Source organism: Trachypithecus francoisi, unplaced genomic scaffold (genome assembly GCF_009764315.1).
Source record: "Trachypithecus francoisi isolate TF-2019V2 unplaced genomic scaffold, Tfra_2.0 Lachesis_group2, whole genome shotgun sequence".
Lineage (NCBI taxonomy): Eukaryota > Metazoa > Chordata > Mammalia > Primates > Cercopithecidae > Trachypithecus > Trachypithecus francoisi.
The window spans coordinates 150,019,734-150,163,912 of record NW_022681465.1 but is presented as its reverse complement, the minus strand read 5'-3'; the positions used below and the strand labels follow the sequence as shown (position 1 = coordinate 150,163,912).

The 144,179-nt window shown below is 43.8% G+C and overlaps 1 protein-coding gene across 2 annotated transcripts; it reads left to right on the top strand.

Moving 5' to 3' along the window:
- The first annotated feature begins 66,274 nt into the window (after nucleotides 1-66,274).
- Nucleotides 66,275-128,847, top strand: NDFIP1 (Nedd4 family interacting protein 1). 2 transcript variants are annotated; one of them, XM_033180814.1, is made up of 8 exons: nucleotides 66,275-66,553; nucleotides 96,277-96,364; nucleotides 96,683-96,813; nucleotides 100,512-100,599; nucleotides 102,485-102,609; nucleotides 105,616-105,682; nucleotides 110,122-110,227; nucleotides 128,696-128,847. In XM_033180814.1, the coding sequence occupies exons 1-7, from the start codon at nucleotides 66,491-66,493 to the stop codon at nucleotides 110,223-110,225; spliced, it is 666 nt and encodes a 221-aa protein (XP_033036705.1). In that variant the 5' UTR covers nucleotides 66,275-66,490; the 3' UTR covers nucleotides 110,226-110,227; nucleotides 128,696-128,847. The 2 variants fall into 2 exon arrangements, with proteins under 2 accessions (XP_033036705.1, XP_033036704.1); XM_033180813.1 differs by lacking the exon at nucleotides 128,696-128,847 and adding an exon at nucleotides 116,910-117,956.
- Nucleotides 128,848-144,179: the final 15,332 nt, after the last annotated feature.

Sequence of the window (144,179 nt, the reverse complement as noted above, 5' to 3'; positions counted from 1 at the left end):
CCGATCATTGCCTTCAACTGTGGAGCAAACTGTAATAAAGTGCTGAGTGCAGACCTTTAGAATCTCTCCACAGCTCTATTAGCAGCAGGCCATTCTCCCCAAGTTTCTGTTCTTCCTTATTTTAGTGGAACTGGTTTCTGCTCTACCACACCCTGGGTCGAGTCTCTGTCATCTGAGCAAGTCAGCTGACCTGAGGGGTTGCCCTTGGAATGCTGAGGCATGTTGGGCCTGGGGCAGCTGCTCTTCTTTGCTTGATATAACTCTTAAACCTCTACAGAGTCTCCCTCTGTTGCCCAGGCTGGAGTGCAGTGGTGCGATCTCAGCTCACTGCAACCTCCACCTCCCAAGTTCAAGAGATTCTCCTGCCTCAGCCTCCCGAGTAGCTCCTGCCACTGTGCCCAGCTAATTTTTGTATTTTTAGGAGAGACGGCGTTTCACCATGTTATCCAGGCTGGTCTCAAACTCCTGACCTCGGGTGATCCACTGTCTCTCAAACCTCTTTTTTTTTTTTTTTTGAGACGGAGTCTCGCTCTGTCGCCCAGGCTGGAGTGCAGTGGCCGGATCTCAGCTCACTGCAAGCTCCACCTCCGGGGTTTACGCCATTCTCCTGCCTTAGCCTCCTGAGTAGCTGGGACTACAGGTGCCCGCCACCTCGCCCGGCTAGTTTTTTTGTATTTTTTTTAGTAGAGACGGGGTTTCACCGTGTTAGCCAGGATGGTCTCGATCTCCTGACCTCATGATCCGCCCGTCTCGGCCTCCCAAAGTGCTGGGATTACAGGCTTGAGCCACCGCGCCCGGCCTCAAACCTCTTTTTAAAAAGAGCTTTAAGGCCCAGTGCAGTGGCTTATGCCTGTAATCCCAGCACTTTGGGAGGCCAAGGAGGGAGGATCACCTGAGGTCGGGAATTTGAGACCAGCCTGACCAACATGAAGAAACTCCGTCTCTACTAAAAATACAAAATTAGCCGGGAGTGGTGGCGCATGCCTGTAGTCCCACCTGCTTGGGAGGCTGAGGCAGGAGAATCGCTTGAACCCGGGAGGCAGAGGTTGCAGCGAGCCGAGATCGTGCCATCGCACTCCAGCCTGGGCAACAAGAGCAAATGCTGTCTCAAAAAAAAAGGGGGGGATTTAAAAAATTTTTTAAATTATTTTATTGAGATATAACTTTTATATCTTAAGTGTACAGCTTGATGAATTTTTATATAAGTATATACCATTAAACCCACCACTCAAGATATAGTCCTGTGCTATTCAATACAGAAGCCATCGGCCGGGTACAGTGGCTCACACCTGTAATCCCAGCACTTTGGGAGGCTGAGGTGGGTGGATCACCTGAGGTCAGGAATTGGAGACCAGCCTGGCCAACATTTCGAAACCCCATCTGTAATCCCAGGTACTCGGGAGGCTGAGGCAGGAGAGTCACTTGAACCCAGAGGCAGAGGTTTCCAAAGTGATCGTTAGAATTTACGTTCCCATCAGCCATGGATGAGTCTTGGTTGCTCCACATCGTCACCAACAGCTGGTATTGTCAGTCCTTTTGATTTTATCTAGTCTAATTGGGAGGCAGTGTAGTTTTTTCATTTTTGTTTTTTGGGTTTTTGTTTTTTATTTGTTTGTTTTGAGACAGTCTCGCTCCATTGCCCAGGCTGGAGTGCAGTGGCACGATATTGGCTATCCACAACTTCCGCCTACTGCGTTCAAGGGATTCTCGTGCCTCAGCCTCCCGAGTAGGTGGGATTACAGGTGCCCGCCACCATGCTGGGCTAATTTTTGTATTTTTAATAGAGACGGGATTTTGCCATGTTGGCCAGGTGAACTCCTGACCTCAAGTGATTCACCCGCCTTGGCCTCCCAAAGTGCTGGGATTACAGGCGAGAGCCAGCGTGCCCAGCCAGCAGTCTAGTTTTGAATTGCAAAGAATTCTAATCATTTTATTCCCTTTACAAGGTAACAAACACCCACCTAGAAGATACACATAGGCAAAAATAAGGCAATAAAAATACTCATCATCTCAAGCAAATCACTGTTAACATTTGATATATATCCATCTGCATGTGTATCAGTGTGTAAACTGACAAAAATGGCAACATACTACAATATTTTTTCCAACAATTTACCATGACCATATTTCCATGTCTATGACTATTTATATACAGCATAATTTTTTAAAGCCAAATAATGTTCCATCATATGGCTGTCCATAAGTTAATCCTCTTATTCTTGAGCATTTAGACTATTGCCAATTTTTCACTATTATAAACAAATTTATAATGAATATCTTGCCACTAAATCTTTGCTTATGTCCTTTAAAATTTCCAAGAGTGGAGCTGCTTGTTAAAAGGCTGGTATGCATGATTTGAAGGTTGCCAAGCTGTCCTCCCAAGCAGCTGCCTCCCCACCCTTGAGACAAAAACCTATTTCTAACCAACAATTGCTGGTTTGAAGAGGATCCTCTCTAGAACACCGGATTGCTCCTTCTTATGTGCAGGAGGCACTCTTTCCCCAAGAATGCCAAGTAAATCTAGCATCTAACAAGAATGCTAAGTAAATCTATAACACAAGTGTCTTTGGGGCCAAGCAGGAGCTGCTGGGTTTCCGGAGAAGTCTAGGAAGGGAAATGTGGATCTGTGAGAGGGCAGATGCTAACCAAGTGAGTCAGAGAGGCCAGAGGGGTCTCTCAGGTGAGGTCTACAGAGAGAGGTCAGGGAATAACAGCACGTTGTGACTTGGCAGCTGGTGGTTCTGACAGTCCATATTCCCAACAGTTTTCCTTGATCTCCATCCATTTATGTGGGAAGTTTTGCTCTATGAGAGGGGGAAGAAATGTCTGGAAGTAGATGGAAGTACTTGTGCCCCCTACTCGCTCCTTCAGACTGGACATAAGCACTCTATAAAGAGAGGGGCTTAGAGCAAGAATAAGCTGATGGAACAATTCAATATGGGACTTCTCAAAATTCAGGGCCAAGCAGAGCTGCTTGACAGCCCAGGTAATCTGGTGTAGCTCAAAGGGAGCCAATCCAGTCCTTGACTCTGCAGGAAATGCTCTGCCTTGGGGCCCAGAAAAGCCACAGGCCCCTGATGATGGTTAAGGCAGAGGTGATGCCCTTCCAAGGGGATTCAGGGGTACAGACATGCAGAAATGGGGCCAAAGATTTAAAAAAGGCTAAAGGCCAGGCATAGTGGCGGGCACCTGTAATCCCAGCTACACGGGGGGGAGCTGAGACAGGAGAATGGTGTGAACCCGGGAAGCGGAGCTTGCAGTGAGTCAAGATCGCGCCACTGCACTCCAGCCTGGGTGACAGAGCAAGACTCCGTCTCAAAAACAAACAAACGGCCGGGCGCGGTGGCTCAAGCCTGTAATCCCAGCACTTTGGGAGGCCGAGAAGGGCGGATCAAGAGGTCAGGAGATCGAGACCATCCTGGCTAACACGGTGAAACCCCGACTCTACTAAAAAAATACAAAAAACTAGTGGGGCATGGTGGCAGGCGCCTGTAGTCCCAGCTACTCGGGAGGCTGAGGCGGGAGAATGGCCTGAACCCGGGAGGCGGAGCTGCAGTGAGCTGAGATCCGGCCACTGCACTCCAGCCTGGGCGACAGAGCGAGACTCCGTCTCACAAAAACAAACAAACAAACAAACAAGGCTAGAAGCCTGCCTGGTGACTCCAAGGACAGACTGGTTTTGCATGCCCTTGTGAGGCTCCTCTCAGGGACTCCCAAACAGAAATGGGACACACTGAGGAGGGCAGAGGTCCCACTGTTGCACAGGTGGGGGCTGTGGATCCAGCAGCCTAATAGGCTTCAGGAAGAAACATGCTGCGTGAGAACACCTGGTGACTCCTGGAGGAACGTGACTGGGCAGAACCTGCTAATGGTTCCCCAATGTCCATTCTCTGAGTCTTCCTACCAGGAAGAGGCTGTCTCACCTTGAGGTTAGCCACTCTCCAGGAGGCAACATCTTTCTGCTTCTCTTATAGCTAGGTGTGGCCACATGACTAGATCTGGCCAATGGGATGTGAGCACAGAAGTGACGCATTCACCCTCTGGGTCATGGCACTGAAACTAAACTCTTTATACATTATCTCTTGCTATACATTAGAATGTGGACATGGCAGAGCAGAATTGTCTACCTTGTGAATGAAGGTAACACTTTAGAGCAGAGTGATGATGGAAACATTACATATCTTATACATCTGCACTATCCAACGTAGAACCACTAGCCACATGTCACTATTAAGCACTTGAAATATGACTAGTGCAACTGATAACTTGAATCTTTCATTTTATTTAATTTTAATTAACTAAAAGAGCTATCTGTGACTAGTGGCTACAGTTTTGGATAGCATGGCTCTTGGAGATGGCAGACCAACAAGATAGAAGGCATCTGGGTGCTTGGGGCCCCCTCAGGAAGCAGAGCCTCCCCTTTCCTCCAGGGTTCCTAGGCTCAGACTTTTACATGGCAGAGATATAAATATCTACTTTTTTTTTTTTTTTTTTTGACAGAGTCTCACTGTCGCCCAGACTGGAGTGCAGTGGTGTGATCTCGGCTCACTGCAACCTCCACCTCCTGGGTTCAAGCGATTCTCCTGTCTCAGCCTCCCAAGTAGCTAGGCTTACAGGTGCCCAGCTAATTTTTGTATTTTTAGTAGAGACAGTGTTTCGCCAGGTTGGCCAGGCTGGTCTCAAACTCCTGACCTCAGGTGATCCACCTGCCTTGCCCTTCCAAAGTGCTGGGATTACAGTTGTGAGCCACCGCGCCTGGCCATATCCACTTTTTCAAAACTGTTTTTATTTGGTCTTTGTTAAAACAGCTGAACAAGGCCGGGCGCGGTGGCTCAAGCCTGTAATCCCAGCACTTTGGGAGGCCGAGACGGGCGGATCACAAGGTCAGGAGATCGAGACCATCCTGGCTAACACGGTGAAACCCCGTCTCTACTAAAAATACAAAAAACTAGCCGGGCGAGGTGGCGGGCGCCTGTAGTCCCAGCTACTCGGGAGGCTGAGGCAGGAGAATGGCGTAAACCCAGGAGGCGGAGCTTGCAGTGAGCTGAGATCCGGCCACTGCACTCCAGCCTGGGCGACAGAGAGAGACTCCGTCTCAACAACAACAACAAAAAAAAACAGCTGAACAAACGTCTCAACTAATATGACTTACTGCCGATCAGGGAGATTTTACAGAATGATCTGACTAGACTTTTTAGATGATACAAATAGCACAAGGGGAATGTAATGAAAGGTAGGAGGTGAGAAAAAGAAGAGATAGACAGGAACTCACCACAAACTAATTGATTCATTCAACAAATATCCTATAACCATTGTATCGATTGTTGTTTCATAGCAAACTGTCCCAACACTTAGCAGCTTAAAATAACAAGTATGTATTATTTCATAATTTCTGTGGGTCAGGAATTCAGGAGTGGTTTAGCTGGGTAATTATAGCCCAAAGTATTTTTTTTTTATTTGAGACAGCATCTCACTCTGTTTCCCAGGCAAGAGTGTAGTGACATGATCACAGCTCACTGCAGCCTCAACCTCCCTGGGCTCAGTGATCCTCCCACCTCAGCCTCCTGAGTAGCTGAGACTATAGGTACATGCCACCATGCTTGGCTAATTTTTGTATTTTTTGTAGAGATGGGTTGTCCGGAGCCGTGTAGCCCGGATATTGCTGTGGCCTCTGTTGCTTAAGCTCCACATTGCGGAGACAAGATGGCGCACTTCCTGGTTCTTCATCATCAAACCTTCCCGCGCGCGCGAACTTTTCCCGCCGGCGGGTAAATTACCTCCCGCGCCCGGAGAGACTAAGCCTACCGAGCATGCGCCGGTGACGTCTTTCATTCCCCGCCTGCTCCTAGCCCTTCCCCCTATTGTCAGCCTATATAAGGCGTTGCTTTTCCACCATTAAACGAGACTTGATCAGAGCACTGTCTTGTCTCCATTTCTTGTGTCTCTTGTCTCTCTAAATTCCCACCCCCTCCTCCAAGGTCTGTGTTAATGATCCCGCTGGTCGGGACAATGGGTTTTTACCATATTGCCCAGGCTGGTCTTGAACTCCTGGACTCAGGGGATCCTCCAGCCTCAGCCTCCTGAAGTGCTAGGATTACAGGGATGAGCCACTGTGCCCAGTCACCAGGGTCTCTTATGAACTTACACTCAAGGCACTGACTGGGGCTGCAGTCATCTGAAGGCTTAACAAGGGCCACAGATCCACTTCTAAAAGGTGCACTCTCATGGCTGTTGGCTGGGGGGCCTCAGTTCCTCAGTGGGTGATTCAAGAGAGCAAGAAACATGCTGCATGCCTTTTATAATAGGACCTAGTCTTAGAAGTCACACATCACTTACACTATCCATAATATTTTAGTCATTAAATTTTACTAAGTCCAGGCCAGACATGGTGGCGCATGCCTATAATCCCAGCACTTTGGGAGGCTAAGGTGGTAGGATCACTTGAGGCCAGGAGATTGAGACCAGGCTGGGCAACGTAGTAAGACCCTGTCTCTACAAACAAAAATTTTTTAATTAGCTGGGTGTGGTGGTGCACACCTGTAGTCCTAGCTACTTGGGAGGCTGAGGTGGGAGGATTTCTTGAGCTTAGAAATTTGAAGCTTCAGTGAGCTATGATTGTGCCACTTTACTTCAGCTGGGGTAACAGAGAGGAGATCTGTTTCTAAAAAAAACAGAGAGAGAGAACTTACTAAGTCCAGTTGACATTCAAGGAAAGGTAAATTAAATTGCACCCTTTGAAACAAGTAGTGTCATGAAATTTGTGCACATACTTTAAAAAAAATAAAAAATGAAAAATACAACCACTGGGCACAGTGGCTCACGCCTATAATCCCAGCACTTTGGGAGGCCGAGGCAGGTGGATCACCTGCAGTCAGGAGTTCGAGATCAGCCTGACCAACATGGTGAAACCCTGTCTGTACTAAAAATACAAAAATTAGCCAGGTGTGATGGCACTCGTCTGTAATCCCAGCTACTTTGGAGGCTGAGGCAGGAGAATTGCTTGAACCCGGGAGGCAGAGGTTGCAGTGAGCCGAGATTGTGCCATTGTACTCCAGCCTGGGTCACAAGAGCGAAACTCTGTCTCAAAAAAAAAAGTATACATTTTCTCTCGGTACCTCTATAAAACATTACTGGCAAGTGAGGAGAATTATTAGTCAATAAATATTATGTGATAACTGATGAACCATTGGAAAAACAGAAAAAACAAAACTTAGATTTCCACCTCACATTTTACGCCAAAATAAATTCCAGATAGTTTAAATATTTAAGTGTTTAAAACTACTGGAAAAAAATTTGATAAAGAAAATTGAAGTAGAGTCCAGGTACAGTGGCTCATGTCTGTAATCCCAGGACTTTGGGAGGCCAAGGTGGGAAAATCACTTGAGGTCAGTAGTTCAAGACCAGCCTAGGCAACATAAGGAATCTCGATTATACTACAAAAAAAAAAAAAAAGGCTGGGCATGGTGGTGTGTGCCTATTGTCTCAGTTACTCAGGAGGCTGAAGAGGGAGGATCACTTGAGCTCAGGGCGTCAAGGCTGCAGTGAGCTGTGATTGCACCACTGCACTCCAGCCTGGCCAGACTAGGTGACAGTGTGAGACCCTGTTTCAAAAAAAAAAAAAAATTGAGGTAGAAAGGATACTAGGCCGGGCGCGGTGGGTCACACCTGTAATCCCAGCACTTTGGGAGGCCGAGGCGGGCAGATCACGAGGTCAGATTGAGACCATCCTGGCTAACACGGTGAGACCCCGTCTCTACTAAAAATACAAAAAGTTTGCGGGGCGTGGTGGCGGGCACCTGTAGTCCCAGCTACTCGGGTGGCTGAGGCAGGAGAATGGCATGAACCCGGGAGGCGGAGCTTGCAGTGTGCTGAGATTGCGCCACTGCACTCCAGCCTGGGTGACAGTGAGAGACTCTGTCTCAGAGACAAAAAAAAAAAAAAAAAAGAAAGGATATTAAACGATGACACCAAAGCTTAGGCAACACCAAAGACTGATAGATGTCATTACATATGCAAATTAATACTTCAGAAGAGAAAAAAAGCAAGTAAAAAGACAAACGAAAACTGAAGAGACATATTTGCAACCTGTAAGATAGACAAGAACTAAACCCCTCAATGAAGAACTTTTACAATTTCATGCAACAAGAACAACAACAAAAGGACTCCAAAACATGTCCCAGCAGTATGTCTCCTTCCTTGGGTAACTAGATTGTAATTGTGGAAGACAGCATTGTGTCTGAAATGTCTTCTACTGCTCACAGAATGTTACACATTGTCAGTACTCAGATCGAGTCTGCTGATTGCAGCTCTTTATACCACTTCCAAAAATGCCTGCGCTTCTTTCTGTTCCGCCCCCCAAGTACTCTCCTCTTGTCTCTCTCAGAGCAATGTCATTAAGATGCTTCCTGTGCAATCTGTGACTCACAGCTATATTATGGCACAAGCAGTGCTGATTTCAGCAAGAAACCGTCCCCAAGGCATAGATTGCATTCCTGCAATGATGCCCAGAGAGAAAATTAAAGCACGAAAGTCTTTGCATTCATTCAGCACCTCATTCTTAGACCCTTACTATGTATCTGGAGCTGTATTTTTTGTCTGAGATGGTGCTCATGAGGGAGAGTGCAGTCAAGAAGAGACCTGGTCGGGGGAAAGGATGCTGGGCCAGGAGGTCTGGATTTAAGTGCAGGCTCTGCTACCTGTGCTCTGAAGGACCAGACAGGTCCCCTTCCAGCCCTTGGCCTCAGTTTCTCCCTCTGTAAAACAACCGAGGGAACGAAGTGATCCCATGGGCTCCTCCAGCTCTGACATCTGAGGATTCAGCTCATTTCCTCTTTTTAAAGTGTAGACTCTAATATTTGGTTTCATCACAATTGAGAAGTGTTTTAAGAGTCCTTGTCGGCTTCTGGAAACCACTGAGAGTAAAGAAAATGTTTTCAATTACTGAAGTTATTCCTCCATTTTCTAAAAAAGACCGCTCTACTCACTTGGAAAAAGTAAAATTGCACAGATTGAAATGACTAGGGAGGCGGTAATGCGGTTAAGTGCTGGGCCTGCCCTGGTCTCCAGGTTTGCTGTGGTGGTGCATGTTGCACTGTAATTTGGAAAGTGCCTGCTGGGTTTTCAGGGGCTCAGTATTCTCTACTACTCCAGGAGTCTGTCCAGAGCAGGGCTGCCTCCAGACCTAGACAGAGTAAGCTCTGGAGTTGATTTCCAGCTCTTCCTGTCCCCAAATATCCTTCTACCTGTCTGCCGTGCTGTCTGAAGTTCCTATCACTGGAGCTTCTCCTTTAAATTAAGATTTTTGGCACCTATCAATTCTGGCTCCCCGGCGTGTACCTCCCACCGCCTACTTCCACACATCCATTCCCCTTCTTCTCATCTGGCCACAGAGACAGGCATGGGAGCCAGCTTGGGCCAAACATTAGACTTCATTTTCCTGGAGACATGATTGGTCCGGGGATGGGCATGGCATAGCCAATGCTGGGAGAGAAAGGGCCCCTGTCCCTGTGTTACTAAGCTGGGAGAGTGTTAGTCTGAGTCTTCCGCCAGACATCATTCTTTTTTTTTTTTTTTTTTTTTTTTTTGAGACGGAGTCTTGCTCTGTCGCCCGGGCTGGAGTGCAGTGGCCGGATCTCAGCTCACTGCAAGCTCCGCCTCCCGGGTTCCCGCCATTCTCCTGCCTCAGCCTCCCGAGTAGCTGGGACTATAGGCGCCCGCCACCTCGCCCGGCTAGTTTTTTGTATTTTTTAGTAGAGACGGGGTTTCACCGTGTTAGCCAGGATGGTCTCGATCTCCTGACCTCGTGATTCGCCCGTCTCGGCCTCCCACAGTGCTGGGATTACAGGCTTGAGCCACCGCGCCCGGCCTCAGACATCATTCTTACAAGGAAAGAAACTGACTATGGAATGAGGCCAGGCAGAGGCAACAGAAATGAGGGGTGGAGAGAAAGTCATAGAAAGGGGGCACCAGGCCGGGTGTGGTGGCTCATGCCTGTAATCCTAGCACTTTGGGAGGCTGAGGCCAGCAGTCACTTGAACTCAGGAGTTTGAGACCAGCCTGGGCAACAGGATGAAACCCTGCCTCTACAAAAAATATAAAAATTAGCAGGGAGAGCTGGTGTGCGCATGTAGTCCCAGCAACGCAGGAAGCTGGGGTGGGAGCATTGCTTGAGCCTGGGAGGCGGAGGTTGCAGTGAGCTCAGATCGTGTCACTGCACTCCAGACATCGTCTCAAAAAAAAAAAAAAAAAGTAGAAGAAAAAGAAGAGGAACAACAACAACAACAAAAGGGGCACCAAAGAAACAAGAGAGGGAGGGAAGGGGAAGGGAGGGGTTGGGGGTTGGAGAGAGAGAGAGAGAGAGAGAAATTTACCCTGAAGTCTTGGTTCCTATAACTCCCCCTTAAAGTCTGTAAGCTACCCTATTATCCTTCCAGCTGCATAAGTAAATAAATTCTCTTTTTGCTTCACGCCACTTGGATTTGGGAGAGTCCTGATTATTTGTCTCTCCAGGAAGCTCTTCTTGAACTTTGAATGTGTTATCTAGAAGGGATGACCATGGAATCAGTAAGGTTGATGAGGTTTTCATATAAGCTGTGAATAGTACATAGAACAGATACGTTTTGACAAGGAAGATGAAGTAAGGGCATTGCTGGAGAAATTAGGCATTGTAGAGAAGGGCAGAACCCTTGAACACTGCTGGTAGAAACGTAAAATGGCACAGCCATTGTAGAAAAGAGTCTGGCAGTTTCGCAAAAGATTATACATATGTTACCATATGCCCAGCAATAATTCTACTCCTAGGTGTATACCCAAGAGAATTGAAAACATATTTTTCTCTTTTTTGTTTTTTAGGAATGGGGCTCTCGCTATGTTGTCCAGGCTGGTCTCAAACTCCTGGGTTTAAGCGATCCTTCCACCTCGGTCTCCCAAAGTGCTGGGATTACAGGTGTAAGCCACTGCACCTACCCTGAAAACATATTTTCATACAAAAACCTGTACATAAATGTTCACAGCAACATTACTTATAGTAGCCAAAACAGTAGAAACAATCCAATTGTTCATTAGTGAACGAATGTGTAAACAAAATATGGTTTATCCATACAACAGAATGTTATTCAGCAATAAAAAGTAATGAAGTTTTGATACATGCCATGACACAGATGAACTTTGAGAATATCATGCTAAGCAAAAGAAGCCAGTAACAAAAGGCAACAAAGGCCGGGTGCGGTGGCTCAAGCCTGTAATCCCAGCACTTTGGGAGGCCGAGACGGGCGGATCACGAGGTCAGGAGATCGAGACCATCCTGGCTAACACGGTGAAACCCCATCTCTACTTAAAAATACAAAAAACTAGCCGGGCGACGAGGCGGGCGCCTGTAGTCCCAGCTACTCGGGAGGCTGAGGCAGGAGAATGGCGTGAACCCGGGAGGCGGAGCTTGCAGTGAGCTGAGATCCGGCCACTGCACTCCAGCCTGGGTGGCAGAGCCAGACTCCGTCTCAAAAAAAAAAAACAAAAAACAAAAAAAAAAAAAAAAAAAAAAACAAAAGGCAACAAATTGCATGATTCCATGTATATGAAATGTCTAGAATGGGCAAATCCATAGAGACAAAAAGTAGATTAGTGGTTGCTGGGGCTGGAGAGAGAGGGGAATGGAGAGTAGCTGCTAATGGATATAGAATTTCTTTTGGGACATGAAAATATTCTGGAAATAGATAGTAGTGATGGTTGCACAATCTTGTGAATGTACTAAAAAACAGTGGCATGTATACTTTAAAAGGATGAATTTTGGGTGCCTGAGTTACATCTAATCCAACTTTGTTTTTTTTGTTGTTGTTATTGTTTGTTTTTTGAGACAGGATTCAAGTCTGTTGCCCTGGCTGGAGTACAGTGTTGCAATCACAGCTCACTGTAGCCTCAGTCTCCTGGGCTCAAGTGATCCTCCCACCTCAGCCTCCTGAATAACTGAGACTACAGGCGTGTGCCACCACGCCCAGCTAATTTTTGTGTTTTTGTAGAGACGTAGTTTCACCATTTTGCCCAGGCTGGTCTTGAACTCCTGGATGCAAGTGATCCACCTGCCTCAGCCTCCCAAAGTGCTGGGATTATAGGCATGAGCCACGGAGCCTGGCCTAATTCAATTTTTTTAAAAGTGTGATTGCTCTTCTTATTCTGAGCATTCCCTTTTTCATATCACACTATCCAGAGTACATTTTGTGGTTTGACTCTGATTCTCTTTTAGACATCCCTCCCCCAGCCCCACTTCCACACTTAGTCCTCCAAAATACTTAGAATCTTTGGGACACTGCCTGGTATGAATAGGATCTGGGGCTAATTTCCCTTTCAAAGGAGCTGGACCCTTTTTTACTCACTCAGCTATGTTGCTGGGGGTAAAGGACCAGTCTTATCAACTCAAAGGGAACAGGCAGCAGTGGACTGAAACTAATGCACAATTTTGTTTAAATTTACTTGTCAAAAGCAGAAATATTCAATTTCATGGATACTCCCAATTCCCTGCACTGGGAGCAGACTTCCAGGAAGCAATTATGTAGTATAAAAAGTAATGGGTAACAGGGGGTGCCTGGTGAATTATTCATAATCTGATAATGATTTTAACCCATTTTTAACATGATCTGCTATTGGTGTTCGCTTCTGGAGAGTTCCCAAAGTAAACAACACAGAGGTTTTCTTTAGTCATGTTTATATAGCCATAAACCTCCTGCTTCTCCCTGAAACTACCTGAATAATTAAAATCAAAAGAGGCCTGGGAACCCTTTTTTTGCCCAAGTCTACAAGGCAGAGGTAAAGGCTGCTTTACAGCCTTCATCTAGCACAGCCATCACTGCTCACTGCAGCCTTCTCAGGGAGGTTGGTGTGGCATCATGCCCAGCATAGTGCCTGGCACCAAGAAGGCACACAATACTCATCTGTTTTTGATTGCGAATGAATGAATGAATGAATGAATGATAGAAAGAATGAGATATTTGTGGTAAGGAAGAGTTGGGCTAAGTCGTTTTGCTGCTTACCAGCTGATCTGAGCAAATGTCCTGCCCTCAATTTCTTTATCTACAAAATGAGGACAATAATACCTGCCTTGCTGAGTTACTGAAAGAATTTGAGAAGATAAATGCTCAATAAGCAATAGATGTTATTATGGTCTCTCTTTCTAATAGCAGCCATGTAACCTTCCCAGATTTGATTAACTCTGAGTCAGCAGAAGCTTACTTGGGAGCCAAATGTTCCCCAACCTGGCTGTGTATCAGAATCACCTGGGGAAGTTTGTAAGACATCAATTTGCAGGTTTTTCCTCCAGGGATTCTGATTCAGTACGAATTCAGTAGGGTGGGGCCAGAGAATGTATTTTTTTAGTTTAGTTTTTAAAATTAAGGTAAAATTGCAAACCATGAAATGCAAAAATCTTCAGAGTATAACTGGATGAGTTTTAACAAATGTATACCCTTGAATATCAAACACCCCAGTGAATATATATAACATTTCCATGACCCCAGAACATTTCCCCTTCTGCTTAAGCCCTATCCTGCACAGACAACCACCGTTCTGATTTCTGACACCATAGAGTATTTTTGCCTGTTCTTGAATGCAGTATTAATGGAATCATACACATGCATTCTTTTCTGTTCACAGTTTCACTTACATTAAAAAAGAAAAAGAAAAAAATCATTTTTCTCTGTGCCTGGTTTCTTTTGCTCCTCTTATGTTTCTGAGACTCGTCCATGTTGCTGCATGTGTCATATGAATAGTACAGTCCTTGTTTCTGCTGAATCACATTCTGCTATCTGGCTATTTCTCAATTTATCTCTTCAGCTATATGGGCCTTTGAGGGTTGTTGTGGGGGCTATCATGTATAAAGCTGCTATAAATATATTTTCATTTCTCATGAGTAAATACCTAGGAGTGGCCGGGTGCGGTGGCTCCCGCCTGTAATCCCAGCACTTTGGGAGGCCAAGGCGGGTGAATCACCTCCGAGGTCAGGAGTTCGAGCCCAGCCTGACCAACATGGTGAAATCCTGTCTCTACTAAAAATACAAAAATTAGCTGGGTGTGGTGGCGGGCGCCTGTAATCCCAGCTACTCGGGAGGTTGCAAGGAATTCTGTGGTGCTTCCAAGGGAAAGTGGGCAGGGCCCAGGAGTCTCCTCAGACTCAGGAAATGGGAAAATGGGAGTCAGAGTTGGGTCCATACCTGTGATGGGAGACAAAAAAGTTGTCAAAACACAACCATTTTATTCCAAGGGGAATGCTGGCTGTTGGCTCAGGAATTATACACACACACACACACACACACACACACATTTTTTTTCCTTTTTCCTTTCTGAAGTTGCATTTCCTTTTGGGATTCTTACGATTTCTCAGTAGGGGAGAAGACATTGGGTAATCAAAGTGATGCTGTAGTCCAGTATTTCCCAAAGGGTGATACAGGATGGTTTCAGAGGTTATGCAGATAAATATGATTAAAAATAAATGTTAAAAGCTGGGCATGGTGGCTCACGCCTATAATCCTAGCACTTTGGGAAGCTGAGGCAGGCAGATCACTTGAGGTCAGGAGTTCAAGACAAGCCTGGCCAACATGGTGAAACCCTGTTTCTACTAAAAATACAAAAAAACAAAAAAAGCCAGGCATGGTGATGCATGCCTGTAATCCCAGTTACTCAGGAGGCTGAGGCCGGAGAATCACTTGAATCCAGGAGGCAGAGGTTGCAGTGAGCCAAGATTGTGCCACTGCACTCCAGCCTGGGTGACAGAATGAGACTCTGTCTCCTAAAATGAAATAGTATTCTAGTACATAGTGGTAAAAATAAAACTAGTACATTAAATATGTGATTTCTTGGGCATATTGTCTGGCATGAAGCCAAGTTAAAAAGCTAATTCAATTTTCAGAAGAATACTAAGTATATAAAAATGCAGGTGACACCCAGGTATGACAAAAATTATGATGGTGGATACGAGTGGCTGAGATGTTAGAAAATTATGCCAGTCAAACCACGCATTTAACAGATGAGAAATCTAAGGCCCTGCCATGCAAGGGACTTACTCAAGGTCAGACCTCATCAGGGCTAAAACCAGATGACAAAATTCCCTGGTTCCGGGCCCAGTGCTTACTCCAGTATGCCTGCTACTTCCCTCTTGTGAGAAGGGGAAGAGATCTCAACAAGCATGTGGCCTAGCCCCTAGATTCAAAGTCAAATGCATTTTCAGAAATAGCCTGCAGTTTACTTAGAGTTAATAAGGTGGAAGCAGATTTCTAAGGAATGAACATCAAGATCTTGGTAATTCTCTTCATATGAATTCTCTGGGGGAGCAAAGTATGCATCTGTGTTCCTACTGCTGCCTCCCATCCCTCCAGAAGACTGCAAATGGCCCCTCAGACAAAGCAGCAGACCCATGCCTGAGTGCCCTGGGCAGAGCGTCTACCCCAGCATAGGCCCTGGGAGGCCACAGAGAGGGCCTTGATTGTTCATAGAAACAACTTCAAGCAGCTGGAAAAGTGTAAGGGCACACCTTCTCAGATGCCTGTCTCAAATTCTTCTTCTTTTCTTTTTTTAAAAATTATTTTTTTTTTAGAGTTGGGGTCTTACTATGTCGGCTAGGCTAGTCTTGAGCTCCTGGGCTCAAGTGATCCTTCCACCTTGGCCTCCCAAAGTGCTGGGCTTATAGGCGTGAACCATCATGCCCAGCCTCAGATGCCTATCATCTTTGAATCTTTATGGATCCAATACGGAGATTTAGAGGAGATGACTCTTAGAATTTTAGCGTTTGCAGATCCCATAGCTCTGAGAGGGAAAAGGGTAGGCTCCGGAAATGCAAGCATGCACGTGAACTTCTTCAGCTGGAAAATAGAACTGACAGCGGGAGTGACTCCCCTCACGTTTCATGAGTCTTTCTCTTCTCCGATCTGTGTCTCTTGCTGAGGTGTCCCCCACCTCTACAGTTTGGGAGTCATTCATTCTTCCCCTGTGTTACTGTCAGGGTTTGGGCTGGTGTGTAGCTTGTTGAACCCATCCCTCAAAGAAAGGTTAAGGGATCCGAGCATGCAGCCCCAATCTAACCCCAAAGGATACATAGTGAGTTATACCACATACAAGTTTTTCCCAATCAACCTTACAAGAGCTCAGCATTGAGGGAAGCAGCCCTTTATCCTGGGGCCACATCAAGATATATGAACTCTCCCACTACCACTCCTGTCCTTGCCGTGGTTTGCATGTGTCTCCCCAAAAAGCGTGTATTGGAAGCTTAATGCACGACGCCACGGTGTTGGGAGATGGGGCCTAATGGGAGATGTTTAGGTCATGAAGGCTCCATCCTCATGAATGAATGAATGCCAATTATAAAAGGGCTTAAGGCTGCGAGTTCCATCTCTTGCTCTTTGGCTCTCTCCCACACTTTCTTGCTTTCCACCTTTTGCCATGGGAACAAGAAGGCTTTCGCCACATGCAGGACCCATGACCTTGGACTTCCCAGAATAGTAGAAATAAACCTATGTTCTTTATAAATTACTCACTCCTAAGTATTCTATGATAGCAGCACACAACAGACCAAGATAGGAGACACAGTAAAATATAACACATATAAGTTTCTCCAATCAACCTCACAAGAGGGGGAAAGCACTTCATTGAATATTGAGGGGGACAGCACTTTATCCTGGGGCCACACCAGAGTGCATGAGTGAATCCTGCTCCATCCCACCGCCTGTGTTTGCTGTAGTCATTAGGAATAGGACCCCTAAGAATTTGAGAGCAGGTAAGTTAAAAAAATAATAATAATAACTACAGCTCCAAAGCTTCTCCTGTCCTTTGGAGGCTCACAATGAAGATTCCTTTGTTTAGCAAAGCACTTAATGTATTCTGAGAATATACCAAGGTAGGCTCAGGAGTTTGATTTGGATGTAAGCTGAAAACTGAATACTTCTGCATTAGAAAGTAACAAGGAATTCAGAGTGCACCCTGGGGGAGAAGTCAAGGAGCAAACAATACAACATCCTTAGTCTGAGCCCTGGAAGACTGAGAAATGGTTCTATCAGTGCATAAGTTGGTTTGTGAGCTATGGGATGTTCCCCATCTGTCACCCCAAGACCTTCAGTAAAACCTGCTGTACACAGTAGCATGGTGTTGAGGTGACTTGGGGTGACTTGTTGGTGTTGGTGACTTGGGGTCATGCATGAAGTCAGTGGGACTCACTGGAGGTCAACCTCAAAGACTGACCTTAAGAGTTGGGACTGAGGCTGGGTGCAGTGGCTCACGCCTGTAATTCCAACACTTTGGGAAGCTAAGGTGGGAGGATGGCTTGAGCCCAGGAGTTCAAGACCAGGCTGGACAAGATGATGTGACCCTGTTTCTACAAAAAGAAAAAGAAAAAAAAAAAAAAAGCCAGGCATGGTGGTGCATGCCTATAGTCACAGCTACTCAGGAGACTGAGGTATGAGGATCAAAGGCTGCAATGAGCTATGATCCTGCCACTGCACTCCAGCCTGGGCAACAGACCAAGACTCTATCTCCACAAATTTTTTTTATTTTTTAATTTTAATTTTTTGTATGTTCTCACTTATTTGTGGGATCTAAAATTCAAAACAAACTCATGGACATAGTTGGTAGTAGGGGAAGGTGGGGGTTGGGGTAATGGGTACAAAAATAGAAAGAATGAATAAGACATACTATTTCATAGCACAACAAGGTGACTCTAGTCAATAATGTGAATTTTTTAAATTAAATATATATATATATTTAGAAGAGTTGGGACTGAGCTGAAGCATAGGCCATAAGATTGCCTCTTAATTGCCTCTTAAGGGCCGGGTGTGGTGGCTCACGCCTGTAATCCCAGTACTTTGAGAGGCCGAGGCAGGCAGATCATGGGGTCATGAGATCGAGACCATCCTGGCTAACACAGTGAAACTCTGTCTCTACTAAACAAAATACAAAAAATTAGCCGGGCGTGGTGGCGGGCACCTGTAGTCCCAGCTACTTGGGAGGCTGAGGCAGGAGAATGGCGTGAACATGGGAGGCAGAGCTTGCAGTGAGCTGAGATAGCGCCACTGCACTCCAGCCTAGGTGACAGATTGCCTCTCAGGAGCAGAAGTGAGACTGTGAAAGTAAGAAAGCAGGGGTGTAGGGCTGAGTGGGATGAGGTGAGGGAGTGGAGGGCACATACCTAGGGGAGTTTCACTTTGTAAGGGTGTTCTAGATGCTGGGATTGTCGGCCTTCTGCAACCACAGAGGGCTAGCCAGGAACCAGGGAGCCTCCTTGTCTGTACTCTGATCCCATCCTTGGCCTTAGCTGATTATCCAGGTATGGGAACCTCTGACCTGGGCCATTAAGCCTCCTCCTTTGGTTTCTGTCTCTTAGATTTCAAGAATGCTTGAGGTCAGGCTGTATCCCATGACTGAGGCAGTGGAAGGTAAAATTCATAGGATCTGTCCGCAGCCATGCTTTCTGTCATCTGAGAAAAGCTAGCCAGGCATGGTGGCTCAAGCCTGTAATCTCAGCACTTTGGGAGGCTGAGGTGGGCGGATAACCTGAGGTCAGGAATTCGAGACCAACCCAGCCAACATGGTGAAACCCCATCTCTGCCAAAAATATAAAAAATTAGTCAGGCATGGTGGCAGGCGCCTATAGTCCCAGCTACTTGGGAGACTGAGGCAGGAGAATCATTTGAACCTGGGAGGTGGAGGTTGCAGTGAGCTGAAATCATGCCGTTGCACTCCAGCCTGGGTGACAGAGTAAGACTCCGTCTCAAAAATAATAATAATAATAATAATTAAATTAAAAATTTAAAAGAAAAGAAAAGCTACTGCAAGGAGCGGAAAGGAAGCTGACATCCGAGAGGGATGCAGAGAGAAGAGACGATAAGTGAGTTTTGGTGACTTTCAGGCCTCAGAGCTCCTGCTGCAGCTCTGCCCAGAGCACCCTTTTCCCTAAGTGCTGAACTTTGGTCTCTGCCACTTGCATCCAAAGTGCCTAACGGACACCAAGCACCTCCTCCTCACCCCCTTCATCTGGTGAGCCCCTCTGGCTGGAAGTGGGGCGCTTAAGTGAGGACAGAGGCAAATGTCCATTCCAGAATTGGGGTCCCTCATTTCTTTCTCTTCACCATGCTTAGCATGATCCAAAATTACATGTATTTAATTGCTTACCTGTTTACCTTTATCACCCCTGCACCCCCCAAGAATGTAAAGTTCCATTTTGTCTTGTTTAAATTCGTATCTCTAGTGCCTTGCACATCATAGATGTTTATGAGTCATTGAATGAATAAATGAATGTACAAAAAAGCTGGCTTGAAATCAGACCACTGAGACCCCCAGCGAGGTCATAATTGCAGAAGAAACATCTCAATGCCAGGCACTGAGCCTGGGATGTTTGAAATTTCTGTGCCCAAGCTGTGTGCACATTGGGGCGTGTGTATATGCTGGGTACAAGGCCGGATACACAATCAATGCTACAGAAACCACAGATAAAGGGCTGAGTGTGACAATGGGCTGTTGGGAGGAGAAGTTCCATGCAGATTACAAAGGGTTCAGAAAGGACCAGGGAATTGAAAGACAGCTGTAATTAGAAAGCATAGGCATTCAAAGCTGCCTGGAGGTCAGAGGGGCTGGGCTGGCGGGCTGGGGAGATTGGGCAGGAAATGGGCACGGAAGCCCTGCAGTTCAGGGCTGACATAATTGGACAGAGAGCGACAGCCAGTTACCATGGTAGCAGCCAATCCGAGTGGCCACGTATGTGGCAAGGAGTCAAGGTTTCTAAAGAAGGGGCTAAAAATGCTGCCTTTGTTCCCACTTTGAGCGAGTTGCCATCAGATCCCTGCGGGGGTGACGTGGCATGGGGACAGAGCCAACAACTGCTGGCCACCATGGCTGGGAGGGAGCCACGTGAGGACCCGGGGGACTGGCTGGGGCTGGGGAAGCTAAATATGTCATTCCATGGAGCTGGCTGTGCCTCCCAACATAGAGCAGCGGCCAGTGGCTTGGGTTTCAGAGTCTGAGAGTCCAGGGCTCAGATCGCAGCATGGCCTCTTAGCAGCTGTGTGACCTCAGTTTCCTTCCATACAAAATAGGACTACTATTATCTTTCTCGCAGGGCGGTTGTAAGGATGGAGAGAAGTGATGCATGTCACACATTCACTTAGTGAGTGGTAGATGCTGTTGTTATTTTGACAGACAACAGCAGCTCCTCCAAAAGGCTCTTAGCTTCTGGGGAGTAAAAAGCAGGTTTTGCTTCTTCAGGGGTCTCTTTAGGGGTACCAAAAAGGCAGCTAATAGAAGCTAAAAAACTCCAGCAGGTGACCAGCTAGACTAACAAAGTGGTATTTGAAAAGAAAACGTTCTTCAGGCAGGCTTGAGAGCTGTGAGTGATCAGAGAATCCTGCTCCTTTGTTCTTTTGTCCAATTTGTGGGCCTGGACAGGACACAAAGATAAGGCCATCCCTTCCACAGTGGGGAGAGAAAGCAGAGAAGATCCTGAAATGAGTGCTTCCTGAGACTTATTTATTTATTAATTTATTTATTTATTTTTGAGACAGAGCCTCTCTGTGTCCCCTAGGCTGGAGTGCAGTGGCACAATCTTGGCTCACTGCTACCTCACTTCCTGGGTTCAAGCAATTCTCCTGCCTCAGCCTCCCAGGTAGCTGGGATCACAGGTGCATGCTGCTACTCCCAGCTAATTTTTTGTATTTTTAGTAAAGATGGGGTTTCACTATGTTGGCCAGGCCAGTCTTGAACTCCTGACCTCAGGTGATCCACACCCGCCTTGGCCTCCCAAAGTGCTGGAATTACAGGCATAAGCCACCATGCCCAGCCTTTTTTTTTTTTTTTTAATTTTTAAAAATTATTTGTATTTTTTTAACCTTTTTTCTTTTTTTTGTTTTTGAGATGGAGTCTCGCTCTGTCGCCCAGGCTGGAGTGTAGTGGTGCTATCTCGGCTCACTGCACGCTCCGCCTCCCGGGTTCACACCATTCTCCTGCCTCAGCCTCCCGAGTAGCTGGGGACTATAGGCACCCGCCACCATGCCCAGCTAATTTTTTTGTATTTTTAGTAGAGATGGGGTTTCACCGTGTTAGCCAGGATGATCTCGATCTCCTGACCTCGTGATCCACCCGCCTCGGCCTTCCAAAGTGCTGGGATTACAGGCGTGAGCCACTGCGCCCGGCCTATTTTTTTAACGTTTAAGTTCAAGGGTACATGTGCTGGTTTGTTACATAGGTAAACTTGTGTCATGGGGGTTTGTTGTACAGATTATTTCATCACCGAGGTATTAAGCCTAGTACTCATTAGTTATTTTTACAGATCCTCTTCTTAAGATTTTCAAGTGAGGAAGTGAAATGAGGGTGGAAAGGCAGAGGAGGGTGCTTTGCTTAGAGACCAGGAGAGGTCAGAGACAGGGCACAGGCACAGCTGTGGACTGACCACGCCCTGCCTCCCCAGCCAGAAGTGCCGGGAGATGCAGACATCCCTATTTGGACGCTGGTGCAGTCCTCGTTGCTATGGCAACTCAGGGGCTCTCTGATGGGCGGAAGAAGGCAGTGGCTGTGTGGAAATCAGCATTGGAGACAGCAGCTCTGCCCTTTTGCTCCAGTAGTCTGGGTATTTCTGATGGGGGCAGGATGGGGTTGCTCCCTCTGCCATCTCAGGAAGCCACACAGGAGACCCCTGGACTCCAGGGCCAATGCTCCTGGCTCAGACCAGCACCCACCCAAACTCCCTCACAGGCAGGAACCAGGCTCCTGTATGGAGCGGTAATTCCCTTGGGACCCCAACCTTGGAGTATCTCCTCAGACCATATATTCCCCTGGGATTTCCTCTTCATTTTCCTCATTGATTCATTCATTTATTTGTTCATTCATTCAACAAGTATATACCGCACAAGATGCCGGGCCAGAGCAGTGAAAAAGATAGATGAGGCTCCTGCCTTCAGGGAGCCTCCAGTTTAGTTGGGGAGAACACAGTACACAAATAAGTAGAAAGAGAGAGACTCAGATGAGAATAAACAGGTGACATGGCCGGGCGCGGTGGCTCAAGCCTGTAATCCCAGCACTTTGGGAGGCCGAGACGGGCGGATCACGAGGTCAGGAGATCGAGACCATCCTGGCTAACACGGTGAAACCCCGTCTCTACTAAAAATACAAAAACTAGCTGGGCGAGATGGTGGGCGCCTGTAGTCCCAGCTACTCGGGAGGCTGAGGCAGGAGAATGGCGTAAACCCGGGAGGCGGAGCTTGCAGTGAGCTGAGATCTGGCCACTGCACTCCAGTCCGGGCGACAGAGCGAGACTCTGCCTCAAAAAAAAAAAAAAAAAAAAAAAAAAACAGGTGACATGATCCAGAGAAATTAAGGCTGGGCTAATTTAGAATGAACGGTCAGGAAAGGTCTGTCTGAAGTTGAGAGGGAGCTACAGGTGTTGGGAGTGGTCCAGGGAAGAGCAAGTGCAAAGGCTCAGAGCAGCGGGCCATGGCATTAAGGGCGGAGGAATGAGGGGGTCGGTGGAAGGCAGCGGCAGAAGCCAGGGCTGGAAGGAGGTGGGCTGGGATAAGCATAACCTTGTCATGGAGTCTGGTTTTCACTCTGAAGGCAACAGGAAGCACTGGTAGCCTTTAAGCACAAGAGGGGAGTGATCCCACTGATGCTTTTAAATGCTCTCTTTGTTAACCTGGGGGACAATGGACTTCCTGCAGGAAGGCAAGAGTTGAAGCAGGGGATCCATGAGGAAACCACTGCCCTGGCCCAGGTAAGAGCTGAAGGGCCCCTGCCTGTGCTGGTGTGGGTAGAGATAGAGGATTTGCAGGTAAGCCCAGCAGGACTTGCTGGGGGACCGAGGGTGGAAGACAAGGGAAAGGGGACTCAAGGATGACTCTCAGGGTCTGATTGAACCTTGGATGAGTGGAGGTGCCATGTGTGAAGGGAGGGATGATAGCAGAGGCAGGGGGAGAAATTGCACTGCATCTCAGCTCTGTTGGCCAGGATGACACATTCAAGTTATCCAAGAGCCTTTCATTTTCACCATGAAACTCTTGAGAACTGAAGCATTTTATAAGCAACCTTTCTAAGGTGTTAAGTAGAAAGGAAGCTTCCTTACAACACACTAACGGGGAAGAAAATAATTATGTTAAAAGCGAACTGTTGGATGTCCTAGGTTGGTGGCACAACTTACTTAGGGCAATACCTGCTCTTTTGTAAGATAAACACCTTGAAGGGTCATTTTCCAGTGTAAAAGGTGAGATCCTCTTGGACATGATGTGAACTAACTTACTACCTGCCAATCTCTGTGTTCACTGTTTTCAATACGTTCTAATTTAACCTCTGTTTTTTATATATAATAATAATTAATAATCAATTATTATTATTACAGGTGTGAGACACTGCACCCAGCCAAGAGGAAAATTTCTAAATAAATTATAGCATGTCCATACAATAAAATAGTAATGTGGTCATTGTAAAGAATGAAATAAATCTGTATACATTAAGTGGTATTATGTCTAAGACCAAATGTTAAATGAAAAAAGCAAGTTGTAGAGTACATAGAATATGGTCTCATGTAGGAAAACAACAAAAACAATCTCTCCATTAAAAAACAAGTCTCAAGGCTGGGAGCGGTGGCTCATGCCTGTAATATTCCCAGCACTTTGGGAGGCCAAGGCAGGCGGATTGTTTGAGCTCAGGAGTTTGAAACTAGCCTGGGTGACATGGGGAAACCCCATCTCTACACTTGATCTTATCCAAAAGGTCGAGAAGCAATGGGAGCCCCATCTCTAAAAAATATTAGCTGGGCATGGTAGCATGCACCTATGATCCCAGGTGCTTGGGAGGCTGTGGCGGGAGGATTGCTTGAGCCTAAAAAGCGAAGGTTGCAGTGAGCTTGTACTGCAGCCTGGGTGACAGACTGCTTCTCAAAAATAAATAAATAAATAAAAATTAAAAATAAAACAGTCTCAACACACACAAAATATCAAATGGCTACAGTGCACACTTTTTGTTTTCTTTTTTGAGTCGCCCGGGCTGGAGTGCAGTGGTGCTATCTCTGCTCACTGCAACCTCTGCCACCCAGGTTCAAGCGATTCTCCTGCCTCGGTCTCTCAAGTAGCTGGGATTACGGGCATGCGCCACCACTCCTGGCTAGTTTTTGTATTTTTAGTAGAGGGAGTTTCACCATGTTGGCAAGGCTGGTCTTGAACTCCTGACCTCAGGTAATCCACCCACTTCAACTTCCCAAAGTGCTGGGATTACGGGCACAGGCCACTGCACCCGGCTTACAGTGAATAATTCTGAATAGAGAGAGTAAACTTGGGTTTGGGAATTCAAATTGGGTTTTTACTTTAATTGTATTGTTTGACGTTTTTCTTTCAGCAGGAATACATCTGTGTGTTTCCTATGTAATTTAAAAGCTCTAAAAATAAATGCATCCCCAAGTGATATGCAGAAGAAGGCTGGCACTGACTGACCCCAGACCTGCCCTTCCTGCAGGTGATGAGCTTCCGAATCAGCCTGAGTAGACATGAGCCAAAGCTCTCCCACCCCAAGTCAGACAGTTTCAATTTAGCGGGATCCAAATCCCTCCTGCCCTTTAAGGATTTCAAGCACACAGGCCGTCATAGTTCAGAACAGTCACATAGTGAAGCTGGGCTTCAAGATAAACTGTTGAGTGAAAAAGTAAGGTGGGGAAACAAACAAGGCACAAGACATTGTGAATAGAATTCCACTATTTGAATGAAAATAAAACCCATAAACATGCAGATTTGTATATGCACAGACTATTTCTAGAAACTAGTAACAGTGATTGCTCTGGCTGGAAGATGAGTGGGAAGGAGCAGCTTTATCTTAAGCACTCTTGTACCTTTGGTATTTTGAAATATTTCGTGTTACCTAATTCAAAATAAGTAACTTCAAAGAAAATGTTTAAAAAATTGGTCCACCCTTTTCTATTAATAAATTGTGAGAGACATGGTTGAGGGAATGGCCCCCATGAGTTAAGGGCCCGGGGCCACTGCTAGGATGATATTAATACCAGAGAAGCCCGGGCGCAGTGGCTCACGCCTGTAATCCCAACACGTTGGGAGGCCAAGGCAAACAGATCACTTGAGGTCAGGAGTTCAAGACAAGCTTGGCCAAAATGGTGAAACCCCGTCTCTACTAAAAGTACAAAAATTGGCCAGGTGTGGTGGTGGGTGCCTGTAATTCCTGCTACTCAGGAGGCTGAAGCAGGAGAATCACTTGAACCCAGGAGGTGGAGGTAAGCCAAGATTGCACCACTGCACTCCAGCCTGGGCGAAAGAGAGAGACTCTGTCTCAAAAAACAAAAAAAACAAGAGGATACTATCTTAGGTAATGACAGTTTCTCCCAATGCACATTTGAATGCCCTTTCAGTGATCCAGGAATAGCCTTGATGCTGTGGGAGAGCACCTCTGCAGTCATCTCATCCCTTATTTTCCCTTCAGGACTTCTAGGATAATGGAATATTAATGTATTATTATTTTAGACTGCAGTTGATTCATACAACGGGATTGACATTTCCAAAATGTAGCTGAGAAAGCTTCCTGTTGTTGCCTGCCCAGGAAACATAATATCATCATTATCATTATATTATTATTATTATTATTATTTAAAGATGGGGTCTCGCTCTGTTGCCCAGGCTGGAGTGCAGAGGTACAATCACGGTTCTCTACAGCCTCAACTTCCCAGGCTCAGGCCACGCCCAGCTATTTTTTTCTTTTCTTTTTTTTTTTTAGAGACAGGATATGACTATGTTGCCCAGGTTAATCTCAATCTCCTGGGCTTAAGCAATCCTTCCCACTCAGCTTACCAAAGTGCTGGGATTACAGTAGTGAGCCACCATGCCCGTTGGAAATAGTATTATATACCCAGCCACTCCAATTCTTTTGTGGATGAGCCAGGACCTAAATAAATATACATGAATAAATAAATATACCCTACTGTGTATCAAATGAAGCTTATACTAATGTCATGTTCCAGTTTAAATATCATAAACCACCCTCCTTTGAGAGAGTGTACATGCATACACACACACCCCCACACATGATTTTTCACAAGTAACTGCTCTTCCAGCCGAGTACTAAGGAAAATAGGAAGCTCTTGAAGGGTTTTAAGCAAGGCAGTGACCCAGTCAGATCTGCATTACTAAATGACCTCCCTGCCTGCCATGCAGAAAATGGAAGGGATCATAGTGAGGCCAGGGTGGGTAAGGAGAGAAGACCAGAGGCTGCTGCAGTGGTCCAGGCTACATATGACGGTGGTGAGGATGCGAGAGTGGGTTGGTGGGGTAATAAACGCACTTTATAATTTTAAAATGCCTTACTATGGACTCACTGTGACCACTCTGTCCCTGGAACCACCCTTTGCAGTTCTACAGTCCAGGCAGAGGTGACAGGTTCTCCTTAAAAGAGCTGAGGAAAGAGGTGGAGGCTGATGCTCAGGTTGCCACAGTTCCTGCAAGTCACATGGATTGTGGCAGAAACTTCAGCCTGTGCAGGAGTCTGGAGCTGCTCAAGACAGCATATCTCTAATGTGTCAATGACAAAGGAACTTTTGAAAATGATATGTAGTTGAAGGCAGAGTGAGGCAGAGTGTCAGACAGAAGGGCAGGACTATCTCCTTCTTCACTGCATTTATTTCAACCCAAACTCAGCTCTCTTTGAAAGTCCCTGGTGTTCAGCCCCAAGACAAGCTCTGATGGAGCTGCAGGGCCAGAGACCAGTAGCATGCTAGCTCGTGTAAGAGGGAGAAGACCTGGCTTCTAGTCTTTGACTTCTTCACTAACCATCTTTCATGAGCCTGGGGCTTCTCACTTCACCTCTTTGGACCTCAGTTTCTGCATCTGTAAAATGGTGATTATCATCCCTCTTGTAGAAATCAACATAAACAAATTATTATATGCTTTTCTTCTTGTCGCATGAAAAGCAACAATCTCATAAAGCAGCACTTTTTCAGGGAGTGCTCTGGGTGCCCTATGGTGAATGATGAGGAGGGTCAGTGGTGAGACCCTCGACCCTTCAATTCTCTGCTTCAAAGGAGGACAGCTCCACTCTAATAGATTGGGATTCTGAGTAAGATTTCATTGAAACAGTGGGTTCTGCTGCAAAGAACAAAAACAAAAACAGGCCGGGCGCGGTGGCTCAAGCCTGTAATCCCAGCACTTGGGAGGCCGAGACGGGCGGATCACGAGGTCAGGAGATCGAGACCATCCTGGCTAACATGGTGAAACCCCGTCTCTACTAAAAAATACAAAAAACTAGCCGGCGACGTGGCGGGCGCCTGTAGTCCCAGCTGCTTGGGAGGCTGAGGCAGGAGAATGGCGTAACCCAGGAGGCGGAGCTTGCAGTGAGCTGAGACCCGGCCACTGCACTCCAGCCTGGGCGGCAGAGCGAGACTCCGTCTCAAAAGAAAAAGAAAAAAAAACAAAAACAAAAACAATTTGAAAACCACTGTTACAGAGCACTTTTCACTAGGCAATTCAGACATCTGACCTTAATCCAAGGATGACAAATAGAGCCACTGCCACATCCTGTGCCTGTTTCTGACATTAGGAATCAATCACAGGCCCTTTTTAGTAAAGCCTCAGAATTATTTGCAACACACAATACTTCTAGCAGTCTGTTCCTCAGAGGGCATATGAAATAAAACCAATTTTCCACTCTTTGTATTTATTTATTTTTAAGAAATGGAGTCTCGCCGGGCGCGGTGGCTCAAGCCTGTAATCCCAGCACTTTGGGAGGCCGAGGCGGGCGGATCACGAGGTCAGGAGATGGAGACCATCCTGGCGAACACGGTGAAACCCCGTCTCTACTAAAAAAAATACAAAAAACTAGCCGGGCGAGGTGGCGGGCGCCTGTAGTCCCAGCTACTCGGGAGGCTGAGGCAGGAGAATGGCGTAAACCCGGGAGGCGGAGCTTGCAGTGAGCTGAGATCCGGCCACTGCACTCCAGCCCGGAGATAGAGTGAGACTCCGTCTCAAAAAAAAAAAAAAAAAAAAAAAAAAAAGAAATGGAGTCTCCCTATGTTGCACAGGCTATAGTGCAATGGCTATTTCTAAATGTGATCATGGCACCCTACAGCCTCCAACTCCTGGGCTCAAGCGATCCTCCTGTCTCAGCTTTCCCAGTAGCTGTTACTACAGGTTTACACCACCAGCAGGGACTCAGTTTTTGTTTTTGTTTTTTTTTTGAGGCAGAGTCTCGCTCTGTCACCCAGGCTGGAGTGCAGTGGCACAATCTTGGCTCACCGCAAGCTCCGCCTCCCGGGTTCACGCCATTCTCCTGCCTCAGCCTCTTGAGTAGCTGGGACCACAGGCGCCCACCACCATGCCTGGCTATTTTTTTTTTTTTTTTTGTATTTTTAGTAAAGACGGAGTTTCACCGTGTTAGCCGGATGGTCTCGATCTCCTGACCTCGTGATCCACCCGCCTCGGCCTCCCAAAGTGCTGGGATTACAGGCGTGAGCCACCGCGCCCAGCCGGGGGCTCAATTTTTAACTCTTTTGATTGTTCATTGTAGATAGACCTTGAGAGTTCCGTTGAATTGAGAACAGCAGCTGCTTTAAAACTTCATTTGGATAAATAAGTTTTAAGGCAAGATTCAAGTCTGTTTTCAACCTGTTTTACTAACGTATATATTATAAAGAAAGATTGATTACTTTTGATCAGTTACAGATTGCCCTTTGTGCTAATATGCCCCACCTGCCTCCATCTTACATATGCAAATCATACTCATCCTTTAAATCCCAACTCCAGCACCACCTAACTACTTCCTCCATGAAGCTAAATGTTCTTCTCTGAATTTTCACAGCTTTATCTACTTTGCTCATGGCTTTTATTTTATTTTATTTATTATTATTATTTTTTCCAACACGGAGTCTCACTCTGCCACCCAGGCTGGAGTGCAGTGGCGAGATCTCGGCTCACTGCAACCTCTGCCTCCCCGGTTGCAGCAATTCTTCTGCCTCAGCCCCCCAAGTAGCTGGGACTACAGGCGCATGCCACCACGCCTGGCTAATTTTTGTATTTTTAGTAGCGATGGGGTTTCACTATATTGGCCAGGCTGTTCTTGAACTCCTGACCTCGTGATCGGCCCGCCTCAGTCCCCCAAAGTGCTGGTATTACAGGCATGAGCCACCATGCCCGGCCCCAAATTCTTGCATTTAGTTTTTCAAATATTTACATAAGGCCTGCCCTCCACCTGAGGTTGCCAAGATTAAATTCAGGATCTAAGAACATGACTGGCGTTGTCTGTCAGAGTCAAGTTGGCTAATTAAGGTAGGCATGCTATTATTTTCCTGTCTGGCCTAGTGCTGCCAAATGGCTCGATTAATGCAATAAAACTCAAGAGGGGCCGGGCGCGGTGGCTCAAGCCTGTAATCCCAGCACTTTGGGAGGCCGAGACGGGCGGATCACGAGGTCAGGAGATCGAGACCATCCTGGCTAATACGCTGAAACCCCGTCTCTACTAAAAATACAAAAACTAGCCGGGCGAGGTGGCTGGCGCCTGTAGTCCCAGCTACTCGGAGGCTGAGGCAGGAGAATGGCGTAAACCCAGGAGGCAGAGCTTGCAGTGAGCTGAGATCTGGCCACTGCACTCCAGTCCGGGCGACAGAGCAAGACTCCGTCTCAAAAAAAAAAAAAAAAAAAAAAAAAAAAAAAACTCAAGAGGGCTTGATCTTCCTTTAACATTTATAATCAACAGGGGCTCAGTTCTGTGCTAAAAAGGCCTGAGTAGAGAATTTATTGGGCCCTTTGCCTATTCAAACTAGTATATAACAATTAACTAGTTAATCCAAATAGCCCTTAGGGAGGCCTGGTGGAGCTATTATCCATACATTACTGAAAGCCAGGTGGCCTGCTCATGGCCGCTAAGTGAGGTCAGAGCTGGTTTACAATGGCTGCCAACTGGAGGCCAGATCTTCTTTGCTAGGATTGGTCAACTGCTTCCCTCTCAGGCACTCGCACATCTGTCTGCATTTTTTCTGACATAAGAGGAACCCCATGTTGCTGCCTTCCAGTCCTACTTACAAGTGACCTTATTTCCACTACCCTCTCTTCTCAGACACCCCGCCCCAAGAAGCCATCTGATGGAAGTGCTAGCCCTTTGAAGCTTGATGATCTTGTATTTCAGAAATTATCCCAACTTGCATGCCGACCTCAGCAATTAAGGCTTTGGAGTCAATTAAGGCTTTGGAGTCAGCAATTAAGGCTTGGGTTCGAATCTTGCTTATGATGCTTAGTAGCTGTGACTTTGCGCATATTATTCAATCCTTCTTGAACCTCCATTTCCTTCTCTGTAATATGGGGGTTCACAATACTTACCAATGGCATTGTTGCAAGAATTTAATGACATCCATGTCTGTAATCACTTGGCATGATGCTGGCACATAAGTGTTCAATTTATTGTAGTTATCAAATTAGTAGGCTGTTGTTACAAATTGCCTCCAGAAGGAAAAATAAGACACTTCTAAAACATTACATCTAGTCTTCTGAACAAAACTCACCTGAAAAATCTATAGACAGACTAGAAACAAGGCTCTCAAAGTGAGATGAAGCAGGTCTGACCTGTAAACATCCATGTTGTCAAGCTTGGAATATACATATATAATGAGAAAGGAGTATGCCTCATAGAACTTAGGCACCTGGATACAACAAATTGAAGAGAAAGCACACACACTTTGGAGAAATGCATTTAGTACCCTTGAGAGACTGAGCTGAAGTACAGCTGAGTAACCAGTATTTTGAAATTTATCTGCTTTCCTGATGCTTTATAGCCTCCATATAAAACCAGTCTAATGACCTCCTTAGTGTGCCTGAACAATTTGCTGATGGAGCTGCAGGTTTCTGTGGGCGTGTGGGGTGTGTGTGTGTGTGTGGCTTTTATTTCATTTCTGGAATAAAGGAAGTACAAAGACATTAACTCTGAATCCATCAAAGAAAGAACTCTGTAATTGCAATTTGGCAGTGAGTGTGCTTCTGTTGTGTGCACTGTGAAAGCCAATGATGATTAATCCTGCACATTTATCAGAACCCAAGAGTAGAGACACAATTAATGACAAACTGCATCAGGCAAGATAATGGTTGCATTTGATCACTACAGACTTGGGCCTGCTGTGATGTACAGAGGTGGTAGCGTCAACCAGATCTCAGCCAAGAAATGAAAACCTGCATGTCCACTGTGGTAGCCACCTGCCGTGAGTGGCTACTGAGCACCTGACATGTGGCTAGCCCAAATTGAGATGTGCTGTAAGTGTAAAACATACAATGGATTTTGAAGACAGTATGTAAAAAAGAACATAGCAGGCTGGGCACAGTGGCTCACGCCTGTAACCCCAGCACTTTGGGAGGTCGAGGTGGGCAAATCACTTGAGGTCAGGAGTTCAAGACCAGCCTGGCCAACATGGGGAAACCCCATCTCTACTAAAACTACAAAAATTTAGCTGGGCATGGTGGCTTGCACCTGTAATCCCAGCTACTAGGGAGGCTGAAGCAGGAGAATTGCTGAACCTGGGAGGTGGGGGTTGCAGTGAGCTGAGATTGTGCCACTGCACTCCAGCCTGAGTGACAGAGCAAGACTCTGTCTCAAAAAAAAAAAAAAAAGCATATCTAATTTTTGTATTGAGTACATGTTAAAGTTATAATATTGACTAAATATATTACTAAAATTAATCTGTTTCTTTGTACTTCTTTAATGTGTCTGCTAGAAAATTGAAAATGACCGCCGGGCGCGGTGGCTCAAGCCTGTAATTCCAGCACTTTGGGAGGCCGAGACGGGCGGATCACAAGGTCAGGAGATCGAGACCATCCTGGCTAACACAGTGAAACCCCGTCTCTACTAAAAAAGTACAAAAAACTAGCCGGGCGAGGTGGCGGGCGCCTGTAGTCCCAGCTACTTGGGAGGCTGAGGCAGGAGAATGGAGTAAATCCAGGAGGCGGAGCTTGCAGTGAGCTGAGATCCGGCCACTGCACTCCAGCCTGGACGACAGAGCGAGACTCCGTCTCAACAAAAAAAAAAAAAGAAAGAAAGAAAATTGAAAATGAGGTGTGACCTACATTTGTGGCTTGCATTATATTTCTTTTGGGCAGAGCTGTTCTACAGTCAGACATTAACAGGTGAGGCAGACACCTCGAGTTTGCTTCTTGGCGCACAATGATTCCTCTTTTTCAGATGACAGCCTTTGTCTTGATTCCAGGGTTGAGTGGTCTCCTGTTTCTGTGGTGCTGGTTTTTGACCAGAGGATGGAATGTGACTCAAACTTGTCAGAGTGCTTCCGTGAGAACGTTGGAAGCTGTAACATGGCGGTTGAAGCCGTAAAGTGTAAAGTGAAGTGATCTAGACCAGGGGTTCCCAACCCCTGGGTCGTGGACCTGTACCAGTCCATGGCCTGTTAGGAACTGGGCTATACAGCAGGAGGTGAGTAGCAGGTGAACAAACATTACTGCCTGAGCTCCACCTGCTGTCAGATCAGCAGCGGCATTAGATTCTCATAGGAGCAAGAACTCTATTGTGAACTGTACATGTGAGAGATCTAGGGTACTCACTCAGCACCACTTATGAGAATCTAACTAATGCCTGATGATCTGAGGTGGAACAGTTTCATCCCAAAAGCATCCATCCATCTCCTGTTCACGGAAATTGTCTTCCATGAAACCAGTCCCTGGTGCCAAAAGGTTTGGGGACTGCTGTTCTAGACGGCCATGATTTTCTATCCCATGGGTCAGGAAAGCAGATGGAGCTTATCTGCAAAGATAAGATAAAGACAAAGCACATGTGTAGGTTTAGAGAGGTAGAAGTGAAAGATGGGGAGTGCTGCTGGTGTTTGAGTCTCTGGTTGCAACATATATTTGCCCGATCTAAATTCTCATGCTTTGTCCTGTGAGATACCCTGGATTCTTGTTATACATGTCAACATTTTTTCACTTAATCTAGCACAAATGGGTTTCTCACTGCTAGAAGAGTCTGAATAATTCTGAATAATTCATACTTCAAATTTAGTTTTTGTCATCAGATCAGGTCTAAATAGATTTTCCAGGAAGTTCAGAAAGCTGAAGTTTAAGCTTTGGGGCCATTCACTTGCAAAGGTCCCTTCCAAAACTCCATTTTGTATTTGGAATTTTGTATTCTTTTTCTTTTTCTTTTTTTTTCTTTCTTTCTTTCTTTCTTTTTTTTTTTTTTTTTTGAGATGGGGTCTCACTCTGTCGCCCAGGCTGGAGTGCAGTGGTACAATCTGGGCTCACTGCAACCTCCGCCTCCTTGGTTCAAGCGATTCTCCTGCCTCAGCCTCCTGAGTAGCTGGGATTACAGGTGTGCGCCACCATGCCCGGCTAATTTTTGTATTTGTAGTAGAGACGGGGTTTCACCATGTTGGTTAGGCTTGTCTGGAACTCCTGACCTTGTGATTCTCCTGCCGCGGTCTCCCAAAGTGCTGGGATTACAGGTGTGAGCCACCGCGCCCAGCTGTATTCTTTTTCTTAAAGAGGGTTATCCAAATTGTATAAACCTCAGGCTGCACAAAATGTGAATTTTCCCTGTATACTTATTCCTCTCTGTGGTTACAAATACAAACTTTTGGTAATTTCAGAAAGACTATTCCTCCATAACTCCAAACTCATAACTTCTTTAGGTCCTTTGACGAGCCTCCCTCTGCCTGCAATGTTCCTCCTCCACATCTTTCAGGAGTTGGCTCCTTCTTACAAATCAGGTCTTACTTTCAATGTGTCAAAGGGCAGCAGAGCCAGACACTTGTTACAGGTGGTAAGACAAAATTGTTTCAGTACTACTGTGGCAAGGGAGAGAGACTTCAGTGTAAAGGCAGCTCAACTCTGCCAAAACAAAAGCTTGAAGGCCTTTTAAATCCTGGGGTGTACTAAAGGAAAGATACTCAAGAACATTAAGGGGGCTTAGTCTATCCGATTGGGCTATCTGGATTTGTTAACTGGAACTTTTGTGGAGGAGAAACAAACTGCTCGGCCGGGCGCGGCGGCTCAAGCCTGTAATCCCAGCACTTTGGGAGGCCGAGACGGGCGGATCACGAGGTCAGGAGATCGAGACCATCCTGGCTAACACTGTGAAACCCCGTCTCTACTAAAAATACAAAACTAGCTGGGCGAGGTGGCGGGCGCCTGTAGTCCGAGCTACTCGGGAGGCTGAGGCAGGAGAATGGCGTAAACCCGGGAGGCGGAGCTTGCAGTGAGCTGAGATCTGGCCACTGCACTCCAGTCCGGGCGACAGAGCGAGACTCCGTCTCAAAAAGAAAAAAAAAAAAGAAACAAGCTGCTCCTATCATTAGGACAGGAGGTAGTTTCGTAAATTGGAACAAGGCACCCACAGAAGTTAGGCTCTTACTCTCCTAAAGGAACTGGGAGACAGAAGCACTACCTCCCTGAATTTCTGCCTTTCAAAGAGATGGCTCCTATGTCCTTGAGGAAACATTTCTGAATGGTAATGTATTTACATCTTAAAGGGGCAGGGAAAGGATTCATAATGGCAAGCTTTCTAAAGTAAATGCTCTAAGAGTAAAGAAATCAGGAGCCTTTTGTCAAGTCTTGGTGGGAACAGTAAATTCTTTTGACAGTGTTGAGCTTTCTCAAGCAGGCACTTAAAGTGCAGCTGGGGCCAGAAGCCGTGCTAGAGTTTAGTCAAGTCTCTTAGTGCAGCAAGGGTGGGAGGGTGGTCAATGGTATTGGATGGAGTCATTTGTGCCAAGGGTTTTGTAGTTCTCAAATGTCGCCACCTTCAGAAGGCATTCCCTCTATAACCCACCCAAGGAGTTCCTTCACATCATCTTGTTTTCTTGACAATTTCTTGACCTTTATTTTCTTACTATAAACCACCTCCTACTTTTTCTAAAATGAAAGTACCATAAGAGCAGGAACACTGTCTTGCTCACTGCTGTAGCCCCAGCATCCAGAACAGTGCCTGACACATAATAGGCATTCAATAAACATCTGTTAGAATTGTATTTATTTATTAAATACTTATAAAGTGTTTCTTATGTGCTGGGCATTATTCTAAGACCTTAACAAATAAAGTTCCCAAGTTTCTATTATTGTCCATACTCTGGATCAGATTTTCAATTTCTTTTTTGTTTTTTTTTGGGACAGAGTCTTGCTCTGTCACCCAGGCTAGAGTGCAGTGGCACAATCTCGCCTCACTGCAACCTCTGCCTCCTGGGTTCCAGCAATTCTCCTGCCTCAGCCTCCCTAGTAGCTGGGATTACAGGCATGTGCCACCACACCTGGCTAATTTTTGTATTTTTAGTAGAGACGGGGTTTCACCATGTTGGCCAGGCTGGTCTTGAACTCTTGACCTCAAGCGATCCGCCCACCTCAGCCTCCCAAAGTGCTGGGATTATAGGCGTGAGCCACCGTGCCCAGCCCCTAATTCTTTTTTGTAAGGAAGAAAACTGCAACTCATCAGCAAATATTTATTAGGCTATGCCTGTGTTCCAGGTACTGGGCTAAGTGTTTCACCAACATTATCTCAAACGAATCCTCACAGCAACCTTTTAAGGTAGGATATTCACTCGGGACTGCATTTGGCTGCATGTAACCGAATCCTGACAACAGTGGCTTAACCCACTAAGAGTTAATTTTATCATGTAACAAGAAGTCTGGGGCATGTGGTCCAGGATTTATCATGAACCCACCAAGGCCTGGGTTTCTTGTTTTCCTGCTCTGTCATTCTTAGAGTGTGGCTCTTATAAGACGATTGCAACCACTCTAGGTGTCATTTTCTTTCTTCAGGCAGGAACAGGGCAAGAATAAAGTTCAAAGGGTATGTATCAGCTGAATCGCTCCCTTCTGATGACAGATACAATTGTCTTGGAAACCCCTTACATGATAATACTGCTTATACCTTGATATGGTTTGGCTTTGTGTCCCCACCTAAATCTCATCATGAATTGTAATTCCCATAATCCCCAGGTGTCAAGGGAAAGACCAGGTGTAGGTAACTGAATCATGGGGAAAATCAGTTTTCTCCATGCTGTTCTCCTGATAGTGAGTCCTCACAAGATCTGATGGTTTTATAAGGGGCTCCTCCCCCCTTCACTCAGCACTTTTGCTTCCTGCCGTCTTTTTTTTTTTTTTTTTTTTTTTTGAGACAGAGTCTCGCTCTGTCACCCAGGCTGGAGTGCAGTGGCCGGATCTCAGCTCACTGCAAGCTCCGCCTCCCAGGTTTATGCCATTTTCCTGCCTCAGCCTCCCGAGTAGCTGGAACTACAGGTGCCCGCCACCTCGCCCGGCTAGTTTTTTGTATTTTTTAGTAGAGACGGGGTTTCACCGTGTTAGCCAGGATGGTCTCGATCTCCTGACCTCGTGATCCGCCCGTCTCAGCCTCCCAAAGTGCTGGGATTACAGGCTTGAGCCACCACGCCCGGCCTCCTGCCGTCTTTTGAAGGTGCCTTGCTTCCCCTTCATCTTCTGCCATGATTGTAAGTTTCCTGAGCCTCCTCAGCCATGCTGAACTGTGAGTCAATTAAGCCTTTATAAATTACCCAGTCTCGGCTGGGCGCGGTGGCTCAAGCCTGTAATCCCAGCACTTTGGGAGGCCGAGACAGGTGGATCACGAGGTCAGGAGTTCGAGACCATCCTGGCGAACACGGTGAAACCCCGTCTCTACTAAAAAATACAAAAACTAGCAGGGTGAGGTGGCGGCGCCTGTAGTCCCAGCTACTCGGGAGGCTGAGGCAGGAGAATGGCGGGAACCCGGGAGGCGGAGCTTGCAGTGAGCTGAGATCCGGCCACTGCACTCCAGCCTGGGCGACAGAGCGAGACTCCGTCTCAAAAAATAAATAAATAAATAATAAATAAATAAATTACCCAGTCTCGGGCAGTTCTTTATAGCAATGTGAAAACAGACTAATACATACTTCATACTGCATATATACTTCCCAGTGGTCAAACTGAGCCACTCTGTGTGGCAATTAAGTCTGGAAGGTGAGTATCTTAACTTTTATTTATTTCAGGTATGGGGTCTGCCAGGCTGGTCTTAAACTCCTGGCCTTAAGCAATCCTCCTGCCTTAGACCCCCTACTAGCTGGGATTGCAGGCAGGAACCACCACACCTAGCTAAGTGAGTATTTTTGACTGGGCACATTGCTGCCCTGCATAAAATCAAAGTTCTGTTGGTAAAGAGAAAGAGAAGAGTAGATATTGCATAGAGAATTAGCTGTGTTGGCCATGACTAGGTTTTGTTATTATATCCAGGACCCTGAAGAGTAACCAGGCTTGCAAGTACTCTAGGAATTCCAAGTGTTTGGGACAGCTGGAAACACTGAAAGGTTTGAAGGTTGTGTAGGATTTGGGCTATTAGAGAGAGGAGAAAAGCATTTTATTTTGCAGAGGAAGAACCAAGGCTACAAATGGTGAAGTGTTTTCCTCAAAGTGTAGCATCTAAAAAGACGTAGCATGGCTGAGCATGGTGGCTCATGCCTGTAATCCCAGCACTTTGGGAGGCTGAGTTGCACAGATCGCTTGAGCTCAGGAGTTTCAGACCCAACCTAGGCAACATGGTGAGACCCCATCTCTACCAAAAATACAAAAAAAAAGGTTGTCAGGTGTGGAGGTACGCCTGTAGTCCCAGCTAGTCAGAAAGCTGAGGTTCAAGGATTGCTTGAGCCCAGAGGGCCGAGATCACACCACTGTACTCCAGCCTGGGTAACAGAGGAAGACTCTGTCTCAAAAACAAAAACAAACAAGATTACAGGTGTAATCTCAGCACTTTGGGAGGCTGAGGAGGGCAGATCACAAGATCAGGAGTTCAACACCAGCCTGGCCAACATTTGAAACCCCATCTCTACTAAAAATACAAAAGTTAGCTGGGCGTGGTGGTGTGCACCTGTAATCCCAGGTGCTCAGGAGGCTGAGGCAGGAGAATCATTTGAACCAGGGAGGCGGAGGTTGCAGTGAGCTGAGCTTGTGCCACTGCCCTCCAGCCTGGGCGACAGAGTGAGACTCCATCTTGAGAAAAAAAAAAAGATGTAGTGGGGAAAAACAAAGATTAAGAACTGTAATTCAAAGCCAGGACTACTTGATTCCAAAGCCCATATTCTTAAGAATTGGGGCCAGGCATGGTGGCTCACAACTGTAATACCAGCATTTTAGGAGGCCGAGGTAGGAGGATTACTTGAGACCCAACCTGGGCAACATGGTGAGACCCCATTTCTACCAAAAATACAAAAAAAAGTTGTCAGGTGTGGAGGTACACCTGTAGTCCCAGCTACACAGAAAGCTGAGGTTCAAGGATTGCTTGAGCCCAGAGGGCCGAGATCACACCACTGTACTCCAGCCTGGGAAACAGAGGGAGACCCTGTCTCAAAAACAAAACAAACAAACAGTGCTGAGATTACACCTGTAATCTCAAGAGCAGCTTGGGTAATATACCAAGACATCGTCCCTGCAAAAAAAATCTCTTTTTTAATTAGCAGGGTGTGGTGAATGATGGTATGCACCTATAGTCCTAGATACTTAAGAGACTGATATGGGAGGATTGCTGGAGCCCAGGAGTTGAGATTACAGTGAACCAAGATCATGCCATTGCACTACAGCCTGAGTGACAGAGTGAGATCCTGTCTCTAAAAACAAACAAAAAAACCCCAAAAAACTGGGCTTTGGTGGGTCTTAAATATAGTTAAATCATGATTTTTCTGGTATAGAGTGAGTGATCTTTTCCTGATAGCTTTTAACAGTAACAACATTCATTGAGCACTTATGTGTGATTTTCCTTATAAACATCTCATTTTGAAAATGGCTTTTTAAAAAAGTATAAAAATCACTCCTAACCATTGTATAAACAAAACAAACAAATCCAATCAACATGGAAAATAACTAAGAAAAAAGTAAAATCTTCAGAAATTTCACACCCAGAGAAAACCAAGCTTAACATTTTGATAAACATCTTTCCAGACATCTCTCTTTTTTTTTTTTTTTTTTTTTGAGGCGGAGTCTCGCTCTGCCGCCCAGGCTGGAGTGCTGTGGCCGGATCTCGGCTCACTGCAAGCTCCGCCTCCCGGGTTCACGCCATTCTCCTGCCTCAGCCTCCTGAGTAGCTGGGACTACAGGCGCCCGCAACCGCACCGGCTAATTTTTTTGTATTTTTAGTAGAGACGGGGTTTCACCATGGTCTCGATCTCCTGACCTTGTGATCCGCCCGCCTCGGCCTCCCAAAGTGCTGGGATTACAGGCGTGAGCCACCGCGCCCGGCCAGACATCTCTCTTTGTAAATAAACAGAGATACCTGTTTAAATATATAAGTGGGGGCACACCATATACGTTTTTCTGTAGATATAAATTATCCTAGTTAATCATCCCATCAACCCTATGTGGTAGGCATCATTACCTTCATTTTATAGGCTTAGAATGGTTAGATGACATGCTCCAGGACACAGAACTAACAAGTAGTAAGTTTCAGTATTATCTGAACTGACCACTCCAATTCCCCGGCACAATTAGAGTTAGACAAAGTAAAGGTGTTCTTCCATGGATAATTTTTAAATATGTGTATATTAAGATGGCTGTACCATCAAGGCATCTTGGTGATAGGAAAACATAGCTGGCTTAGCAGACTCAGCAGCTATAATGAATATATCCATTATGAAGAAAACACAGTGAAGCATTTTCAGTGCTGTAAGGCTTTTGGGAGACACTGTTAGTTTGAAGTCTCTGTGTGAAGCAATGCTGCCTTCATGTTACTCCAGGCAATGCCACCTGGTCTATCACATGAGCAAGTCTTCTAGGACTGTCAGTGTTTATGGCTCCTGATCACCGCAAGGGATCTTTATTCTGGTGCATTGCAAATGACTTCATTCATACCACACCCCAGCCCCAGCTCTGCAGATGCTTTCCTTTGTAGTTGTATTTGCCTGAAGTTGTGGACCAAGTTGAATAATCTTTGGAGTTGCAGGATTTTGAGTGAATGAATGAAATAGGTGTCCTTCCTCCTTTGTTGATGAATAACAGTTCAAGTGAGGCAATGAGCCCCTTGAAGTCTTCAAAAGATGTTTTACTATTTTTTTTTTTTTTTTGAGGCGGAGTCTCGCTCTGTCGCCCAGACTGGAGTGCAGTGGCCAGATCTCAGCTCACTGCAAGCTCCGCCTCCCGGGTTTACGCCATTCTCCTGCCTCAGCCTCCCGAGTAGCTGGGACTACAGGCGCCCGCCGCCTCGCCTGGCTAGTTTTTGTATTTTTAGTAGAGACGGGGTTTCACCGTGTTAGCCAGGATGGTCTCGATCTCCTGACCTCGTGATCCGCCCGTCTCAGCCTCCCAAAGTGCTGGGATTACAGGCTTGAGCCACCGCGCCTGGCCAAGATGTTTTACTATTAACAGAGTACTGGATTAAGTTATGGCACATCCATATGCTGGAAAACCATGTGAATGAATGAATGAGGTAGATCAGGAAAGAATGCCAGATGTATAATTCAGTAAGACAAAAAAAAACCAAGCTGCAGAACATATTGTAGAGTCTGCGTCACCCTTTTCCCCTTTTTTGGTAACTTTTAGAAAAGAATATATACATACATATATTTTTTCTGGCAGAACCCATAAAAAACTATTAATATTCAATAGCTGTTATCATTAGGAAGGAAGGAATAGAAGTTAGCACTTGTCATGTTATACTTTCGTGTTTAAAATTTCTACTCGTATGCATGTATTACTATTGTAATGTCATAATTATTATCTAACACTGACAGGGGTGAGCTGGGCAATAAGAATGTGGGCCATCTGGCCGGGCGCGGTGGCTCAAGCCTGTAATCCCAGCACTTTGGGAGGCCGAGACGGGCGGATCACGAGGTCAGGAGATTGAGACCATCCTGGCTAACACGGTGAAACCCCGTCTCTACTAAAAAAAATACAAAAAAAACTAGCCGGGCGAGGTGGCGGGCGCCTGTAGTCCCAGCTACTCGGGAGGCTGAGGCAGGAGAATGGCGTAAACCCCTGAGGTGGAGCTTGCAGTGAGCTGAGATCCGGCCACTGCACTCCAGCCTGGGCGACAGAGCGAGACTCCGTCTCAAAAAAAAAAAGAATGTGGGCCATCAAATGTTTTCTTCTCTGTACTTCTCCATGCTTAAACAACATTAAAATTTAAGTTTAAATGATTCTTTTAGAGACACTTTCTCTTTGAAAGAACAAGGGATCCTCTCACCTTATAAACTCTTGCTGTTAGAAGAAATTCACAGACTAGCACTGTAAGTGCAGGGCTCCAAGTGATACAATAGATCCGAGCAATAGTGTGATAAGTGAATCCAGTTTAGAGGACATATTTATCTTTTCTTTTTCAATTGTTACTATAAGTCAGGTCGGACTACCAAATAGTGCCAATTCAGTTCATTTGGTGGTGGCTGCCCGGGCAGCTGTGTTGAGAAGAACCAAGACGCCACGTCCGGCTTCGCTGTGGTTGGTGAGCCAGGCTGCCATGGGGTGAGGGTGGGGAGTGGAGTAAGAGTCAGTTTCCCGGCCGGGCGCGGTGGCTCAAGCCTGTAATCCCAGTACTTTGGGAGGCCGAGACAGGTGGATCACGAGGTCAGGAGATCGAGACCATCCTGCCTAACACGGTGAAACCCCGTCTCTACTGAAAATACAAAAAACTAGCCGGGCGAGGTGGCGGGCGCCTGTAGTCCCAGCTACTGGGGAGACTGAGGCAGGAGAATGGCGGGAACCTGGGAGGCGGAGCTTGCAGTGAGCTGGGATCGCGCCACTGCACTCCAGCCCGGGTGACAGAGCGACACTCCGTCTCAAAAACAAAAAAAAAAGAGTCAGTTTCCCTTGTCTGAAGTTCAAGCTCAGCGTGGGTGGGTGTGGGGAAGAGAAAGAAAGATCAGACTGTTACTGTGTCTATATAGAAAGAAGTAGACATAAGAGACTCCATTTTGTTGTGTATTTGAGATGCTGTTAATCTGTGACTCTACCTCCAACCTTGTCCTTGCAAGAGACATGTGCTATGGTGACTCAAGGTTTAAAGGATTTTGGGCTGTGCAGGGTGTGCTTTGTTAAACAAGTGCCTGAAGGCAGCTTGCTGGTTAAAAGTCGTCACTATTCTCTTAATCTCAAGTACCCAGGGACACGCACACTGCCAAAGGTCGCAGGGACCTCTGCCTAGGAAAGCTAGGTATTGTCCAAGGTTTCTCCCCATGTGATAGTCTGAAATATGGCCTTGTGGGAAGGGAAAGACCTGATCGTCCCCCAGCCTGACACCTGTGAAGGGTCTGTGCTGAGGAGGACTAGTGCAAGAGGAAGGAAGGCCTCTTGGCAGTTGTTGGCAGTTGAGATAGAGAAAAGCATCTGTCGGCCGGGCGCGGTGGCTCAAGCCTGTAATCCCAGCACTTTGGGAGGCCAAGACGGGCGGATCACGAGGTCAGGAGATCGAGACCATCCTGGCTAACACTGTGAAACCCCGTCTCTACTAAAAATACAAAAACTAGCCGGGCGAGGCGGCGGGCGCCTGTAGTCCCAGCTACTCGGGAGGCTGAGGCAGGAGAATGGCGTGAACCTGGGAGGCGGAGCTTGCAGTGAGCTGAGATCTGGCCACTGCACTCCAGTCCCGGCGACAGAGCTAGACTCCGCCTCAAAAAAAAAAAAAAAAAAAAAGAGAAAAGCATCTGTCTCCTGCCCGTCCCTGGGCAATGGAACATCTCGGTATAAAACCCAATGTGGCCGGGCGCGGTGGCTCAAGCTGTAATCCCAGCACTTTGGGAGGCCGAGACGGGCGGATCACGAGGTCAGGAGATCAAGACCATCCTGCCTAACACAGTGAAACCCCGTCTCTACTAAAAATACAAAAACTAGCCGGGCGAGGTGGCGGGCGCCTGTAGTCCCAGCTACTCGGGAGGCTGAGGCAGGAGAATGGCGTAAACCCGGAGGCGGAGCTTGCAGTGAGCTGAGATCCGGCCACTGCACTCCAGTCTGGGCAACAGAGCGAGACTCCGCCTCAAAAAAAAAAAAAAAAAAAAACCAATTGTATGTTCTGTTTACTGAGAAAGGAGAAAACAACCTTAGGGCGAAAGGTGGGACTTGCTAGCGCAATGCTGCTCTTTATGCACTAAAAAGGTTTATGGAGATGTTTACATATGCATATCAAGGCACAGCACTTTTCCTTAAACTTATTCACGTCACAGAGAACTTTATTCATATGTCTTACTGCTGACTTTCTCCCTATAATGATCCTATTATCCTGCCACTTCCTTTTCTTTTTTTTTTTTTTTTTTTTTTTTTTTTTTTGAGACGGAGTCTCGCTCTGTCCCCCAGGCTGGAGTGCAGTGGCCAGATCTCAGCTCACTGCAAGCTCCGCCTCCCGGTTCACGCCATTCTCCTGCCTCAGCCTCCCGGAGTAGCTGGGACTACAGGCGCCCGCTACCTCGCCCGGCTAGTTTTTGTATTTTTTTAGTAGAGACGGGGTTTCACCGTGTTAGCCAGGATGGTCTCGATGTCCTGACCTCGTGATCGCCCGTCTCGGCCTCCCAAAGTGCTGGGATTACAGGCTTGAGCCACCGCGCCCGGCCTTCCTTTTCTTTAAGATGGTAAAGATAGGGCTGGGCGCGGTGGCTCAAGCCTGTAATCCCAGCACTTTGGGAGGCCGAGACGGGCGGATCACGAGGTCAGGAGATTGAGACCATCGTGGCTAACACGATGAAACCCCGTCTCTACTAAAAAATAGAAAAAACTAGCCGGGCGAGGTGGCGGGCGCCTGTAGTCCCAGCTACTTGGGAGGCTGAGGCAGGAGAATGGCGTGAACCCGGGAGGCGGAGCTTGCAGTGAGCTGAGATCCAGCCACTGCACTCCAGCCCGGAGCGAGACTCCGTCTCAAAAAAAAAAAAAAAAAAAAAAAGATGGTAAAGATAATTATCAATAAATACTAAGGGAACTCAGAGACGGGTGCCAGCGTGGGTCCTCTGTAGGCTGAGCGCCGGTCCCCTGGGCCCACTTTTTCTTTCTCTATACTTTGTCTCTGTGTCTCATTTCTTTTCTCAAGTCTCTCGTTCCACCTAACAAGAAATGCCCACAGGTGTGGAGGGGTAGGCCACACCTTCAGGTGGGTGTCACCAAGGAACGAGTTCTCCCAAGTCAGCCGTGGCCTCTCCGACCCCAGCATGCCAACATGTCACAATATGCTCCCCACGATGTCCCAACATCCCAGAGGGAGAAGCAAGGTCTAATGGACATGGGAGACTACAAAACTTAATGGTGCATGAAATGAGCAATGAACACTGGGAAACATAAGTCACAGTCCTGTTTGATCGGGGATGGGGTGAAAATCACAATCATTTCTGTGAAAAACACAGTACCAACTAATCAAAAGGACCAGCACATTTCAGATGGTGGCCCTCCTATTCACTACTGCCCATCACCAGTAGTGTGCTTCTGCAGCAGAAAAGGAGACAACTAGGCCACTGCCTCGTGCCAGCCTGGCTTGGCTACTCAACTTTTGGGGTCTCTTGGCCTTTATGAGGCACCAGGGAAGGCCCTTCTGGGACAGTGACCTCTGAAATCTGAACTGACTATCAACTAATGCAAAAGAATCAGCATGAGCAGATCTGAAAATGCTGCTTCCGGTTAAGGTGAGTGTGTGGGAGCACCGTGGGGTTTTCCAGGTACTTACACACAGCATATGTCATTCCCGCCCAGCATGTCTGCCAAGGTTTAACTAACAAGGGGCAAAGAGGCCTTTCCCTGAAAAGGGGTTTTGGACCTCCCTCTGGCGCATCTGCAGTGAGGCTGACTGAGTACATGGCTATCTGGTCCATAAAGGTGCTTCTTCCACCAATGTTGGGGACCAGCCTCAACACCACCCATAGGGTACCCAAAGTCTAGTGGCAACAAAAGAATGAGAAGAGACAGGTTAAGAGTTCATAAAGATGGGAGCCAGGGTGCCAGAGCAAATCAGAGGCTGCGAAGGCCCAGAGTTCTGGTCTCCACACTATTTATTAAGTATAGTCACTTAGATCTAAGAAGCAGATGTTCAGAGCAAAACAGTGAAAGGGTGGCAGTGTGTCATAGGCATAATCTATAGCAATAGCGGTTTAAATGAATCTCCTTTGTGCTCAAACAGCGTATCTTCAACTTATTGGAGAGTAGCTAGTGGGAACGAGCTTAACTAGGAGCCTGCACGTCTGTCCACATTCCAGTGCTTCAAAGGAGTGTCTTTCTCCTTGAACACAGTGTTTACAGATAAGAGAGCAGGTCTCGCTCTGAGCATGGGAACATGATGGCAATTAGGAGGCTTTCCTTCTCAGGGGCCTCTTGTGGCTTTCCACAGCTTATTGTCCCATATTTTTATGGCCAGTTTATACAGGCACCCCACAAGCCTTTCTCCCAACACACCAACCCCAGTGTCTGCCGCCCACATTGACTAACCAGACTGGGTGCCTAAAATAGCAGCATTGAACCACCTGCTTATTCTGTTTCTCCCAGAGCTACAGTTACAGGTCACTGAGGGATCAGGGAGCCTTGGAAGGAGAGACCTCCACAGCCACCTTTGGGCTTTTTTGTTTTGTTTCTCAATACAAACTCCAGTGTTTCAAGGTATTAAAAATTGCTATCTTGGCTGGGCGTGGTGGGTCACGCCTGTAATCCCACTACTTTGGGAGGCCGAGGCGGGTGGATCATGAGGTCAGGAGTTCAAGACCAGCCTGGCCAAAATGGTGAAACCCCATCTCTACTAAAAAAACAAAAAAATTAGCCAGGCGTGGTGGCACGGGCCTGTAATCTCAGCTACTCTGGAGGCTGAGGCAGAGAATTGCTTAAATCTGGGGGGGCGGAGGTTGCAGTGAGCTGAGATCGCGCCACTGCACTCCAGCCTGGGCAAAAGAGTGAGACACTGTCTAAAAAAAAAAAAAAAAAAATTGCTGTTTTTCCAAAACCGGCAAATGAGGGGCACAGGAGGGAACAAGATGGAGTATCGCTCTGTCACCCAGGATGGAGTGCAGTGGTGTGATCTCAGCTCACTGTAGCTCTGCCTCCTAGGTTCACACCATTCTCCTGCCTCAGCCTCCTGAGTAGCTGGGACTACAAGCACCCGCCACCACACCCGGCTAACTTTTTGTATTTTTAGTAGAGACAGGGTTTCACCGTGTCAGCCAGGATGGTCTCGATCTCCTGACCTCGTGATCCACCTGCTTTGGCCTCCCAAAGTGCTGTCTTGGCTGGGTGTGGTGGCTCACCATGCTTGGCCCCTGGTTTTCCATTGTTGATGTTACTCCCTCCCTTCCCCACAAAGATAAATACAATCTTCCAACTACACCTGCCTTCGATACATTGTGATTTGAGACTCTATCTTGTCTCTTGAAATTAGATGGGGAAAGAGCAAACAATAGGGTGGGAGTGGGTAGGTGGGGCAAAGGCTAGGAAATCTGATTCTGGACACAGCTTTCCTTATTTTTTTATTGAACAAATATTTCTGGTGTGCCCACCATAAACAAGATGCCATCTTTGCTCTCAAGAACTTAGCATCGGCCGGGCGCGGTGGCTCAAGCCTGTAATCCTAGCACTTTGGGAGGCCGAGACGGGCGGATCACGAGGTCAGGAGATCAAGACCATCCTGGCTAACACGGTGAAACCCCGTCTCTACTAAAAACTACAAAAAACTAGCCGGGCGAGGTGGCAGGCGCCTGTAGTCCCAGCTACTCGGGAGGCTGAGGCGGGAGAATGGCGTGAGCCCGGGAGGCGGAGCTTGCAGTGAGCTGAGATCCGGCCACTGCACTCCAGCCTGGGTGACAGAGCAAGACTCCGTCTCAAAAAAAAAAAAAAAAAAAAAAAACTTAGCATCCAGTGGGGGACTGAGTCCATTAAAAAACTTTGTCCTGTGTTTTGCTTCTTTGACTTTACTGAACCACATATGTTGCAATCTTGTTAATGACAGGATTCATAGGCAAAATCTATTAGATGTGTACGTTACTATTAAAATTGAACCTCAAGTACATAAATAAATGAATGGAGTTGCCCCTAGTACATAAAGACACGAATAGAGTTACTTAGCATCACTTCCATCATCACTGGGTCCTTCTGAGCACCCACCTAGACATAATTCCCCCAGATTACAGTTTTAACTAAATTCCTAAATTTCTTTTTTTTTTCTTTTTTTATAGAGATAGGGTCTCACTATGTTGCCCAGGCTGGTCTCGAACTTTTGGACTCAAAAGATCCTCCTGCCTCAATCTCCCAAAGTGCTGGGATTATAGGCATAAGCCACCATGCCCAGCTTAAATTTCTTTTTTTTTTCTTTTTTTTTTTTTTGAGACGGAGTCTTGCTCTGTCGCCGGGGCTGGAGTGCAGTGGCCGGATCTCAGCTCACTGCAAGCTCCGCCTCCCGGGTTCACGCCATTCTCCTGCCTCAGCCTCCCGAGTAGCTGGGACTACAGACGCCCGCCACCTCGCCCGGCTAGTTTTTTGTGTTTTTTTTTTAGTAGAGACGGGGTTTCACAGTGTTAGCCAGGATGGTCTGGATCTCCTGACCTCGTGATCCGCCCGTCTCGGCCTCCCAAAGTGCTGGGATTACAGGCTTGAGCCACCGCGCCCGGCAAAATTTCTTAATTTAGTTTTCTCCTTGGTGGTTTAAATTAGCATAGACTAGGCCGGGCGCGGTGGCTCAAGCCTGTAATCCCAGCACTTTGGGAGGCCGAGATGGGCGGATCACGAGGTCAGGAGATCAAGACCATCCTGGCTAACACGGTGAAACCCCGTCTCTACTAAAAATACAAAAACTAGCCGGGCGAGGTGGCGGGCGCCTGTAGTCCCAGCTACTCGGGAGGCTGAGGCAGGAGAATGGCGTAAACCCGGGAGGCGGAGCTTGCAGTGAGCTGAGATCTGGCCACTGCACTCCAGTCCGGGTGACAGAGCGAGACTCCGCCTCAAAAAAAAAAAAAATTAGCATAGACTAATAGGATTAAGGTCTTCACAAATGAAATTACATTTGGCTTTAAAGAAACAAGGTTGTGGCCCAGCTTGGTGGTTCACGCTGGTAATCCCAGCACTTTGGGAGGCTGAGGTGGGTGGATCACTTGAGGTCAGGAGTTCAAGACCAGCCATGGCCAACATGGTGAAACCCCATCTCTACTAAAAGTACAAAAAAATTAGCCAGGCGTGGTGGCACATGCCTGTAATCCCAGCTGCTCAGGAGGCTGAGGCAGGGGAATCACTTGAACCCGGAAGATGGAGGCTGCAGTGAGCCATGATCATGCCACTGCAATCTAGCCTGGGCAACAGAATGAGACTCCATCTCAAAAAAATAAAAGAAGGTTGTGGGCAAATAAACTTTTTAATCATCCCGAAAAGATGGCTCACAGGACTGATATTGCAGATAAGTATATGATTTTATGCAAAAAATAAAGTAATTTTAAAGAGAAGTGTATAGTATACATAAAAACTTGTATAAGAAGGTTCATAGCAGCATTATTCATAGTAGGCAAAAGTGTAAATGATGAAAATGTCCATCAACTGATGAATGAATAAACAAAGTATAGTATATCCATACAATGGAATATTTGACAATAAGAAGAAATGAAGTATATCTACATGCTATAATATGAATGAACTTGGAAAACATTATGCTAAATGAAAGAATCTAGTCACAAAAGGTTATATACTATGTAATCCCATTTACATGAAATGTACAAAACATGCAAACCCACATAGAGACAGAAAGTAGATTAGTGGTTGCCAGGGGCTGGAGGGGAGGAATGGGGAGTGATTGCTTAATGAACATATGTTTTGCTTTTTAGATGATGAAAATGCTTTGGAATTAGATAGAGGTGATGATTGCACAACATAATGAAGGTGCTAAATGGCACGCAATTAAACACTTTAAAATTATTAATTTCATGGTATACGAACCTTACCTCAATTTAAAAAAAGAAAGAAATAGGCCGGGCGCGGTGGCTCAAGCCTGTAATCCCAGCACTTTGGGAGGCCGAGACGGGCGGATCACGAGGTCAGGAGATTGAGACCATCCTGGCTAACAGGGTGAAACCCCGTCTCTACTAAAAAATACAAAAAACTAGCCGGGCGAGGTGGCGGGCGCCTGTAGTCCCAGCTACTCAGGAGGCTAAGGCAGGAGAATGGCGTAAACCCGGGAGGCGGAGCTTGCAGTGAGCTGAGATCCGGCCACTGCACTCCAGCCTGGGTGACAGAGCGAGACTCCGTCTAAAAAAAAAAAAAAAAAAAAAAGGGTAATATTCCTTATATATTATATAAAGAATGCTTATAGATAAAAGACTAATTACAAAAACATATAAATATGTGTGTGCATTCGATTAGCAAAGATTTTTCTTTCTTTTTTCTTTTCTTTCTTTTTTTTTTTTTTTGAGATGGAGTCTCACTCTGTCACCCAGGCTAGAGTGTAGTGGCGTGATCTCGGCTCACTGCAAGCTCTGCCTCCCGGGTTCAAGGGATCCTCCTGCCTCATCCTCCCAAGTAGCTGGAACTACAGGGGCCTGCCACCATGCCCAGCTAATTTTTAAAAACATTTTTAGTAGAGACAGAGTTTCACTGTGTTAGCCAGGATGGTCTTAATCTCCTGACCTCGTGATCCACCCTCCTCGGCCTCCCAAAGTGCTGGGATTACAGGCATGAGCCACCACGCCCAGCCCTTTTCTTTAAAATAGAGACAGGGTCTATGTTGTCCTGGCTCGTTTCAAACTCCTGAGCTCAAATAATCCTCCCATGTTGGCCTCCCAAAGTGCTGGGATTATAGGCATGAGGCACCACACTTGATCAGATTAGCAAAGACTTTTTAAAAATTGCCAATAACCAGCGTTGGTAAGAGTGTGGAAAAATGAGTACTAGTGTGCCGTGATGGTGGGAATATTAATCAGTACAATCTCCCTGGAGAGCAGGTTAGCAATGTAGATCAAGAATCTAAAGAAGTACTATATCTGAAAAACAGTAATTTAATTTATAGATATCCATTTTAAGGAAATAATCAAAGATGGACAAAAAAAGTCATATATAAGGAGGCCAGGTGCAGTGTTTTGTGCCTGTAATACCAGCACTTTGGGAGGCTGAGGTGGGTAGACGGTTTGAGCCCAGGAGTTTGAGACCAGCCTGGGCAACTTGGCAAAACCCCGTCTCTACTAAAAATGCAAAAAATTAATCGGCTGTGGTGGTGTACAGCTGTAGTCCCAGCTACTCAGCAGGCTGAGGTGGAAGGATCACCTGATGAGCCCAGGAAAGTCGGGGCTGCGGTGAGCTGTGTCTCACCACTCACTCCAAACTGGACCATGAGAGTGAGACTCTGTCTCAAAAAAACAAACAAACAAACAAACAAAAAAAAACAAGAGTACTCTGGCCTTCTAAAAATGGTGTTTTCAGGAGCACAGTGATTCCCAGGAACAGAAACTATCACCAAAGTGACCTCTAGTTTATGGCTGGGGGAAAGGAGGGTGGCAGAGAGTGAGCACAATAGAAATGGGCATATCTTTACCTTTTGTATTTATTTATTTATTTATTTATTTATTTATTTATTTATTTATTTTTTGAGGCGGTGTCTCGCTCTGTCGCCCGGACTGGAGTGCAGTGGCCGGATCTCAGCTCACTGCAAGCTCCGCCTCCTGGGTTCACGCCATTCTCCTGCCTCAGCCTCCCGAGCAGCTGGGACTACAGGCGCCCGCCACCTCGCCCAGCTAGTTTTTTGTATTTTTAGTAGAGACGGAGTTTCACCGTGTTAGCCAGGATGGTCTCGATCTCCTGACCTCGTGATCCGCCCGTCTCGGCCTCCCAAAGTGCTGGGATTACAGGCTTGAGCCACCGCGCCCGGCCTACCTTTTGTATTTAAACAAAATTTGTTTACCTTCAAACTGTATTCACTATATGTGGACAGCAAATGGAGTCTTTTAAACAGAGAAAGCTGCCAATGGAGTAAGAATTAAATATCTATTTACTGAATGAATGAATACGTGAATAAAATAAAGATAACTGAAAATACCTCTAACATGACAAAGTGTTCAGTGGAGCTCAAGCATTGCATGGTACTGGCAAGAAGCTAGCAAACACGTCTTATCTTAGTGTTGACATCAACTCCAGGTTAACAAGGTACAGAATCAACTGGGAGAGACTCCCACAGGTGAACAGGCTCTTTTTCTTTGTCTCCTCAATTCTGCTGGCTTGCTTCAAACTCAATATTAGCTTGTGTGAGCCCAACCCAGCCTCAGGCCTGCTCTCTGCAATCATTCTAATGTCATCTCAGCACACAAGGAGTTACCCACGGAAAGCCCACGCCAGGAAAAACTTCCCCGGGTTTCTGTGGCTGGAAAATCTGTGTCACCAGAGGTGTCATTAGAGAAGTCTCCCTTCCACTCACTGCAATTTTGAAGAATTAAGGAACACATGCAGAGACACATGACAGTTCCTGGTATCTGCAATTTATAAAATACATTTATATACATTGTCCCATTTCGCCAATCTTTAGGAGGTGAAAGACCAGGCCAAGATCCACACCCTTTTCCCTGAAGTCATTCTGCTTTAGAGAAAGCAATTTTTGCCAAAGCTAATATGAAAGATCTTTCCTTCCTAGCAAGAGACACTACTGTCCCTTCCTGAAGAAGGAAGTCTAGTCTTCAGGTAAGAGGAAGGTATATTCTTAGGCAGCTACTGGGTTGGAAGGAAGGAACAGTGAAATCTGTGTTTTGGAAGGGAGGAGGGAGTGACATTTTTAAGTTACAAGCCTCTTCTGGGAGAGCTGGGGACAGATCTATTTTTAGATGTGTTCCCTGACACCCAGGAAGAACTCAAAAGGTAACCAAGCACTTGGCAGGTTTCCTGAAGAGAAAGTTGTTACGGGCTAGAGGGACTGTATGTTCTGAGGCACAAAGTTTGAGTTCAATCTGATGCAGTGTGGTGCCCGCCCCGCCTTTTAGCATAGTTTGGTTGCAGGAAGACAAAATACTTGGGGGTGGCACAAACCCTCAAATCATGAAAGGCTAGGCCGCAGACTCACAGAGAGCCGGATGATGTGTGCCGCCCTAAAGCCACTTCCTGGCTGCGTGATTATGGGCATGTGACTTAACTCCTTTGAGCTCAGTTTCCTCATCTGTAAAATGAAGACTCAAACCAAAGAAAGTCCTCTTAGCCCTAATCTTCTAACAACACACACAGGCCAGGTGTAGTGACTCATGCCTGTAATCGTAGCACTTTGGGAGGTCCAGGCGGGTGGATCACCTGAGGTCAGGAGTTCAAGACCATCCTGGCCAACATAGTGAAACCCCATCTCTACTAAAACTACAAAATGTAGCTGGTGTGGTGGTGGACACCTGTAATCCCAGTTACTCAGGAGGCTGAAGCAGGAGAATCACTTGAACCCGAGAGGCGGAGGTTGCAGTGAGCCAAGATTGTGCCACTGCCCTCCAGCCTGGGTGACAGAGTGAGACTCCATCTCAAAAAAAATAATAAAACATAATAATAACACACACAAAATAATTAATCTCCATATGACCTGTTCCTTCACTCATAGAATAGAGATAGAAAGACACTGCCTCATGTGTTTATTGTGATAAAAAAAGATGATAAATATAAATTGTTTGGCACAGTCCCTCAAAGTAAGTTCTCAAGTCATGTGTTATTCAAACAGCATTCTTGGAGTCCATGATGTCAGAGGCCCCTTTGTTAGGGCATTGAACAATAAAAAATGTGCCTTACAACTTTTTATGATGAAATACATCAAGGAGAATGTAAGCTGGTGTTCTGGAGCAGCTGTAAACTAATCTGACCATGCTTGCTGATGGAGTGACAATGGCTCACTAAGCAAAGGCAAGAGGGTGTTTGGTGTGTCAAGAGCCAAAAACACAGCCTCCTTCAGCCGTGAAGCAGGTGGCCTATTATTCTGTTAGAAATGGAAATCCGAGATTTCATGGCCTGTTTTGTCATAAGGAACTTGGGGAATGCCTCATTGCCAGGTGGTATCTTACCTTGTATCCCGATCCTTTTTTTTTTTTTTTTTTTTTTTTTGAGATGGAGTTTCGCTCTTGTTGCCCAGGCTGGAGTGCAATGGCTCGATCTTGGCTCACTGCAACCTCTGCCTCCTGGGTTCAAGTGATTCTCCTGCCTCAGCCACCTGAGTAGCTGGGATTACAGGCATGTGCCACCATGCCCAGCTAATTTTGTATTTTTAGTAGAGACGGGGTTTCTCCATATTGGTCAGACTGGTCTCAAACACCTGACCTCAGGTGATCCACCTGCCTCAGCCTCCTAAAGTGCTAGGATTATAGGTGTGAGCCACTGCGCCCACCCACTTTGTACCCCGATTCTATCATAACAGTGCTCACTCCAGGGGAGGAAGTTGACACAGGGGGGGCTTGTCTTTGCTGCTCTCTGTGGGCTTTAGTTACTGAAGATGTGACAAAGGACTGTCCCAACTTGGGGATAAGGTTAGAGAGAAGTTATGAATAACTGGGCCAGGATTTCTATACTACTTTTAAAAACTCAGCAGCCAGGCATGGTGCCTCACGCCTCTAATTCCAGCACTTTGGGAGGCCGAGGCAGGTGGATTACCTGAGGTCAGGAGCTTGAGACCAGACTGGCCAACATAATGAAACCCCTGTCTCTACTAAAAATACAAAAAATACAAAAATACAAAAAATCAGCCAGGCATTGTGGCTTACGCCTGTAATCCCAGCTACTCTGGAGGCTGAGGCAGAATTGCTTGAACCTGGGAGGCAGAGGTTGCAGTGAGCCAAGATCGTGCCACTGCGCTTCCAGCCTGGGCAACAGAGCAAGACTCTATCTAAAAACAAAACAAAAACTCAGGTATTATTTTCTGGTCCTCGTGTAATCTTATTTAGAACTAGAGATTCTCTTGTACTTTGCCTGAGGCCTGCTGAGTCACCTGAACAGAGCTCCCTGAAGATTTGTAGTAACCAGCGTGCATGCCCACAAGCTGCTGCGGAGTGCAAGCCGACACGGCTTCTTTCACTAAAGCCCCCTGAGGGTCACTTCTCTTCTGCGTCATAATTAACACATATTGCGTCTCCCCGACACACTGCAGAGCTCCTAGCTTTAGTACTTCCCGTGTGTAATTGTGTTTCTTCTGATAGTCTCTAAATGCAGTGAGAAAACTACCATCCTAGGAAATGTGAGAAGCCCTTGACTTATCTTATGAATCAGTGTGGGAGCTTGGATCTACTCACCTTGTTCTTTTTTCAAGGCACTTGGTTAAGACAACTTGTTGGAACATTGTGTCCAAAGATGAGACTTAATTTCCTTGTAGATGAACACTATGCTGTTCCTCATTTCTTGGCCACCGACAGCACCTTGTAGGGGAGGAAAAAATAATTTTCCTTCCACCCGTCTAAGTTATCTGCTGGGGCTCCTGTAACAAAAGACAGATTAAAAAGAGAAAAAACACAGAAGTTTACTAACGTGTATCTTGGCTTATTCCTGTAATCTCAGCACTTTGGAAAGCCAAGGCAGGTAAATCACTTGAGTCCAGGAATTTGAAACCAGCCTAGGCAACACAGCGAAACTCCATCTCTAAAAAAAAAAAGCAGAGAAAGAAATATTAGAAAGACAAAACAGAAGTTTACTAACAGGTATATCTCATTTAAACGCGGGAGGTCAGGGAAATGAGTAACTCTCAGAAAGGTGGGTTAGAATTCAGGCTTAAATACCATCTTCAGCTAAGTCAACGAAAGAATTGTGTGGTGGAGGTAAATTATGAGAAGGAACCAGGAAACGTGGAGTAAACAAGTATAAGCTTTGTCATGCAGATATAAGTTGGTGCCTTCTCCATTGATAAGAATTTCTTGTGATTTAGAAAATCTTTCTCTTCCTAGTACAGAGAAAGACATCCCTACACATGGAGGTTTCCTTTATAAATTTCCCTTTCAAATGGGAAACTTCTCTGTTTTCAGAGATTCTCCCATGTCTGCTATTTCCTAAAATAATCGGCTCAAAATAATCCTTATGCCAAAGAGGTATATTTTGGGGTAGCATATTCTGTTCTTTTACAATCCCTAAATATACAGTGAACACTAAGCCATTTGTCAGAGGAGGAATCACTCAACAATTTTATGGAGTCACTCTTGTAGGAGCCTAGGTTGTATATTACCCAATGCAGAGTGTGTGTGGTTGGGGAGAGGGTGTTGTTTGCATAGACTGCAATGTGATGGATACCCTGGAGTTGGGCAGTACACAATTTGCACAATCAGATGTGGCAGCCAATGTGGACTATTGCATCACTCCTGGGAAGGGGAAATTCCCAAACTTAAAGCATATATTCTGTTTAGGATGGAAGAGTCCGTTTTGGCATATTTATAATTGAATGTTAGTGACAACTCTTGGAAGGAATTTCTCTATTGTTCTTGGTATCATCTCTTGTTTTATTTAGCTCTGGATCACTATCAATTGTGTAACCAATCAGGTCTCCACTTTAATTGGATGCCAAGTTTACAGTACACTTGTAGTGTATAACTTCATTTTTGTGTTAACCTTATTCTTGGTGTTATTTTAATTCTATAAAGACCTGTGATGTGACAGGCTCTGTTCACATGGCAACAAAAGTGAACAAGAAGACAAAGTCTATTTTATGTTGCTACTCTTGTTTTGCTTTTTCTTTCTCATCTACTTCTAATCGGTGATTTCTTGCTATATGGTAACCTCCTAAATCCTTTCAGGATCAAGTGCATAAAATAAGTGGATATTATAAATATATATGCACCTAAAAATAGAGCAGCAAAATACACAAAGCAAAACACACAAAGCAAAACTGACACAATTGAAGGGACAAATAGACAATCAATAGCAACAGTTGGAGACTTCAACAACCCACTTTCAAAAACGGTGAGAACAACTAAGTAGAAGATCAATAAAAAGACAGAAGTTTTTTTTTTTTTTGAGACAGAGTCTCGCTCTGTCACCCAAGCTGGAGTGCAGTGGCACAATCTCGGCTCACTGCAACCTCTGCCTCCTGGGTTCAAGCAATTCTTCTGTCTCAGCCTCCCGAGTAGCTGGGACTACACATGCGTGCCACCACACCCGGCTAATTTTTGTGTTTTTAGTAGAGACGATGTTTCACCATTCTGGCCTGGCTAGTCTCAAACTCTTGACCTCATGATCTGCCCACCTCAGACTCCCAAGGAAATAGAAGTCTTAAACTGTACTATAAGCCAGCTAAAGCTAATAGATATCTATAGAACTGTTGGGGCTCGGAAAATAATACACCAAAGTATGGCGTATTATTTGAATACTGAGCACTTTGAATTAAAGGAAATTGAAAGCCTTAGAAGCAACCTCAGAATCAGGGTCTCTCTGACCTTCTCTTGTTTCTCCCCACAAGGGTGGGGACAGGCTCTCTCTGAAGATCTCTTATCTCACTGAAGGAAATTCTTTCAAAAGAAACACAATTGCCTTCAATCCACTGTTTAAAATCTCTTTGCCTGCCGGGCACAATGGCTTATGCCTGTAATCCCAGCACTTTGGAAGGCTGAGGTGGGTGGATCACTTGAGGTCAGGGGTTCAAGACCAGCCTGCCAACATGGCGAAACCCCATGTCTACTAATAATACAAAAATTCACCAGGCATGGTGTTGGGTGCCTGTAATCCTAGCTACTTGGGAGGCTGAGGCATAAGAATCACTTGAACTCGGGAGGCAGAGGTTGCAGTGAGCCACGATCGTGCCACTGCACTCCAGCAGTGGGTGACAGAGTGAAACTGTGTCTCAAAAAAATAAAAATAAAAATAAATAAATAAATAAAATCTCATTGCCTAGAGAAGATTAATCAGGAAAAAGAAACAAACAGTTGTCACTACACCCACCCAAGCAGACTTTTCATATTGCCTGAGAGAACTTATTTGCATACTAAGACAATCTTTGTATTGCAGTTCTGCCCCCTCACCTTCCCATAACTTGTCACCACCTTCCCCAGAACTCAGAGGACCTTTGTCCCAGGCTATTGTTTGTTCTTTGGGCCCATCTATCTCCCCTAAAAATTACTTATTCTTTGTATTAGCCCATTTTCACACTGCTATAAAGAATTGCCCATGACTGGGTACTTTGTAAAAGAAAGAGGCTTAATTGACACACAGTTCAGTATAGTTGGGAAGGCCTCAGGAAACTTAGAATCGTGGCATGGTGGCAAAGGGGAAGCAAGGCAATGCTTTTCCACAAGGCAGCAGGAAGGAGAAGTGCTGAGTGAAGGGGGAAGAACCCCTTATAAAACCATCAGATCTCACGAGATCTCATTCACTGTCATGAGAACAGCCTGGGGGAAACTGCCCCCATGATTCAATTACCTCCACTTGGTCTCTCCCTTTTTTTTTTTTTTTTTTGAGGCAGAGTCTCGCTCTGTCGCCCAGACTGGAGTGCAGTGGCGCAATCTCGGCTCACTGCAAGCTCCGCCTCCCGGGTTCACGCCATTCTCCTGCCTCAGCCTCCCGAGTAGCTGGGACTACAGGCGCCCGCCACCTCGCCCGGCTAGTTTTTTGTATTTTTAGTAGAGACGGGGTTTCACCATGTTAGCCAGGATGGTCTCGATCTCCTGACCTCGTGATCCGCCCGTCTCGGCCTCCCAAAGTGCTGGGATTACAGGCTTGAGCCACCGCGCCCGGCCTGGTCTCTCCCTTGACACGTGGGGATTAGAATTCAAGATGAGATTTGGGTGGGGACACAAAGCCTAACCATATCACTCTTCCTCTAAAATTGCCTCTATCTCCCTTGTGAAGAGGGTATTTAAACTTCATCTGTCAGGTCCTTCTTTGAGTTTCATACTTGGTGTGACTCTTACTGGCTTGCAAGTTAATAGCCTCTTCTCCTGTTAATCTGTCTTTTGTCTGTTTATTTCAACAGACTCAATTATTGAACCCTCAGAGGCAAAGTTTAAACTTCCCTAACAAACACTCCACCCAACAACAGCAGAATATATATTCTTCTCTAGTGTATGTGGAACATTCTCCAGAGTAGACCTGATATTCTAGGCAATAAAGCAAACGTCAATAAATTTAAAAGGATTGAAATAATGCAAAGTATGTTCTCCAAATACAATGTGATAAAATTAGAAATAAATAACAGAAATTTGGGGGATTTGCAGATATATGGAAATCAAACCACACTCTTTTTTTTTTTTTTTTTTTTTTTTTTTTTTTTTTTTTTGAGACGGAGTCTTGCTCTTTCGCCCGGGCTGGAGTGCAGTGGCCGGATCTCAGCTCACTGCAAGCTCCGCCTCCCGGTTTTACGCCATTCTCCTGCCTCAGCCTCCGGAGTAGCTGGACTACAGGCGCCCGCACCTCGCCCGGCTAGTTTTTGTATTTTTAATAGAGACGGGGTTTCACCGTGTTAGCCAGGATGGTCTCGATCTCCTGACCTCGTGATCCGCCCGTCTCGGCCTCCCAAAGTGCTGGGATTACAGGCTTGAGCCACCGCGCCCGGCTCAAACCACACTCTTAAATAACCAATGGGTAAAAGAAGATATCACAAGAGAAATTAGAGAATACTTTGAGGCCAGGCATGGTGGCTCATGCCTGTAATCCCAGCACTTTGGGAGGCCAAGGTGGGTGGATCACTTGAGTTCAGGAGTTCAAGACCAGCCTGGCCAACATGGTGAAACCCCTTCTCTACTAAAATACAAAAGTTAGCTGGGTGTGGTGGTGCACAGCTGCAATCCCAGCTACTCAGGAGGCTGAGATGGGAGAATAATTTGAACCTGGGAGGCAGAGGTTACCGTGAGCCAATATTGCACCACGGCACTGCAGCCTGGGTGACAGAGTGAGACTCCGTCTCAAAAAAAAAAAAAAAGAAAAAGAAAAAGAAAATACTTTGAGATGAAATTAGATAAAGATACAACATACATGGCTGGGCACAGTGGCTCATGCCTGTAATCCCAGTACTTTGGGAGACCAAGGCAGGTGGATTGCTTGAGGTCAGGAGTTTGATACCAGCCTGACCAACATGATGAAACTCCATCTCTACTAAAAATACAAAAACTAGCCAGGTGTGATGACACATGCCTATAATCCCAGCTATTTGGGAGGCTGAGACAGGAAAATCACTTGAACACAGGAGGCGGAGGTTGCGGTGTGCCAAGATCATGCCAGCAGACTGGGTGACAGAGCAAGACTCTGCCTCACACAAAAAAAGAAAGACACAACATACTGAAGCTTACGCATATGTAGCTAGAATACATAAATAACCACTTTCAGCATTTCTTCATTTCATTTTGTAGAAGAAATGAGAGACCATTTTTTAAATAGTTTCAGGTTCTAGGTATAAAGTCACAGTGTTTATCTATAGTGGTGCTAAATTAATGTTTGCTGAATAAATGAATCTGTGGAATTCCAGTGGCAAGAAGGTAAACCAAGGAATCAGGAGTCCCATGTTGGATTCTTATTTGATCAGCCCGTTTCCTCTGACTCACCTTTTCTTTTCTTTTTTTCGAGATGGTGTCTTGCTCTATCCCCCAGGCTGGAGTGCAGTGGCATGATCTTGGCTCACTGCAACCTTTGCCTCCCAGGTTCAAGCAATTCTTCTGCCTCAGCCTCCCGAGTAGCTGGGATTGCAGGCTTGTGCCACCACACCCAGTTAATTTTTGTATTTTTAGTAGAGACAGGGTTTTGTCATGTTGGCCAGGCTGGTCTGGAACTCCTGGCCTCAGGTGATCCGCCTGCCTTGGCCTCCCAAAGTGTTGGGATTACAGGTGTGAGCCAAAGCATCCGACCTCTGACTCACTTTTTCATAAAAGCCACTTACCTGTTTATATTTTAGGATCTTTTGTAAATTCTTATCTTCCTCTCTCTTTCCTTTCCCTTTCCAGTAGGTGTTCTGCATTAGTTTCTGGTTTAAACTCTCTACTTAATCTCTTAGCAAATAACTTCTTTTGTCTTGCTACTAAACTAAGGGTTGGCAAACTACTGCCCAGGAGCCAAGTACAGCCTACAGTTGACCTGAGAGTTGAGAAGAATTTTTACGGCCGGGCGCGGTGGCTCAAGCCTGTAATCCCAGCACGTTGGGAGGCCGAGACTGGCGGATCACGAGGTCAGGAGATCGAGACCATCCTGGCTAACACGGTGAAACCTCGTCTCTACTAAAAAAAATACAAAAAAACTAGCCGGGCGAGGTGGCTGGCGCCTGTAGTCCCAGCTACTCCGGAGGCTGAGGCAGGAGAATGGCGTAAACCCGGGAGGCGGAGCTTGCAGTGAGCTGAGATCCGGCCACTGCACTCCAGCCCGGGGACAGAGCAAGACTCCGTCTCAAAAAAAAAAAAAAAAGAATTTTTACTTTTTTTTTTATTAATTCTATTGTGTAGAGCTGGTGTGCAGTGACATGATCACAACTCACTGCAGCCTCGAACTTCTGTGTTTAAGTGATCCCACTGCCTCAACCTCCTGAGTAACTGGGACCACAGGCGTTTGCTACCATGTTTGGCTAATGGCTAATTTTTTTTTTCTTTTTTTTTTTTTTGGAGAGATAGAGTTTTGCTATATTGCCCAGGCTGGTCTCAATCTCCTGGCCTCAAGTGATCTTGGCCTCTCAAAGTACTGGGATTACGGGCATAAGCCACTGTGCCTGGCTAGTTTTTACTTTTTTTTTTTTAGACAGAGTCTCACTCTGTTGGCAGGCTGCAGTGCAGTGGCACGATCTCAGCTCACTGCAACCTCTGCCTCCTGGGTTCAAGCGATTCTCCTGCCTCAGCCTCTGAGCAGCTGGGACTATAGGCTTGTGCCACCACACCAGCTAATTTTTGTAATTTTAGTAGAGATGGGGTTTCACCATGTTTGCCAGGATGGTCTCGATCTCTTGACCTCATGATCTGTCCACCTCTACCTCCCAAAGTGCTGGGATTACAGGCGTGAGTCACCGTGCCCAGCCCAGTTTTAAAATTGTTAATTAATTGGAAAAAAAAATCAAAGGAAGAATACTATTTCACGACACATAAAAATCATATATTGAGGCTGGGCGCGGTGGCTCACGCCTGTAATCCCAGCACTTTGGGGGGCTGAGGCGGGCAGATTGCTTGAGGTCAGGAGTTCGAGACTAGCCTGGCCAACATAGCGAAACCCTGTCTCTACTAAAAATACAAAAATTAGCTGGGCGTGGTGGCAGGTGCCTGTAATCCCAGCTACTCTGGAGGCTGAGGCAGGAGAATTGCTTGAACCCAGGAGGTGAAGATTGCGGTGAGCCAAGAAAGTGCCACTGCACTCCATCCAGCCTGGGTGACAAAGTGAGAGTCCATCTCAAAAGTAAAAAAATAAAAATAAAAAATCATATGTAATTCACATTTCAATGATATAAATAAGATTTTATTGGAATACAGTCATGCCAATTTGGCATTGTTTATGGCTGTGTTCACAATACAATGGCAAAGTGGAGTAGCTGCAACAGAGCTTATGGTCCACAAAGCCTGAAATATTTCTATCTATTTCTATCTAAAGTTTGCTAAGTTCTAAGCTTTTGCTCTAAGTTCTATGCTTTTGTACAATTATACTCGTGACTTTGTGAAAGTTGTAAGAATCAAAATGAAGTCGCTTATGCCATAGCCCAACAAGTAGGAGTCGGGACGCCATAAAGGAGGGGCTCTCACGCACACATGTCTATGTTAAAATCTATTTTTAAATTACACTTTCTGAAAACCACAACCTTGAACAAGGCCACTACAACCTTACACACAGAATACTACAAGGACATCTGCCTAGCAACTCTCTGTTCAGCCTTGGAGTGATGCCACCCTTGTTATTGATCCTTGTAGCCAAGGTTAATAGTTTCAAAACAACTTAAGTAACCTTGCTCGTTTTGCCTTTAAAAACTTTACCTTCCTTTCCCTCTCTGGGTACATCCATGGCCCTTCATGAGGTGCACACATATCCCATATTGCAATCTTGAGGATTCCCAAATAAACTCATTGTCTTTGGAGAATCTCTCTGTTGTTATTTTAGGTTGACAACTTTCTCTCTTCCCATGACAGCAAAGCCCTTTTCTTTCTTTCTGTCTTTTTTTTTTTTTTTTTTTTAGATGAAGTTTCACTCTTGTTGCCCAGGCTGGAGTGCAATGGCGCGATCTCGGCTCACTGCAACCTCCACCTCTCAGGTTCAAGCAATTCTCCTGCCTCAGCCTCCCGAGTAGCTGGGATTACAGGCATGTGCCACCATGCCTGGCTAATTTTTTTTTGTATTTTTAATAGAGATGGGGTTTCTCCAGGTTGGTCAGGCTGGTCTCGAACTCCTAACCTCAGGTGATCCTCCTGCCTCGGCCTCCCAAAGTGCTGGGATTACAGGTGTGAGCCACCGCTCCTGGCCAACAAAGGCCTTTTCTCGTTCAAAACCCTTTCTTCCCAATCCTTACCTGATTATCCCAGCTGGCCACATATTTCTTTTCACTATTTCTCAGCATTAGTTAATACAGCTCAACACAGTTGTAATTAACTTGTACGTTTTATATTTTATGAATGTCTTGAATATGTGTTTACTATCATCTCTGTTTCATCATGAAGACTCCAAAGATTAGAACTTTCTGGCCAGGCGCGGTGGCTCAAGCCTGTAATCCCAGCACTTTGGGAGGCCGAGACGGGCAGATCACGAGGTCAGGAGATCGAGACCATCCTGGCTAACATGGTGAAACCCCGTCTCTACTAAAAAATACAAAAAACTAGCCGGGTGAGGTGGCGGGCGCCTGTAGTCCCAGCTACTTGGGAGGCTGAGGCAGGAGAATGGCATAAACCTGGGAGGCAGAGCTTGTAGTGAGCTGAGATCCGGCCACTGCACTCCAGCCTGGGCGACAGAGCGAGACTCCATCTCAAAAAAAAAAAAAAAAAAAGAACTTTCTATCTCCTGTCTATTTATGTCTGGTATTTCTCTCCACACCCAAAGCAGTGCTCACGTTTTGGAGTCAGACATATCCCAGTTTGTATTTCGACTCCACCACTCACAAAGCTGAGTAGGTTACATGAATTTCCTGAGTTTCTTCATCTGCAGAATGGGTTTGTTATGAAGATTAAGCAGATGATGTACCATCGGGTCCAAGATTCTGGAAGTGCTTCATAACAGTAGTAATTATCAGTGGATAATTTCTTTATTTGTTTTTTTTTTTTTTTTTTTGAGACGGAGTCTTGCTCTGCCACCCAGGCTGGAGTGCAGTGGCCGGCTCTCAGCTCACTGCAAGCTCCGCCTCCCGGGTTCACGCCATTCTCCTGTCTCAGCCTCCCGAGTAGCTGGGACTACAGGCGCCCGCCTCGTCGCCCGGCTAGTTTTTTGTATTTTTTAGTAGAGACGGGGTTTCACCGTATTAGCCAGGATGGTCTCGATCTCCTGACCTCGTGATCCGCCCGTCTCGGCCTCCCAAAGTGCTGGGATTACAGGCTTGAGCCACCGCGCCCGGCCAATTTCTTTATTTGTAATGTGAAGATATTACCTTTCGCTCTTAATGGACATTATGGTAATGTAGTGAGAATTAAAAGAAGTAGTAAGTCATTAGAAATAAAACTTCGTGGTTTAATTGGAGCCCTGTAAAGACTAGCTGGAGAAGTTCAAGGCCTCAAATGAGATATTAGACTAATGAGGCTTTTGTCTGAATTTAACACATTTAACAAACCCTTCTTGGTTACTTACTGAGCTCCGCACTACCTAGGTCAAGCCTCATGTGGACATGAAAGACAGAAGGCCACATTTATCCTGGAGATTTGTATCTATATTGCGGGGGGAAAGGCATACGGACGTGAGCTATCCTCATACTTGTCCATGTTTCTCTTCTCTCTCAGGAGGGATGATTCAGAGTCAGCAACTCACATATGCAGTACTGCACATGGAAAGTATTACTGTTACTCTGTGGGGAAATAAGTTTCTAAGTGCAGCAATCTGAAATTAATAACTTTCTCTGTGGAAACTCTCTTGACAACATCTCGAGATGAAGCCAAAGAGCACAATTTTTATGGCCTTGGATTATCTTCTCTGTCTGCTTGGCTTGCACTAGGCATGGATCTGTGAGCCAGAAATTCAGTTTTCCCCTTCGTTGTACAATTTGCCTGCCAGCTGGAGGCCTAATATAGCAGTGACTCAATTTCTCAATTCTCCAATTTATCCACCCATCGAATCAAGGCAAATAATCTCAATTTACTTATTAGAGGCTTTGGGGAACTCAAGAAAAAAAAACCAAAATCCTTACCGTGACTACAAAACATTTTGGTTGAGGACATAGGAAAAGAGATTGGAAGTTGGAGATCAGTTTTCTTTTACTTTCAATGGAAAATATTTCTATGATAAAGCCTGTTATTTATATTATGATAAAGATTTGTGTCTGCATGCAGGGAGCATATAGATATTGAGGGAGAAAGTAATTTAGGAAAGAAAGAGAAGGGTGGCAACATCTTTTCCACAAAAGCCACAGCACTGCAGACATGCCTAAAGATTGCAGTTGTTGCTCCAATAGCCATATGTGGCAGGCTGACAAATTCTTCTTTCTTTTTTTTTTCAGAGATTGTGTCTCATTATGTTGCCCAGGTTGGTCTCAAACTCCTGGCTCCTGGGCTCACGTGATCCTCGAGTCTCAGCCTCTCAAAGTGCTGGGATTACAGATGTGAGTCATTGCGCCCAGTGGACAAATTCTTTTTTATTCTTTCTTACATGTAAATTTAGACAATCTGGACAAAGAAGTCTGGATTTGTACTTTCCACTGCTGAAATTTTTAAAAATTTCAGATTAGATTTTTGCACCCTTTATACAAGATTACATGGCAGGACATTATGTTTGATTCACTGTACCTGATTACATTTAAAGGTTGTTTTTCTGGATTAAAAACAACAACTGAGGGACAGAGTAAGGAGCCTCTAAATAGACTTCAGAGCTTGGAATGTTGCTACATTTGTTCACTCTTCCAGCATGTTAATATGTGAGACTAATACTTGGAAATAGCGACAGATATGGAGAAGTTTGGATACTGAGAGGAACTCAAAGTGAAGATGCTAAACACCTAGAGTTTTTATTAATTACAATTTTCTCATATATACAGAAACCTCAGGGTGTGTTCGAAACACTGCTCTCTTTTGAAATACATAATTAACTAAACTTCAAAATTAGAAGCTAAGACAATAATCATATTAATATGACCTCTACACTGCCAACTTGGAAAGGCAATGAAGAAGAATGGGAATTGCAACAAGCTTCAGAGATGGAAGATTTTTTTTTTTTCTGTGTAGGACATGTGGGTAGAAGCAATTGCAGATGGCTAGGTGTGAAAGAAACAGAGCTTGCAAGCCTGCTATATAACTATACTGTGCTAGATGCCATTGGGAGGTAATAAGATTTAAAAGACAAATACTCTTGTCTTCACAAAGCTTATAATTTAGTTGTGCAATACTGGTTAAGAAAGCTGGCTTAATGGAGTTGTATTCCAGCTTCACCCCTTAGTAGCTCTGTGTCATTGGGTGAGATATTTAACTTCTTTGGGCATAACTTCCTCATCTGTGAAACACTGATAATTGTATCTCCTATATGGCAGCTATGCCAGCATCCTTTCTGTTCTTCCACAAGGCAATCTCTCTCTGGACCACCCTTTGCACCTGTTCCTGTGGCCAGGAAAGCCTTTAGCATGGCCAAACCCTTCAAGTTTTGACTTCCATGTCACCGACTCGGGGAGCTTTTTTGGAAAATATGGTTTCTGATTCCGCAGATGAGGCTGTTAAAATACTAAAGAACTGCATAAACATGAGGGTGTTATTATAATCATCCACCCTAAGTAGGATTTGAGATCCAAGCAGTTCTCAAGGATTTAGGGTTAGCAAACATTTACTGTAAAATGTCAGATAGCAAGTATTCTAGGGTTTGCAGGCCATAATAAACAAAAGGGTGCTGCTGTGTTCCAATAAAACTTTATCTATGGACACTGAAACTTGAATTTCACGTACTTTTCACAGTCACGGTGACAGACCAGATTTGGCCCCCTCCCTGTCGCTGGCTGACTCCTGGTTTATGAGTATGGCAGATACAAGAAGGGAGTGAATAAGAACCACGATTCTGCTGCCAGACACCAGGGATCAGGTCGCTGCTGTGAAGATTGTCGACCTCTCTGGTTGCCAACGACCTGGAGAATTGTGCTGTGGTTCCTGTGTCAGGGTGGTTGTGGGGAAGGCTGGATGAGGGGACGTAGGTGAAGCTCAGTGCTTGGCTCGAGGTGCTTATCAGCAGCATCGCCCTTTCTTTGGGCTGGCCTGCTAGTAATTCGTTTTTAGTGGAATCGAATACAACACTTGAGCCTCGGAGGCTCAGGTCGTCGGAGCAACTACACCCGGGCCGGGGCACCTCGGGGCGATGGCTCAGGGCTAGGGTAGGCCCGGCGGGGCCGAGCAGGGCGGTGCGAGTCGGGGGCGGGGCGGCGGCGTAGCGTCGCCGTAGTCCCCGCCTCTTCCCCAGGGGCCGCGTCGGAGCCTCGGCGGCGGCGGCGGCGGTGCTTACAGCCTGAGAGGAGCGTCTGGCTCGGGAGCAGCGGCGGCCATCGAGACCCACCCAAGGAGCGTCCCCCTCGGCCTCCCAGCGCTCCCAGGCCGCAGCGGCCGCGCCCATTCAGCTAGCTTGCTCGCTCGCTCTCCTTCCCTGCTGCCGGCTGCGCCATGGCGTTGGCGTTGGCGGCCCTGGCGGCGGTCGAGCCGGCCTGTGGCAGCCGGTACCAGCAGGTAAGCGGCGCCCGAGTCCCGCCCCGGACTCCGGCCCCCGGCTCTGCCCTGCCCGCTGACCGTCTCAGGCCTCTCTGGCCGGCCCGCGGCCAACTCGACGCCGGGGCTTGGCAGGCCGCGCTGGGCCTGGAGGGGCGGGTCGGGCCCCCGGCTCGGATTCGAGGCTGCCGCGGGCCCGGCCTGCCCCTCTGCGACCCCGGGTGGGACTCCGGCGGTGGAAAGCCCTCCTCCCGGCCTCGTTTCCCGCATTTCCCAGGGCGGGCGGGTCCCTGAGTCAGAACCCGAGAGCCACAGGCGGCATCGGTCTGAGGCATTCGTTTTTCATTTTTCCACCTTTGGTTTGATGTCATTGGAAAAGAAAGAAAGAAAAAAGCAAGAAACGGAAACTGGGTGGTGAGAAAAGATTAAAATCTCTGCTGCTGCCGATAGCTCCCCACAGCAAGATGCTATTGCTCAGGGTTTCAGAGCCTAGTTTGTCGAAACCCAGTCCCCTCGCCTCCGTTTTCAGACAAAAGTAAAAAATGAAGCAAGAGACAAACCCGCAGTTTGCAGTAGATTTGGAAGAGGCGATGTTTGGCTGTGGTGATGCCCCAAAAGGGAGAGCTACGATGAAGTCTGCAGGGCGTGTGCCGGGTGTATTTTAAATGCTTGGAAGTGACGTTTGAAGAAATTTGATGGCATAGCTGGGGAGGAAATGTATAGGGAATGATTGGATCATTTTCTCGGGTCTGATTTATAAATTGAGGCCCCAGGGAAAAGAGCTGCTTGTTTCACTCCCCGTCTGTAGCTAAGTTCCCCCAGGAAATTTAGAGACCTTCTGCAGGATTTTTAGAAGTGTTAATCTATCATATCGTAATTGTGGGAATTGAGCCAGGTGGTAAACTGATGTTGACTGGAACCGCAAATAACGGCTTGTGTTTGCCATGTTTCACATGGTTTCGGTGCATACAGATGTCAATCCTGCTTTTATCAAATAAAATGTCCTATCTTAGACGATCTACAATTTTACATTTTAGAAATAAGGAAAGCCAGTACGATGAAAACGTACATTAACCCTGGTGCGGCTGGTTACTGGTTTGTTTTGCTATCATGAGCCATGTGTTGCAGTCCGCCCCCACTCAGGGTTGGACTCCTAAAATGACTAGTTAAGAATTTCGCTTCTTGGTTTTATAAACACGGCCCAAATTGTGGCAATGCAGTTAATCCTTAGATCTTTTCAGAGCACATGGATCTAGCACATGCTTTTTTTGTATGACCTTGGGCAGCCTGTGGGTTCCTTACTGCTTTAATAAAATGGGAATGACAGATGTCACTTAACTGTGACATCTTTGCAAAGTGACTTTTAAACAGTGTTTGCAAATCACCCATACTGTATACTATCATCTGATTTCATCGCTTTCATCCTGACTTGGATAAGGCGAACAAGCAGAACAACTGTGGTTTTTCTTTGTACTGCCATCTTCTTGAGCTATTAGGTAATGCCGATATACTGCTAGAATACAAAAAATTTGCTGGAGTATCAAAATCATGTATTCCTTAGTGTGGCGTTTAATATTTTTTAATTATGCAGAATTGAAGTATCAAAAAAAACAAAACAAAAATCTTTCTAGAAAAATTGTAGAAGATGAAAGCCCAAAAAACTGCAATACCCTCCCTAAACAAAAACCAACTAGATAACCGAAGGTAATATTTTAATGTGCATTCTTGTGGGTTTATAGCTATGTTATAGATCAGTGTATGTGTGTACAGATAAGGAATGAAGGAAAGCTAATATTGATTTTTTTTATGCAGCAATCACAGTACTAAGTAATTTACGTCCATTTTTTTTTAAATTTAATCCATACCAAACCCTCATGAACCAGGGTTTGTTCTCATTGTCAAAGACTGAAAGTGGCTCAGTAACTTGCCTCAAGGTCACAAGCTGCTAAGTAGTGATTACAAGGATATACACACGCTCACCTACTTAAAACACAGGCTCACAGTCCAAATATAGGTGTATGCATTAGCAGATATATGCATATGCATATGTATTCTCTTATGTACCCATATATACATGTACAGACATATCTTTGTACATTCGTGTGCAGTTTTATGAGCCCCTGATCATACTTGCACATACTTTTGCACGTGTCCATGTGTATCTTGTTCTCAGACATGTGCATTCATACATTTGCATATGTGTATCATGCACATGTATCTACAAAGGCATACTAGATAAATAATGAAATGGGTTCATATTTCTATTTTGTAATGTTCTTCACACAATGTTATTAACATTTTCTATATAAAATATTTTTAATGTCTGCATGGTATGTAATTGTATGGATGAATCGTAATTTAACTAATTGCCTGTCTTTGATCACTAAGAATGTTTATAGTTTTTTTCATTGAAATTTATTTTACATACATCTTCAGCCGTTTCCTTAGCATAAATTACTAGACATGGAAATGCCTGGTCAGAGAATATACATATTTAAAAGGCTTTTGAATTATAGAATGATGGTGAATTGTCCAGGCAACTTGATAGGAGCATGATACTCTGGTTGTCACACAGGGCTGTTCTGACTTCTATTTGATCTGGTTAATCAAATTGAGCTAGTTTTCTCACCAAGTAAATGTAATGGAAAACTGTATGATTCATAAATGCAAACACAGTTTTGTCTTTATAGTCTTTTTATTGGTAGCGTAATATGTGGACAACTTGAATTTAGCATAGTAGTGACAGACTATGCAGAAAGGCTAGGCTCAGCCAGGTGCGGTAGCTCACACCTGCAGTCACAGCACTTTGGGAGGCTAAAGCGGGCAGATCACTTGAAGTCAGGAGTTCGAGACCAGCCTGGCCAACATGGCAAAACCCTGTCTCTACTAAAAAATATAAGAACTAGCCAGGTGTGGTGGCACTCGCCTGTAATCCCAGCTACTTGGGAGGCTGAGGCAGGAGAATTGCTTGAACCTGGGAGGCAGAGGTTGCAGTGAGCCGAGATTGTGCACTGCACTCCAGCCTGGGCGACACAGTGAGACTTTGTCTCAAAAAAGCAAAACAAAACAAAACAAAAAACATCCAGGCAAGGTGGGTCACGCTTGTAATCCCAGCACTTTTTGGGAGGCCGATGTGGGCAGATCACGAAGATCATGAGGTCAAGAGATTGAGACCATCGTGGCCAACATGGTAAAACCCTATCTCTATTAAAAATACAAAAATTAGCTGGGAGTGGTGGCATGCACCGGTAGTCCTAGCTTCTTAGGAGGCTGAGGCAGGAAAATCACTTGAACTCAGGAGGCAGAGGTTGCAGTGAGTCGGGATCGCGCCACTGTACTCCAGCTTGGGTGAGCAAGACCCTGTCTTAAAAAAAACAAAGGCACCAAGGTGGGTGGATCATGAGGTCAGGAGATCAAGACCATCCTGGTTAACATGGTGAAACCCTGTCTCTACTAAAAATACAAAAAATTAGCTGGGTGTGGTGGCGGGTGCCTGTAGTCCCAGCTACTTAGGAGGCTGAGGCAGGAGAAACCTGGGAGGCAAAGGTTGCAGTGAGCCAAAATTGCACCGCTGCACTCCAGGCTAGGCGACAGAGCGAGACTCTGCCCACCTGAGACTCTGCCCACCCCCTCCCCCCAAAAAAGAGGCTAGGTTTATAGGTTCCCTGTGGCATTGTGTTTTTTTTTTTTTTTTTTCATTTTGAAACTGAGACTGTGTCTCAGACAGTATGGAAGCACTATTTTAGAAAGACCTAAGTAGGCCCATACTGAGTGCTGAGAAACCTGTTGCATGTTTCTCTCTCTGAGGACGTTAACTCCCGTTCATCCGTAGACGAACGCAGATCTTCTGCAGTAGATCTGTGCGTGAATTTTGCCAGTTCATTCCAAGTATTTTGGGATACTTGGATTTCAATTCAGTGTAAGTGGGTGATGATGACACTGCCTTGTAGGTTCAAACAGATTACAGAATGCTTAGTTCTGGACTTGCCTCATTACCTGCTAAAGAAGTAAGCATCATCAATACTCTGTATTATAGTTTGATGACATTATAGAGCAGCTTTTGGAATGGTATAGTTTTGGATAAATTCTCTCAGGATTATGGAGGAATATTTTGATGAGCGTAAGAATTTCGTCTCTGATAGGTCAAACCATATTCATGTTAAATTATTAGATGAAGTAATGATCCTGGAGGAAGGAACGAATAGTGCTTATGTGGGATTTTTGCTTGTTTTTCAGTTCCAAAAGAAGTTATAATTATATCGCAGAATGCCTCTTAGGTTATGTCAAAGTGTCTTAAGTTCTATGCTGTATTTGTGGCCTACATGGTCAGGGATCAAAGAAAATTTATAAAAATATTAGGAAGACGGATAAATTATTCCTTTGAAAACTTTTAATTGTGGTAAAATCCATATAAAATTTACCATGTTAACCGTTTTTAAGTATATAGTTTAGTGGCATTAAGTACATTCACATTGTTGTGGAACCAGTCCATCTCCAGAACTTTTTCACCTTGCAAAACTGAAACTCCATATTCATTAAACAATAACTCTCCTTTCCCCCCTCCTCCAGCCCCTGGAAACTGCCATTGTACTTTCTGTGAATTTGACTACTCTAGGTACTTCTCATAAGTGGAATTAGATAGCATTTGTCCTTTTGTGACTGGCATATATCACTTAGCATAATATCTTCAGAGTTCATCCATGTTGTAGCATGTGTCAGAATTTCCTGCCTCTTTAAGGCTGAGTAATAGTCCATTTTATATATGTACCACATTTTGTTTATGCATTCATTTGTTTATGGATGCTTGGTTTGCTTCTACCTTTTGGTCATTGTGAGTAATGCTGCTATAAAAAAACATGAGTCTACAAATATCTTTCAAGTCCCTGCTTTCAGTTCTTTTGGATATACCCAGAAATGGAATTGCTGGGTTATACAGCAATTCTATTTTTAAGTTTTCGAGGAACTCCCATACTGTTTTCCATAGCAGCTTCACCATTTTGTATTCCCACCAGCAATGTATAAGGATTCCAATTTCTCCATATCCTCAACATACTTGTTCTCTTGTTTTTGTTTTTTTGATAGTAGCCATCTAATGGGTGTGAAGTGGTATCTCATTGCAGTATTAATCCCTATTTCCCTAATAATTAGTGATATTGAGCATCTTTTCATGTGCTTATTGGCCATTGATATTTTCTTTTTTTTTTTTTTTGAGACGGAGTCTCGCTCTGTCGCCCGGGCTGGAGTGCAGTGGCCGGATCTCAGCTCACTGCAAGCTCTGCCTCCTGGGTTCATGCCATTCTCCTGCCTCAGCCTCCCGAGTAGCTGGGACTACAGGCACCCGCCACCTCGCCCGGCTAGTTTTTTGTGTTTTTTAGTAGAGACGGGGTTTCACCATGTTAGCCAGGATGGTCTCGATCTCCTGACCTTGTGATCCGCCCGTCTCGGCCTCCCAAAGTGCTGGGATTACAGGCTTGAGCCACCACACCCGGCCAGCCGTTGATATTTTCTTTTTTTTTTTTTTTGAGACGGAGTCTCGCTCTGTCACCCAGGCTGGAGTGCTGTGGCCGGATCTCAGCTCACTGCAAGCTCCGCCTCCCGGGTTCACGCCATTCTCCTGCCTCAGCCTCCGGAGTAGCTGGGACTACAGGCGCCGCCACCTCGCCCGGCTAGTTTTTTGTATTTTTTAGTAGAGACGGGGTTTCACCATGTTAGCCAGGATGGTCTCGATCTCCTGACCTCGTGATCCGCCCGTCTCGGCCTCCCAAAGTGCTGGGATTACAGGCTTGAGCCACCGCACCCGGCCTGATATTTTCTTTAGAGAAAATGAGTATTCAAGTTCTTTGCTTATTTTCGAGTTGAGTTTTTTTGTTTCATTGTTGAGTTATAGGAGTAATTTCTTCATGATGTTTACATTTTCAACCTTTACTATGGAAATTTCAAACACATACAATAATAGAATAGTATAAGAAAGGTTGGCCGGGCGCGGTGGCTCAAGCCTGTAATCCCAGCACTTTGGGAGGCCGAGACGGGCAGATCATGAGGTCAGGAGATCGAGACCATCCTGGCTAACACGGTGAAACCCCGTCTCTACTAAAAAATACAAAAAAACTAGCCGGGCGAGGTGGCGGGCGCCTGTAGTCCCAGCTACTCGGGAGGCTGAGGCAGGAGAATGGCGTAAACCCAGGAGGCGGAGCTTGCAGTGAGCTGAGTTCCGGCCACTGCACTCCGGCCTGGGCGACAGAGCGAGACTCCATCTCAAAAAAAAAAAAAAAAAAAGAAAGGTTCTGCACCATCACCTAGCTTCAGCAATTGTGAATGAATGGCCAATATTATTTCATTTATACTCACCACATTATTTTGAAACGAATCCTAGAAATCATATATTGATAAATGTTTATATGTGTAACTCTAAAAGAAAACAAATGGTATGATATTTCAAGAAGATATCACTTGAGGAATATATCATGAGAGCTCTCGTAATCTGGGAGGAGTATGGAAACAGGATTTGTCAGTGTCGTGCTGTGGATCCATAACTAACTGTCGTTTGTATTGATTGGTCTCACTCTTACCAAGCCTCATGCTTTTTTTTTGTAGCAGTGACAGATTCCTGTTAATCTATCCTTGTTTTCTTACCTGATCCCATGGGTGACCACTTGTTAGGCAAGATTTGTTTGGCTTAGTCATACTGTGTCCTGAAAACAGGGCAGCGCTTCCTGGTTTGAGCAGAAATCAAGGCCCAGTTGAACTGCTCTAGGGAATTTTGCTCTAAGCTGATGCCACCAGTAGTAGTTTGACTGCACATAACTTCAAATTGTTTTATCCTATACATCAATTATGTTTCATTATTTTATGCTAGAGTATAAAGTAAATCCTACCATGAGAGTAACTTCCTGTTTTTATTAAGAAAGAAAAAAAGGCTCGAAGAGATTCAAGTGACATCCTCAGATTTATTTGTTTTTAGGGCTTTAAAATAATTATTTTGGTTTCTTAAAATGTTCTTATTTTATCTTTGAACAAGTACAACAGCTTAGAAGAATTATATTCTTTTTTCTTTTCTTTTTTTTTTTTTTTTTTGAGACGGAATCTCGCTCTGTCACCCAGGCTGGAGTGCAGTGGCCGGATCTCAGCTCACTGCAAGCTCCGCCTCCCGGGTTCACGCCATTCTCCTGCCTCAGCCTCCCGAGTAGGTGGGACTACAGGCGCCCGGCACCTCGCCCAGCTAGTTTTTTGTATTTTTTAGTAGAGACGGGGTTTCACCATGTTAGCCAGGATGGTCTCGATCTCCTGACCTCGTGATCCGCCCGTCTCGGCCTCCCAAAGTGCTGGGATTACAGGCTTGAGCCACCACGCCCGGCCTTTTTTTTTTTTTTTTTGTATTTTTTTAGTAGAGACGGGTTTCACCCTGTTAGCCAGGATGGTCTCCATCTCCTGACCTCGTGATCTGCCCATCTCGGCCTCCCAAAGTGCTGGGATTACAGGCTTGAGCCACCGTGCCCGGCCCTTTTTTTTTTTTTTTTAAGACAGCGTTTCGGCCGGGCGCGGTGGCTCAAGCCTGTAATCCCAGCACTTTGGGAGGCCGAGACGGGCGGATCACGAGGTCAGGAGATCGAGACCATCCTGGCTAACATGGTGAAACCCGGTCTCTACTAAAAAATACAAAAAACTAGCCGGGCGCGGAGGCGGGCGCCTGTAGTCCCAGCTACTCGGGAGGCTGAGGCAGGAGAATGGCGTAAACCCGGGAGGCGGAGCTTGCAGTGAGCTGAGATCTGGCCACTGCACTCCAGTCGGGGCGACAGAGCGAGACTCCGCCTCAAAAAAAAAAAAAAAAAAGACAGAGTTTCCCTCTTCTTGCCCAGGCTGGAGGGCAGTGGCACTATCTTGGCTGACTGCAACCTCTGCCTCCCAGGTTCAAGCGATTCTCCTGCCTCAGCCTCCTGAGTAGCTGGGATTACAGGTGCCCACCACCATGCCCAGCTGATTTTTTGTATTTTTAGTAAAGATGGGGTTTCACCATGTTGGCCAGGCTGGTCTTGAACTCCTGACCTCAAGTGATCAGCCTGCCTCGGTCTCCCAAAGTGTTGGGATTACATGTGTGAGCCACTGCGCCCAACCTATATTCTTATAATAATGGACAATTTAGATAAAGCAACTTTAATACTTCTGTTCCATTCGTACTGAAAATTGGCTTGATGATTTATCTTTTTCTCAAGTCATTGTTGCCAGTAAGCTAGGCAACTGGCAAATATCATGTATGAAATTTTTTGGGTTTGACATACTTTCCAGTGGTAATTGCTTCTAGTGGTTGACTAGGTAGGGATATGAGTCAGAGTAGGCTCTGGGTATCCACAGGTTGCACATTTGCAGAATCAACCAACTGTGGATTAAAAATGAGGAAAATAACAATACAATAATAAATAATAATACAAGTAAAATATACACTATAGCAGCTATTTTACATAGCATTTACATTGTATTAAGTGTTATAAGATTGGCCGGGCGCGGTGGCTCAAGCCTGTAATCCCATCACTTTGGGAGGCCGAGACGGGCGGATCACGAGGCCAGGAGATCGAGACCATCCTGGCTAACACGGTGAAACCCCGTCTCTACTAAAAAACACAAAAAAATTAGCCGGGCGAGGTGGTGGGCGCCTGTAGTCCCAGCTACTCGGGAGGCTGAGGCAGGAGAATGGCGTGAACCCGGGAGGCGGAGCTTGCAGTGAGCTGAGATCCGGCCACAGCACTCCAGCCTGGGCGGCAGAGCGAGACTCCGTCTCAAAAAAAAAAAAAAAAAAAAAAAGTGTTATAAGATTATTTAAAGTACATGAGGTAGGTTATATGTAAATACTATACCATTTTATGTCAGAGGCTTGTGCATCCTCAGATTTTGGTATCTGTGGGGAGTCCTGGAAACAGTTCCCAGCAAATACTGACGGATGACTGTGTGATATGTCTTGTTAACTTGATCAAGTATGGTAGTAAAGCAAGTATAACCTGATAACACTTAGCACATCCTGCTCTTACAATAAGGCTTACTCATTATTTTTCTGAATAACATAATTTATATTAAATGTCCTAAATACTAGCACTGATGAAGTTTAAGAACATTCCTAGTGAAATATTTTCTTATTGATTAATGCAGTTCCCTTTATATGTATATTTCTTTTCTTTCTTTCTTTCTCTTCTTTTTTTTTTTGAGGCAGAGTCTTCCTCTGTTGCCCAGGCTGGAGTGCAGTGGTGCAATCTCAGCACACTGCAACCTCTGCCTTCCAGGTTGAAGCAATTCTCCTGCCTCAGCCTCCTAATTAGCTGGGACTACAGGCACCCGCCACCATGCCCGGCTAATTTTTGTTTTTTTAGTAGGCGCAGGGTTTCACCGTGTTGGCCAGTCTAGTCTTGAACTCCTGATCTCAAATGATCTGCCCCCCTCGGCCTCCCAAAGTGCTGGGATTACAGGTGTGAGCCACCATGCCCAGCCTACCTTCATATGTATTTTTCTTTTCTTTTCTTTTTTTGTCTCCTCTTCTTTTTTTTTTCTGAGACAGGTCTGGCTCTGTCACCTAGGCTGTAGTGCAGTGGTGAGATCTCGGCTCAATGCAGTCTCCGCCTCCCGGGTTCAAGAGGTTCTTGTACCTCAGCTTCCCAAGTAGCTGGTATTACGGGCGTATTCCACCACGCCTGGCTAATTTTTGTATTTTTAGTCGGGATTTCACCATGTTGTCCAGGCTGGTCTCGAACTCTTGGCTTTAAGTGATCTGCCTGTCTCTGCCTCCCAAAATGCTGGGATTATAGGCATGAGCCACCGTGCCCGGCCCATATGTATAATATATTTCTTATCCCTGAGCAATTTAGCATAATCTTTGACAGTTTTTCTGTTTTTGTCTTTTAAATTAGTTTATCTCAGCAATATCAATTAGTAGTTACTGTAATCAGGGGCTTGAATACAAGTTGGAGGTCTGTCTGCAGACTGGACAGTTTATGAATAGAGATATAAGGGCTTAGGGAGTGGTGCCTGTTTAATAATGATTTCGTTTTCTTTATCATTCAATGCTTAAATGTGGTATTTAAAATTAAACATTTTGTATTATACAGTAATACATTCTTCATGTGCTAGATTCAGACAGTAACTTTCTAAAGAAAAACTTGATTTCCCTTTCCTTCCTATCTCTTCCCAGGGCTGTAACTGCTCCTCAAATTTGGTGTGCGTTCTACAGGCTTTTTTTTTTTTTTGAGACAGGGCCTCACTCTGTCACCCAGGCTGGAGTACAGCGGCGCAATCTCAACTCACTGCAGCCCTGCATCTTCAGGCTTTCTTCTTAACCTTTCCTTCGCTTTAAATGTTTTTTAAATAAATCTGTACTTTCACATAGACCACAAGTGCTGCTCTCATCACATCATATGAAGAATACACACTGTCAACATGACTTATCATTGTTGACATTGGCCTTGACTTTACTTTTTGGAACTTTTTTCCCCTAAGATGGGTTCCTGCTATGTTGCTACCCAGGCTGGCCTCAAGCTCCTTGCCTCAAGCGATCCTTCCCTCCCAGCCTCCGGAGTAGCGGGGACCACAGGCATACACCACCACACCCAGCTGAAACATTTTGAATTTTTCGGAAACACAGAAGACAGTAGAGAGTTTCTATATGCCCTATGCCCACCTTTCCCTATTAGCATCTTGTATCAGTGTGGTACATTTTTCACAATTATTGAACAAATATTAGTACATTGTTATCAACTAAAGTCTGTACTTTATTCAGATTTTCTAAGTTTTTACCTAACGTCCTTTTTCTGTTCCAGGATCCCATCCAGGATCCAGGATGATATAATGTGGTAACGTTACATTTAGTCATCCTGTCTCCTTAGGCTTCTCTTGGCTGTGAGTTTCTCAAACTTTCCTTGTTTTTGATGAGCTTGGCAGTTTTTTTTTTTTTTTGAGACGGAGTCTTGCTCTGTGGCCCGGGCTGGAGTGCAGTGGCCGGATCTCAGCTCACTGCAAGCTCCGCCTCCCGGGTTCACGCCATTCTCCTGCCTCAGCCTCCCAAGTAGCTGGGACTACAGGCGCCCGCCACCTCGCCCGGCTAGTTTTTTGTATTTTTTAGTAGAGACGGGGTTTCACCATGTTAGCCAGGATGGTCTCGACCTTCTGACCTCGTGATCCGCCCGCCTCGGCCTCCCAAAGTGCTGGGATTACAGGCTTGAGCCACCGCGCCCGGCCGCGTTGGCAGTTTTGAGGAGTACTGGTCAGGTCTTTGTATAATGTTCCTCAATTGGGGTTTGTTTGATGTTTTTCTCATGATTAGACTGGGGTTGTGGATTTGGGGGCAGACCACAAGTAAAGTCCTGTTCTCATCACATCATATCAAGAATGTACACTGTCAGCATGACTTATTGTTGACATTGACCTTGATCACCTGGCTGAGGTAGTGTTTGTCAGTTTTCTCTTCTGTAAAGATACTTGTTACCCCTCTTTCCATACTTACTCTTGGGAAGGAAGTCACTGTACATAGTCCACACATAAGGAGTGGGAAGTTATGTAACACCTCGCTGAGGGCAAAGCATTGACATAAATTATTTGGAATTTTCCTGCGTGGGACATTTGTCTCTTCTCTGATAATTTGTTTAGTGTTTATATCTGTATAGACTCATAAATATTTTATTCTTCTAATTATAATCCAATAACTGCTTTATTTTATTGCTTAAATTGCATACCTCCATCATTGTGGATTTTTTTTTTTAACTACTTCCATACATTTTGGCACTAGGCTCATCTTATATATTTCCTGCACTATCCTAGAATCAGGCATTTTTCCAAGGAGCCAAGGTTCCTTTTATTGAAAAATAATACTACAAACCAAGATCTGTGCTCCTTGCTACTAGGGTGTCATTGCGTTTAGGCCTTCTAAGCTGACAGAGCAAGGAACTATATATATGTCTGTATATTAATCTGTGGATACACACATCTGTAACTATTTCTGTGTGTACCATCTATTTATATTAAGCTGAACATAAGTTCATACTAGTATCTCCACCTCTAATTCATTACCATATGGGTCGCTGTAGCCTCCTCCCCTTATCTATAAACTCCCACTCCAACATTGAGAAACCTGGCTCACTTCCACCATCCATTTACATAATTCTTCAGTTCTGATATACATGTGTAAGTTGTATCAGAATTGTTAACCCACACCCCTGTGGGAAATAGTATTATAACCACTGCAGGACAAAGCATATGTACAGTTCCTTTTGCCTTTAGTCTTAAAAACTACTTATTTCCAAATGTTCCTTAGGTCAACATCTGTTCCTCCACCCACTTGAGTGAGGTTGTTTCGAACATTTATAATACAGTTATCTTGTTTTGTCACATTTTGCATACATCCTCCAGCCACCTAAGTGGATTTTAAAAATTTGCATGCCTTAAGATTCTTTCTTTGTGCTATCAAGTTCTATAAATTTTCACAAATGCATACTGTCTTATTTTTTCCCTTTAAACAACACATTTTATGAAAAATGGTAGGACTGATTTCTCTTAATTTTCCAAATTTTCTAATGATCATGTTTGCTTTCTTTTTAAAGTACCTTTAAAGAAAATTTTTTTTAGAATTAATTTTAAACTTAGAGAAAGTTGCAAGAATAGTATAACGCTCATTATCTATTACCGAATTCATCTTAGACTCGTTGTTAAATTTTGATTAACTATGAAATACAATCCTATAAAAATTGAAAGCACTACAGATAAAACCCAGGTCCCTTTAATCATCACAGTTCTTTCTCTATAGAATTCAGTGTTTATTTAGCTATTTGTTATCAAATAATAATAATAATTATTATTATTATTTTTGAGATAGAATCTCGCTCTGTTGCCCAGGCTGGAGTGCAGTGGTGCGATCTCAGCTCACTGCAATCTCTTCCTCCCGGGTTGAAGCAATTCTCCTGCCTCAGCCTCCTGAGTAGTTGGGATTACAGGCATGCACCGTCATGCCCTGCTAATTCTTGTATTTTTAGTGGAGACGGGGTTTCACTATGTTGGTCAGGCTGGTCTCAAACTCCTGACCTCAGGCGATCTGCCTGCCTTGGCCTCCCAAAGTGCTGGGATTATAGGCATGAGCCACTGCACCCGGCCCAAACTTTCTTTATGTTTATAAATCTCGTCTACAGCCGTACCACCCTGAACGTGCCCAATCTCGTCTGTTTATAAATCTCGTTTTCACTTCTACTTCTACCAGTACCTGGTGCCACCAGTTCTTGAGCTTTTGGGGGATACAAAACGGTTGTTTTTTGGCTTTCTGGTTTAGGATTCAGCTTTCTTGGGTTTGCTGAGTCAGTTACCACTTGTCATCCTGCTTCTAGCTTTCAGAAATTAATTGCTGCTTCCTTTCCTGTTGCTTGTAAGTCTTTTGCCTTTAAACAAGCAACATTTTACTCACATTTATATTTAAGAGGGTTTCAGGAGGAATAAGACGCAAGTGTCTAATCTTTAATTGGACATTATACAGTAATTGTAATTACTTCTTTGTGTTTCATTTGCTAAACTTGCAGACTTAGGCCAAAAACACCAGCCAAGTCACTGTTCTGTCCCCAGACCCCACATCAGTTGTGGCCTGACACATTTAATGAGTGTTGTTAAATTAACCTAGCAGTTGAATACTTGTAGAACGAAACATTCTGTGATGATAGTTTAATAGGAAAGGTATTAAATGCTCGATGCACCTACTTTTTGGCTCTCATTGTTCTTGCAGGAAGAGAGGACCTCATGACCAGGCCTGAATCAAGGTGGAGTCTCCTGAATAGAATACCTTTCCCACCCATAATGTCTGCCTGAGTATGCTCTACTCTAGGCTAATAAGCAAGCATAACTTTTGGAACTTCTCACTATCAGAGCTGAGCAGGCTACAGTCAACATGCAAGCCTGGGTTCTAGGCATGGCTCTGTCACTGTCTTTCAGTGTCTACATTTGATTTCACTGCCTTTTCAATGTAGAATATTCCATTTTTGGGATATGCCAATTGGTTATTTTTAGAATAAACAATACTGTAGGAATTACATTGTGATCAAGATAAGTTTTCCTTCATATATAAAATAAACTTTAATTGAACATCTGAGCACTTCTTGCTAAGTGCATACTAAATGTTAAGTGAATACTAAATGTTAAACACTGCTCATTTCTAAAGAGATAAAGGTTGGAGATATCTGTTTCTCCTTGGTGTTTCTTTTCTGTTATTTCTTTTTAAAATTGGTAACTATAGAGCCATACTATTCTTTTCATTTTTATTGTGAAATTATGGATGCATATGAAAGGATACAGAGTATATATGTACGTTATGCAAAATAATAATAAATCAGAGACCTGTGATTACCATCCAAATCATAGCAATCTTTTTTGAAAGTTTGTTTGTTTCGGCCGGGCGCGGTGGCTCAAGCCTGTAATCCCAGCACTTTGGGAGGCCGAGACGGGCGAATCACGAGGTCAGGAGATCGAGACCATCCTGGCTAACACGGTGAAACCCCGTCTCTACTAAAAAATACAAAAAACTAGCCGGGCGACGTGGCGGGCGCCTGTAGTCCCAGCTACTCCGGAGGCTGAGGCAGGAGAATGGCGTAAACCCAGGAGACGGAGCTTGCAGTGAGCTGAGATCCGGCCACCGCACTCCAGCCTGGGCGACAGAGTGAGACTCCGTCTCAAAAAAAAAAAAAAAAAAGAAAGAAAGTTTGTTTGTTTCACACATATTCTTTTAGATCAGTCAGTAGGAGAGAGCTGCTTTGCCTTAGTTGCTTTATAAGGCCATGTTTCTCCTCAATTCTTCCATGTTTAAAATGCACTCCTTGTGCTAAGTAGTGATGGGGATACCATAACTGCCGCTCTCCATTCCTGAAACCATCATCACTGTCCTCTCTACAGGTATAGCAGTCATCTGTGTATGGCTACATGCATAGCCTGTGCATTTATTTGGAGATTTGTAAAGTAATATGAATATTTTTCATAGATGTGAACTGGTAAGTTAAGATGGTATAAAGAATAGCTGCTGTTTCTTCAGGTAAGTTTCTGTTAGAAATCCACCTCCATGCCTGTTTTGGCCAACACTCACTAATGTATCCATGCTGTGCCACTCACTGGTAAGTGCTGGGGTGAATGCAGTGATAAACCATGCAAAGGTCTCAGTCCACAGAGGGCTCACAGTTTGCATCATCACTATTCCTCATACAGTGTTTTTCTTCTCCCATTTCTGAATTGTTAGTGAAGTATGATTTATGTATAAAAACATGTACAATCATAAATGTGCAGCTCAATGAATTTTTACAAACTGAACTTGCACAGCTAACTAGTATTTAAATCCAGAAACAGAATTACCAGCACTCCAAAAGGTCCCTTCAGGGCCTTTCTAGTCACTCTCCTCCCAGGGCATACTCACTGGTATGTTTAGTTTGCCTGTTCTTTAAAAAAATCTTTATATGAACCTGATCATACAGTAAATACTGTTTTGAGTCTGACTGCTTTTGCTCAACATGATTTTGCAAAATTTACCCGTATGAGTTACAGTTTATTCATGCACACTGCTGTCTCATTTTGTGAAAATACCACAATTTAGTTACCTGTTCTACTGTAGATAGGCATTTCAGTGATTTCCAGTTTTATGAATACTGTTGCTTTGCCTCTCCTTATATGTCTTTTGGTATCATATATAAATGTTTCTGTTGGACATATAACTAGGAGTGGAATTGCTGGATATGTGTAAATTCATCTTTTGTTGATATTGGCAAACAGTTTTCTTTTTTTTTTTTTTTTTTTTTTTTTTTTTTGAGACAGAGTCTTGCTCTGCCACCCAGGCTGGAGTGCAGTGGCCGGATCTCAGCTCACTGCAAGCTCCACCTCCCGGGTTTACGCCATTCTCCTGTCTCAGCCTCCGGAGTAGCTGGGACTACAGGCGCCCGCCACGTCGCCCGGCTAGTTTTTTGTATTTTTAGTAGAGACGGGGTTTCACCGTGTTAGCCAGGCTGGTCTCGATCTCCTGACCTCGTGATCCGCCCGTCTCGGCCTCCCAAAGTGCTGGGATTACAGGCTTGAGCCACCGCGCCCGGCCGGCAAACAGTTTTCTAAAGTACTTGTACAGGTTAATACTCCCATCAGTAGTGTAGTGTGAGAGTTCTGTTTATAGGCCGGGCGCGGTGGCTCAAGCCTGTAATCCCAGCACTTTGGGAGGCCGAGACGGGCGGATCATGAGGTCAGGAGATCGAGACCATCTCTGGCTAATACGGTGAAACCCCGTCTCTACTAAAAAAAATACAAAAAACTAGCCGGGCGTGGTGGCGGGCGCCTGTAGTCCCAGCTACTCAGGAGGCTGAGGCAGGAGAATGGCGTGAACCCGGGAGGCGGAGCTTGCAGTGAGCTGAGATCCGGCCACTGCACTCCAGCCTGGGTGACAGAGCAAGACTCCGTCTCAAAAAAAAAAAAAAGAGAGTTCTGTTTATTATATATCCTCAATAACATTTGGTATTTTCTGCTTTTTATTTTGGTCATCATCTGTGATTTTAATTTTCATTTCTATAATGACTAATGAAATAGAGCACCGTTTTGTAAGTTTATTGGCCATTTAGATATCTTTTTTTGTGAAATGTCTATTCAAGTCTTGTCCCTTTTTTTATTGAATGGCTTCCTTATTGATTTTAAGAAGTTCTTCTATGTATTTTGGATATAAGTCCATTTTCTGAAAAATATATCCTCCCGCTCTTTGGATTTTCTTTTCATTTTCCTGATGGTGTCTTCTGAATGAATAGTAGAGTTCTTGTGTGTGTGTTTTGGTTTTGTTTTGTTTTTTAGGCAGAGTCTTGTCTGTTGCCCAGGCTAGAGTGCAGTGGGGTAATCTCAGGTCACTGCACTCTCTACCTCCCAGGTTCAAGTGATTCTCGTGCCTCAGCCACCCAAGTAGCTGGGACTACAGGGGCGTGCCACCACACCCAGCTAATTTTTCTATTTTTAGTAGAGATGGGGTTTCACCATGTTGGCCAGGCTGGTCTCAAACTCCTGACCTCAAGTAATCCTCCCACTTTGGCCTCCCAGAGTGCTGGTATCACAGGCATGAGCCACTGTGCCTGGCCCAAACAAATGATTTTTAAAAATTGTGCTTGAAATCTAGAAGAATTCTTTTTTTTTTTTTTTTTTTTTAAGAGGCAGGGTCTTGCTACATTGCCCAGGCTGGTCTTGAACTGGGCTCAAGCAGTCCTTCCACCTCAGCCTCCCAAAATGCTGGGATTACAGGTGTGATCCACCACGTCCAGCCATAAAATAATTCCTTTTTTTTTTTTTTTGAGGCGGAGTCTCGCTCTGTCGCCCGTACTGGAGTGCAGTGGCCAGATCTCAGCTCACTGCAAGCTCCGCCTCCCGGGTTTACGCCATTCTCCTGCCTCAGCCTCCTGAGTAGCTGGGACTACAGGCGCCCGCCACCTCGCCCGGCTAGTTTTTGTATTTTTAGTAGAGATGGGGTTTCACCATGTTAGCCAGGATGGTCTCGATCTCCTGACCTCGTGATCCGCCCATCTCGGCCTCCCAAAGTGCTGGGATTACAGGCTTGAGCCACCGCGCCCGGCCAAAATAATTCTTGAATAGATGCCAGTTGTAGTCCATGGTCTGTTGTGACTTTTTTTTCCCCTTTGGAAGGGGCTGCTTAATGTATCATTTTAAATGACAAATAATTAGGAGCTTGTTTCTGCTTCTATGTTTCTATTTTAGAGCTTTAATATATCTTAGATGAAATCTACATATGGGGTGGTGGGTGGTTAAAACAATGTATTTACCACCTTTGCGTTTACATTATGGACTAGATTTTATATAAATTATTTTAAAATGAGTCTGATACAGCCACTATTTTTAGTATTGTTTACTCTATAAACAAAAGATGACCGATTCCTGCTATTCTGTCAAAGTCAGGGAGCCAGGTGCTTAGTCTCCTTTTCAACTTGTCTTTCTCTAGGGCTTTAAATCCTTCTCAAATGGGCCCTGGAGCTCTGAACTAAGCCTGAATTTTCTTACGGAACCAAGAAGTGAGAAAAGGAAGAACTCACATTACTGAGGATATGAACTGGTTATAAATAGTGTAGATGCTACTTCTTAATTTAAAATGTTATATGTTCATGAGCAGAGAGACTTGCTATTAAAATACTATTTGGAAATATTGAACAATTGTCCCTCCTTATTTCCCTAGTCTTTGTAAGATCATGACCCATCGGGGGCCTACCATTAACCTCAAAGGCTCTTGGCTGTAGGTTTTTCTCAAGCTGGGTGTCAGAAAACACTGAGGATTATTGCTTGGTGATACCTTGGTGGAACTATCAGTACTAGAAATACTTGGATGTCAGACACAGATCCCAGGGGTTGGCAGGTTGATGATAATTTTCTGGTGCCCCCCCAAAACCTCGCTACTACCATAGCCGTGGTTGGCTAATTAGTGCCTTCTGGGATGAGGGTTGATTTCTCCTAGTTCCTTGCCTTTCTCTTTGGATGGCATGCCTTCACTTGTTACTTGGACCTACGTAAAGAATAGAAAGATCAGAAAAAACCCCCACAAAATTGATGATCATAGGTCACAGTATTTGTGCTTTCATTTCTAAGGACTCATTCTAACAAATCATTTTCTCTTTCCAAACCAAGTTGTACTCATCAGTTATATGGATACATATTAACAGTGATGATAACCACAAAAATTTTAAATAGAAAGCTTTACGAACGGTTAGCCTTTCTGAGGGGATTTACTGCAAAATTAGGGTATTCTTTTCATCTGTTATTGTATTGACTTTTTAAAGCATTATTCTGATTACTTCACTTTTCTTTTGGCAAATTTTGATTTTTAAATGTGTTTTCATTTTGCTATTAAGAGGATTTGCACGTATCTTTTCCGTGAGAGATATTGAGGATAGTCTAAATCTGGTGATTGGTTTGGTGGGTTTTTTCCTTTTTTTTTTTTTTTGGTTCCGCATGAGCAACTTGAAGCTTTTTTGTTTTTTCTTTATTTTGAGATGGAGTCTTGCTCTGTCGCCCAGGCTGGCAGTGGCACGATCTCGGCTCACTGCAAGCTCCACCTCCCGGGTTCACGCCATTCTCCTGCCTCAGCCTTCTGAGTAGCTGGGACTACAAGTACCCCACCACGCCCGGCTAATTTTTTGTATTTTTAGTAGAGATGGGGTTTCACCGTATTAGCCAGGATGGTCTCAATACTCTGACCTCGAGACCTGCCTGCCTCGGCCTCCCAAAGTGCTGGGATTACAGGCATGAGCCACTGCACCCGGCCGAAGATTTGGTTTTTAAAAGTTATCTTGGCTGGGTGCGGTGGCTCACGCCTGTAATCCTAGCACTTTGGGAGGCAAATGCAGGTGGATAGCTTGAGGTCAGGAGTTCAAGACTAGCCTGACCAACATGGCGAAACCCCGTCTCTACTAAAAATACAAAAATTAGCCGGGTGTGGTGGCAGGGGCCTATAATCCCAGCTACTCGGGAGGCTAGGCAAGAGAATTGCTTGAATCTGGGAGGTGGAGGTTGTAGTGAGCCAAGATCATGCTACTGTACCCTAGCCTCGGTGACAAAGCGAGACTTCATCTCATAAAAAACAAGAGCAACAAAAAAAGTCATCTTTTTCAAACTCTTGAAGTAGGAAAAAAGTGATGTTTTTCCTCAGCTCTTAAAATAGGATGTTAACTGGACTTTTCTTTGATCTCTTGATCCTAATAATTCTTCTCTTCAGGAAAAGAGAACATTAAGGATTTTTTTTTTTTTTTTTTACTATAAGTAGTTTATAATTCAGTGTGCTCTTCCTCTTTTTTGTTTTCATTCATTCACAAATGTGTGTTCTGTGTTAAGCTCTGGGTATATTGGTATGATCAGGACCCATTCCTTCCCATTGAAGGGCATGGACATTTAGCCAGAGAATAATACTTGGAGGAATGTTGTTTTTTTTTTTTTGAGGCGGAGTCTTGCTCTGTCGCCCGGGCTGGAGTGCAGTGGCCAGATCTCAGCTCACTGCAAGCTCTGCCTCCTGGATTTACGCCATTCTCCTGCCTCAGCCTCCCGAGTAGCTGGGACTACAGGCGCCCGCCACCTCGCCCGGCTAGTTTTTGTATTTTTAGTAGAGACGGGGTTTCACCATGTTAGCCAGGATGGTCTCGATCTCCTGACCTCGTGATCCGCCCGCCTCGGCCTCCCAAAGTGCTGGGATTACAGGCTTGAGCCACCGCGCCCGGCTGGAATGTTTTGTTTTAAATACAATTTATGTTTATATAGGTTTGCTTTTAAAAATTAGAAAATACTTTTAAAGTGTATGATTCAATTTTTTTTTGTTGTTGTTTTTTTGTTTTTTTTTTGAGACGGAGTCTTGCTTTTCGCCCAGACTGGAGTGCAGTGGCGCAATCTTAGCTCACTGCAACCTCCACCTCCCAGGTTTAAGAAATTCTCTGCTTCAGCCTCCCAAATAGCTGGGATTACAGGTGCGTGCCACCACGCCCAGCTAATTTTTTTTGGTATTTTTAGTACAGACGAAGTTTCACCATCTTGGCCAGTTTGGTCTCTAACTTCCGACCTCGTGATCCCCCCACCTCGGCCTCCCAAAGTGCTGGGATTATAGGCGTGAGCCACCACGCCCATCCGATTCAGTGGTTTTTATTATATTCACCAGGTGTGAAACCATTATCACTGCCTAATTCTAAAACACTTTTTTATCATCCCAAAAAGAAACCTGGACCCATTTGCAGTCAGTTGCTCCCCCTTCTCTAGCCCCTGGCAACCACTGATATACTTTGTCTCTATGGATTTTGCCTTTTCTGGACATTTTATAGTAAATGGAAGCATTCAATATATGGTCTTTTGTGACTGGCTTCTTTGGTGTACTATAGTTTTTTTTTTTTTACTTTTTTTTGATATGGAGTCTCAGTCTGTCGCCCAGGCTGGAGTGCAGTGGTGCAATCTCAGCTCACTGTAAGCTCCGCCTCCTGGGTTCACGCCATTCTCCTGCCTCAGCCTCCCAAGTAGCTGGGACTACAGGTGCCCTCCACCTCGCCCGGCTAATTTTTTTGTATTTTCAGTAAAGACAGGGTTTCACCGTGTTAGCCAGGATGGTCTCAATCTCCTAACCTCATGATCTGCCTGCCTCGACCTCCCAAAATGCTGGAATTACCTCCGCCCGGCCTCTTGTACTATAATGTTTTTAAGGTTCATTCATGTTTCAGCATGTGTCAGTACCTCATTTTTTCTGGACGAATAATATTTCATTGTACAGGTATGCCACATTTTGTTGATCTATTCGTAAGTTGATGAACATTGTTGGCAATTAGGGATAATGCTACTGTGAAGATTCATGTACAAGTTTTTGTGTGAACTTGTTTTCAGTTCTCTTGGTATATACCTTGGAGTGGAATTGCTTGATGTTAATATAAATCTATGTTGTTTTTGTCTGAGACAGGATCTCACTCTGTTGCTCAGACTGAGCAACAGACTGGACTGGACTCACTGAAGCATTGAACTCCTCAGCTTAAGTGATCCTCCTGTCTCAGCCTCTTGAGTAGGTGGATCACAAGTGTGCCACCATGCCCGGCTAATTTTTAAATTTTTAGTAGAGACAGGATCTTGCTGTGTTGCCCAGGCTGGTCTCAAACTCCTGGCCTCAAGTGATCCTCCTGCCTCAGCCTCTTGAAAGTGCTGGGATTGCAGGCTGAGCCACTGTGTTTTCAGTCTGTGTTTAACTTATTTTGAGGAACTGTCAAACTTTTCCACAGCAGCTGCACCATTTTGCATTCCCACCAGCAGTGTATTAGAGTTCCCTTTTCTCCACATACTCAGCACTTGCTATTGTCTGTCTTTTTGATTATAGCCATCCTAGTAAGCATGAAGTGGTATTGAGTCTTGGTTTTGATTTGCGTTTTCCTGCTGACTTAATGATGTTGAGCATTTTGTGTCTGCTGGCCTTTTGTTTATCTTCTTTGGAGAAATGTCTATTCACATCATTTGCCCATTTTATAATTGGGTTGCCTTTTTATTGTTTAGTTTCTCTTGTCAGAATTATTTAAAATATTTTCTCCTAATTAATAGTTAAATAGAGAATTTTTCTTGAATGTAAATAATTTGGTGCTATTAGAATGACAGAGTTTATATTTACAATGTATAAAGTAAATGTACAGGCCACACAAACTTAATGATTATTTCTGAACAGTAAAATAGCATACTCAGCTGTTTACCAAAAGAAATGTGCTTTGTAATTATACCATCTTGTTTTGGTAGGATTTAGGGACTATGCAGAAGTAGTGAGCTGGTAATGAGAGCTTTAAAAATTGCATTTTAAGGTAAAAGTTTTAGAAATTAACTCTAAGATAGAAGTGATAAATAACATTTAAAGCTAGAGTTCAGGCATTGACCCAGAACTTTCTGATACTTATTTTTAATAACTTAAAGAAGGAACTTGAAACTTATAAGAATTTCCTTGCTATTTAAGTAGGACCAAACCAAAAAAAAAATGAAGTAACGAAAATACTTGCAACTTTATGGACTTACTGGATAGTTCAGCATTATTTTTCATGTGCTTTGTTTGTTTGTATGAATTCTGAGGTATATGTTGATACCTTTTCTCTTTTTTTTTTTTGAGACGGAGTCTTGCTCTGTCGCCCGGGCTGGAGTGCAGTGGCCGGATCTCAGCTCACTGCAAGCTCCGCCTCCCGGGTTCACGCCATTCTCCTGCCTCAGCCTCCAGAGTAGCTGGGACTACAGGCGCCCGCCACCTCGCCCGGCTAGTTTTTTGTATTTTTAGTAGAGACGGGGTTTCACCGTGTTAGCCAGGATGGTCTCGATCTCCTGACCTCGTGATCCACTCGTCTCGGCCTCCCAAAGTGCTGGGATTACAGGCTTGAGCCACCGCGCCCGGCTCCTTTTCTCATACATAAGGATTTATGGGTTTTGTTTAGTGCAGGGTTTTTTGTTGTTCTCCCATTCTTAGTAAATATAGAGAATCCAAGAATGACTTTTAAGTGCCTTTAGGTCCTGCCATTTGCTACAGTTATAAATGTTGCCCCTTGCTTATCCCTAATCCTAGCCCCAGTTCTGCTATTGCTGAAAAACAACTCATTTTAGAACTACTTAGCGAGGAGGACAGTGATGAAGTGTTCTTGGACTCAAATAATAGTTTAAATCTGTAGGGTATAATGTCTTAAACTTGTTAAATTCAAGTTTGTTTCTATTAGAATTAGAACTATATATGATTTCTGTGTTGGAGATTCATAAAAATGTCATTTATTTTTAATAACAATAGTACCTAGATACAGAGGAAGGTGATAAGGAGGGGAAACAACCCTCTTATTTTATTTTATTTAATTTATTTATTTATTTATTTATTTATTTATTTATTTTTGAGACAGACTCTCGCTCTGTCGCCCAGGCTGGAGTGCAGTGGCTTGCTCTTGGCTTACTGTAACCTCCACCTCCCAGGATCAAGCGATTCGTGTGCCTAAGCCTCCCAAGTAGTTGGGACTACAGGTGTACGCCAAGTAGTTGGGACTACAGGTGTACGCCACCACACCTGATTGATCTTTGTATTTTTAGTAGAGACGAGGTTTTACCATGTTGACCAGGCTGGTCTCAAACTGCTGACCTCAAGTGATCCGCCCACTTCGGCCTCCCAAAGTGCTGGGATTACAGGTGTGACTTGAGAACAAAACCTTAGTAGCACCTATTTGTAAATAAATTTTTTTTAAAATTGAAGGTCATCAAGGCCAGAGGTACCATGGCAGATTGTGATATATCTGAAGTGGGAACAATGGAAGAGTTTTAGGGTTCTTCTGGGGAGCCATTCTAGTCTGCTCAGCACATAGAGAGGAGCAGAGGTAATCAGGACAAGAGTAAGGGCACACTCTGGGTGTGAGAAAGTGAAAGGTTATCTGAATTCTCAGGTGATTGGATTATTTATCTCTTAGTGATGGAGGCGTAGGTAGTTGTGTATTAAACTCTACTTTATATGGCCTGTGTAGGTAATTGTATAGCTCTATTTGGAAAAAATGCCATTTAAATCATATTTCAGCCGAGTGTGGTGGCTCATGCCTGTAATCCCGTCACTTTGGGAGGTGGAGGCAGGCGGATCACTTGAGGTCAGGAGTTTGATACCATCCTGGCCAACATGGCACAACCCCATCTGTACTAAAAATACAAAAATTAGCCAGGTATGGTGGCACATGCCTGTGATCCCAACTACTTGGGAGGCTAAGGCAGAAGAATCACTCGAACCCAGGAGGCAGAGGTTGCAGTGAGCGAGATCGTACCACTGCACTCCAGCCTGGGTGACAGAGTGAAACCCTGTCTCAAAAAAAATAAAAAAATTTAAAAAATTAAAAATAAAATCGTATTTGAAGGTTAGTAAAATTGATCAGAATTTTAACAGAAATTATATGACAGGAAAAAAAAATCTAGTGTCCAACAGCTATTTATTATCTATCACGGTCACTCAAAGTATATCCCTCCTATCCTTGCCCAACATCTCTGTGTACTGAGAGCAGAAGTTCCCAGATCTGTCTCTCTGAGTATCCCCTACAACTCAGATTCTGTGACAGTTAAACTGGACTCAGGCTTCCACTGACCCAGTTGATAGAAGAGACTGAGCATCTTTCCAACTCTAACCCCAAAGTGACAATGCCACGTATTCTTTCAGAAAGTGTCAGGAAAGAGCCCGAAGATCCCTGAGATCCAGGGACATGGCAGGGAGGCTGCACAGAAGGGTTCCCAGGGACAGAAAAGGGGAATCTTAAAAATAAGTTTTGGAACCAAGTAATTGATTTTATAGTACACTCTAGTTCTAGAGCACATGTTCCTCCACTTGTTAGTGAATGCCTGACTTGTTGCCACCGAAGTGTAAAAATATGTTGAATGCCTGACTTGTTGCCCCCGAAGTGTAAAAAGATGTATATTTAAGAATTCCATTGTTCAGTAAGTTATTATTCATGCAGATGGCAGTCACTAAATACCTCTTTTTGAAGGTGATTTTCTCTCCCCCCAATCCCCCTACCTTGCAGTGTTTTGTTTTAAACAGCTTTCTTGATGGAGCCTAATCTTAACACCAGCATTATAGAAATAAGCCAGAGTGGGAAGCCTGTATAGTGAGGTCTTGGGATTATACCATAGTCATAATGGTGTTTTAAATTGTTTTTCTTTTCTTTTTTTTAATTGAAAAAAGTACACTATTCTAAAGTAGTGAATTTTAATAGAGCAAACTCTTCACATAGAAGTGTTTCTTTTTTCCTTATCAAAGTGAAAATTGGCGTTTCTAAGAAGGCTGGAATTTATTTGCACTGTCATCTTTTACTGGGTGGGGGATGATCGAATTTAACGTTTCCAAGTTGCCAGGAGACAGGCAGCCTATCTTATATATATTGTCGTAGAAGACCTCTTAACCTCTTTGTTCTTTGGATTTCTGTATTTCTTAGAATTGTCATGCTTCCTTTCTGAGACCTAAATTATGCAGAGGTAATGTGATTACTTTGACACCAAGCTCAGGAAATATAAAACGGGTTAGATATAAACCAAGCTAGATTTAAATGAAGTTCATTACTGGCTACAGTATATTAAGAGAACATTTTCGAAAACTCCGTATTTGCCTCTGTTCTTGCTGCTGACTCTTCTGCTTCTTTTGGTGACCTTCCCACAGCACAAGAGTGGTTAGGTGTGAGGAGGCTAAGAATACCTTGCCAAGAGCTTCAAATAATGTTAAAACCAGTATTTTAGGTGAACTGTGGTCCCAAGAACTCTCTTTAAATAATTCACTAGTTCAGTGTCCCAGGAGCATTTGGCTTTACTGCAGCTATTTTGACCACATGTATTTGTTTAAAAGGAAAAATTATCTTAGGTTACAATTACAGTTATTTTGGAAGTACCTTAAGATTACTAGGATTACTAGTACATTAGATTACTAGGATTCGAAAAAATGTACCCAGATAGTAGATGCTGATGAGAATTTGACACAGGAATTCATTTGAGATTGAAGCTTTTGTAGTATTAGTCAGGAAAATTTATTGACATCTGTTTTTGAAAAGTATTTGAGATTGAGATGATCACTTAAAATTTAATGGATTGCGGCCGGGCGCGGTGGCTCAAGCCTGTAATCCCAGCACTTTGGGAGGCCGAGACGGGCGGATCACGAGGTCAGGAGATCGAGACCATCCTGGCTAACATGGTGAAACCCCGTCTCTACTAAAAATACAAAAAACTAGCCGGGCGAGGTGGCGGGCGCCTGTAGTCCCAACTACTTGGGAGGCTGAGGCAGGAGAATGGCGTGAACCCGGGAGGCGGAGCTTGCAGTGAGCCGAGATTGCGCCACTGCACTCCAGCCTGGGCGACAGAGCGAGACTCCGCCTCAAAAAAAAAAAAAAAAAAAAAAAATTTAATGGATTATGGCCGGCACAATGGCTCACACCTGTAATTCCAGCACTTTGGCAGGCCAAGGCAGGCAGATCACCTGAGGTTGGGAGTTTGAGACCAGCCTGGCGAACATACTAAAAATACAAAAATTAGTCAGGCCTGGTGGCACACACCTGTAGTCTCAGCTACTCGGAGGCTGAGGCAACAGAATCACTTGAACCTGGGAGGTGGAGGTTTCAGTGAGCCGAGATCCTGCCATTGCTCTCCAGCCTGGGAACAAAAGTGAAACTCCATCTCAAAAAAAAAAAAAAAAAAAATTAATGAATTATGGAGCCCTACTTCATGTTAGTACACCTCAGCCTTTCTGTTTTTCTGTCTCAATTCAAGATAGAGTTCTTTGTAGCAGTATGGTTTACAGGTGGTATGTATTTTACAAGTATGTCAGTTGGCTCTATATATCCTGATGATACTGAAGCCAGGACTAGACCCCTACATCAGTTATATCACTGAATATTCTGTTATTAATTTCCACATTGACTCCTAGTCCCAGTCAGCTCATCTTTTAAATTAATATAGTTCATTGTCACACTGGACTCGAAAAACCAAGTGAAATGTCTTTATTCTATGAAGATGACTTGTATAGGCTATACAGACTAGCAACAGCAGACACTTTCGGTGTGAGTTATTTTAAAAAATTGGCCGGGCGCGGTGGCTCAAGCCTGTAATCCCAGCACTTTGGGAGGCCGAGACGGGCGGATCGCGAGGTCAGGAGATCGAGACCATCCTGGCTAACACGGTGAAACCCCGTCTCTACTAAAAAATACAAAAAACTAGCCGGGCGAGGTGGTGGGCGCCTGTAGTCCCAGCTACTCGGGAGGCTGAGGTAGGAGAATGGCGTAAACCCGGGAGGTGGAGCTTGCAGTGAGCTGAGATCCGGCCACTGCACTCCAGCGCGGGCGACAGAGCGAGACTCCGTCTCAAAAAAAAAAAAAAAAAATTGAAGAAGGCCGGGCGCGGTGGCTAACTCCTGTAATCCCAGCACTTTGGGGGGCTGGGGCAGGCGGATCACAAGGTCAGGAGATCGAGACCATCCTGGCTAACTCGGTGAAACCCTGTCTCTACTAAAAAATACGAAAAAAATTAGCCAGGCGTGGTGGCGGGCGCCTGTAGTCCCAGCTACTGGGGAGGCTGAGGCAGGAGAATGGCATGAACCCGCGAGGCGGAGCTTGCAGTGAGCCAAGATCGCGCCACTGCACTCCAGCCTGAGCGAGAGAGCGAGACTCCGTCTCAAAAAAATAAAAAATAAATAAATAAAATGAAGACTTGACTGGCAGAAAAGTTGCTGAGATAGGGAAAAGGGATATCGATTGACAGATATATGTAGAATTAGGGAGAATTTTATGTTTTCATAAATGTCTCAATTATTTAAGATTTAATTTGGTGTGCATGCTAAATATAATGGTAACATGGTTTGTCTGTGATTTGTCTTTTGTCTTAACAGATTATATTTCTAACTTTAAAAAAGTATACGTCGCTTGAGGCCAGGAGTTGGTAACCAGCCTGGGCAACACAGGGAGACCCCATCTCTACAAAAAATAAATTTAAAAAAAGCCAGGGTATAATTGTGCCACCGCACTCCTGCCTGGGCAGCAAGAACGAGATCCTGTCTCTCCAAAAAAAAGTATACAAGTGATAAATATTCACTACAAAAAATTTGAACATGCAGATACACAACAAAAAGGAAAAATTCCCCTGTACTCCTATTACCTAGAAATAACAGTGTTGAACTGTAAATGTCTCATTCTAGGCCTCTTTTCCATTATATGTCTGCCTTTTTAAAAAGGAATATATGATGCATATTGTTTGGCAAATTTAGCTATTTTCATGTTATAATAGTACACCATAAATACCTATTTGAGTAATGAAATTAAATTTTTTTTTTTTTTTTTTGAGACGGAGTCTTGCTCTGTCGCCCAGGGTGGAGTGCAGTGGCCGGATCTCAGATCACTGCAAGCTCCGCCTCCCGGGTTCACGCCATTCTCCTGCCTCAGCCTCCCGAGTAGCTGGGACTACAGGCGCCCGCCACCTCGCCCGGCTAGTTTTTTGTATTTTTTAGTAGAGACGGGGTTTCACCGTGTTAGCCAGGATGGTCTCGAACTCCTGACCTCGTGATCCGCCCGTCTCAGCCTCCCAAAGTGCTGGGATTACAGGCTTGAGCCACCACACCCGGCCCTAAATTTTTTTTTTTTAAAGACATGGTCGCCGGGCACGGTGGCCCAAGCCCGTAATCCCAGCACTTTGGGAGGCCGAGACGGGCGGATCACGAGGTCAGGAGATCAAGACCATCCTGGCTAACATGGTGAAACCCTGTCTCTACTAAAATATACAAAAAACTAGCCGGGCGAGGTGGCGGGCGCCTGTAGTCCCAGCTACTCGGGAGGCTGAGGCAGGAGAATGGCCTAAACCCGGGAGGTGGAGCTTGCAGTGAACTGAGATCTGGCCACTGCACTCCAGCCTGGGCCACAGAGCGAGACTCCATCTCAAAAAAAAAAAAAAAAAGACATGATCTTACTCTGTTACCCAGGCTGGAGGGCAGTGGCACAATCTCAGCTCACTGCAGCCATGACCTTCTGGGCTCGAGCCGTCCTGCTGCCTCAGCCTCCTGAGTAGCTAGGACCACAGGTGCATGCCACCACTCCCAGGTAATTTTTGTATTTTTTTAGAAACAGGGTTTTGCCATGTTGCCCAGGCTAGTCTTGAACTCCTAAGCTCCCCTAATCTCAAGCGATCCCACCTGCGTAGGCATCCCAGAGTGCTAGGATTACAGGTGTGAGCCAACCATGCCTGGCTGAAATTTAATGTATATTTTTTTGACACAGAGTTTCGCTCTGTTGCCCAGGCTGGAGTGTAGTGGCACCATCTCAGCTCACTGCAACGTCTGCCTCCCAGGTTAAAATGATTCTTGTGCCTCCGCCTCCTGAGCAGCTGGGACTACAGGAGTGTGCCACCATACCTGGCTAATTTTTGTATTTTTAGTAGAGATGGGGTTTTGCCATGTTGGCCAGGATGGCGAAATTTAATTTTTAATAGCCGTTTAGTAGTTCTTTGTGAGATGTACTATAATTTATTTGTCTCCTATGATTGGAATTTAGGTTGTTTCTAATTTTTGCTGACACAACACTTATATGTACACTTTTTGCCTCTTTGAATATTTTCATAGAATAACTTCCGGGGAGTAGAATTCTTAAAGGATTTGTGTATCAAGGCTTTCAAAATACGTTGCTAAATAGCTTTCTAGAAAGGCTATTTATTTCAGTTTTTGGGTTCTTACCTTTCTAATTGGCTTTATGCTTGCATTAAAATATGAAATTTTTATTTAGTTACAGAATGAAGAAGAGTCTGGAGAACCTGAACAGGCTGCCGGTGATGCTCCTCCACCTTACAGCAGCATTTCTACAGAGAGCGCAGGTAGGTAACGGGGCAAGGTGATTACGGAATCCTTAAAAACACTCTGCGCTTTGACATTACAGTTTAAAAAAAAAAAAGTTTCAGAAGCAGTCGGAAGAAAGGTTACAAAGTGAGTCTGGATTTTAAATAATTGAGAAGTGGATACATTTAAAAATCACCCCCAGTCTCTTGGACGTTCATCTAGAAATGTCTTTTGGTTCAGTTGTTATATATATACTCTTAAGGGAATGGCTGGGTTTTGTCTGCTAGTGTTAGTGGAACTCCTTTTATTTCAATTCAGCTAATCATCAAAAAATTGTGACTGTTAAAATTCTGCAGCATATTTTGACTACAAGGATGAGTCTGGGTTTCCAAAGCCCCCATCTTACAATGTAGCTACAACACTGCCCAGTTATGATGAAGCGGAGCGGACCAAGGCTGAAGCTACTATCCCTTTGGTTCCTGGGAGAGTGAGTATAATTTGCCATGTTACTTGATGGCTGCTCTATGGGAATTAAGTTATTTTCATTGTCCAATTTTGATTCATTACTTATGATTGTATTGATTAGTGAAAGTAGAGCTAATTTTAAAAATCGGGTATATTTGCTTTTGGGATAATAAACGCATCTCTTCCTAAAAATGACAAGGCAAATTACTAGTCAAACCTGCTCATTTTTCCTTTATCTCTCCTATTACCACTGCTTTTTCAAGTCTCCTGGGATGGCTGAAGTATCTTGAAGCCGGAGCACAGTAACGTTTCCTTGATTCTGTACACTTAATATTTTGCTGTTGGGTGGATAGTTGCTAGGGAGGTCTAGGAAGATAATAAATATGTGCAAATTTATAGTATTAAACTCATAAAAGAGATCTTCACATTGATTTAGATGAACTCCATTCTTACAGCAGTCCAGATCATGTCATTTGTGGGGACATAGTGAGTTCAGATTCCATCTAGCTTGACGTAGATTCATGGAGGTGGAGATTGGGATGCCATATAAACCAGTGGAGATTATTGGGCACTCTTGGTTCTTGATGTCAGATACGTAAGTGCTGTATTTGTCATCTTGTAAATATTCATCCAGATTGAGGTTGATGCAGGTAGGGCATTGGATCAGATGTTGGGAGAATGGAAGCAGGGTAAGTCCCCAGAAATGTGGGGACCATCAAGCCTCTAGGCTCTATTCTAGCAAGAAACTGGAGTGAGTGATGAGCAAGAACAGAAACCTAGTCTAGGCAGTGTGATGGCATAGGCCCAGAAGTTCCCCTCTTGGCTTGAAGATAGTAGACTGTTTACAGATCACACCTACTGTGAGGAGCGGAGCTCCTAAAATCATTGCTTGGCAGAAATAGTTTATGAGCGCAGTCTAGGATGATCCTAAATGGTGATGATGTGCATTCAGTTCTTATAGGTGCCAGGGAGAAACTAAGAACCCTAGTGTCTAAGGGCAAGACAATCATAATGTAACTGCCGTATATTGGAAGCAAACAACATACTTGGTACTGTGCTTGATGCTTTTATGTATTTTGTATATTGTTTCCAGTCTTCATAGTAACCTTGAAAGGTAGAGATTATATTATCTCCATTTTACAGATGTGAAAATTTAGGTCCAGAGAGATAAAGTAATTTTCCCAAAGTCATACGACTGATAAGTGGCAGAAGTGAAAGCCAAACCCAGATATTCTAGAATCCAAAGTCCTTGTTTGTTTCACTGTACTCTGCAGACCTGTTGCAATATATGGTAAATAGATCAGTATGGAAATTAGTCTGATAAATCACAGAACTCTTCAGAATACTCTCATTTGATACAGGTACATATTTAGGAGCTTCTTAAAGGGCTCTAGTATTCCGCAGACATGTATAAAGCACTTTTAAATCTAAGATGCAGTATATTTTACAGTGGATAGGTAAAAAGCTTTGTATAAGGCACTGTTCCTCATTGTTACTCAAAAGCCTAAAATCCAACTAGGGTAAAGGGCCCACAAATACTGATAACTAAGACACTTAAGAGCAGTGGGCATCACGAACTGAAACTTCACTGGGTGATCATAGGGGAAGATGTGATTTGATGTGGGCCCGGAGTTTTGATGGGTAAGAACATTCCAGAGGGAAAAAGCACAGAAAGCAGGTGTAAATCCAGCCAGGTGAGGGCAGTTCTGTGTATATAGTAATTGGCTTTGTATGAGCACAGAGTTTGTGAAGGGAGATACAAAGTTGTGACTAGAACTGTTGTTTATAGAATCCTTGGAATGTTAGACGGGAGTATTTAAACTTCTATATGCAGCTTTTAGAGAATCCTTCACAGTTTTTGAGCAGGGGTATGAGAGGACTTGTGTGGTGTTCTGGAAACATTAACTTGGCAACAATTTCTAGGAGGAATCATGGTAGAAGAGATACCAAGAGGATAGGAAGAAGGCATTTGTAATATTATTAGATGTTACTTCCATGTGTTTTTTGGAGTATATCTTTGAGTAGTTATGCAAAAAACAGAATTAGCTTTTAATTTTGGCAAAACCTTATTCTGCTAATATGAAGTAAGAATACTAGATATTTAATGTTTTAAAAAATTAATTATAGGCCGGGCGCGGTGGCTCAAGCCTGTAATCCCAGCACTTTGGGAGGCCGAGACGGGAGGATCACGAGGTCAGGAGATCGAGACCATCCTGGCTAACACGGTGAAACCCCGTCTCTACTAAAAATACAAAAACTAGCCGGGCGAGATGGCGGGCGCCTGTAGTCCCAGCTACTCGGGAGGCTGAGGCAGGAGAATGGCGTGAACCCGGGAGGCGGAGCTTGCAGTGAGCTGAGATCCGGCCACTGCACTCCAGTCCGGGCAACAGAGCGAGACTCCGCCTCAAAAAAAAAAAAAAAAAAAAATTAATTATAAAACAATTCATTTTAATAGAAATTTCAAACAATAGAGGAAGTATGTTAAGTTAGAAAAGGAAGTTGCCATTGCCAACGACCTCCCTTTCTCTAGTTCCCACTCCCCAGGGAAACCACTGTTAACAATTTGGGTCTTCGAGACTCTTTTCTGTGTACAACAAGTTTTGATATTCCCTAAAATGTTTTTCATTTGAGGAGCCCTCATTGAACTGTGTACAGATCTATCACTTTTAAGTATATATTCAATTATTTTTAAATATCTCAACACATCTACATCGGTTAAAAAGATAGCCCACATGTGTTGGTATTGTTCAGGATCATGTTATTTCTAGATCTGCAATATTATGTTATCAAGTTAGGATGAAAGAGGTCTTATCTGCTGATAAGGTTAGAAGTGAGATTGTTTTAGATCTGTATGCCAATACGAATACATGCTTATGGAGTTGAGCAGTGGGCAGTTCTGTGGACTATTCATGTGTGATCGTATTATTCTTTTTTCCCCTTTATCAGCCTCGTAAAGCATTTATTTTTTTAATTTAAAAAATTTTTTTTATTTTTTGAGATGGAGTCTCACTCTGTCGCCCAGGCTGGATTGGAGTGCAGTGGTATGATATCGGCTCACTGCAAGTTGCGCCTCCCAGTTCATGCCATTCTCCTGCCTCAGCCTCCTGAGTAGCTGGGACTGCAGGTGCCTGCCACCACTCCCGGCTAATTTTTTTGTATTTTTAGTAGAGACGGGGTTTCACCATGTTAGCCAGGATGGTTTCGATCTCCTGACCTCATGATCCGTCCGCCTCCGCCTCCCAAAGTGCTGGGATCACAGGCGTGAACCACCACCGCACTTGGCTGATTTTATCTCTTTAATAGTCCCTGGATTACTAATATTTTAGGTCCTAAACAGGTCCTTGATTACCGATATTCTAGAATTTAAACCAAATATGTAAGTAAATTTTGTCTTTTGTCTTTTCTTGAGGTATATTTTTTTAAAGGAAGAGTAAATAGTTCTTTGTGAACTTCTAAATGTTTGAAGTGTATTGTTAAAGAACTTGGATTATCAGATGAAAATTTCATTTTGAACACTGGGGATAGAAAAAAGATTTGCTTCTTTTCTAATTATATATGAATAATGCAAAATGGAATTTTAAACACTCATTGAGCCTTTAATGCTCATAATTTTGAACTGAGCCAAAGCAATAACTTTTTTCCTTGCTACTCAAATTTACTCCTTCATTTTTCTTTATATCTTCCCTTTGCCTAGAAATAATTCTTTTTCTTTTCATTTAGGATGAGGATTTTGTGAGTCGGGATGATTTTGATGATGCTGACCAGCTGAGGATAGGAAATGATGGGATTTTCATGTTAACTTTTTTCAGTAAGTATGTATGCATAGCAGAACCACCCCCTCCAAACCAGAGTGCTTTGGATTATGGGTGAATCTGACTGAATTAAAATAACTAGTTGAGCTAATGTATTAATACATTATATTTATTTGGTGCCTTTTACTGGAATGTTCAAAGCTTAATATACCTTTGTTTTAATATCCCTTCTCTTTGCCTTCTGTTTTCATGAATATCTGTGGAAAATATAATTAAAGCAGTTATGAGGATGCTGCATTTTTACATGAGCTAAGCCTCATCTTCCAGGTCTACGGGGCCGTTTTGCATTGCTTCTACTCATCCTTAATCTGTAGAATAGGAATTAAATGCCTTTGATGAATTTTGCTCTGAAAGCTTCTTTTTTCTGACAGATCAAAGTCAGCCTGATTTTTCTCCCTTCATGTTATTTTGCATTTATCTTTTTGTCTGCCTCACATATAAGTGAGCAACCATTTCCTTTATTTGTTGTATTAGAAAGATAAGAAAATGCAATGCTTTTAGAGGTGATGTTATATAAGTTGTCAAAATTCAGAGAACAGGAGGACGAGTGACTTGAATCAGATTATTTGGAGGCACTTATTTAATGTTGAATGCATTTATTTTATTTACTGGACTATATATATAACACACACAGTAAAAAGCAGAGGTCAGGCTGGGCATGGGGGTTCACGCCTATAATCCCAGCACTTTGGGAGGCTGAGGTGGGCGGATCACCTGATGTCAGGAATTTGAGACCAGACTGGCCACCATGGTGAAACCCCATCTCTACTAAAAATACAAAAATTAGCTGGGTGTGGTGGCAGGCATCTGTAATCCCAGCTACTCAGGAGGCTGAGGCAGGAGAGTCAGTTGAATCCAGGAGGCGGAGGTTGCAGTGAGCTGAGATCGTGCCATTGCACTCCAGCCTGGGTGACAAGAGCGAGACTTCGTCTCAAAAAAAAAAAAGCAGAGGTCAAAGCCAGGGCCCAGTGGCTCATGCCTGTAATCCCAGCACTTTGGAAGGCTGAGGTGGGTGGATCACCTGAGGCTAGGAGTTCAAGACCAGCCTGGCCAACACGGAGAAACCCCGTCTCTACTAAAAACAAAAATTAGCCGGGCATGGCTGTGCACGCCTATAGTCCCAGCCACTCAGGAGGCTGAGGCAGGAGAATTGCTTGAACCTGGGAGGCAGAGGTTGCAGTGAGCCAGGATCGTACTACTGCACTCCAACTTGGGTGACAGAGTGAGACTCGGGCTCAAAAAAAAAAAAAGCAGAGGTTGTAAGTATATAGTTTGGAGACTGTTGTTAAGGTTTGCTTTTTGTTTTTTGCTGTTTTTTGTTTTTTGTTTTTTTTCCTTTTGAGACAAGGTCTTGCTCTGTTGCCCAGGCTGAATTTGGAGTGCAGTGGTGTGGTCACTTCTCACTGTACCCTTGACCTCCTGGGCTCAAGTGCTCCCCCCACCTCAGCCTCCCAAGTAGCTGGGACTGCAGGTGTGCACCACTGTGCCCAGCTATTTTTTTTTTTTTCTTTCAGTTTTTGTAGAGATGGGTCTCACTGTGGTGCTCAGGCTGGTCTCAAACTGCTGGGCTCAGGGGATCCTCCCAGATTGGCCTCCCAAAGTGCTAGGATTACAGGTGTGAGCTACTGTGCTCAGCCTGTTAAGGCGTTTTTGAAAGTAACTAACAGTAGACATAATTGTGTAAAACCTGATAGGGAGGAATTTTTCTTGTTTGCTTTTTGGGGAAAGACAGAAGAATGGTTGTTTTAGAGGAGGTATGGTGAGGGTTGTAGAGGACAGGCTTTTATCCTTTGGAAAGTCATTTAAATGGCAGGTGTAAGGCACTCTTGTTCTTGGGTAACAGGACATGTCTCACATCTTTCCCCTCCTCTGCTTTTGCAGTGGCATTCCTCTTTAACTGGATTGGGTTTTTCCTGTCTTTTTGCCTGACCACTTCAGCTGCAGGAAGGTATGGGGCCATTTCAGGATTTGGTCTCTCTCTAATTAAATGGATCCTGATTGTCAGGGTAAGTTGTACAACAGAAAAGATGGGCTCTACAGAGGGACAATAATTAGAATATTTTTGAATATTTGATTTTTCATTTGCTTTTTTAAAAGTTATTTCAATGTGTTAAATGATTTTTGGTTTGTCTGTAAGCCGAACCAAAATCATTTGCAAATGGTTCATGCACACAAGTTTTGTTGTCAAATCTATTAAATACTGGTCTATCATTAATATTGTTCACCATCTGCTTTCTTTGTTTTTAATGTTTATAATATGATAATGTATATGTTCTGAAATTAGTTGTTTTTATAATAAAAGGAAGGATATTTACCCCTTTGATGTCTCATCAAAAGCAGCCATTCCTCTCATTTCTGTTACAGTTTTAATCTAGCGCTCTTCTTCCTTCTTTTCTTTTCTCCTTCTCTTCCCCTCTCCCCTCCAGGATTGCTTATGCCAAAATGTTTGGGGAGCCAAAACTGTTTAACAAGTATTGCTTCATTAGGAGCCTACCTCTGAAGTAAATTATAGAGATGTATGTCTTTAGTGACTTAAGAGTTACCAGTTAGTTAAATTTGCATGAAGTAATTTAAAGTTGTAAAAGATCTAGGCTTTTAAAGTATCCTCTGATTTCAGATATGTTTATTGCTATCATCAACCTTATAAACAAAAAACAACTTATCCATCATAAATTGGCATTCTTAACTAATGGGTGTTGCTTGACCACTGTAGTTTTTCTAAGTAGTGCCACCTTATTTATTACAAAACATTTGTTAACGTTTTTAGGGTTCCAGACTCCTTTGAGAATCTGATGAAAGTTATAAGCTTTTCCCCCACATAGCTAATATGTACTCATCTATAATAATGGACTTTAGGTTAAGAACTCAAGCCCTAAAGAGGTTTTCATTCCTTCCCTAAATCTTAATTGTTACTTTATTAACAAATAAAATGCTATATTTTAATTTTCAAACTACATTAAACTCTTGGACACCAAAGCCTCCAAGGAAAAGAGAAATAAAATTAATTCCAGTCTTTTTTTTTTTTCAAGCTAAATTTTCAACTGCATTTAAAAAGTGAATTAAATGGGCCGAGCACGGTGGCTCACGCCTGTAATCCCAGCACTTTGGGAGGCTGAGGCGGACAGATCACAAGGTCAGGAGATCAAGACCATCCTGGCTAACACGGTGAAACCCCGTCTCTACTAAAAAAATACAAAAAAAATAGCGGGACGTGGTGGCGGGGCCCTGTAGTCCCAGGTGCTCGTGAGGCTGAGGAAGGAGAATGGCGTGAACCCAGGATGGGGAGCTTGCAGTAAGCCGGGATCGCGCCACTGCACTCAGTCTGGGCGACAGAGTGAGACTCCGTCTCAAAAAAAAAACAAGTGAATTAACTTGTATCAGTTAGGATGCTTTTGACTGTGAGTAACAAAAACCTAGCTCAAAATGGCTTAGAAAAAAATTTTTAATTGTTTTTTTTTTTTTTTTTTTTTTTTGAGACGGAGTCTTGCTCTGCCACCCAGGCTGGAGTGCAGTGGCCGGATCTCAGCTCACTGCAAGCTCCGCCTCCCGGGTTTACGCCATTCTCCTGCCTCAGCCTCCCGAGTAGCTGGGACTACAGGCGCCCGCCTCGTCGCCCGGCTAGTTTTTTGTATTTTTAAGTAGAGACAGGGTTTCACCGTATTAGCCAGGATGGTCTCGATTTCCTGACCTCGTGATCCGCCCGTCTCGGCCTCCCAAAGTGCTGGGATTACAGGCTTGAGCCACCGCGCCCGGCCTAATTGTTATTTTAAATGGGGAAAGTTTATTTCCCCTGAAAACAAGTCCCTGACAAGGAGGTTAGTTAAGTCAGTGGCTATTGGACATCATCAAGGTCAGCTGACCTATCAGCATATTGGCACAGATCCCCCCTGCCCTCAGGGTTAAAAGATGGCAGTTTCATGTATCAGTATTACATTGAAACACAGCAGTGCTCAAGAGAAGAAAAAGAACTATTAAAAAAATTTTTTTTCTACCCCTTTAGAAAGAACTGTTTTTTCTCTAAGAGCCAGGAAAGCTTCTCAGAAGCCCTCAACTTCCATTGGTCAGAATGGCATCCTGTGCCCATTCCTAAACCAGTCAGTTGCCAGCAAGGGAAGGGGATTACCCTGGTATACATGATAAAGCTTCCAAAGTCAAGACAAGGCTGGAGGAATAGGAACAAAATCAGGCCTCATTAGAAAGAAGGCAATGATATCAGCTACTCAGGAGGCTGAGGTGGGAGGATTGCTTGAGCTCAGGAGTTCAAATCCGGCCTGGACAACATAGTGAGATCCTGTCTCTTAATAATAATAATAATAATAATTGCTTTTGGCACTGAATGAGCAAAGTAAAACGATCATTATTGAAACACATTTCTAGAAGAGCAAATATGTGGGGAAAAAATGTTTTCTAAAAAACAAATTTTTGTATACTTTCAAAATAAGGAGTTCATAAAGCTAAAAGCTATCCATATTTAACAATTGCTTTTCTCTGAAAGGAAATAGATTTGCATTTATTGTAACCATTTCAAGCCAGTAATATGTAAAATACTTTCACTTATATTTTAAAATTACTCTAAAGGCTAAGCAATGGCATTGGTAGAATAAATAAGTCTTGCTGGGCACAGTAGCTCATGCCTGTAATCCCAGCACTTTGGGAGGCCAAGGTGGGTGGATCACCTGAGGTAGGGAGTTTGAGACCAGCCTCACCAACATGGGGAAACCCCATCTCTACTAAAAATAAAAAATTAGCTAGGCGTGGTGGTGCATACCTGTAATCCCAGCTACTCAGGAGGCTAAGACAGGAGAATCACTTGAACCCGGGAGGCAGAGGTTGCAGTGAGCCGAGATCGCGCCATTGCACTCCAGCCTGGGCAACAAGAGGGAAATTCTGTCTCAAAAAAAAAAAAAAAAAAAAAGAATCAGTCTTGCATTTTGTGATTTTGTGTACCCTTAAATAAAAATGAGAAATTGTGTCTGTTAAGCTGCTATAAAGTGTTTTGCCTTATTTTTTAGTTTTCCACCTATTTCCCTGGATATTTTGATGGTCAGTACTGGCTCTGGTGGGTGTTCCTGGTTTTAGGTAAGTGTTTTTAATGTAAGAAAAGGCAAGAAAACATTACATTAAATTTTATAAGTAAAATTACTTTTAGTGAATGTTCATCTTGATTACTGTATGGTAATATATTAATAATTGTTAATAAACATTTTTTAAATGTTGCTTTCTTAAAGAATAGTCTTTCGTTACCATCAGAGTAATGTGCAGAGTAATAAACAGTTTCTTTGTGGTTGTAGGTTTTTCCTAACCTATACATACATTCTTCTCCTCCATGTGATCAGTGGGGTATACTGATGACTCTGTAGTCTGTCAGTTTTTTCCCCTTGTGAGCTATTGCCACACAGCATTCACAAACTCAAACCAGAATTGCTTATAGGCTTACTGCAGCCAGTTGAACTAACTTGTAAGTGCAGGTGGCCCATCTTTGGTGGGTCTATCAGTAGAAAACAGAAAATGTATAACCTCACTAGACATAACTTCTGAAAGAACCACCATTGGATTTCCAGAATAGTTTACCATTGGTGGGAATAAGAATTATTTTACAATAGGCAAGAGGACTCTTTTTTTTTTTTGACAGAGTCTTGCTCTGTCGCACAGGCTGGAGTGTAATGGCGCGATTTTGGCTCACTGCAATCTCCACCTCCCGGGTTCAAGCAATTTTCCTTCCCCAGCCTCCCAAGTAGCTGAGATGATAGGTGTCCGCAACCACACCTAGCTAATTTTTTGTATTTTTAGTAGAGACGGTGTTTCGCCAGGTTGGCCAGGCTGGTCTCGAACTTCTGACCTCAGGTGATCCACCCGCCTCAGCCTCCCAAAGTGCTGGGGTTGCAGGTGTGAGCCACTATGTCCGGCTGGAATTTTTTTTTTTAATGGAATTTTTTTTTTAAAATATATATACCGGGTATTTCAGGTTTCTGGTCTTTGGATTACTTTTTTTACTCTAAACATTTTTTTTTTTTTTTTTTTTGAGACGGAGTCTTGCTCTTTCACCCGGGCTGGAGTGCAGTGGCCGGATCTCAGCTCACTGCAAGCTCCGCCTCCCGGGTTTTACGCCATTCTCCTGCCTCAGCCTCCGGAGTAGCTGGGACTACAGGCGCCCGCCACCTCGCCCGGCTAGTTTTTTGTATTTTTAGTAGAGATGGGGTTTCACCATGTTAGCCAGGATGGTCTCGATCTCCTGACCTCGTGATCCGCCCGTCTCAGCCTCCCAAAGTGCTGGGATTACAGGCTTGAGCCACCGCGCCCGGCCTAACATTTATTTTTAAATATTTTTTTCCTAGACATTAAAACAAAGAGATCAACATTGTATTTCAATGTTGGCTTCTTGATTATTTGTAAAGAAAATATATATGATACAGTAAGAGAGACCACCATCACTTCTGTCATTTCTACAAAAGAATAACAGGGCCATCTTGTGGCTGTTAAAGACGATGTGATTGCCTCACTGTGTTTCTGTGACATCAGTTTCTTCTATCTCCTGTTTTGCTTCTTGTTGCCTCCTTAATTAAGATTCTTGGTGGTGCTGCTAATGGGTCTGGCTAGCACATCCTGACACCCACGCCTGACAGGTGCTTAATAAATTGAGGACCTGGGCCAGGCATGGTGGCTCACACCTGTAATCCCAGCATTTTGGGAGGCTGAGTCAGGAGGATTTCACCTTGAGGCCAGGATTTCAAGACCAGCCTGGGCAACATAGCAAGACCTCATCTCTACAAAAAATTTTTTAAAATTAGCCAAGCATGGTGGTTTGTGCCTGTAGTCCTAGCTACTCGGGAGACGAAGCAGGAGGACCCCTTGAACCCAGGAGTTGGAGCCTGCAATGAACTATGATGGCACCACTGCACTTCAGCTTGGGTGACAGCAAGACAGTGTGTCTCTAAAAACAAAACACTTTAGGACCTGTTTTGCCAAGACTAACAGAGCCTTGCATTGCTGACCCTATATTTTACTTAGAAAATATAAATCATTCATCACACTATCTACCACCTCCTCAACAGCATGATCTACTCTATGATTGGTCATTAGAATTCTAAGGAAAGAGAAATAGTAATTTTTTTTCCTCTCTTGATTATTGAGAACTTTAATAATAAAAATGACCAACAGGAGAATAATTTAGAAGAAATAGTTCCTTGGGTTGCCTATTTTCTAAACTATACCTTTAAGAGAAAGGCTGACCACCCATTTCCCCAAGTCAAATCCTGAATGGACCAAAGAAGAGCCCTTAAGCATATGTTCAGATTGATTGCTTATGACATAAATGATTTAAGGAAATTTAATGGATTGATTCTCTTTCTATATTAAAGTTTCATGGGAGGTGGTTTTATAATACTTTATCATTGATCATTCTTGCTATGTACCATTTGCTTGTATGCGAAAAATAAGAGTTTGGCCGGGCATGGTGGCTCATGCCTGTAATCCCAGCACTTTGGGAGGCTGAGGCAGGCAGATCACTTGAGGTCAGGAGTTCGAGACCAGCATGGCCACCATGGTGAAACCCCGTCTCTACTAAAACTACAAAAATTAAATGGGTGCAGTTGCTCATGCCTGTGATCCCAGCTACTCGGGAGGAGAATGGCTTGAACCTGAGAGATGGAGGTTGCAGTGAGCTGAGATTGTGCCACTGCACTCCAGCCTGGGCGACAGAGCAAGATTCCATCTCAAAATACATATATATAGTAATAAGAGTTTGGATACACTTATGAGCATTTATACCCAATATTTGGGTCATTTTGGGAACTTCCCTTTTGAAGAGAACCAGTTTCTTTTGAGACAGAGTCTCGCTCTGTCACCCAAGCTGGAGTGCACTGGCCAGATCTCAGCTCACTGCAAGCTCCGCCTCCTGGGTTCACACCATTCTCCTGCCTCAGCCTCCCGAGTAGCTGGGACTACAGGCGCCCGCCACCTCGCCCGGCTAGTTTTTTGTACTTTTCAGTAGAGACGGGGTTTCATCGTGTTAGCCAGGATGGTCTCGATCTCCTGACCTTGTGATCCGCCCGTCTCGGCCTCCCAAAGTGCTGGGATTACAGGCTTGAGCCACCGCGCCCGGCCGAGAACCAGTTTCATGGCTCTTGCAGAGCTGTATGCAGAGCTCCTAAGCTGGCTGTTCTTGAGCTATAGTTAGCCTATAGTTTATTCGTTCCACAGTTACTTTTAAAGTTTTTCTTAATTAGTTGCCAACATTTTAAAAATCAAAATTATTTCGCATAAAACATCTGAATGTTTTTACTTTTCTTACAAGTTAGAATATCAAGCAAAGCTTGCCTACATTCCCCATGGCACCCTTTGGCTAAAGCTGAGTTGTTGCTATCTCCTCCTTATAGGTCATGTGCCTTCTAGTTCAGTAAGATCCCACCACCATACCCCAGCTTAGTATTTGAAGGGGTAACCCCTGCTCGATACTCACTTGTTGCTTTGGGTGCAAACAGAATGGTGTTCCCCAAGCTCAGAGCTGACAGCTCTTGGTTACTGCTAAAAATCAGTTCAACTGTCCAAGTACAGTTTTCTGCCACTGAGTATCCCAGTAAAAGTGTTTTTTAAAAAAATGTGCTAAGGGCTCAGAGACCATCTCTGAAAGAAGAAGGCCAAGAAGAGGATCCGAGTTTCTGCTGGAGGTGCATATCACCTCTCTGCTGTCAGTTTTAAGAGGTACAAAGTTTTGTGAATGTTATAGATTCTGGTGTCATCACACAAGAAAGAGTCTTACTAAGAAGAGAGAAATAGACTGGGTACAGTGGTTCACACCTATAATCCCAACTCTTTGGGAGGCTGAGACAGGAGCATCAATTGAGCCTAGGAGTTCAAGGTCAGCCGGGCAACATAGCGAGATGCCTATCTCTACAGAAAATTTAAAAATTCGCTGGGCATGGTGGTGTGAACCTGTTATCCTAGCTACTTGGGAGGCAGAGGCAGGAGGATCATCTGGGCCCAGGAGTTGAAGCTTGCACAGCTGTGATCGTACAACTGCACTCCAGCAACAGAGCAAGACCCTGTCTGTTGGGGAAAAAAAAAATAGAGAGAACTAGAGTTTCAAGTTGAGACGATGAGAATTGCTGTAATAAATAAGGGGATCCTGACATCTAGTGGACATTATATACTGTCCACAGAAAAAACAGCTCATGACAAGGAAGGTCACATTTTTTTTTTTTGGAGCTCAGTAGGTAGATTTTGATGTTTCTCAATGAGGCTTTCGTATGTAAATGTTTGGCCGCATCTTTTATTTCCTTTTTAGACCAATTCGATTCTGAATGTGCAAAAGACACTATTGACTCTTGCATTATACCTTCTTATTGAAGGATGGATAATTTGGTATGAAAATCCTTTGCAGATTCTGGAGGAAATTGCTCATGCTTTGATTACCTTTAGCAGAAAAATAACAATGTATTGCTATCAGGAGAGGGATTTCTGGGGAGGGGACTTAACATGGAAATTATAAATTCATTCATGACTTTTCTTTTTTAAATTAGGCTTTCTCCTGTTTCTCAGAGGATTTATCAATTATGCAAAAGTTCGGAAGATGCCAGAAACTTTCTCAAATCTCCCCAGGACCAGAGTTCTCTTTATTTATTAAAGGTATTAAAGAAAAAAATTTATTCTAGTCCCACTGTAACCATGTGCTACATTGTAGATTTCTGTTCAGTTTTAGAATAAGTATCTGTGGTAGGGGGATATAGAGAAGGTAAGGAAGGCACAGTCCCTGCCATTTAGCAGTTTCTTGTCTAGTAACAGGGATTTTTACAAAAAGCTATTGATAAAGTCAAATTAGAAAAATTGCCATAGGAGAAATTGTTACTTTGTGCTTTGACAGTGTGAAAGAGGCAGGGGTCTTAGCAGTCATCAGAAAGCTAGGATATTTGGCTGCTTGACTGAATTCAGCATCCTGAATCCACTGCTTACTGTTGTACCAGTTCCAGAGGATGACATTCAGAAGGAAACCTTCAGGCCTAATCACTTGTCTCTGCCCCTAAATCCCAGAACCTGGAGAGACTGTGTAATACTTTAAGAACTCCTTTTATCTGGACTGCTGACAAGCCCACCAAGTCTTCCATCTCTTAAAATTGTCATTGAGGCTTTCCTGATGGCTTTCTTCAGGTTGACATTCTGATACCACTCTAATGTAAGGAAGGTCAAACCCAAGAAAACAAGAGAAAGGACCTTTTCCCTTGCCTAGAACAGGAGGACTAAGCCCTGGCAAGGCTCTTTGGTTCACACATGATTTTCCCCAGAGGCTGACATTCCATCTTACATCAGTGGCTGCCTAAAGGAAGAGGTAGAGAATCTTGAGAAAGAGTACACCAGAGAGAGCTCTCTTTGGTAACAAGTTCTAATAGACTTTCTTGGACTTGGCTGTTTGTTCCTTGGGACTTTTGGGGACTGTGTTGATCATAGAGTGGAACCTTGAGCACCACCTAGTGGCCAGTCCAGTTGAAGGTCTTTGGCAAAGCATTGTAAAGAGTAGGTGTAGTAATTCAGATAAACTTTACATGATAGTGGAGAGTGTGGGGAAGAATTTCAGAATCATCTGAGGCAGAGTGAAGAGCAAAAATTGGGAAGTATGGAGCTTGTTCAAAGGACAGTAGCTTGATTTGGGGCATAAAGGAGTACTGAGGGTCAAGGCTGAAAAGGCAGGTGGAAACAAGTTTCTGAGATAGCCTTGAGCATCAAGCCCGCTTAGTAGCGTCATCAAACTGATAGAGTCCGTGACATGCTGGGCCAATGCAAGACTAAGGCCACGTGGAACACGAATTTGTTCTGTGCTTGCAGAGTAACAGTTTATATAGGCAATCATACGCTAATAATCAGGTTCTTAATTTTGAAGATTTGTGGTGGTCTCAGGAGGTATGTTTCAAGAAAATAAAGCATCTACCATAGTTCATTTCCAAGTGATAGAACAGCATTGAAAACTTTAGGCAACAGAATAATATAATGAGACCATCTTGAATATAACAAACATTTTTTCAAGCATAGTATAGTAAACTAAAATTAACATTCATGGAGTTTTCCATGTGTCAGATAATAAGCATTTTACATGGATAATTAAATGTATGTAAGTAAAGAAGGCTTAAACTGCTTTTAAAGTTAGTTTCTTCAAAGAAATATATACTAGTATTCATTACTAAAAAACAGGAATCTTTGTGTGTTTAAAAATGTGTAGCATGTCATGAATTTGAATTCAGCTACACGGTCTGGATGTAGATGAACATTCACACCACTGGCCTGGGCCTTAATGCTTACGATGTGTCTTTGTTTATGTCTAGAACATAAGAGGCTTATTAGATATTCTTTGCAGTTTTATTTAGTCACCATTGTCATATTTCATCTATATATCTGATTGGAATTTATAGTTAGCCTTAGGTTTAACTTTTACCTATCAAGGATTCAAAAGTTAGTACTATTGGATTGCTATAAGTCCTCCTTATGAAGGGTGCTGAAATCACGTGATATTTTCCCCCTGATACATTGACACCCAAAATATACTGAGGGGAGAGATTGCTTTCTCTTTTAAAAAAAAGTCATCAATTCTGTAGGTGTAGTTTAGTGTTAGCTCTGAATTTCTAAATGGACTGAGATCACACGTCTGCCTATTCTCTTCATCCTTCAGTTAGAAGGAAATTTGGATCTTTATTAGGGGATTGCATACCTTCTTCATCTTGGTTCTAAGCATAAGAAATAGCAGTCCAGTTGACAGAAAGCCTGAACGTCTCAGTTTTCCTGTGTTGTTTGGTACTTTACTGAAAATGTTGTTGTTACTGTTTGGATTTTCTAAAATTTCTGAAATGTTTTTTGATGTTCTAAATTTAAAATTATGCATGTGGGGTTGTGATTTGAAATAGGCAGTCCTTAGTAATAATAATGTTGTAGGAACTGCTAAGGGAGACTGAAGTGATGAACCTGCCGGTGCTTCAGGAGTATACATTAAGAGTTGTCAGAAACTTACTCAGGTAAATGAATGCACTCCATTGGAGGGCATAATAGAGTTTATTTGCTTTTCTGTTTAACTGTGTTACCCTGGTTTATTTGAAATCATTCCTGACACACCCAGAGAATTCAGAGCTCTAAATTAAGGGTTTGAGGAACTTACAGCAGACTTTAGAATTCTAATGACTTCACTAATTTTCCAGGGATCCCCAGAGGGAACCTGAAAAGCCATAATATCCTATGGAACTGAGTTCCCTTTGTCCATTGAAAGGGTAAGAACTATGTCCAGATCCAGATGTAGAATCCTTTCTTTCTCTAGTTCAGGGGACATTTAGTTTAATTTTGTTAGAAGACATACTAGGAAACTGTCATGTGAAGTATGAAAGCTTTATTTTTTTCCTCCCTATCGATTCTTTATTATATTTATCACAGTTTTTAAAAAGTCATTATCTGCTGATTCCAACATTAAGATAGATAAGTCTATTTGTATTGATGGATTTTTTTCTCTTGACTCTGGGTTACATTTTCCTGTTTTTACATACCTGGCCAGTCATTTCTTTGTTGCAGCATTGTCGGTTATCATGTTGTAGAGATTGTGAGCTCTGAATTTTGTCAGAAGGTTGTTGAGTTTTTGCCTAGCAGGCAGTCAGATTAGTAAAGGATAACTTTAATCTTATTTCTAACTGTCATGTGCAGTGATTCTTCTAGGGAGATAGGGGTAGGGGAGAGGGAAAATGTAGTTTAAAAAAACCTAGGCTAACTCCTGCTGAGGAAAATCACTGGTAAATTAGTGACTCCTCTGTTAAATTGCCTCTCTTGACATTGTCAACCTGAAGTCATCAAAAGGATCAGAATACAGAGTTTATGCAAGTAGAAAGCTGGGAATGGCCAATCAGAGAACACAAACTTTAGAAAATGGGGTCAGTGTTCCCAAAAGCTTTATTTTCTTTTATGGACTTCTACTTCTTTGATGGAGATGTCACCATTTAAAAGGTAGCTGAAGAAGGACACATGTAGGGAATTTTTAAAATAACTTTGCCGGAAAGATACAGATACAGAATTTTTAAAATAACTTCACCATAACAGAAAAATAATACTTTCCATATTGTACTAGGATTTGGCATTTTACTACAAAGGGGTATAAGAATAGTGACTTTTCTAGTCAGGCTACCTAAAATATAGTACAAATAAACCAATCTTGAAGTGATCCCGAAACACCTCTTTCTAATCAGCCAAGGTAGATGTTACAAAAGCTAAACATCAGAGCTCATGTGCTACTATCATAGGAGCAGCTCTCAGGCTCCCTGTCAGAGTCCATTTAAGCTTAAGGGAGGGAAAATGTATTAATAAGCTGTCATCTGTTTTCCTACTTTGTAACAAAATGCCAGAAGGAACTGCTAAAGGTGTGCACAGTGGCCATCAAGAAGTATGTGACTGGGCTGGGCATGGTGACTCACGCCTGTAATCCCAGCACTTTGGGAGGCCAAGGTAGGCAGGTCACCTGAGGTTAGAAGTTTGAGACCAGCCTGGCCAACATGATGAAACCCCATCTCTACTAAAAATACAAAAATTAGCTGGGCGTGGTGGTGTGCACCTCTAATCCCAGCTACTTGGGAGGCTGAGGCAGAAGAATAACTTGAACCCAGGAGATGGAGGTTGCATTGAGCCAAGATCATGCCACTACACTCCAGCCTGGGCAACTGAGCAAGACTCTGTCTCAAAAAAAAAAAAAAAAAAAAAAAAGTATGTGACCCAGGAAGCAGAAGAAACAGATAACCTGTTATAAACATCTGTACCTGAAATGGTAAAAAATGTAAAGTGTTTATACTTTTTCTTATTTACCAGTTCACTGGAAAATACATTTTTATGGATTACCACTTCCTCTGATGCTGCCAGGTGAATGAGGAGTTAGCTACAGTAATAAGGTGGTAACACAGTTGATTGGTTATATCTAACACTATTTGTGTGGTACCAAAAGCACTTGTACATATGAAGCATAATGTATTTTAAAATTATTTATTTTAACTGCATCTGAAATAGAAGGAAAAAAAGAAGGTTTTTGAGCCCTAGCATTAATGAACTAGGGCCTTCATAATTTAAAAGGTGACCTAGTGACCTGTACCTATTAGGCATCAAATATTTTAATTTTTTTCCATGTGATAACAGACACTTTCATTTCTCGTTTTCTGTAATTTTTCTCCTATTCCTTAATACCTCTTTTATTTTATTAAAGGAAATTCATCTCAAGGTAAAGGTTTACTTATTGGACTGTGTTATAAGATAGCAAGATAGTAGAAATGGTGTTTCCAGTAGAATTTTTGCTAAACAAAATTTCCATAATGTCTCCAAGAAGAACTGGTTGTCTTCCTGTTGGAATTAAATGATCTGTAGGCTATTGGATTCCTTTTTTTTACAAAGTGATCTGATCTACAATTTAGTAATGCGGTCCAGAGTCCCTAAGATCTGTTTGTCCTTCAGTTTGCATACTGCCAGCATTTCTGTAACACTACCATTCAAGCCTCCAAGTCTCAGACAGCAGTGCCCGCTAGCAGTCTTTCATTTGGAAATTGTGTGGTGATTGAGATTACCCACTGGTGACCTATCTAGGTCCTCTTGAGAGATTTTATTTTAATTTAATTTAATTTTTACTTTTCTTACTGAACGAGCAAAGGGATTTTTAATATTTGTTGAGTGGCAAGCTTTGACTTTGAGGAATCTATTAAAGCTGTTTACCTATGCTAAAGCATCATAAACCAAGGAAGTGACCAGGTAATTGTACCATATTGCATATTCTTGCAAACTCTGTTTTGACCTACTAGTCACTGTTTCATCAGTTTTCATCTATTAAACTGATAAAACAGAAATTACTTATGTTTATAATGAGTCTGGCCTCATTGCAAAAATGTTCGTTTAATATTCATCTGCCAATTTTCTTTTTGCTTCTACTTGGCTTTAGAATTCCTTATATTCTTGTGTCTCTGTCTCTGTGCTTTCCGAGGTCTTTCAGTCTCTTATATCTCAATCGAAAGAAAAGATGTCCTTGTATCAGTTTCAGTGGTTTACTTCAAATTACAATGCAAGTGAATTTATAGTTTGGAAAAATGTTGATTATATTAAAATATGTTAATTTCCTCCTGTGTGTTTGTAGTGTCTCTCCATTTTGGCAGCCTTTTAAATATTTATGCAGTAATTAATCAGAAAAGATACAGAAGACGTCAGGCATAGTGGCGCACACCTGTTAGTCCCAGTTACTTGGGGGGCTGAGGCAGAAGTATGGCTTGAGCCCCGGAGGTGTAGGTTGCAGTGAGCCAAGCTCGCGCCACTGCACTCCAGCCTGAGTCTCCAAAAAAAAGAAAAGAAAGAAAAGACACAGAAGAGTTTCTTGTGGCTTTTACAGTAACCTGGGGGATAGAAAAGTAAGTTATAGACCTATATGTGAGCCCATCCAACTCTTACTTGTTGCTGAGTACCACAAAATAGTTTCTCAATAAATATTTAAGTAGTAAATGTATCTCTTTAGTGTTTCTTTTATTGTTAATATTTTTTCTTTTATTGTTAATATAGAGAATTACTTGTAGTTTTTCACAAGTTGTTTTCATGAGAACCAAAACAATGTACTAGTACAGAAATGCCTCAAATTATTAGATGAAAACTGCATTTAGTAAAATGCATAGGCATTATTTTGAGAGCATTTATTTCAGTCAGATACATTCCTTTCTTAAAATTAGTTTGAAACTATGTATATTATTTTAAGAGAAACATGCCCCCAAAATACAATGACTTTTTTGGAAAACTTGTTTTTTAAAAGTATTTGTGGTACCTGTGAGTTTATCCTTGTTTTCTAATTTTGCCATGCTCAATTGAGGTATAGCATGACATCGTTGACATCCTTACTGGAAATCTTCCTTGTGTAGTATCTAGTGGAACTGTTAAGGTAAACAGTAGCTTCAGGTGTATTAGGAAAATTACCTGTACACTTGGATTATGCTCTCTGTCCCAAGTTACAGTCACTGCTGACAGGGTTAAGTGTGGGATGCAGTAGCACTGCTTCCATTCTATTCTTTTGTTTAAGAGGTTTGGAAAGAGAGACTCCTGACTTCAGGAGTTTTTAGAAAAAGCATTCCAGTTTTTTCTAGTTCTAGAGGCCTTGATAACTTTAAGAACTGAAATTTTAATGTTTATTGAATACTATGATGTCAGTATACAGTAATCTTAAAACTATGTTAAAATGCACTTATGTCTCCAAACATCCTGCCTTCTTTTGTGACTACATCCTTCTCTTAGCCAAAATAACAAGCTAACTAGAGTTTCAATATTCAATATCCTTCTCTGGCAGATGTTTTCTGGCAAAGGCCTTCCTGCATTTATGAATTCTCTCTCAAGAAGCAAGAGAACACCTGCAGGAAGTGAATCAAGATGCAGAACACAGGAATAATCACCTGCTTTAAAAAAATAAAGTACTGTTGAAAAGATCATTTCTCTCTATTTGTTCCTAAGTGTAAAATTTTAATAGTTAATGCAGAATTCTGTAATCATTGAATCATTAGTGGTTAATGTTTGAAAAAGCTCTTGCAATCAAGTCTGTGATGTATTAATAATGCCTTATATATTGTTTGTAGTCATTTTAAGTAGCATGAGCCATGTCCCTGTAGTCAGTAGGGGGCAGTCTTGCTTTATTCATTCTCCATCTCAAAGTGAACTTGGAATTAAATATTTTATTGTAAGATATGTATAATGCTGGCCGTTTTAAAGGGGTTTTCTCAAAAGTTAAACTTTTGTTACTGTGTTTTTGCACATAATCCATATTTGCTGTTCAAATTAATCTAGAAATTTATTCAATTCTGTGTGAACACCTGGAAGCAAAATCATAGTGCAAAAATACATTTAAGGTGTGGTCAAAAATATGTCTTTAATTGGTAAATAATAAGCGTTAATTTTTTATAGCCTGTATTCACAATTTTGCAATACCTTATTATACCTAAGGGATTCTGAAGGTGTTGTCACTGTATAAAATAGAAAGGACTAGGATACAAATGAAGCTTAATTACTAAAATGTAATTCTTGACACTGTTTCTATAATTAGAGTCCCTCACCCCCATCCCCACCCCAACCCCCCCTTATTTTCCTTTTATCTCCTGATGATTAGGCCAAAGGCTGGGAGTAAGGAGAGGATTAGGTACTTAGGAGCAAAGAAGTAGCTTGGAACTTTTGAGATGATCCCTAACATACTGTACTACTTGCTTTTAATGTGTTAGCAGAAACCAGTGGGTTATAATGTAGAATGATGTGCTTTCTGCCCAAGTGGTAATTCATCTTGGTTTGCTATGTTAAAACTGTAAATACAACAGAACATTAATAAATATCTCTTGTGTAGCACCTTTTACTGTAGATTAGTGCTTAATTTCTTGGCTTGCATTTGTTGATTGCTAAGGCAATTTTTTCTAATCTTAGGGAATAATTCAGTAGATGTGATTAAAAAGCTAACGTTGGATCAGTTTTTTTTCTTCATTTTCAGCACAAGAAGTCCTCTTCTTTCATATCCTACTAAATACATTCCTAAAAATGTATATGAACATTGGTTCTGTAAAAGATAATGGACTAAAAAAGTAGAGAGGAGTTGTAGAGATCTTAAATCATTCTGGAACTCCTAATTATGCTTCGATTTTTAGACATAATTTTAGATGATTTATTTCCAGTGTTTTCTGCATATTCTCATTTGTTCTTTTTCTCAGTTGAATGCACCAACTGGTTTGAGTCCTGTGAGCATTCAGTCAGTTGAAATTAAAGATTCCTCATTTCTCCTAATTTCTATTCTTGTCTCGATGTTAAATTTAGAGACCAGTGGTTTTTATGATATCAGCCATTTGATTTTTTTAATTTTCTATTTAAGAAATATAAAGAAAAAATACACCAAGATGGTCAAATTACTACACAAATCAGCACCAGCACAGTCTGATAGCTGCAAATGTCCATTCATCTGCTGTGTGTGAATATCCAGAATCAGCATAGGAAGTCATTTAGGATGTCAGTATATAATGCACAGAATTGTGGGTTGTTTGAAAGCCAAACAGGAAAATTAGGAGCCTCCTGGATTGACATTTCAATGATCCTTCCAACCAGTTTATGGATTATTATGAATAATAGTATAGTGTGTTCTTGTTCAGGAGTTATATTTGATAATAGAGAAGGAGGGAGTTTTATGAAAGCTTCTTTGAAGATTTTTTTTTTTTTTCATTTTGAGTCAGATTATACCAACAATGGAGTTTGGAAGTTTGTATGGCCTATAATGTTCTAAGTTCCAGAATGAAAAGGTCTGTAACAATCTGAATAGATGTGGACACGTATAGCAGAGAGAACTATGTAAATTATCTTGCAGAACAAAATAGAAGGGTCCTAAATCACGCTAACTCAAACATTGTGGACTAGCTTTGTGTTTATTCTTCAGGTCCTTGTGCCTTATTTGGTTTTGTATATTCAACGAACTGAAATACTTGGAATTCCTATTTCTACATATTTGGTGATCCATAAGACTTTGTCAAATGTAAACTTACAGCTTGATGTGCTTTAAAATACCTAGTCAAGAGGATGATTTCTCTTTAATCGTTTAAATGTTCTGAAAGTTAAAATCTTTTGAGGCACATAAAGTTGGCACCATATATCATCTGGAGTCCTTACTGGTATTCAGGATGAAAATGTTCATGCTGCATTGTTGATTCTCATTTTTCTCTCCCATTTTCTTTCTCACTTGGATAAGTTAATACTGATAATGGATAAAGGGTGAGATTTTTATAATAAATGGTTTTTAGAAAGGTATTCCTAGGAACCGTGGTTATTAAGGTTATGGAGTAAACTAGCTTGGACCTTGGGCTACAGGACAACTAGGATTCACCCGTAACGACACAGTGCCCTGTGTTTCTTAACTTCTTGTTGCCATTTGAAACTCTGTACTCCTATGTTTAAAGGGTTCTGTATAGCCTTTTTTTTTTCAGAAAGTTATGTTGCTTTGTATAGAAATAAAAGGCATTATTAAAATTTGCTTGTTAAAAAAAGATAAGAATGAATATCTTTACTAATAGGATCGATTTTGTTTAGAGTTTTAAAGAAACAACAAAATTTTTAGTGAAGTAAATGATTTTTTCCCCCTTTGCTTTCTTATTACAAATCTGACTTGAGCTCTGGCCCACCGTGAGTCATTATTAGTACAGATGAAGTTTTGCTTGGTCTTCACTGTGTTCTTTTACTAAAATATACTCTACTTAGCTATAAATGGTTTACATTCAAAAGAAGAAATAAATTACTGAAGTGGAGTATCAGGACCAATAGAAGTGATACTTCAATTTGAGTGATTGCCTGAGGGGGCAAGATTCTGAGGTGAGAATCGACAAAACTAGACCCCAACAAAACTGAACCCCTGGCCTCAGGCTTCACATCCAGTCCAATGCCCTCTTCCCATTGTCCCAACCTTTTGAAGGGTTGGCGTGTAAACATTGACATAAAATGAAAAAAATCATTTGGCCATGCTTCTTGTAAACATCAGTAATCTAATTTTAACTTAAAACATGCTAAGAATAGACATAGAATTGTACATTTATGTAAAGTAGGAGGGTGTGTGTATATGTGTTTGTAGAGATGGATGAATAGATTTTTTTTTTTTTTTTGAGACAGGGTCTCGCTCTGTAGCCCAGGCTTAAGTACAGTGTCGTGATCTCAGCTCACTGCAACCTCCACCTTCCAGGCTCAAGTCATCCCACCTCAGCCTGCCAAGTACCTGGGACTACAGGCATGTCCCACCACACCCGGCTAATTTTTGTATTTTTAGTAGAGACGTGATTTTGCCGTGTTGCCCAGACTGGTCTTGAACTCCTGGGCTCAAGCAATCCGCCTGTCTCGGCCTGCTGGAATTACAGGCGTGAGCCACCTCACCTGGCCAGTGGGAGGGTATATTTTATGAAAAAGTAATTGTGACCCCTATTACCTACCTGAATCTGGTTCTTGGTTAAACCTCAGTGGTGAATATAGGTTAATCATGTGCAAAATGTATAATAATTTTCAGGTTCTGTGGGTGGTTCAGCTATTTAGAAGATTTTCACCTCTCAGGCTTTTAGAATATGATTTGAGGGATGATGAGGGTCATAGCAGAAGGCAAATATGCTTCCACAGATGGTTTGTATATTTAAAAAGATTTTTTTTTGCATATTTTAAAGCCTAAATAGTATTTCTAGCCTATAAGATGGATAAGGTGGATTGGGTGAGAGCATTTGTTAAAGCAGTAGTACAGTACTCTTGCATCTCCTTTTTCCTTTTGCATATACCTGTACACATTTGTGTATGTGTATAGTTGTGTTCTTTTAGACTACCTACAGAAAGCGCTCTTTGACAAGTAGCGTCTGCATGTTGGTTCTTTTTTTTTTTTTTTTGAGACGGAGTCTTGCTCTGCCGCCCGGGCTGGAGTGCAGTGGCCGGCTCTCAGCTCACTGCAAGCTCCGCCTCCCGGGTTCACGCCATTCTCCTGTCTCAGCCTCCCGAGTAGCTGGGACTACAGGCGCCCGCCTCGTCGCCCGGCTAGTTTTTTGTATTTTGTAGTAGAGACGGGGTTTCACCGTGTTAGCCAGGATGGTCTCGATCTCCTGACCTCGTGATCCGCCCGTCTCGGCCTCCCAAAGTGCTGGGATTACAGGCTTGAGCCACCGCGCCCGGCCGCATGTTGGTTCTTTGTAGGCCCTGCTATTAACATGGAAGACATCTCAAAGAAATACACTGGGAATTCCCAAAGGGGAGAGTAAGTTTAGGTTGAACATAAAAGAGGTTTTCAGGAGGAAATGATGGTTGTAGAAATTGATTTTGTATCATCTCCATTCTAAAAAGAAGCTATTTTATAACCCAGTTTATTGTATCACCTACAACTTTGTGGCCTATGGAAAGAACTACTCTTATGTAAAGTATATAAATTGAGAGCTGTCCTCCCAAGGCCAGTTTCCCTGACTGTAAAATCTGAAATAGTCCATCTACTGCATGGCATTTTAATCCCCTCAGTCCTCCAGTTATTCTTAGAATTTTCTACTTGTAGGATAAATACATTACTCAAAGGTTTTGGGTTAATTTTTATACCTGTTTTTACTAAAGCCTGTTTCTTTTTTTCTTTTTTTTCTTTTTTTTTTTTTTTTTTGAGACGGAGTCTTGCTCTGCCGCCCAGGCTGGAGTGCAGTGGCCGGCTCTCAGCTCACTGCAAGCTCCGCCTCCCGGGTTCACGCCATTCTCCTGTCTCAGCCTCCTGAGTAGCTGGGACTACAGGCGCCCGCCTCGTCGCCCGGCTAGTTTTTTGTATTTTTTAGTAGAAACGGGGTTTCACCGTATTAGCCAGGATGGTCTCGATCTCCTGACCTCGTGATCCGCCCGTCTCGGCCTCCCAAAGTGCTGGGATTACAGGCTTGAGCCACCGCGCCCGGCTGTTTCTTTTTTTCTTTACCAAAAAGCATTGTCTTCTGATTTTGAGAGTTTTAATTCTTAAGTTTATCAATTGATGAATTAGTAAAATGTAAATGTAAATGTACATCTCTTAAACCTGAATACAGAACATATGAATATAGAAGATTCTCCTGCATTTATGCAGGATTTTACCTAGGTCAGAAACTGAGATGCAATTGTGTGAAATAGAAGTTGTCCAACCTGCTTTGTATGTTGTTCATTCTGCTCTAAAAGCAGCTAATTTTAATCATTTATGTAGGAAATGTTTCACAGACTTTTCCCCATTCATTAGTGATTGCAGATTCATAGACATCGAAACTGAGAAAGGTGGTTTCCTGTAAGTCTTAACAAAGATTAGTGCTGGAGCTCTGGGAAGATGGCAGTATTCATTGTCATTCTTCAGTTGTCTGGAAGGTTCACGAGTGATATACGCAGCCTGGGAAACAAGAAAATAGGTCAAAAATCTAAAAGAAATCTCTGAAATAGAGAAGATGATTTCCTTGACAAAGCATTATTAGAAAAAGCATAAAACTAAGGAAGTTCTGCCTTCTGGTTATGAAACCCAGCCTGATTCTAATAAAATTCATCCAAAATGCCAAAGCTAGAGTGATTTTCACCTTGCATAGCTGGGTTTGCATTCGTGTCCCCTGCTGAGAGCTGCTTTGCCTCTCACTTCCCCTCCCCCATTTAAGCCAGATACTTCTGCGCCAAGTTGGAGAGGATTGGAGCAACCTATCATCATAACTGGGCTAGAGTTATTCTTGATGAAACTTCCCTCTTTTCATTTGCAGAACCGTCAGAAATGCCTAAAATGCTACTTAAGTGGGATTTTAGAAAGAATTTTGCCATCTGCTTCCTGATTCCACATCTTTATTTTGACAGAACATTTCATAGGCCGTATTTGGCAGTTCCTCTGTTTGGATGTCATTTTAATATGTTGCTTTTTTCTCTGATTATCAACACTGAGGATTTTCATGTATTTGATTTATTTCCAGTTTATATATATATATATATTTTTTTTTTTTTTTTTTTTTTTTTTTTTTTTTTTTTGAGACGGAGTCTCACTCTGTCGCCCAGGCTGGAGTGCAGTGGCCGGATCTCAGCTCACTGCAAGCTCCGCCTCCCGGGTTTACGCCATTCTCCTGCCTCAGCCTCCCGAGTAGCTGGGACTACAGGCGCCCGCCACCTCGCCCGGCTAGTTTCCAGTTTATATTTTAACAGATTGCAGATAAATCAGTGATTGCAGAGAAATCAGATGGATCAACATTTTCACCAACTATTTATTACTTTTTCTGTGTTTTTATTTATTACTAGTATGCTTTGGTACTGTATAGTTGATGAAAATAGTGGGCACTGGTGACCTGAAGAAGCAAAATTAGTAGTACATATTTTTCTAGGTTTGACTCAGTGACTCTCAAGCCCTAGATCTGTATGCGCATGGATGTCTGTAGGACAAAAATCATGTTTTTTTCCTCTTTTTGGTTAATTATATATTTTGTCCCTGAGACTGTGTGTGAAGTGAGTTGAATCTGTATAACCTGTTTTTGTCCATAAGCTCTTCTCTGATTTAGCAGTTCTCTAGATTTAGGTACTGGAATTATATATATATATTTTTTGTTTTTGTTTTGTTTTGTTTTGTTTTGTTTTCCAATGTCCACCTCATTGAATTAAAGATAGACTTAGTTTCTATAGCAGTTCCACAGAGCTTCCAAATGAGGGCAAGGATAATGGGTAAGTAAGTACTTATCTCTCATCTTCACTTCCATAGAAGAAGGTTGAGTGCGGTACATTTGTATCTACACTTTATAAATTATGAAGTAATTTTTCATTAAAAAATTTTGCTGGGCACGGTGGCTTATGCCTGTAATCCCAGCACTTTGGGAGGCCGAGGCTGGTGGATCACAAGATCAGGAGATTGAGACCATCCTGGCTAACATGGTGAAACCCTGTCTCTACTAAAAATACAAAAAAAATTAGCCAGGCATGGTGGCGGGCACCTGTGGTCCCAGCTACTTGGGAGGCTGAGGCGGGAGAATGGCGTGAACCCAGGAGGCAGAGCTTGCAGTGAGCCAAGATCATGCCACGGCACTCCAGCCTTGGCGACAGAGTGAGACTCTGTCTCAAAAAAAAAAAAAAAAATTTGATGAATGCCGAGTGCGGTGGCTCTCGCCTGTAATCCCAACACTTTAGGAGGCCGAGGCGAGAGGATCACCTGAGGTCAGGAGTTTGAGACCTGGCCAACATGGCAAAACCTTGTCTCTGCTAAAAATACAGAAATTAGCCAGATGTGGTGGTGCCCACCTATAGTCCCCAGCTACTTGGGAGGCTGAGACAGGAGAATTGCTTGAACCCAGAGGCAGAGGTTGCAGTGAGCCAAGATTGTGCCTCTGCACTCCAACCTGGGCAACAGAGTGAGACGCCATCTTAAAAAAAAAAAGAAGCCGGGCGCGGTGGCTCAAGCCTGTAATCCCAGCACTTTGGGAGGCCGAGGCGGGCGGATCACGAGGTCAGGAGATCGAGACCATCCTGGCGAACACTGTGAAACCCCGTCTCTACTAAAAAAATACAAAAAACTAGCCGGGCGAGGTGGCGGGCGTCTGTAGTCCCAGCTACTCGGGAGGCTGAGGCAGGAGAATGGCGTGAACCCGGGAGGCGGAGCTTGCAGTGAGCTGAGATCCGGCCACTGCACTCCAGCCCCGGCGACAGAGCAAGACTCCGTCTCAAAAAAAAAAAAAAAAAAAAAAAAAAAAAAAAAAAAAAATCATGGAATTGATGGTTGGGTGAGATTGAGAATTATTTTGTCTTTATATAGGTCTTAAAGCTCATGGCCACAATATGTTCGTCTTCAGAACGGCAGGACTATAGGAAGGAATGTGCATTCAGAGCAATGGGGAAAGGCCACAGGGAAATTAATTTCTAAGTATTTGGTTAAGTGATTGTGGACTCTTCTTGGAAGTCTTTAAACACAGAATAGATCCTCCTATTTGGAATGGCTTAAGAGTAAAGGAAAAGCAATGGATTAGCAGACCCCTTAAAGACCCCAAGAGCTCTAGAGATTTGTATGTGGCCCATGTCAGTGACAGATGGAACAGTAAGCTCAATGGATGTCATGTGTGCCATTCCCAGGCTATGCTTCCTTTAATGTAGTGACCTGCTGGGAGCATTGTCCTCAGTTGTCTGCAAGAGGGAAAGGAGTACATCTAAACTTCTGGTAAACTTAATTTGGGTGGCTTATTACCTACTGCTACATATTTTTTAAACATCCAGTGATCCAAAAAAGCTGTGCTTTGCCCAGAATTCCAAAATGAGAAAACTATAAAAACCACCTCTAGTTTCTGGAACCATTTTCAAACCTGTGGTGATTCTGAAGGAATTTCATTTATGTAGCATTTTCTCATGTTAACAGTCCTTCCCCTAAGGGACTATGGGTAAGGGAAAGAAGATGAGGTGGTAAGGAGGCGCTGGAGGAGATGAAGTCTGATTTGTTCAGAAAGGACCGATGGAGGAGTGGAGCAGATCAGTTCCTTTTGTTCTTTGCTCCTTCTTTAATCCTTCAGACCCACAGGACAAGATTGCCAGCTAATTGCAAGGAGCCCGTAAAAGAGAATTGGCCTAAATTGAAGAATATATTTAAGAATGTGTGTGTGTGTATATATATATATATATTCCTTTATTTGGGTCACTTTGCTTTACCTATGTTTATGTCTCCAAAAAGTGGTTGGATACCCTCTTGAGAGGTTTTCTTTACAAAAAAGAAAAAAAATTCTGAAATTCCAAAGCCTCTTTCCCTGCCATTGTAGCACTTAGGCAAAAACATGAAGAACTAAATCCACTAGACTGTAGTTTAAACTTGAAAAAACAAAAACAAAAAAACCCAAAAAGACTATAATATGCTTTATAGTGGCATTTTTATACAAGTGACTCATTGCTAGAAGTGTATTGGCCATTTTAAAGTGCAATCTGATCTTTCATGGGTAGACATTTAAATTCTCTGAGTACAGACACTGTACTTGGGACAAATTATTATATTTGTACCTTGGTGCCAATCTTAATCATGTCCTCATTGGGTGCTTATTTTCAAATACCTGATCCTTCCAAAAACAGTATACTAAAACCTGTCGTTAAAAATATTTCAAGTTTAATAGCAAGCCATGGATACTTTTTACTGCCTTTTATTTATTGCTGGGTGTATTTTATTAGAAGGAAAGGTAAGTAAATGTGTTTTGCAGAAAATGTGTAATATAAGTCAGCTCCAGTAGCAGTTATTTTTTAACTAGATGGTGGAGCATTTACACACTTAGTTTATTAGTGACCTTCCCATAAAATTTTTAGGAACACAGGGCCAAACAGAGGTCATTAGTTTATCTAAGCCAGCCCACTTCTTTGGTGACATCAAACAGCTGAAGAGAAGCCAAGAAACATTCCCTACGTCTTCAAATTCTATGTGTCCTTGGCTTTGCCTCCATCCATAGTATTTTATTCCCCTCAGAAAGAATTGCAGTTGGAATTTGTATAATCACCTGTGTTAGAAGTGATGCTCTACTTTGAAAAATATAGTTTCTATATATTATAAATAATTGTGCTCTGCCTTCTTGCATATAGTTGTTTTGGGCCTTTGTTTGATAAAAACGATCTTATTAGCCAGTTATACATGACCTTATGCTGGATGTAGTATATACAAAGGTTTGTACAAGACAACCCCTGAACACAAGGAGATTCTAGTCTGGGAGGAGACTAGTAGGAGACAAAGTCCTTTCCTGTCCAAGAAATCTTAATATGTAATGTTTTTCTGCTTTGTTTGCATAGTGATGGAAGAAGCTTTTTACACTTTTCAAGCTTGCTGCTAACTTAATTTTCCCCAGAAGGGCACTTTTAAAGATGTTTGCAAAACCAAATGCCCTCAAAGGAGAGATTACTACCACTTGAAGAGGCCGCCCCAAAAAGGGCCAAAAGGATGGAGGGGAACCTCAGGGTTCTATGCGGCCAGGACCTATAAAACCAGCTGCCAAGGGGACTTGCAACTGTTAGCCTAGGGCTTGAGCCCTCGCTCCCCATTTACTGGCTGTGTCATCTTGGGTCATTTGCGTGCCCCATCCAAGCTTTGGTTTGCTAATCCATGTGCTGGAATATTTTCTCACAGGGCCATTTTTAGGGAGGTAAAGTGCCCAGCATCTAGCTAACAGCTCTTCACAGCTGATCAGCTAGAGTATTGGGTCTAAGGGCAGGACATGAAAAGCCCAAACCTATAATTCAAATCAAGGGAATTGATTTCCTTCTCAGGACCATATAGCTGTCATAAACCCTGCCTTTCCTCATTCCTTCTTTCCTAAATGTCATTAGGCCATCCCTGATCAATCAGACCATTCTTATCCTCCTAAATTCCTGCAGCCCAGATGAGAATACGGTTTACTCTTGCTTTTCTGGTAATACTATCATATGTTTATGTAGGAACTTATATACATGTTCATTTCATCTTCACAGATTACTATAAAAGGGATTATTTTGCGTTCTTTACCACCAAGCAACCAAAGTCTCCCTCCCCCGGCAAATAATTTTTCAACACTCAGCAACATCAAAACACTTTATAAATTCAATAACTTTGATTCTCATTTCCTTTCCTGAGTTCTATAGGCTGAAACTCTGGCCTCTTTTTTGCTTAATCCATTTGTATTACATTACAGGACTTGCCATATACTATCTTTGTATGGATTTAGGTCTTCAAAGCAGCCTTTGAACTTCTTATCCTTTGCTTTGTTTCTTTCTGCATTGGCCTTACATTCTCTGCTACTTTCCTTGCCCTTTCCATGTCTTCTTTGCTGGCCTCTCTACACCTCCCCATCCCCCTATGTTTCCAGTGCTGCTTAGATCACTCTTGTTACTTCTCTGTCCTAAATTCCTACACAGCTGTAGATAGGGCCATTTTCTCAGTGGCCACTTTCCCTTTCTCCAAATGTTGCCATGGGCCATTTGATCCCTAGTTACTTCTTTTGTTTTGTTTTGTTTTAGTTTTTTTGTTGGTTTTGAGACGAAATCTCACTCTTGTCCCCAGGCTGGAGTACAATGGCGCGATCTTGGCTCACTGCAACCTCCGCCTCCTGGGTTCAAGCGATTCTCCTGCCTCAGCCTCCCAAGTTGCTGGGATTACAGGCACTTGCCACGACGCCCGGCTAACTTTTGTATTTTTAGTAGAGACAGGGTTTCACCATGTTGGTCAGGCTGGTCTCTAACTCCTGACCTCAGGTGATCTGCCCGCCTCTGCCTCCCAAAGTGCTAGGATTACAGGCATGAGCTACCGCGTCCGGCCTAACCCTAGTTACTTTCTATCTTCGCATCCCATCTAGCCACACCCAACAAGAAAACCACATGCCTGCTTTCTCTTCCTGAAACTCTCCAGGGAATGCTCCTGAATGCCCCCGGATAGATGGTTCCAGCCTGTGTCTCTGTCCCCCACCCCCACCCTGCCAATCCAAGCCTGTCCAGATAGGGCCTGCCTGTTTTCCCCTTTATTGGGGGATCTGGGGAGCTTTTCATAGTTGTGGCATTTGTCACAGTGTTCACAGGCTCACCACTTCATGCCCGTTCCGTACTAGTTTGGCTTGGCCATTAAACAGAAAGCATTGGGGTATCCTCTGCTCTTTGTTCTCTCCCACTACACAGATCACTTCCAATGGCATCTGCATGGATCTGTGACAACCCTCGGGCCCCCATGGAGAAGCACCTGGCTAGTCCCAAATTTCATAATCCTTTTGGTGCTTCTGAATTACCTTCCACAAAACACTAGGATTCTGTAAGCTTTTCATTGGAATTTTATCTTTAAAAACAGCCTTAATCATGTAATAAAATATATTTTCAAATGTGTGTTCAACTGTGTGGTTATTTGTGCTCTCATTTACAGACATGAACAAATACTAAAACAATATATAAATTAATTTACTCACAGTACTTTATGTGGGATCTCAGGTTTTGTTTTACAAAAAGCGTTCTGCAGCTGAAAAAAATGGCTTGAAAACCACTGCCCTAGGTAAACACTCAACTCATCTCTTTCTTTGCCTAAAACTGTTAGACCTTTATACATTTTTTTCCTCCCTCAATCCTACAGGGGTTTCAGATGTCCTGATTTTGCAAAAGTTACAAGCACATCTAAAAAGTCACTTTCTAATCCTAGTATCTCCGAAAATCAACTGTTTGTTCTTTTTCAGACTTGTTTTTGTGAATTTATTTTTACATAGGTAGTACGAGCATCCTGGCACAGCCCAGTGAGATGAGGTCTCTTAAGCCGTTCTGTTTATGTCAGATGTTAAATTTTGTAAATAGTCTTTTGTTGCACTGTAGATTATCTTGTCTTTTTCTGCTTTTCAACTCGTTCTGACAAATGCCGCGTGATGTTTTTGTTTTTGTTTTTTTTTGAGACAGAATTTCCCTCTTGTCACCCAGGCTGGAGTGCTCTACTGCCTTCTCGGCTCACTGCAACCTCCACTTCCTGGGTTCAAGTGATTCTTCTGCCTCAGTCTTCCATGTAGCTGGGATTATAGGCGCCCGTCACCACAGTCGGCTAATTTTTGTATTTTTAGTAGAGATGGAGCTTCACCATTTTGGCCAGGTTGGTCTCGAACTCCTGACCTCAAGTGATCTCCCCCTGCCCCAGCCTCCCAAAGTGCTAGGATTACAGGTGTGAGCCACCACAACCGGCCTCGATGATGGTGTTTTTAAAGCCAACTTCTAATACCTCTTTTTTCCATTGCTTCATTGCTAAGAGGACTAATTAGACTTTTGCAACAATTATGACAAAGGCTTCCTATATCATTGATCTTCTTTCATCCATAGGGCATCCAAAAGAGACCTGGTTTCTCTGTTGATTGGAAGTTCACATGAAATTCCTTGACCCTGGGATTAAACCTACAGTAAACATGTATATTTTTGTGTTGCAGATGCATATCATAGATGGACAGTAATGAATACCATTTATTGAGCATTTATCATGTGCGAAGTATTCTGCTTTATTCTTCATGGGTACATTTAATCATCTCCCCAATCCTTTGAGGTAGGGAGTACTATGATCCTTGTTTTATACTTTAAAAAAATGGAGACTCATGTTAACTGACTTGCCCCTTACCATTCTTAAGTGGGGAGGCTGGGATTAATTTGGTTTGTGTTGTTAGAGCATGAATTCTTAACAATAGAACTCTCATCATCTTTCCTGTGTGTGCACCTGCTTCCATTTCTTTTTATTCTCCTGTCCCTTCTTGATCTACACTTTAACACATTCCTTTCTCTTCCCACAGGGTTCCCTTTATTGAGGGTGGGAATTGGGGGGGGATTCTGGACTGCAGGCACAGGACATCTGCCTTCCCACAGCAGCCTGAGATGTTTTCTTCTTTGTGCATGTTCCCCATGAAGTGGGTTCATACCCCTCTGTCAGTGTGCCTCCCCACCTCACCTGGAGCGTGGCTTCAGTGCCCCCACCACCACTCCCAGCTTGTACTGCAGGGTTTTTTTAATCCTTTCTCTAAGCCAGTGAGATAGGCACAGCTGATAGTATTAATCTTTCTAGCTAAGAGTCAGATCAAGTGCTGGACAGAGACAGGGCAAGTTCTCTCAATTAAGCAAAATTTATCTCGAGGCAGGATTTCAATTCTAATTTCATATTAATAGCTTACATGTATTCAACATTTATTGTGTTCAAGTGCTGCTACAGTCCTTTTCATGCAGAATTTCTTAACCCTCCAGAATTGAACAGCAACAGCGCTATTATCCCTATTTTACACTAAAGGAGCTGGCTCCCAGAGAGGTGCAGTAACGGGTCAGGTCACACGGTGGATAGAGCAAGAATCCAGATCAAGGCACTCTTGACCACTAACCAATACTTCTCCCCCTACCATCACCCCTGCCCCCTCCTCTTTTTATTTTACAAAGTTAACCCATGTTTATTATGGAACATCAACTCTGATTTTTAGAAATCTGCCTTCTGTCAATAGCGCAAAATAGAGTGTTTCATTAGCCTCTTAAAATGCCAGCAATCGTAATGTATACAGATGTGAAACTTCATGGGAAGAGCATGTGTTTATGTTAGCACTAAGAGTGACTAAAGCTACGCAGTTGAGGTCATATATATTGAGTTATCTGTAGGAAATATTCATTTAGATTTGAGAAGTCATGATTGTTATTAGTCTCATCCTTTGAATTGAACTTTTATTTTTTATACTCGATATTTAGATCAAAATCTGTTGCAAATCTGAAAGGAAGGTATAGTCATTTACTGTTATTCAGTATACCTTTTTAGTAGCTTTATAGATAAATGCTCAAATCTAGTCCTTCTCACACTTTAATATGCATACAAACTACCTGGGAAGCTTGATAAAATTCAGGTCCTAGTTTAGGAGGTCTAGGCTGGGGCTTGTGATTCTGCATTTGTAACAACCTCCTAGGTGATGACCAAACTGCCTGGCCAGAACTAAATTTTCATGAGCAAGTCTCTAATCCACATTAATATTCAAGAAAAAAATTAAATTCAAAAGTGCAACTTTACAGGCTGGGCCTGATGGTTCACATCTGTAATCCCAGCACTTTGGGAGGCCGAGGTGGGCTGATCACCTGAGGTCAGGAGTTCGAAACCAGCCCGGCCAACATGGTGAAACCCCATCTCTACTAAAAATACAAAAATTAGCTGGGCATGGTGGCATGCCTGTAGTCTCAGCTACTCGGGAGGCTCAGGTAGGAGAAACTTGAACCCAGGAGGTGGAGGTTGCAGTGAGTAGAGATCACACCACTCTGCACTCCAAAGCGAGATTCCATCTCAAAAAAAAAAAAAGTATAACTTTACAAACGCTACTTACAGAGTAAGCCAAAACTCAAATTGTCGTGTAAAAATGAAAACAAAAAAACCTTGTCCTCAGGCTCCAAAGCAGTCTTATTTTCTTGGAGTTTCTTTGGGCTTGATCTTAACTTCCTTTCTGATGGCATCAGTGCATGCAGGAAAACACATTAGCTTTCCCTTCCTTTGTGAGTTGAGTCTTCTGTCTCCTACTAGTGTGACAGGTGGGTCATGGCTTTGGTTAGCCCACATGTCCTGCTTGAATGATCTTGATCTACAGTGCATTTTCTAGAAAATGTTTTCTAAATCTCCATTGTTGAGAGATCACTGTGAGGTAGGGTAGAGAGGGTGGGGAAAGATTCGGACCCCCAGTGTTGAAGATCAGCTTGGTTTTGCCTGTGTGCATATATTTGATAAGATGCAGGAAAAGTTTGTCTCTTCCCCACCTTTACTTCCACCCACTGTGAGCCTTGCTCATGTCCAGATTGGGCTCAGGATGGCAGCTGTGGATGCTCAGAGCATCAAAGGCGTCTTGTTTGCCCAAGGGTCTATCAGTGTTTAAATAGAACTGGCGGAAGCACAAGCACACCATATCAGCAGCTTATCAGGGACCATGGTTTTCCAGGTACATTTGCTAGGCACTCGAGTTTACCCAACTCCATCAGCACTGAGTTAAATTGCAAGGCTGGACTGTACTACACTGAGCCAGGGCAGGGAGAACAAGCCAGTTACTGGGGATGAGGGTGTCGGGGGCCCTCAAGACCTTATTTGCATTCTGCCCCACATAGAGAATAAAGCTGTGATAGCCTGTGTACCAAGAGGCACCCAGAGAGAACCAGTCTGGCTTAGGAATGCACCCAGAAGGTGGGATGAGTCCAGGCCTCCCTATGGTGGAAGTAGTTGGAGATACCTCTTGTTACCCTGGTTCTCCAACTTAGTTTACCAGGTCTATAGTTATGGTTAAAGGAGGTGTCAACTGGGGGCTTGTTAATGTCTTAAAATTGTATGCAATTTTGGGGTTTGCAAATGTCTCTGCATTCCTATTTCTCTGGGAGCTGGCCTATGAATCAAAGGACTAAATATTCTTGTACTATTTGGGCTGCATCTTCTTTGAGGGTAATCTTCAGGGCAGATACATGGGTAGCCTACCTTAGAAATGAGGCCTTTGCAATTATAATCACTCCTACTTTCTAAGCACTTGCTATATACCAGGTGCTGTGCTAAATACTTTATAAATATTATCACACTTAATTCTCAGAAAATCTTATGAAGATAGGAATTTTTATTTCTAAAAAAGTTATAATTTGCCCATGATCACAGAGCTAAGTAAATGATAGAGCTATGATCAGAACTTCAACTTTCTGATTCCATATCTGTTAGCACCGTGGAAGGCTGCCTTTGGCGTTTTAATATACTTATTCCAATTCCAGTGTTTCATAGACATTGTTTAATTTGTCTAACTGGCACAGAGTGGAATGGGTGGCTCTTTTTCCCAAACTGTACACATCTTTTCCCCAAAGTGTAGCCTTCATGAATTTTGCCCTATTTATATATCACCTCTGCTATTAAGTTACCTACCATTTAAATTTTTTAATTAAATGTTATTTCTTACCCTCATTCCTAAATAATAGCTATGGAATAACCATTGATGTGCTATTTTTTTTCTCAAATCCACACTAAAATAGCTACATAACCATTAAAATGAAAAATACAGGCCGGGTGCGGTGGCTCAAGCCTGTAATCCCAGCACTTTGGGAGGCCGAGACGGGTGGATCACGAGGTCAGGAGATCGAGACCATCCTGGCTAACACGGTGAAACCCCGTCTTTACTAAAAATACAAAAAACTAGCCGGGCGAGGTGGCGGGTGCCTGTAGTCCCAGCTACTCGGGAGGCTGAGGCAGGAGAATGGCATAAACCCAGGAGGCGGAGCTTGCAGTGAGCTGAGAACCGGCCACTGCACTCCAGCCCGGGCGACAGAGCGAGACTCCGTCTCAAAAAAAAAAAAAAAGAAAAATGCATTAGCCAGGTGTGGTGGTGTGTGCCTGTGGAGGAGAAGAATCGCTTGAACACGGAAGGTGGAGGTTGTAGTGAACCAAGAGTGCACCGCTGTACTCCTGGCTGGGCAACAGAGGGAGACTCCATCTCAAAAAAAAAAATAATACTATGTATTAATACTGCTTCATATCATGTAGAGTGTCATCAGTGTATTGGTGCCATGCTTTAAAAAACCCTAATGTATGATTTAAAGACTACATATCTATATTGCAGCAGACCTGTGGGTAAACTAAAATACCCCCTCATGCCACCCACCCCAGGCAGCCCTTCTGGCACAGGGACAGGCTAGGGTCATGAAGAGTGGTGCTAAGAGCATCAGACAGGAGGCTGGGTTTGACTCCAGGGAAGGTACTCTTACGGTGGAGGCCACGCCCTGTATCTTTCAGGACCTGTTTTAGTTGCTCTAATGAGGCAATGATGCCAAGAAAAAGAATGTTGCTTAGCTCTCCTTGAGGGGGTTGAAGGATTCCAGGGACTGGGGCAAGAATCTGTGCTCTGTGTGCTTTTGCTGAAAGGATATCGCTGGGATATTGAGGGTTATGGAAGAAATAACCTTTCAGGAGCAGAATGGTGCAGTAAGGACCCTCAGCCTAGGATAAAAAAGGTCTCTAACGAAAAGCCCACTTATTCGTATTTCTATTTTAACTCAGTGTTCCTCTCCAAATTCCATACCCTCTGGGGCATAAGCTGAAGGAAAATTTTGAGTCTGATTGTCTGAAATTGTATGTGCATTTGACCTACCTTGCTATGTCTTTAATAAAAGCAGCTGAGGAATCGTTCCTAATTTCTTGACCTCACTGTTATTCCAAAATATGCTAAGACCCTCAGTAACAAAGCATCCTCATTATCCTCCCCAATAAAATTGCATTTTACATGTTAAACTTTTTAATTTTGGACCTTAACCAACTTTATAATTTGACAATCCCTCTAACCAGCAAGTTAGATAAAGAAGAGCAACATACTCATGCTCTGGGGAACAGAATCCTGGAGTCCGTCTTCTTTCACCTGCCTGGGTAAATCAGAGAATGGGGAAGGTTATTCTGAGCACCAGCTGTAGTAGGATCTCTCTGATTAGGGCCACCTGTATCAGAAAAGTGACATTTGTCTGCTGCGCAGCTGAGCTGGTGTCTTGCTAGTCCCAGACACAACTATTGCCTCCCTATAGTCTGTTACTATTTCACTAAGAAAAAAAATGGAAAAAAGGAAAAGGAAAAACAGTCTGCTTTTGGACTGAGCTGGGTGGGCTGGGCTGGGCATTTAGCATTCCGACTGTCCTCATCCTTGTGTTCAGCAGTGTCTGACCCGTGACACTCTTCTGGGGACTGCAATAGTGCGGTCCAGAAAACAAGATTCCAACTCTCTCTGGTGCAGCTCTAATCTTCCTCTATTGTCAGTACCCAAAATGACATGGCCTGGCCAAGAACTCCCAGATATGGTGCTTTTAACTCCGAGATATGTGGCCAAGCACGGTGGCCCACGCCTGTAATCCTAGCAGTTTGAGAGGCAGAGGCAGGTGGATCACCTGAGGTCGCGAGTTCAAGACCAGCCTGACCAACATGGATAAAACCCATCTCCACTAAAAATACAAAATAGGTGTGATGGCTCATGCCTGTAATCCCAGCTACTCAGGAGGCTGAGGCAGGAGAATTGCTTGAACTCGGGAGGCAGAGGTTGCAGTGAGCCAAGATTGCGCCACTGCACTCCAGCCTGAGTGACAAGAGAGAAACTCCGTCTCAAAAAAAAAAAAAAAAAAGTCTCTCGCCAGCTTCAACTTCATATCCCATTCTCCACAACAGCCCCTCCTCCCCGCAGGCGTTGTGGCTGGAGTTTACAGGAACATCAGGCACAAATGGAATGCTGCCAGTCGCAGGAGATTCCTAGGGAGATAAAAAGCACATCTTTGACCACTTCTTTACCAAACAGACCCAAGATGTGTAATTAAAGGCCCTGGGACTCTGCTGGAAATAGGTTTAAACTTGAGGTAATCCCTTCTGGCACTTCCTCTTCCTAATAACCATCAACAAAAATCAAACAAATCCACCTGGCTCCAGTCGGTAAGTCTGCAACCAGCAAAGGTCACAGGAGGAGGAGTGATAAGAGAAGAAAGCAGCCACAAACAGAGTTACTGGAAACACATGTTGTGACGTGTTAGAGAAAGACTCCTGCCAGGACCATCCTGGCCCTGAGAAGGGCCGGCTCTGCTGTCTAGAAACTCATTCTCTTCCTCGGAGAAAGAATGCCAGCACAACATGGGAGGGGAAGCATGACTTGGGGGAGCTCATTGGTGCAGCGTGCCTTGGTCTTTCTCTCTGTGAGATGTGACTCAAGCCAAAGAGGACGCGGGGGGTGAGGCAAGGCTTAACGTTCTTCTAGAGTTAATTTCCCCCATCTCTAAAAGTATTGTGTAGCCATTATTGAAAATAGGGATAGGCAAAATGAAGAATAAAAGAATTATCCCTAACTCCACCATGTGCTGATTACCCCTGTGAACATTTTGGTGTATCTACTTCTAGTCTGTTTTCAGTGCCTGCATATATGTACAGGTAGAAAATAGATAAACACATATGCAGGGGAAATTTATTTTTTAACTTTTTTTTTTTTTTTTTTTTTTTTTTTTTTTTTGAGACGGAGTCTCACTCTGTCGCCCAGGCTGGAGTGCAGTGGCCGGATCTCAGCTCACTGCAAGCTCCGCCTCCCGGGTTTACGCCATTCTCCTGCCTCAGCCTCCCGAGTAGCTGGGACTACAAGCAGCCGCCACCTCGCCCGGCTAGTTTTTTTGTATTTTTTAGTAGAGACGGGGTTTCACCGTGTTAGCCAGGATGGTCTCGATCTCCTGACCTCGTGATCTGCCCGTCTCGGCCTCCCAAAGTGCTGGGATTACAGGCTTGAGCCACCGCGCCCGGCCTATTTTTTAACTTTTAAATTGCATTTCACTGTTTCATTAGTCAATTTGGGCTGCTGTAACAAAATACCACAGACTGGGTGCCTTAAGCAACAGAAAGTTCTTTTCTCACCGTTCTGTAGGTTGTGAAGTCCAAGATCAAGGGGCCAGCTGATTTGGCTCCTGGTGAGGCCTCTCTTCCTGGCTTGCAGATGGCAGCCTTCTCACATGGTAGAGAGAGAGCTCTGATGTGTCTTCCTCTCCTTATAAGGCCACTAACCCCATAGGATTAGGATCCCAGCTTGTTTAACCTTTGTCACCTTCTCACAGGCCCTGTCTCCAATTACAGTCACGTTGAGGGGGCCTGGGCTTCAACACATGAATTTGGGGGTATACAATTCAGTCCAGAGCACCTGTGCAAACTCTTTTGACTCTGCTTGTTGTTTCACTCCACTTGTCTTGAACATCTTTTTTCATAATCTCTAGTCACATCATTTCAAGTGGCTGAGTCATATTCCATCACATGACTGTACCATAATTTAATAATCTGTGATTAATGTCCCCTCCCCTCCCCATTAAGTTATGTTGTGGAAATATCTTGATTATTGCAGCAAGCTGGTCTTCAGCTGAAAGGGCAGATGTCAGCTGGCTTGAGCCCGCTCAGGTGAGCTCAACAGCTTTCAATGGGGAGAAGACTTTGAGTTTCCAGGTAACAGCTGAATTCTCACTGGGTGAATCCTTACTGGTGGCCCATGCCCGAGGCACCTCGAGGACAACGTAGAAAGCAACCCAGGAGTAAGGGCAAATTCGGTTCCTCTGTGGTGCTCAGAAGATGTTGACTGTGGAAGCAGAGGAAGTGAGTAAGGATTATATGGCTGTGGAGTGGCAGTTTGCTGAGGGCAGTGAAGTACAGACAGAAGGATAGGTTTAAAGAACAGAAGTCTTCATTCCCTTCCTGGGTGTCTTTGGTCATCTGGGCCTTGATGGTGGGGCCATGCCAGATAGAGGGGTTATGATGCTAAAATCTAGCAGGATTACTGGTGAACTTGGCCCTAGGTTTCAGCAGGCTATCTAACATTTGTTCCCTCCATGTGTTCTCCATCTGTGATGTTTGTAGCAGGGAATTGCACTTAGGGAAAGCTGCAAAGTCAGGACAAACAGAAGAAACCTAGCAGTGAGCATGAAGTGAGCGCCTCCTAGGTATGAGGCTGGTACCTGTTCCCATCTCCATTTTCCAGTGGGGATCCCCATGTGCAGGAATGTTGAGTCACTTGCTCAGGGCCGTACAACTGAGCCAGGTGGAGCTGGGATTCCATCCCATGTTTAACCTCAGAACCTGCCCCAAACCATTGTGCAATACTGCCTCATTCTGAAGCATGTGTAAAAGCTTTCCAGTTGCACAGGTCTGTATATAAGACTCAGATAAAATTAAAAGATAAAATAAGGTCATCGTAAAAAAAAAAAAAAAAAAAACACTATTTAGTGTTATTTAGAAAACTATCTTTGCCAAAAGCTGGTGGGGGTGAGGGAACGTGTGAGAGCAGGTCCTGGAAGCATCCTTGATCATTGTCAGAATAGTTTTGTATGAATTCATACAATAAAAAATAGAACTAATGGGGTACATTAACTGTTTGTATCTTGGGGTAAGACACAACTTCAAAAGTTTATTATTTTGAACTGACTTTCTCATTTTGAGTATCTTGAATGAATATTGTAGGAAAGAAAAGGAATAAGGAAAGAAAAGGGATATATATTCCTCACCTGTCTCAAGGTTTACAGCCAACACCCCTATAACAAAAGACAGATTAACAATAGAAAAACAACGAATGTGTTTAACCCAAGTTTTATGTGACACAGGAGCATTCAAATATGAAGACCCGGCCAGGAGCAGTGGCTCATGCCTGTAATCCCAGCACTTTGGGAGGCCGAGGCGGTCAGATCACCCGAGGTCGGGAGTTTGAGACCAGCCTGACCAACATGGAGAAACCCCGTATCTACTAAAAATACAAAATTAGCCAGGCGTGGTGGCATGTGCCTATAATCCCAGCTACTCAGGAGGCTGAGGCAGGAGAATCGCTTGAACCTGGGAGGTAGAGGTTGCAGTGAGCCAAGATTGCACCATTCCACTCCAGCCTGGGCAACAAGGGTGAAACTCCATCTCAAAAAAAAAAAAAAAGGAAAAAAAAAAAAAAAAAGAAAGAAATGAAGACCCAAAGACCCAGGGAAAACTGTAGTTTTATTTTATTTTATTTTTTATTTTATTTTTGAGATGGAGTTTCTCTGTCGCCCAGTCTGGAGTGCAGTGGCATGATCTTGGCTCACTGCAATCTCCACCTCCAGGGTTGAAGCCATTCTCCTGCCTCAGCCTCCCAAGTAGCTGGGACCACAGGCGTGTGCCACCACACCCAGCTAAGTTTTGTATTTTTTGTAGAGATGGGTTTCACTTTGAGACCAGGCTGGTCTCAAACTCCTGACTTCAAGTGACACACCTGCCTTGGCCTCCCAAAGTGCTGGGATTACAGGTGTGAGTCACCGCACCTGGTTGAAAACTATTTTTATGGACAGTTGTGCAGAAATATGATTGGAGGTCAAAAGGGTATGATCTAAAGGTAACAAACTGGCCTGTTGGTTCAGATTTCTCTTGGCCTGTCTGTGTAATAGTCCTTTCTTCCAGGTATAGGGCAGAACACTTGTCAAATAAGGCTCTTCAAGAGAAAAGGTCAGAGGCCGGGCGCGGTGGCTCACGCCTGTAATCCCAGCACTCTGGGAGGCCGAGGCGGGCAGATCATGAGGTCAGGAGATGGAGACCATCCTGGCTAACACGGTGAAACCTCATCTCTACTAAAAATACAAAGAATTAGCCAGGCACGGTGGCAGGTGCCTGTAGTCCCAGGTACTCTGGAGGCTGAGGCAAGAGAATGATGTGAACCCAGGAGGCAGAGCTTGCAGTGAGCCGAGATAGCGCCAATGCACTCCAGACTGGGTGACAGGTTAAGACCCCATCTCAAAAGAGAGAGAGAGAGAGAGAGAGAGAGAGAGAGAGAGAGAAAAGGTCAGAAAGACTTCTGCTTCTGAGATTTTCTCAATTTCTTTCAGCTTCAAATACTCAGTACACCAAAGTGCCATATTTTGGGGTAGTATTTCCTACACCCCCATCAATATAAATGTGTAACCTCATATATATTAGTCCATTTTCGCATTGCTATAAAGAAATACCTGAGAAGACTGGGGGCCGGGTGTGGTGGCTCACACCTGTAATCCCAGCACTTTGGGAGGCCGAGGAAGGCAGATCACGAGGTCAAGAGATCAAGACCATCCTGGCCAACATGGTGAAACCCTGTCTCTACTAAAAATACAAAAATTAGCTGGGCGTGGTGGTACATGTCTGTAGTCCCAGTTTCTCAGGAGGCTGAGGCGGGAGAATCGCTTGAACCTAGGAGGCAGAGGTTGCAGTGAGCCAAGATTGCACCACTGCATTCCAGCCTGGTGACAGAGTGAGACTCCATCACAAAAAAAAAAAAAAAAGAAAGAACGAAAGAAATCCCTGAGACTGAGTAATTTATAAAGAAAAGAGGTTTAATTGACTCACAGTTCTGCAGGCTGTACAGGAAGCATAGCAGCCTCTGCTTCTGGAGAGGCCTCGGGAGGCCTTCAATCATGGTGGAAGGCAAAGAGGGAGCAGATGTCTTAACATGGCAGGAGCAGGAGCAAGGTGTGGGAGAGCAGGAGTTGGGGCGCGGGGAGAGGAGAGGTGCTGCACACTTTTAAACAACCAGATCTTGTGAGAACTCACCCACCATCAGGAGAACAGCACCAAGGGGATGGTGCCAACCCATTCATGAGAAACTCACTCCTATAATCTGACCACCTCCCACCAGGTCTCACCTTCAACATTGGGGACCACAATTTGACATGAGATTTGGTGAGGACACAGATCCAAACCATATCACCTCAGAACTGTTCAGCCTCAAACTCGAGTGCACACTATAGAAAGTTGGAGTACAGCTTTAGGCTGGGTGCAGTGGCTCATGACTATAATCCCAGCACTTCGGGAGGCTGAGATGGGAGGATAGCTTGAGCCCAGGAGTTCAAGAGCAGCCTGGGTAACATAGTGAGACCCCATCTCTACAAAAAATTTTTAAAAACTTAGTGAGCTATGGTGGTACACACCTATAGTTCCAGCTACTCGGGAGGCTGAGGTGGGAGGACTACCTGAGCTCAGAGGTTGAGGCTGCAGTGAGCCGTGATTGTGCCACTGTACTCCAGCCTGGACGACAGAGTAAGATCCTGTTTTGTTTAAAAAAAATAAATAAATAAACAAAAACAGCAAGAAATAAAAAGACCAGAAAGTTGTAGTATAGCTTTAAAAACAAGGATAGAGGCTGGGCGTGGTGGCTCACACCTGTAATCCCAGCACTTTGGGAGGCCGAGGCAGGCAGATCACTTGAGGCCAGGAGTTTGAGATTAGCCTGGCCAACACAGGGAAACCCTGTCTCTATTAAAAACACACAAATTAGCTAGGTGTAGTGGTGCACACCTGAAATCACAGCTACTCAGGAGGCTGAGGCAGGAGAATTGCTTAAACCTGGGAGGCAGAGTTTGCAGTGAGCAGAGAGATTGTGCTACTGCACTCCTAGCCTGGGCGACAGAGCGAGAGACTCTGTCTCAAAAAAAAAGGATAGAATTCAAGTTTTGTGCTTTTCAAATTTTTTCAGCTTTAAATTTTCAGATACTGTTTTGATTGTGACACTAATAATTTTGACCTGATTGATCAAAATTTGAAAAAGCTTTGGAAGGTAAGAATGGATTTTGGCAGTATGTGCAGGTTATAGGACACCAAAACTGCAACAATGAGGGTATGCAGTGAAAAAACACAAGGAGTCATTGCAGCCATGTGGGAGCCTGGAAATCATGCATTTTTACCACCATCCCTGGGGAGGAAGGAGGAAAACGTGTCACTGAGCAGCCTGCCCACACTGAAAATGAAATCTTGGCCAGCAGGAGCACCCATGGTGGGGGAGGGGTATTTCCTTGGGAACAGGTGCTGCTTCTGAGGTTTCAATTTGCTCATCTGCCCCCTCAATCAGAATAACAGTTGCACCAGGTCTTCGAGGGGTTATTTGGCTGCTAGGGAGAGTGGGGGAAACCCAGGTCTTTGGGGCTTGTGTAGCAATAAACTGTGGCCCAGCCGTTGTCATGCTCTTATCCTGTCAGAGCCCACAGGACATGTGCAGGGAGCAGGCCTGACCCAGAAATAGCCTTGGCAGCACTGCTGTGCCCACAAATGAGGCTTTATCCTGATTTAGGGGCCTCCTACTGCTCTCTCTTCCCCCTTGTCTGGGTCTTGGGGCTGAATCCCATCGGCCTGGCAACTCATTGCCCCATCACCCATGGAGAAAACTGGAGAGCCTAGAAGCTGATGGCTGAAGAAAATAGGGCATAGCACTGACAAAGTAGTAGCCTAAGGACAGAATAGCCAGGTGGGGCCAGGGACCTGGAGGTGGCCTTTGGAGGGTGATATTTTGGCCTTGTGTGAATATCTGATCCCACAACCACAAAACGACCAGTTTTACCCAAGAGCTTTCTAGCATCCATGCCTGATCAGAGTCTCACTCTTTTGCCCGGACTGGAATGCAGTGGTGTGATCTTGGCTCACTGCAGTCTCAACCTCCCAGTTTCAAGTGATCCTCCCATCTCAACTGCCTGAGGAGCTAGCACTACAGGTACATGCCACTATGCCCAGCTAATTTTTGTATTTTTTGTAGAGACGGGGTTTTGCCATGTTGCCCAGACTGGTCTCGAACTCCTGCGCTCAAGCAATCTGCCCTCCTTGGCCTTCCAATAAGTAAGGAGTAAGGAGTTGGGAAAATGTGTTTGGTCTTTAGGAGGCAGAAGAGTGAGTGTAACTGAAAGGTTGAGGTTTCCTCTTCCTCCCTTTCTCCTGTGACTCTTCAACTCTTTAGAAATGGGTCCGAGGGCCTTGCCTGGGACAGACCATGCTCCTGAGCCTCTATATGGAATGTTTTCCATTCCGGGCTGGTGCCCGGGGTTGGGTTGGTGGGGGAGGTGGGAACAGCAGGCTTCATCTCCAGATCCTGTGGTTTTTCCATTTTTGGAATGAGCTGGAAGGGCGTTTGGAGGTGGTAGTGTCATTATCTCTCTTGTTGACACTTCGCTTGTGGAAGGCTCATTGGTGTCACCAACCTCTTCCTAATGGAAAAATGTTTCCAGTCTTTGTTTATTTTTCCCTTCTTCATATAATAACGATGGACCAAAGGTGCATCAATGTACTGCTCACCTGACATTCATGGAGCATTGTTGGTGGGCCGCATCCTCGGGCTGAGCGGACAGAAGGCAGCCTTACGGTGCTCACGGTCTAGTTTGGAAGGCGAGACATGTACCCACAAGAAACCGAGCAGAGGACAATGCAGCCCAAAAAGACTTGTAAAAATAAGCTCCAATATATTGTCTGGCCTGATAGCAATCTTTTATTGGTCACTTACTATTATGCACTTATCTTTAATATCTCTGGAAGACAGAGAGACATTATCATTCTATATTTCAGATGAGGAAACCGAAGCTCAGATAGCTTACACAGTTTACCCCAGGCCACACAGTTTTCAGTCTAGGAGATTGGTTCTGTCTGTATCAAAGCCCACTCTCCATTCACACCATGCTGCTCTGTTACCAGGTGGTAAAAGAAACAGTTTAGAGAAGGTGAGAGACAAATTAGTTACTATCTACAAGGTATGTGCTACTTTTGAAATTTTAACTTCTCCACTTTTAGGTAATCATCAGAACAATGTGTTAGAAAGGTATTAAATGTATTGCAGCAGTTAAAAAAAAATCTTTGGCAGGGCGCAGTGGCTCACGCCTGTACTCACAGCACTTTGGGAGGCCGAGGCGGGGGGATCCTGTGAGATCCGGAGTTCTAGACCAGCCTGGCCAACACGGTGAAACCCTGTCTCTACTAAAATACAAAAATCAGCCAGGCATGGTGACACATACCTATAATCCCAGCTCCTCAGGAGGCTGAGACGAGAGGATCGCTTGAGCCTGGGAGGCGGAGGTTGCAGTAAGTTGAGATGGTGCCACTGCCCTCCAGCCTGGGTGACAGAGCAAGACTCTGTCTCAATTGAAAAAAAAAAAAAAAAGAAGCAGCAGCAGCAGCAGCAAGGAGGGAGCAGGGAGCAGGCACCCCATAAGGGCTGGCATAAGGGAGGCCTCCCTGGCAGGCGCTGTGACTTTGAAAGAGGGACACAGCCAGCCCAGGATGACTCCACAGAGAAGGAGCTGGGAGAGTAACTCCCCAACTCCCCAACCTCACTCTGCTCTCTCCCTCCCCTCCCCTGCTTGTGCCTGAGCTCAGATCACTACACCTGTGTTTCCCAAA

Bases quoted from the DNA above. Each gene is read 5' to 3' on its own strand.
- NDFIP1 (XM_033180814.1), top strand. From the start codon at position 66,491: ATGGCGTTGGCGTTGGCGGCCCTGGCGGCGGTCGAGCCGGCCTGTGGC. The intron at 96,365-96,682 runs GTAGGTAACGGG...AAAATTCTGCAG, and splicing joins CATTTCTACAGAGAGCGCAG to CATATTTTGACTACAAGGAT. The intron at 102,610-105,615 runs GTAAGTTGTACA...CTTATTTTTTAG, and splicing joins AATGGATCCTGATTGTCAGG to TTTTCCACCTATTTCCCTGG.